This window comes from Homarus americanus, unplaced genomic scaffold (genome assembly GCF_018991925.1).
Source record: "Homarus americanus isolate GMGI-L3 unplaced genomic scaffold, GMGI_Hamer_2.0 scaffold24638, whole genome shotgun sequence".
NCBI lineage: Eukaryota > Metazoa > Arthropoda > Malacostraca > Decapoda > Nephropidae > Homarus > Homarus americanus.
The window spans coordinates 1-133956 of NW_024750281.1; the positions used below are offsets into that span (position 1 = coordinate 1).

The 133956-nt window shown below is 38.6% G+C and overlaps 3 protein-coding genes and 2 long non-coding RNA genes across 12 annotated transcripts; 2 read left to right on the plus strand and 3 right to left on the minus strand.

Annotated features, from left to right (window-relative positions):
* The first annotated feature begins 509 nt into the window (after positions 1-509).
* LOC121854024 (organic cation transporter protein-like) lies at positions 510-25867 on the plus strand. Of its 2 annotated transcripts, XR_006086453.1 has the most exons (12): positions 510-709; positions 1416-1527; positions 2337-2440; positions 5529-5683; positions 6799-6967; positions 8579-8726; positions 9580-9665; positions 10226-10485; positions 11373-11557; positions 11909-12057; positions 22659-22771; positions 25826-25867. XR_006086453.1 is itself a non-coding variant. In XM_042348414.1 (11 exons), exons 3-11 carry the CDS (start codon positions 2385-2387, stop codon positions 13817-13819), a joined length of 1254 nt encoding a protein of 417 aa, XP_042204348.1. In that variant the 5' UTR covers positions 516-709; positions 1416-1527; positions 2337-2384; the 3' UTR covers positions 13820-14545. The 2 variants fall into 2 exon arrangements, 1 of the variants encoding a protein (XP_042204348.1); XM_042348414.1 differs by lacking the exons at positions 22659-22771; positions 25826-25867 and adding an exon at positions 13774-14545 and having other exon boundaries at positions 516-709.
* A 70-nt stretch (positions 25868-25937) lies between these two features.
* On the plus strand, positions 25938-38201 carry LOC121854026. Its single transcript, XR_006086455.1, has 3 exons — positions 25938-25963; positions 29859-29920; positions 38079-38201. It is a non-coding gene; the product is annotated as an uncharacterized LOC121854026 (long non-coding RNA).
* On the minus strand, positions 38020-48157 carry LOC121854025. Its single transcript, XR_006086454.1, has 4 exons — positions 48027-48157; positions 47616-47705; positions 44615-44714; positions 38020-38586 (listed from the first exon to the last, which is right to left on the minus strand). It is a non-coding gene; the product is annotated as an uncharacterized LOC121854025 (long non-coding RNA).
* A 1901-nt stretch (positions 48158-50058) lies between these two features.
* LOC121854023 (mRNA (2'-O-methyladenosine-N(6)-)-methyltransferase-like) lies at positions 50059-82487 on the minus strand. 6 transcript variants are annotated; one of them, XM_042348408.1, is made up of 17 exons: positions 82376-82487; positions 75723-75931; positions 72651-72912; positions 71970-72200; positions 71579-71685; positions 69694-69777; positions 67264-67434; positions 66596-66750; positions 65774-66005; positions 62815-62938; positions 62446-62587; positions 61821-61993; positions 58424-58537; positions 56866-57023; positions 55605-55799; positions 54762-54836; positions 50059-51634 (listed from the first exon to the last, which is right to left on the minus strand). In XM_042348408.1, the coding sequence occupies exons 3-17, from the start codon at positions 72906-72908 to the stop codon at positions 51271-51273; spliced, it is 2583 nt and encodes an 860-aa protein (XP_042204342.1). In that variant the 5' UTR covers positions 72909-72912; positions 75723-75931; positions 82376-82487; the 3' UTR covers positions 50059-51270. The 6 variants fall into 6 exon arrangements, with proteins under 6 accessions (XP_042204342.1, XP_042204340.1, XP_042204345.1 ...); XM_042348406.1 differs by having other exon boundaries at positions 67264-67437; XM_042348411.1 differs by lacking the exon at positions 69694-69777.
* Positions 82488-91230: 8743 nt separating this feature from the next.
* Positions 91231-111782, minus strand: LOC121854022 (integral membrane protein GPR155-like). 2 transcript variants are annotated; one of them, XM_042348404.1, is made up of 18 exons: positions 111653-111782; positions 107088-107251; positions 106161-106280; positions 105702-105871; positions 104098-104204; positions 102935-103126; positions 102519-102640; positions 101686-101851; positions 100629-100784; positions 99592-99691; positions 98950-99142; positions 98541-98680; positions 97720-97878; positions 96578-96677; positions 95645-95858; positions 95164-95324; positions 93489-93629; positions 91231-92711 (listed from the first exon to the last, which is right to left on the minus strand). In XM_042348404.1, the coding sequence occupies exons 1-18, from the start codon at positions 111734-111736 to the stop codon at positions 92498-92500; spliced, it is 2703 nt and encodes a 900-aa protein (XP_042204338.1). In that variant the 5' UTR covers positions 111737-111782; the 3' UTR covers positions 91231-92497. The 2 variants fall into 2 exon arrangements, with proteins under 2 accessions (XP_042204338.1, XP_042204339.1); XM_042348405.1 differs by lacking the exon at positions 111653-111782 and adding an exon at positions 111467-111539.
* Between the last annotated feature and the right edge of the window lie 22174 nt (positions 111783-133956).

The window sequence follows — 133956 nt, forward strand, 5'->3', positions numbered from 1 at the left end:
GTTACTTCGAACCTTTAGATTCATTCGTATCGGTTTCATGTTCTGGTTGGTACTGAGACAGTTTCAAACATCTGAAGCAGGCAGTGCAGCAATAGCTGGCTGGGAGAGTTAATGAACTTTTGGGTGAGACTGTACACTTGATCTGGACGCAGGATGCATTATTATGGAAAAGTGGTGTAAACTTTTATACTGTTCAAGTGTATGGTAAGGCTGAGCGTAGGGCTTAGGTTGTCCATATTTAATTTATTAATTTTTAGCTGTTGTTTGTATATATGTTGTATATATTGGAAGCATAATTTGATGTCTAATGGTAGTCCCTGCTGTCATGTGGCATCACAAAAATTGTGACCAAGTCCTAGGCCTATACATATCTCTAACTACATGGCAAATCATGAATGTCCTTGTTTGTATTATCCATAGTGTCTTTGGTCAGCATAGTTTGTATATAGAGTATGTGTTATATCACCCTATAGATAACATACTGTAGAGTGTACCTTCCTTAATCTATCACAAGTAAAAAGGTATGTTTATAATGTGCAGGGTACTCCCTCTTGACGTACCATACCCTGGGCGGGGCGTTCTTTGCACCGCCTGTCGACCACACCTGCCGTCCACCGACTGATGCCCACACTGCCACCGTCATCCTCCCACCTGTTACCGACCACAACATCACCAGCTACTCTCCTAAGGACACCCATCTAGCCACCGAGTAAGTCATCATATAACATGTATTATATTAAGTGAGTTTATCGTAAAGTACTGGTTTGGTTGGTGTTTATTGCTTTTTGGTTTGTTTTTTACACAAAAAATGATTAGGTTAAGTTACGTAACATTTTTTTCTGTATTAGAAATATGTTTTTTCCTATGGTTTTTTGATGAGTTTTGAATAATTTATGCCTTGTTCTCTATTGAAAATCACCAGTTACTATGATTTACTCAACAAAAAAATCAAATTTTCCAACATCTTCTCTTAAGGTTCTTGGGGTGGGGGGTGGGGGGGTATCTAAAAAAAGAGTGATTTCCGGCGGAAATGAATATCAAATTCGTTTGAAACTCATCAAAACCACAGGAAAAACATACTTTTAATATCCAAAGAAAGAACGGTGCACTTCTATAAATTTGCCTTATACAGTATTCTTAAACCTATATTAGAGGAATATATAAAGATTAAAATATACGGACAATAATGATTTGTGTTGTTCATTTAATTTAAAGATTGTAGAATCTTTTCCTTCTTAATCGAGTTTTAAAATAATGAACAACACAAGGATTGCTATAGTGAATTATGGATTTATAACTAAGCAATTGTGGCTGATGTATTGCAATAAACTATATAATTATTTCTCAACAAATCTGAGTAAAATAATATCATACAAAGTTTTAATATTTAATATGCATCCTTTGTTCTTCTTCAGTGCCAGCTGTAGTTACTTGGTACAGGATCCTGCTACAGGGAACCTGAAGGAGGAGGCATGCACTGACTGGGTCTTCGACAACTCTACTTTCATTTACACGGTTACTTCTGAGGTGAGTACAGGGTGAGTCCTCCGTCTAAAGTTCAGATTTGTTGTTTGTCATGAGCATACAGTAATAACAGGTGTGTGGATTTCTCATGGCCATAACAATATGCAGCTGTTTTTACCGCACTATATGAAATATTACTCAAAGGTTTTCTTTCCTGTCAGTGCATGTCATGTGAAGTGTTGGTGATGAACAACCAAGGGATAAGAGTTATGAGCTGTAATTGTTGATCGAAAATCTAGTTTGGTTAACTGGATGTTAGTAGGATCACTGCCAGCATCACTGTCATCTAACAGGGTGTCACTGGATAATCTATATTCAGTTGAGACTTAGCGTGTAGAACATTATAATCTGCAATATTCAGGCACTGTTTGCATGTCAGTAAGCGCTTTGTTTCCTGTTATTACCTCGTGATGCAGACACCGATAAAAATGTCAGTTTTTTATGTCTAAATTTCAGAATAAAATCATATGTACTGAAATATTTGTATTCATGAGGTCTGCTATTATAATGATAAAAATATATTTCACTACAGGTGAATATTGATGGAAGCAATTGTTTTTCTGGCAACCTGTACATTCTGTAACCTTCATTGAAAATAATTTAAATAGGAATTTGAATTCATGATTTCATAAATCTATTTACTCTGTAAGAAGGGAGATACAGTACTCGCAAATAGAGTAATTTGTTATGACACTGAATTGTACACTGTATTAAAGTCATGCTGAAGGTTGCGAGGATCTAAGGATCCTCACAGTGCTGCTGAGGGGGATTATACTGAAGAGAAATAATGTATTACATAAAATCTCTTACAGTTCCAGTTGGTGTGTGACAGGAAGTACCTCCGGGCAACTTACCAGAGCATGTACATGTTTGGTGTACTAGTAGGAGCTGGCTTCAATGGATTCCTGGCGGACAGGTAAGTTGCTTGTCACTGATATACTGTATTACATCTGAGTGTGTGTGTGTTTGTGTGTGTCAAGCAGTAGACACTCGTCTGCCCTTTTTCATAGTCTTATACACTCTATTGTTGATTTTGTAGATACAGTGATATCTCCGTTAGCCGGAACAATTGGTGCAGAGCACTTTCGGGAATGAGAAATTTCCGGGTAACGAGACGACTCTCTCGAACTCGGAAAAATATCCCCCCATCCCCGGAATTTTCCTGGTATCGGGAAAATTTTCTCATATTTTTCCGGAAAATTTGTCCCTCGGAAAATCGTTCCCAAAGTCGGAATTTTTCTGGACAATTCCGGCTTTGGGAACGATTTTCCGAGAATTTCAATTCCGGCTATTGGAGAGTTCCGGGTTTGAGGGATTCCGACTATCGGAGATATTTCTGTATTCCAATGTTTACTTAATTTTTACGTTGGAGTTTGGGTTTATGCCTTGTAATTTCATGGAACAAAGACTTCTTTTTTATTTGAGTCAGTGTGGAAACTTCCTGAGTTCCTCACCATTTCACAAGGACCTGTTCTAAAGGACATGACATAAGGCTCTGGAATTCGATGGACAGTGTTTTTACTGGGGAGTTTGTAAGGTCGGTGTGATTAGATATATATCCTTCTGGTATGGTTAGCTAGCTGCAGATACACAAGCCGCCTCGTAGTGGGCATTATATCAAGTGGGAGATGCCCTTCATTCAACTGAAAGTCAACTGGAACTAAACTGGGAACTTGAAAATCAAGCCCATTTAGCTGAGGTATTGCACCACTAGTATTGGGTTTTTTTATTTATATTTATTTTTTATCTCCTTATCCCACTATTTTTTAACTCATTTCCCCCTTTCTTTCTACTTTCTTCTCTTCCTTTCTTTCTTAATTGGTTCTCTCTTCAAACCTTTTCTTTCAATTTCTTACTTTATTAATCTCTTATGCTAGTTGTTTCTTATTTACTTTCTTCTCACAGATACCCCCTAACCTCTTATCTATCCGAAATTATCATTTCTAATCCCACAGTCACATTGATTGTTCCAGGGAGGGATGAACTAGTTGTAAAATACCCTGTAGTTCCTAGCCGCTGAAAGCCAAGGACAACTAAGCACATGTAAGTCGTCTACCTATATACTGGTTTGTTAGAAAATGGGATCTCAAAATCCATCCTCTACATATACTGCCAGACTGGGGGTCACTAATTCTAAGGGGGAACACTTAACTCTAATCTTAATTTCTAAGGGTCGCTGCCACCAGATCCCCTCTGGACAGCATGTAGCTTGTTAGGTAGCGTGTAGAGTAGACTAGGCATTGGGTTAGGTTTTCCATTGACCAGATCGATAAGGGGCAAGAAGGGTGAAACCATAACATGTCTTAATTAATTTAATCCTTATAAAGCATACTGGTAAAAAACATACAAATGAATTGGTCTTCCTCGGAAGAACAACGAAAATGTTGGTTACCCAGATGGGCACCAGACGTCTTACATTAATGGCGTGTCATCCACATACTTATTGCATAACAATCTGTGACCACCTTACCTCGGTCATTCCTTCTTACACTATCCCTTAACACATCATACTGCTCCACCTGTATGGAATATAGCACCGTCGGTTATCATACATAGTAGCACCATCTCCACACACATGTTACTCCACCCCTGCAGGTATGGGACTCCTTGTAACTTTTAGGTATACACAACAGGCACCTCGTTCGCACACCGCCCTCGGTGGGTAAAGACGAGGGCTTCACCAAGAGACATACCAGTACTATTTCTACTCCTGGTATTATAGGCCGCTCCAAGTGACGGCCGCAGAGTTTCTCACGGTCTCCTTATTTGTTACTACCCATTTGGAGTGGTGTGCTGGAAATCCACAGGTTCACAGTGGATTGGCATAGCTGGGAGTAGTCACCACCTGTTGGGACGCTCATGGGGATAATGGCTGCCGCGCAGCAAGGCACTCCGACCGCATGGGACGGTAGAACGAAAGGGACTGAGAAATAATGCCTGACGGGCGGTTATCACACCCCCTGACATACTTATACATCAGGCAAAGCTTTAAACTGTAATAACTTCTATATAAGCCTTAATTATAGGGCGGGATATAGCCCGATAGGACACTGACCTGAGGTGACGGTAGAACGAAAGGGACTGAGTGCAGTGCCCCGCCGCTCGTCACCGCGTAGGCCTACAGTTTCCAATCTTTAATATTTACTTTTATTTCTTACGGTTCTCACCTCAACACTTTTCGGCATATTGTCACTCAGGCCTTATAAACACATATCTTAATCCTAAATTACACACTAAGGTAAGGGTCTGGTTTGCTAGTTCCTGGGTAAATTCATTGGGTTATAATATCAACGCGGCACACCCGAGGCGGCCTAGGCGCCAACCCAAACAAAGCCTAGCATCGTATTTTCATGGCGTCGGTATACAAGATATTCTTTTTGAAGCATAGTTTCTAGATCACTTCCAACACTTCACACAGTTCTGATACTTTATCCTTTTTCCAGATCATTGTTCTCATGTATTTTCATATGATATCTGTGGAAGTTATGTTCGCTACACGTTCACAGACGTAAATAGTATGACCTTCAAACCATGATCCACACTTAGTCTTACAGTACACTAGCCCGGCTCAACTGGACTTTCCCAATCATCTTATGGATACCCTGAATTCTCCTTAATGCTATGAATACATACAATTAACATTATATAACTGTACCTGGGTACAATACAACACATGGTCTAGTAACATTGAGTAGGTGAGTTATCTTTTAACAATGTTTCCCATTTTCTGAGATTCTACAAGCGCTGTGGATTTGAATGTTATATAGCGTAATATGAATTAAATGGGGTTTTTAGGAATGACAATGATGTGCGCAGTACATACATACACTGCACAGATTCCTACACATTTAGCTCATGTATCACTTCATATTGTGCTGATGTCACTTTTTTTTTTACTTAATTCAGATAAACATTGTAGCTTTCTATCAAATTCGAATAAGAAATTAAGGACACTGTCAACATGCAACTGATTATTTCAACACAAATTATTCTAATTATCTCAGGTTCGGCCGCTTGACAATGATTACCATAGCGTCCATCGCATATACCATCATCAGTGTGGGTTCTGCCTGGTTGCCTACCTTATCTACACTCATAGCTGCGCGCTTCCTGCTGGGCATAATGCACCCAACATCTCTACAAACTGGCTACATCCTCAGTAAGTGACGGTGTTATTGTGATGATCAAGCTATTCTTTTCAACTTCTTTATCATAGTTTGTGGAATAATGTAATTTAAGTTTCGGGCAAATATTATGAAGATCAACATATTATCTTTCAGATTGAAGAAATAATGTCGTTACATTTATACCTACTTCAATCCATTGTAGAAAAATTCTTAAATTCCATTTTATATTTGGTGTTTATATTTAACAGAGCCCCAGACTGTGCCATTGCCTTAACAAAAATGGATTGTGTTGGCCTCATACTGTATATTCTGGCTGACTTCAAACTATGTCGTTTAAGATGAGTAAAATTTCTTGTAGCATAAAAGATCATAGACAAAGTAATAAATTCTTTTCACTGATACTAATATTTAGAACTGCGTTGTTTCCGCTAAGACCTACTGGTTTAGGTACTGATAAAATGGAGGAAATGCACTTAGCTCTCAACTTGATATGGATGTAAGTAGGGAGCGGACCGTTCAGTCAGGTGAATTGGCTGGAACTGAGGTGTTGTACTGTGCCTCTGGTTCTACTCTCTTTTTTAAGTTCAACGATTACTATAGAGAGCAATGATCTAAACAACAAAACCAACACATTATTTGAGTTGCCAGGCTCATGTCTAGTCCAATCACAAGAATACATATTTTTCCCAATAGATGTCCTTGTCAACAGTGATTTAACCGAACCAGTAAGTACATGGGTAAACCCTCTAAGCTTCCATTTATCTCAGTCATCGTTCACACACATAACAAAAACTAATATAATAATATCATAAAGGGAAGTAAGAGAAAAAAATAAGACATCTTTTGAGTATATTTTTGGACTGACAGAGGAAAGGGGATGATGGGACTTATGAGACCCGCTGTCCAGGAGTGGTGCAAAGCTCAAGGCGGATACTCAATGGATTGTCAGTTTGTTGGTCCTGTTGATTGGGTGGTTGTTTGGGCAATACCTCGGGCACTCTTTGAGTTAGAATGCCGAAATTTGAACACAATAGTAACCAATTACTTTGTCAAAAAAAAAAAAAATCTGTACATTTTGACTTATATTATGTACAGCCTCTATTCCGGGGTTATGTACGTTGAACTCATTGCCACCATTGTATTTCAGTAATGGAGGTAACAGAAATGAAGATGAGGTCACGGATTGGCATTCTGCAGTTCATTTCGTGGACGGCGGGCACGATGCTCTGGGGCGGGTGGGCATACCTGGTGAGGAACTGGCGATGGTTGCAGACGATGGTGTCTCTGCCTTGTCTCTTGTTCCTCCCTGCATTGTGGTGAGTATTACTGATTAGAATTACATCTGTACACCCATTTTTAGTCATTTTTTCTCTCCTGTGCATCAAGATTTTTGTACATTATCAATGAACAAACAGTTATTTATGTCAGATTCAATTGATAGACATTTAACTCTACCATAATGTTGGCTGCCACAGACAAAGTTAATATATCTAATGTAATCTAGACATCTGAACATGCAGTTACTGCCTACTACTAACAACGTATTCATCAACCATGTTTACATACAGTATTTCCTAAATGTTAGAAACGTTTTTCCCTTTTCAACTCTCCAGACTTTTGCTAGAGCACCATATGCTTGTAACTTTTACTGTAACACTATATGCTTTTAATTTTTGCTGTAGTACAATGTGCTTCTATGGTGCTGTAATTGTAACCATATACAAACACCCTAATGAATGTATCGAATATTTTCAAATAATTTTATATAAATTTAATTTCAACTACCAAAAACAATTGGCCAGTGAATTTCAGTTTTGTCATTTAAGATCCGCAGAGTATCCACCATCTCTGCATTTTGTAATGATACAAACAACTTTATCATTACTAAGCTCACCATAACTAAACTAAAACGAGAAGTTGAAAAGTCAGCCGTTATGTCTAGCGTAATAGTGTCCGATAAAACAGAATATCCCATGTTGTCATAGTTACTTAACTGCAGCTAAACTGAAGCTTACTCCTCAAACTTTACAGAATTATCACAAAGCTCGTAAGAATTTCGATTACAATGGAGAAATTAATTGATGAAATTCACCATCAGCACTGGACTCCTATAGTAATATCTCTTTAGAATTGTAATGAACACATTTGTCTAGTCATATAATAATAATGGTTGCCCCTCGTGTATCGAGGATGGCAGGCCCAAGGGCCACCTAGGTGTGAATTTGTTTGAGGTGTAGAAGCTGTCGCTAACACAACAACCACACCCTGAGTTAACGAGTTGCATGACCTAGTGTCAAGGAATAGTCCGAGAAGACTGGACAACTCGCCAACTGCACTGGCCAACCATTACCCCGGAACACGATCCGCAAATCGATTCACATCCAGATTCCCAATTACTGCTGGATAGACAGAGGCAAATGGTGTAAAGAAACTTGCCCATAGTTTCACCCTGCCTGGAGATCTAACCCGGGTCCGCTCGCTTGCGAGGCGAGCATGCTGACCATTACACCACAGGCCGCCAATCTAGTCATATAAAGAATATATCGCATACAATATTGTCTAAGACATATCTAAGAGAATAATATAATCGTACAAGAAACATGTTAAATATGGTTAGAAAAAAGGCTTTGTTCATATTATGATCGTCGATTCAATAAATGTAAAAACTACACGACAGCCATTTGAAAGTTAATTAATAATTTGTAAAGTCACGTCTCTCGAAACATTTAATATTGGTGTTTGTCGGCATATTGGTTACTGATCCCAAAAGATATCTAACAGAATACTGAGCGTGGAGGTGGCCATTATACGGAGGATGGAAGTGGTCAGGATATTAAGAATGGAGGTGGCCAGGATAATGAGGATGGAGGTGGCCATGATGCTGAGGATGGAAGTATGTAGGATAATGATCGTGGTGCTGCCGGCAGGATATTGGAGGAGTCCCCGCGGTGGTTGGTGGTGCGTGGGCATCATGACCGGGCTCTTCGGGTGTTGCAGAAGGCAGCTGCTTGGAATAACGCGAGTCTTCCGCCCTCACAGGAACTACTGAGTATCATGAAGGAAATAGAGTTGAAGGTAATGTCTAAACTCCAGCACATTTACTTGGTGTGTGTGTGTGTGTGTGTGTAGTCTATACGAGCAAACTTTAGAATCTTTCGTAAGCTTTAAGTAACGTCTGTAACTCGTACCTTTTTGTAATAATGTTTATATTGAGTAATCCTTAATTTATTTCTTAATTTGTGTGTCAACGAGAAGCTGTAGCTGTCGAGGAACAAGATAGTATTATTTTTTATTATGTATTAAGGGATGGTCACCCTACAGGCTATGATAATCGAAGTACAGTGGTTATAGAATCTAGAAAGTTACTTACAGAAATTAATGACCCAAAACTTCTACTCCTCAGAGAGCTACTACCAAAAAGTCATAAGGCTAGGCACCAAGAGCCAGAACATTGGACACTACACAAACGTTCTCACTGAATATTTTCACTGGTCTGTATAGTGATCTTATATCACTCTTGAAGATGTTATGATAGAATTAAAATATTTAAAAAGAGAGAGAAATATTGTACATAGAACTTATCCCTAATCGGTAATTATCACTAATCAGTGCGACAAACACACACAAACATGAAATGGGGAGAAAATTAAGTATTAGAAGGGAAATAAAGCGGTGTGGGGCGTAGGCATGTTAGAGAAGTCATGGTCTGTCTTTGTGGGAAAAGGACTACAGTACTTGCAAACTTAGACGTAATGTGAGTGGGAACCAACGGTTGAGTCTAACACCATGTAATACTCAGCTGTGTATGGTTACCACCTATAGTGTTTGTGGTACTGCTTTTTATCCCTCCACGGTATAACTGAAAGACGTGTGAGGAGTTTTTTATTTTAATGACAGTATTGTATTAACCTTGTAATTTCTGTAAAAGTCAGCGTCCAGCAGTAGCAACGACGCTGAGAAGACGGTGATGGATAGGGTACAAGGGCTGCTGGCCCGTCTTGTCATTCTCTTCAGGTAAGTTAGTATTCAGCTCAGTATTATTAGGTTCAAAAGACATCTTATACTTATAACTCGTAAAGTACAGGTTATCTTAGCTCCTAAAAATGACAATACAATTTCTCTTATATTAATACCATGAATTGATTTATATTGGATGAAGTTGTTATTACAGACACAATGGTGAGTTCATGTTATGCTGTCCTTCAACAATCTTCTACATTCTTTACCAGTGAGACAGCAAAAAAACATATATTATAATTTGTTTAGGTTTAAAATTGTTTACGTACATTTAAATAAGCATTTCACCCGGACCTTTGACACCAAGGAAAATTGTTGACTGAACCTTCACAAATAGTAAGAGAGTAACTCTGCTCTAGACATTATATAATGTCTTGCCACTCAGGGAAACCCCGCATTAACTTAGTCTTGAATTAGTGGGACCTCGGTATGACATGGGTACTTGACGCTTGGTGGAATAAAATATCCGCGTTATATGTAAGTCAGTGGAACCAAATATTATTATAACCTGCCTTCTTACACAACCTGGCATTAATTATTATAATTATCTTTCTCAGGACAAGAAAGCTACGAATCATCACTTTGGTCATGTTAATACAATACTTCGTCGTGGCTATGATCTCTTTTGGCCTTACGCTGGGAGCAGGTACTTTCAACGTTAACCCTTTCCTCTACATGACCATCGCGGGTATTATGGAGCTACCAGGAACCACGTTACTGATTCCCTTGATAAGTACCTACGGGCGGAAGAAAGTCACTACTATCAGCTTCGCATTGTGTGCTATTTCCTTAATGACTGAACCACTTCCATCCAAAGGTCAGTATAGTATTTCCTACCTGAGATTTTCTTGTTTTGCAGTATGTTTAAGCTGATATACAACAGCAGTGACATTCCACTAATAGTCATAGATACATATATTATAACAATAAAAGGTCGTATCTGTCTATGACTGTGCCAGTCTGTGTGTGTGTGTGTGTGTGTGCGCGTTGCAGCCATAGCTCCAAACGGAAGCATTCAGAGACCTGAAACTTTACTAACATATTACATGGTGTAGATTAATATAATCTTTTTCTTTTCTATTTTTAATTTCATTTTACTTTTATTTTTTCGGTGACCTATGACCAGGTGGGCTATTCCCCGTAAAAAAAAAATACAATAAAAAATAAACTTGGGTCCCAAGGCTGTGTACCCTGGTATTGACCACAGACCCTCGGGTGTCTGTCTGTCTGGGAGTTTCTGTGTGTGATCTAGCCATAGCTCCAAAACAATAGCAGTTACAGACCTGCAACTTTGCACATATATTACAAGGGTCCTAAGGTCACCTTGGTATTACTGTTGACCACGGACCCCGGGTGGCCCGGAGAAGAACCAAAAGTCTTCCCTGATATATATATTTATCCATCCGGAGTTGACAATCCATCCTTCATATTGAATGGCAGGCCAACCAGTCTTCCATCATCAGTCGGTGACCCAGATGTGGCAAGCTGTCAGTTGTGCTAAGCAAGTGTATCAAAGCTTATCAGAGGCACAACTCTCCCATGTATTCATCTACCTTCTGGGCTCGTTTCTGTATTTTAGAATTGAATTCAAGTTCGATTTTAAGTAGTTAAGATACCATAAGTTGAATAAAAATTTCAGGTCCTTCACATTATGTACTATAAGTGATGTTAAAAGCTGTCTTTTTAACATATGTTGTTTTTCAGATTATAAATGGCTGTCAGTCACATTGGTCATGGTGGGAAAGATGACCAGCAGCTGTGCATTTAGCGCCGTATTCCTCTACGCTTCCGAACTCTTCCCTACCGAGATACGCACTCAGGGAATGAGCTCTGCCATGATGTCCTCGCGTGCTGGTGCCATAATAGCCCCCTTCCTTATGAGTGCCTTGGTGAGACTCTTCTCTCTTAATCATTAGTGCCGTCGTGAATATCTTGCTTTCTCTGAGTCAAAGATTAGATTATATCATAAACAGAAGACTTTCGTTTTATATAAATAGTTGGTTTTCCATCCGCTCTAAGTATTACCAGCAAAATGTAACATACACGGATGTGAGTCGATACATATATTATACCTTGTATATAGATCTGAAGATACAAAACTTTTGAAACTTTTGAAACTTTATAAAACTAGAATCAGCCACAGGGCTTTAATCACTCCCTTGATATATATATATATATATATATATATATATATATATATATATATATATATATATATATATAATATTTTATATTCCCAGAATTCAACGTTTCCCTGGGCAATTACGGTAGTGTTTGGGGCGTTGTCATTAGTGGCCGCCGTGTCATCATTCCCTCTGCCAGAGACTCTCAACACTGACCTGCCAGACACCATCACCGACCTGGAGGGCAAACGCAGCATTACATCAAAGTGAGATTTATTTATAAGTGAAATGTTAGAACCTGTCCCCGGCGTGGAAGGTAGACGACGAACATTAGCGATATTTCCGTATTATGGCCATATTCCACAAACATATATTTTACAGGCATTCCTCCACTACCAGGAGGGTAACTCTCCTGAACAGTTGTCTGTAACTCAACATTCTGTAATTATAAATCTATTTTCCTATTGACTTCCATTATATACAGTAACTGGAGCTGCGGTCCTACGGGAACAACTGTCTCACCTCACATGTATTAAAAGAACTTAAAAATATCTCTAAATGCAAAAGTTACATTCATGGAAAAATAATTTTAGTATACAGTAAATTATGTACCAGTTAGATATTACTTCTGTTTTATTGAAGAAATGAAAGGCCTATTTTTTAAAACATGACCCGTGATCAGGTTGTATTTGGGAGACTAGTTCTGAATGGAGCCTTCTTAGTCGCAGCATAATTTAAGAGCATATTCCATCACTTCATTAAATTAACTATTTAGTACACAACCTGGTGTAGTTGAGACTGGTAACAGTGGCTGTATCTTTACTCATTTTATTACATGTAATATTTTCAGCTATCATTATATTTTCAGTTCATGATATGACAGATGATTTATTGATCTATATGTTGAGATTGTTTTGTGGTCTGGCGTTGAGACCGGAAAAAGACTATTGGGTCCGTGTCCAGGTGTCAGTGGGAGACGCCCAGATAGATATAAATAGTACACCTCTTCAGTGACTTTTTTCCTATTTCCTTCACTGAAGAAACACATCACGTATTTTCAAGACGTGGATGACATTCAGAGTAGCACGACGGCAGCTATAAAAGCTATTACAGAAAGTGAGTTCTACAAATGTTTCCAGGGATGGAAGGAACGCTGGCGTTCGTTTGCTATAGTATCGTAAGGGGAATACTTTGAAGGGGACCTCAGCGCCGATCCTCGGTAAGGTACATACCGGCGCCTGTAGCATGCGTTCGCGAACTTGGGAAGTGGCAGTTCACTCTTACTCATGGAACTTGTTTTGGTCGAGAAAATTAAATAATATTGCGGGCATGGGCAAATTTATTTAAGCCTCATCCCGCATGATCGAGCATGACTAATAGATCCTGCGGTCACGTATAAGAGTACATGATCTAAGTGGCGACCTGTTGCGTAACGATCGGCATCTCGCCTCACAAGAAAGATAAATCCAGGTTCATTTCTCGGGCAGGGGGACACTACAGGCAAGTTTCTTTATGCCATTTACATCTGTATACTCCGCAGCATTTGGGCTGGATGTTAACTAGTTTGCGGATCGTGTTCCGGGGTAATGGTTAGCCAGCCATACAGTTGGTGAATTTTCCGGCTTTCTTGGGTTATTTCTTGATACTGGTCATACAGCTCGTAATCTTAGGGTGTGGTTGTTATGATAGTGACAGTTTCGACATAAAATCTAGACGTCGCATTCTGGACTTTATCTCAAAACTGTTTTTTTTTTTTTTAGAAAAAAAACATTTTTTTTATGTTAACTAAACTTTGATTTATTAAAAGACACAATTTATGTCAAATAATTTAAATTATAGTTATCATAAGTTGGAGATGAATATATTGTACATCTTAATAGATCAACCATTGGTGATAACCTCCTCGGAGCTGTGAGCGGTCTAGAATTATAAATGTTCCTCGTAGAATTTGTTCTTATTCCTAATGTTTTTTTTTCAAACAGGAAGGACACCAACAGTGGCCCTGATACCAGGGTTACTACTTGCTGACTTACTGACCACTAGGAGCATGTTTGTCAGCAGTAACGCAAACAATCTCAGCAGTGTTTAGCTTACACTTACATCTTCAACAAGAGTGACACTGAGCGTTGAAGTCTCTTTGGGAAGTCTTCTGATATTATGATAATGGACGTTACCAAAATTTATTGCTGTTTGAGGATATGACTGAAAAATTAGAAAATAATAAACAAACAAAATTAAATTAAAGAGATGGTTGGTGGGAGAAGTTAATCCCCATATAGAGTATAGCCAGGAGGACCCCTTCTGTTATCCCTGTAAGGCGTTGGTTCCCTGAGGCACAAGGGTGGTGGTACTTACGTCGTCATCAGTGTGAGTTCATTCAAGACCAGACATGATCAACACTGGTACAGGTACTTGATAATAGTGTGCAACAGACGTGACCGACCGCGCAAACGACAAACAGGCTGCTAAGTGGAGAAGAGGTTAAATTATCAGTATAAAAGTAAACAAACTTGGCAACCATGATGCATATAATGTCAAATGAGAACAACAATTCATAAATGTTTTTTTCTGGCGCTGACAGGTCCATTACCAATTCATAAGTGAAAAAAATCAAACTTATGTATCAAGTTATGAATAAGAAACAATGATCTGTAATGGCTTGTGCTAATTTTAACATTTGGCAATATCTTCGTAAATATATTTTTAATTTGCTTGGAAGTTTTTGGATTTTTTAATAAATATATATTTTTATAATTTGATTTTTTGTATCATAGTTTTTAACCAATTTCACTTACAGATTTTTTTAAATTATCAAAAAATATAATTTTTTAGAAAAATATCTGAAATGTTTAGAAAAATGTTCCACAATTAAATAAAAGATCTGATTTTTCCAGAAGCCATCAAAAGGATTTGCAGATGTGTTCATTTTTTTCGAGAATTTGCAGAAATATTTAAGAAATTTTCAGAAAAGGAGGAATTTATGAAAACTTTTAGATTTTTGGGGTAAAAAAAAATATATTTTGATAAAGAAGCATGGATTGTTAAACAGTAATACAGATTTATACAGAAGAAAAACAGGAATAATGGGTAATAAATTATTGAGAAGATTTATGATGGACAATAAAAACGAGTGATTGGAAGAATAACGATGATAAGTTCTGTGTGGCGAAGAGGTGGCAACTAGCAGACCTACTGTTAGGGTAGAGGAGGGACAACGGGAACGTTTCGAGCGCAGGAACAACGTAATAATTTATGGAGTCCCTGAGAGCCAGTCGGAGGAAGCTGAGAGTAGGAAAACACACAATAAGTTGCAATTTGAGAATATTTGTAGAAAGGTTTGAAAATCACCCCCCCCCCCCTTCAGGATGTGAGGAGGCTTGGACAAAAGCAGGAGGATAAGCCTTGCCCCCTCAGGATCCCACTAGTGAGTGAGGAGGAGAAATGGGAAGATATTCGGTAGGCAAAAAACTTAGCAAGGAGAGAGGCATCTCGGAATATATTAATTCACCCAGAGAGCAGCACAAGAAGGTCCTACAGGGCTTGAAGCAGAGGAGTCGAGGAGGAATCGGGACGGGTGTACATGGGCTATATCCAGGGGGAGGGTGGTGGAAGCAAGAGTGCCAGCACAGAGCCAGGGGGCAGCGGTACATCCCCCCACCCGTTCTACTTCCCACCCAGGAGGAGGCGACCGCCATGCAAACACTGACATTTCTGACTACACCCCTCAAAATACAGCGTATTTAGCGAATGCTGCAGCTGCTGAGAATGGAGGGGCCCGGAGTCACTACCAAGAGCAGAGATGTTACCGAGAACAAATTCCTGCTTGAATGTGCAGGTGGGGGTCGATATGCTCCGAAATTTTACGTGTGGTTAGTGACAGCCCTCGTATACCCAAATTTATCGTCCATGGTCTCATATTGTTTCCCACAAAGTAGGCACAGATAGTTGTTTTATCTACTGTAAACTAATACTGACACATTCCTTGATAAGACAGAAGAGCTTGAAACACTACTGAAGGTACACCAACTCGATATAGTAGGAGTTGTAGAACTGTTGTACAAGAACAGGAGAATCGACCCAGATGAATGTGAGTTCAGTATTGACGGATATGGCTTATTTACGAACCTTTCTCAAGAAACTTGCAAGAGAGGTTTGGTTATCCATGCTAGGCAAGACCTTAGAGCTAGCCAGGTCAGGGTACAGGGAGAGGTTGTTTTTGAAGAATCCAAGTGGTGTAAAATTAAATTAAAGGTAGGGGACTTACTTATATTCGGGTGTATTTAAAGATCTCCAAACTGTAGCTTCCTAAACCAAAGGAACTTGAGGTCTTTAATAGACAATGCAGCAATGCTCAACCCTATCCACCTGCTTATCATGGGGGACTTTAACTAAGGCGACATCGACTGGAAAAATGAGTTCACGCCAAATGACTCTTTTTATAGAAACTCTGAGAGATAATTTTCTGTTCCAACATGTTAAGGACCTAACGCATTACAGAGAGGGGCAAACACCCAAGCCACTGGACCTCATCATAACAAACGAGGAAGGTATGCTGGCCAAATTGGAACATCTAGCCCTAGTTGGCACCAACCACCATGTAAAGTTGCCCTTCAGATATAACTGTTACTTAGTTCACGACAAAATCAGGACAAGGTGCAAATATTACAAGGAAAATAACGACGGGATGAGGGAGGAGATGAGGGGTATTCACTGGCCTGACTCACAAGGTATAAGGATGCAGACACTACACTGAATATCATAGCCAGTAAAGTAACCCATTTCATCGAGAAATATATACCCAAGACCAAACCCAGTATCTCTAGGAATACAAGGAGACCCCTACACATGAACCATGCGACGGGCAACAAAGTTAAGAAGAAAACTCAGAAACTCAAGGCGTGGGTAAAGTCAAACGATGAGCAGGACAGGAGACTGTATTCAAGATCCAGGAACAAAGAAAAGTCAGTGTAGAAAGGCTGAAAAGGGGTTCCAGAGGCTGGTTGCAGGTGAGGTCAAGTCAAATCCAAATGCGTTTTACCACTATACAAAGTCGAAATTAAAAACGCGCGTAGAAGTATCGGACCTGAGGCTTGAAGATGGTAGTTGCGCAGATTCTGACCAGGACAAAGCTGAGGCATTGAACAGTTTCTTTTCCTCTGATGTTCACAAGACAGGATGTGAACAATCATCCTGCGTTTGAGGACAGACGGTTCGACACATCACTGACCCACATTGTGTTCACAGAAGAGGTTATAAAAAATAAACTGTCAAAGCTAAAGGTTCATGAGAGTCCAGGCCCTGATATGGTGCATCCTAGAGTGCTAAGAAAGTTGTGCATCGAGCTTGCTGAGTTCCTGAAGATCCTTTTCTGTAAATGCCTTGATGAGCAAAAGGTCCCCAGTGATTGGAAAATGGCTTTTGTGAGTCCTATCTTCAAGAAGGGCGATCGTCACTCCTCGAATAACTATAGACCGGTGAGCCTGAAGAGCATAGTATGTAAAGTACTTGAGAGCATTATAAGAGATGTCGTGATAGAACATCTACTACGAAGCAACCTTGTAAAGGATTCCCGACACGTTTTTTTGCTGGGACGCTCCTGCTTAACACAATTACTTGAGGTACTGGATGTTTGGGCCCAAATTCTGGAGCAAGGTGGTAATATGGACAATATATACCTAGATTTTGCCGAGGCTTTCTACAGCGTACCACATGAAAGGATGAAATTTAAACTGGAAGGGTATGGGATTCGGGGAAATGTCCTCGAGTGGATTGTAGACTTTCTCCATGACCGCAAGCAGTGTGTGGTGAATAGTGTCACAAAATCATAACGTGTACCCGTCACAAGCGGAGTACCACAGGGCAGTGTATTGGCTCCGCTGTTGTTTGTTTGCTTCACATATGACATGCCAGATGCGGTACATTTCTCCATACAAATTTTTGCAGATGACGCCATATTTTTTCGGGAAATTAAAAACTAAGCAGACTGTGAAGAGCTGCAGAAGGATTTCTGTGAGCTTCAAGAATGGTCAAAGAAATGGCTGCTAAGATTCAATGTCGTGAAGTGTAAGAGGCTGCACCTGGGGCGTACCAACGGTAAGGAGGCGTATCATATGTCCAAACAGGATGAAGAAACTGCATTAATTGAGACTGAATGTGAAGAAGGTGAATCAGGCAACTAAATTATTAGGTCTTATAAGGACCGTCCCTCGTAACGATCTTCAAGAGAGAGGTGCTTCCCCACCTGGAGTACTGTCACCCAGCCTGGGGGACACACTCACATTCCCTACAGCCCTGACCTCCTGGGGGACACACACACACATGCCCTAGAGCCCTGACCTCCTGGGGGACACACACACATTCCCTACAGCCCTGACCTCTTGGGGGACACACACACACATGCCCTACAGCCTTGACCTCCTGGGGGGACACACACATGCCCTGCAGCCCTGACCTCCAGGGGGACCCACACACATGCACTACAGCCCTGACCTCCTGGGGGACACACATGACCAACAGCCCTGACCTCCTGGGGGACTCACACACCAGGGCTGCCGTTCGTCGGAAATTGCTTCTGCTAGTGGGATGAAAGAAAACGGATACGGGTGGGGCCTTAATACCATATAATAAAAAGGGAAGAAATTGCCCATTTATATAAAAATTGGCCGGGTTTTGCACAAAATCAAATCTTAATATTAAAGGTCAATATGAGATGCACAGAAATTAAAAAAACCGGTTTAATATCAATGATCCCTTTCTTAAAAATAGTCTCTTTTCTTAATCCCCCAGAAAGCCCCAGATCTAATGATACCAAGAACATCATTGTCAGACTTGGTTAAATTAGTACCAAGGATATTTAATGGAACCCTTCAAGAGTTAAGGGATCATTGGCAAAGGCTATGTTCATTAAACAACAAGTTGTGGGTGGGGGAACACAGTGAGACCACCCAGATGGGATTTTTTTTTTAAATCTGCCCAATATCATGGACATTTTGAGTCCATTTGGAGGGCATGTGCACTTAATATTTGGAAATATTCTGAAGTCAATAATAATTACATTTTACTATGCAAAAACTCCTGAAGACAATATTACAAAACTGCTCCTGCATTGTGTTTTATTGGACGTGTTCATAGTACTCAAAATATTTTAGTTATACCTCATCATTTGAAGGTTTTCTACAAAGAACTGCTATTACTTTGAAGAATATGCGATGGGAAGAAGGTAATGTAAATACTGGATGGTCAAGACCGACCTACTGTGGTAACTCGTCCCTTATTCCTGTACTAATCTCAGAATGGAACGACGAGCCAGAGGTCAATATGGTAAGAAATATAGAAATAAGTGTTTCCATATCAAGATAGATTAAAGAAACTAAAATTGAATTCCCTAGAAAGACGAAGAGTGCGGGGAGATATGATAGAAGTATTTAAGTGGGTGAAAGGAATCAATAAAGGGGATATAGATAAAGTTCTTATAATATCCGAGCTGGGTAGGACTCATAGTAATGGATTTAAGTTGGATAAGTTTAGGTTTAGGAGGGAGATAGGAAGGAACTGGTTCACTAATAGGGTGGTGGACGAGTGGAACAAGCTTAGCAACTTGGTAGTAAGTGCTGGAATGATGGAAAGTTTTACATAAGAACATAAGAATGGAGGAAACTGCAGCGGGCCTATTGACCTATACTGGGCAGTCCCGTTTACACCCAACCCCTATTGCTCATATATCCATCCAACCTTTGTTTGAAGCTATCTAGTGTATTCCAGTTAATGATGATATTTGGTAACTTGTTCCATTCATCAACTACTCTGTTTCCAAACCAGTGTTTACCTATTTCACGCCTAAATCTAAATTTGTCTAATTTAAAATCATTGTTACCGAGTTCGCTCCTGGTTGGATAGTTTGAGTACCTTTATAATGTCCCCTTTGTTTAGCCCTGACTTCCACTTATACACCAATATCGGGTCTGACTAATTACCCAAATGTAGCCGCAATGAAGTCAAATGATGGTCGTACAAGCGTAATTCGGGCTGTGAATCACTTCTTGACTAGTATTTGGTGTCACAAAGTCACAAAAAATTGGTAAACTTAATTTTATCTGAGTTAATAGATCAAGTGCATGTACCTAACCTAACCTAACCTAACCTCACCTTGACTAGTATTTGGTGTCATGAAATCACAAAAAATTGGTAAACTTAATTTAATCTGAGTTATTAGATCAAGTGCATGTACCTAACATAACCTAATCTAACCTAACCTAACCTAACACAACACAACTCAGATTAAATTAAGTTTACCAATTTTTTTTTACTTTATGACACCAAATAATAATCGAGAAGTGATTCACAGCCCGAATTACGCTTGTACGACCATCATTTGACTTCATTGCGGCTACATTTGGGTAATTCCTCGCTCCGTCGGTACATGCACGCGATCTATTAACTCAGATTAAAGTAAGTTTTCCAATTTTTTGTGACTTTCTGACACCAAATACTAGTCAAGAAGTGATTAGCAGTCCGATTTATTCATGTAGGACCATTATTTGACTTCATTGTGGCTATATTTGGCTACATTTGGGTAATTAGTCGGACCGCCAATATCAGGTCGCCCCTCGCTCTACGTCTCTCGAGGGAGTGCAAATTAAGATGCTTTAACCTGTCTCTAAACTCAAGGTTCCTAATGCCCGGGATTAGTCTTGTCATTCTCCTCTGAATTCTTTCCAATGATTCTATATCCATTCTGTAATACGGTGACCAGAACTGAACTGCGTAATCCAGGTGTGGTCTCACAAGAGCAAGATACAGTTTTAGGATGACCTCGCTAGTGAAGGCTAGATAGATTCATGGATGATAGAGGGTGGTAGTAACTCACGACAGGAGCTGCCATGCACAGGCCAACCTGCCTATTGCAGACTCCTTATTTTCTTATGTTCTTATATGGTGAGAGTTAGGTGAGGTCAGGTCAGGATTATAGGCCTGTTTTTCTAGTGTATTTTTTTTTTTTTTTTTGTATTTTATGTATGTCCGACGGAAATCAAGGTCAAAATCAATCAACGTACACGAAGATGCACTAGAAAAACATAGTTTTGACTTTGTAACAGAGTTGTGTTCACTAATGCAAATTTACCAAATCTTTTCTTCCATATTATACAAGTATAAAGACCAATTATCTACAAGATATGAAACCTTGAGATAATGTTTCCTACTTGTCTTCCCCTGATTATTGCAAGACATGAACATTTTTCCCAATGTCAGGAGTAAAAATGTATACAATATGTTAATAACATGGACTAAACCAGCAGTTGGAGAAAAATATCCGCTGTTTAAAAGGTCGGTAAAGGTGTAGAAGAGGGTGACCACCAGAAGGAATTGTCCGAATTGGTTGACATGTTTTCTACACACTAATATCATGATCTTAAACACAAAAATGGAAACGACAATGTATAGAACCTAATAGAACCTGATCTAACATACCCAACCAGAAACAAACTGTCAGCTTATGCTGAATTCTGAACTATTTCAATATCAAAATGCTTTAACTGTAGTGTACAGTATTGGGATTCATAAAATTTACACCTCTGGTGTAATGGTCAGCATGCGCGCCTCACAAGCGAGCAGACCCGAGTTCGATCCTTGGGCAGGACGAAACTGTGAGCAAGTTTCTTTTCGCTATTTACCTCTGTCTACCCAGCAGTAATTGGTGACCTGGATGTTAATCGATTTGTGGATCGTGTTCCGGGGTAATGGTTAGCCAGTGCAGCTGGCAAATTGTCAGGTCTTCTAGGACTGTTCCTTGACACTGGGTCATGCAACTCCTTAGCTCAGGGTTTGTTCGTGGTTGGCGACAGCTTCTACACCTTAAACATTCACATCTAGGTGGCCCTAGGGTCGGCCATCCTAGTTACACGAGGGTCAACCATTATCTTATCTTTATCATTAGTCTTGTTAAGGTGATAATGTAAATTTACAGTTTCAGCCACAACTACTGTTCGACCACAATTTTTGGGGGGTAAAATTACAGTTTGGGCCAATATGCCCTTGTAGTTCAGAAATTAGTGTATCCTATGTATTTTGGTGTGATTTAATCGAATTTGATCTTTATTTCCAGTGGAAAGTACCCGTATTAGATTTACCCCCCGCCAAAGTAAGGAAAAACTTTAAAATTCATTTCAGAAGTTATTGTTCTTTGGCCCCTGGTTGAAATGGGGTTAGAAATACTCCCGTACTCCAAATAAGGAGATCGAAAGGTTGGGGATGGTTAAAACAGTGTACAGTATTGGCCGAGACTGCAATCATATCATTTCTTTTTTATCCCATGGTATTTGGTGTGATTCATTCGAATTTGACCTTCATATCTGTCAGAAATGAGTGGTTTTGGAGTTATCACTCCCACCCCCTCATAGAACCTGACTTTACCAACCAAAGAATCCTAACCTAACCTCACCTAACTTCCTAGCCATCCCTGCCATATTAAACAGAAAGTACCAATTATGATATCTGGTACTAATGAAAGCAACTGTGTTGAAGCACCATGGTGTAATTTTATGTTTTTTGTGGACATGAGAGTACAGTACAGTACAGTATACTCAGACCCTCAGACCGAACGGGTCAGTTGTAAGCAGACGACACGCGCTGACTGCAAACTTGCGTTAAGTTCTTACATAAAGTGGTACAGTATTAGAAAAAGGTTTTCCTATTGACGAGGTATAATTTATGGTAAACACAAAATTGCTCTAACTGAGTCGTGGCTGAAACTGTAATAATAACTTAAGATAATAATTATAGATGGTACAGCAGTTGTCTGGGTCTAACCTATCCTAACCTAACCTGCCCATGTTTTTTTATAGTAAATATAATATTTTGTTTGTTACAGGAGATGTTACAACAAGACTTTGGGAAATTGAACTGCTCCATAACAGATGAAAATGACAACTGGAGCATGGAACGAAAGCTGTCATCAGCACTATCACTATTGCCACCACCAAGGTAAACTATAGGAGCAGCTCTAATAGTCTCATAGCCTATACAGAAAATCTCTGTGTCTGTCAAATTCTTAAGACAAGTTGTTGTAACTGTGCTGCTGTTAGTCATTTGTCTGTCTGTCTTCTTTTTTATATCTTTCTATTTATTTAACAGTCAGTGGTTCCCAGCCTGTTGACCATGGGGGTAATTAAAACCATGTGAGTTCATAATAAAACTAAATAAGGCTTGACCCTCCTAGCAGAGTGCCAGAGTTTAAACCAGGGGTCTGCAACCCTCATATTTGCAGCCGGCAATATAGCATCCAAAATATGTGATGAGCGGCCAGCTAAGTTGATAATGTAAGATGTTGGAACACTTGATTCAGTAAACACCTAATCTGATACTCTTTGTTCAACTGGTAAATTATACCTGACAATGCTAGTACATAAAATACTTGTAACAATTACTGCTGAAAATCTTCTTCAAATCTTTTTCTTTTTAAGCAGACGTGGAGAGTAATTGTCAGCCATATATTGACGAGATTAAAGATAATATTCAGACATTTTGACTAAAGACAGCTGACAAACAAAGCCATGAGATAATTATTTCAGCAGAGTCTTTATGTCAGCAGCATGTGGTCCAGGTGGTCAAGTCACCCATCTAAGTACTAACGTTGTTTAACTTAGCTATCGGACAAGAACCGTGTTTCCATCGTAGTAGTACTGTGCTCTTGGTGATGCACAGCTGCAAGGGCAGATCCAGGTGAATAACAAGCAAATAAGTACAGTATCATTTCTTTTACAACCTTCTTATAATAAGTGCCAGGTATCACAACTCATAATAATCTTTGGTAACACGGTAAATCAGAAAATATTCATTAACTAACCTTCTGTGTACACTCTAAGGCCCGCCATGATTCAAAATAAGCCGGCCAAGGACTGATGAAACAGCCTCCCGACTTACGACGCAGGTAGGACCCAAATCCAGGTCGTGAGTCTAAAATGCTTAAATAATACATAGAAAATCTAAAATGGTGTCTTTTCTCAGTACCACAAAACTCTCACTTTTAAGCTTGTCAGCTATTTTAAAGTAATTAACAAACGAAAATTTTGTCTGTGTACTGACGCTAGACTCAAAATACGTAATTTGACAAAATTTTGGTACGACCGAGGCAGTCTAGGTGCGGTAGTGAAGTCGAGTAGGTCATGAGTCGGGAGCTGTATATAAAAGACCAGGAACCTTTAGTATAAACCTATAAATTTTCTGTAGAATACATAATTATTTGTAGCTAAATAATAACTAAATATTACCACAATATTCTATTCAGTTGAAGTAAATGCACATTGTAGTAAATATTTCCTTTATTATTCAATGTGAAACATAATTTTATGTTGTACAGTATTAGTATTTATTACCACCCATTGGGATACTCAAACAAAATTTCCATATACAGCATATCACTGTAGTACCATTACTGTACTTGTCTGAATACAGTACTGGTACAGTATAATTTAGTTCTATATTTCTTAATGCCCAATTTCAAATTTTATTTTCGTAAATCTAGTATATATTGCATAACTACACTGTGTAATGGCTAGTTGTTGTTTACAATGTGGTTAATTAGTGTATAAAGGTTGCTGACCCCTGGTTTAAACCATCTGAGTTAATGATGCCTGACAGAGTTTTGGGTGGCAATAGGCGGCTATTTTATTATCATCAAACTGGTTATCCCGGTGCTTCTGCCATTCTCGTCTTTATCTCTGTGAAGGGTTATTTTCACACTGTGGAGCATCAAATAGAAACAGCACTATTGGCTCCATGTGGAAGATGGCCTCCACTGTGCCCTGACTGTGACTAAACTACTGATGCCACAACTGGTGACATAAACCAATGTCAACCAACCCACTGAGATTTAATTAACTTTTTGCATGTGCATAGATTATACACATGCACAGGTCCATAGTTTGATTACCCGAGTTGTTGTGGAGTTGAGTTTATTTATGAGATTATAATACACAGCCAGACACAACAGAGGTTCACATACACTATCCATGACTTGGAATCTTTTATTGTGTGGCAGTTCTATTTGATATTGCCCTGTAACTACTGTATATACCACTAATAATAATAAAATATCATATCCAACTGCTCATTCCAGTGACGTTTAGTTTGTTTCATCGAAGAAAGACTTGGGCAACAGTAGTTATCACATCTTGTCTTGTCTGGGAACCACTCATCTGACTGCTTATGTATATTTGTGTGTCTGTCTTTCAGTATATCTATCAATTTATCTCTATTATCTGCCAATATCTGTCTACAGGTATCAATAATACCTATCTCAGTCAGTTTTATCTATATTTGTCAATCTATTTATCAATACAATATTTGTCAGTCTGTCAATCTATGTACAGTACTGTATGTCTTTCCATATGGCTTACCAATATCTTTCAGTATATATTTATTATTTAGAGAATGTATATAAAGGTGATTTAAAACTTGCAGCCACAGCATAATTGACTTTTAAACATTCTAAATATCTTAAGTTATTTCAAAGGTCATTAAATAACACTAATTACTTGAATTATTAAACTGTGAACCCAGATCCTTAATCAGTACTTAAAGTAATACCTTTGTATAGTTTTGTGTAATATGTTCTTTATTTGTAAGCCACATCATTTATATAGAGGGAATAAGAGTTAAAGACGTCTGCTTTCTGAGACATAAAGTTGCTAGGTCAGCCTGCAGCACGTGTGTACTGTAGGATTTATTGGGATCCCAAGAGTTAGTTTCAACTCCAGTAATGGGAAAACCTGTTAATCCGCCTCTCAATCCCTGTAGGTGCCGATAACTGTGATTCTACTGTATTATCTATCTGTATTAATGTACCACTAATTTAGCTGGGAATGTTAAGGCAAAATAACAGAGTTTGTCAAGCATGGAAGGTTTACAGTCCCAAGAAAGTTCATAAACCAAACTTTCATAAAACAACAACTTCTGTACTGAAGGACTATTATTGTATGGACATATTTTTATCATAAATTGCTGTATATATTAAATGTTTTTGTTTGTTTGTTACAGATGAGTTAAAGACCCTGGAAATTAAGAGATGCCATCACAACTGAAAATGATAACTGCAGGCTGATACAACAGCTGCCATTGTAGAACTTAATTCCAATGAAAACACACCCACCACTACTACCAACCACATATGGCAAGGTAAACTAAAGGAATCATTTGTCTGTCTGTCTGTTTGTCTTCCATTTATACTTTATCTACAGTAAGATCTTGTATTTCAAGGATAATATAGACTGGAAAATTGCGCCAAATTCAAATTCACCAAATGCAATACATAAACTAATGGTAAAATAACAATATTGACTGGCCACTCTACATCAACCTCTGATTTTATTTATAACCTCCAAATGATACAAATTCTGCCTTTATTGACCTGAGCTCGGAAACTAGTTTTTGGCCTTCCTCAAGTAACTTAATCACACGCTGCTTATCCTGCATCGAGTACTTGCCAAACTTAACTCCCTTATGATAGTCCCGCTCTCCTTTTCCTTATTTGGCTGCTTAGGTGGGTCTGTCCCACCCCCACCAGCACCAGTAGGACCCCAGTAGAGGTAGAGGCCATTATCTTGACTTGACAGTGGAAACACCACCCAAAAGCACAATAGCAGCCCAGGCGGTCGCTAGGATGGCGCCGCTACAACTCGATAGTTGCATTCTTGTAAACCTCTTTACGCTCACAACGGCAATTTGATCACCAAAACTCTTCTTGAAACATTCTTCTTACCTTCTCTTCCATATTCATCACTAAAAACAAACTTGAGAAAAACAGCAAAATCACGGAGCAATCGACAAAAACCGCACAATTCAACTGATGACGGTGTAAACAGAGCTGGTAAACCGTTATTAGTCCTCACTGCGAAACATTCTTTTACTTATTCTTTCATACAGTATTTATGGGTACAGCAATTTTCAAAACAAAAGTACAACAAAATTCACAGAGTACTAAAAACACTTAACAAACAAAAGACACGAATCAATTGAACATGTGATGTCAACGTGAATGTAAAATTGCATAACCCCGCCACACTTAAAATATTGAGGGTGGAAGCGTGTTATAAAGCCAACAGTCATGCAAAAGTTCGTGTTTTACAAGCAGCGCTCCCCTATTCATCAATCGTTACAACCAATTGGCGATAACAAAACACTCGTTGTAGCAGAAAGACTGCACTGTATGAGGCCATGACGTCATTCAAGACGGTGGCCACCATTCAGCTTGCTGGATCTCACGAAATTCACGATATTTTACGCCAAATATAAGACATGGTTACATTAGGTAGTGCTCACGAAATATGAGATCTAACTGTGTTTAACTGTTTATGTATGTTTGTGTGTGTGTGTCTTTATGTGCCTTTCAGTATACTATATATCAATACCTATCTTAGTCTTGTTTTATCTGCTGTATATCTACCAATTTATTTATCAATACAAATATTGGTAAATTTACATTTTAAACCAATATGGCTCCTGAGTTGAGCAATGTTATCGTAGCTGTTAATCTAATAGTGGAGCGGTAGAAAATAATGTAAGAGGTTTACTTAGGGAGTTATATATATATATGTTACATTTAATTTAGGTTATATTTAATTAAAGAATTATTTAATAGTTACCTGAAATAATAGTTTTGTGCGAGACTACTTTCCTTTGTCTGCGTGCTCATCCTACCAGCTACCGTTGAATGTCAAATTACCTGCCATTGTCAGTTCCAACGATCCTGACCAGAGATATAAAGGCCTGTCACCATTTATAAAGAGGGCGGATTTTATAAGTCTTTTCGTATTAATTTATCCCCGCTGTTAACTTTAAACTCTTTAACCTGTTTTTATCTTAATTTCCTACCCATTTTCTCCATTAGTTCTGTCTAGTTATTTCATTTCATATTACTTCATAACTCCTGGCAGCACGTACAGGGTTGGGCACACGGGTTCTGTAATTCTAACTATTGGACAAGAATAAAGGTAAATACTGAGGTAAAATGACACCCTAACATACTCTAACAATGGTTTATTAATATGAAATTAAATATGGTTAAAGATGTCATTAACATACAACTACAAGGATCAACTTCCTTGGCTTTACTCCTCTGTACTCAACATTTACTAGCTTCTTAATCACTACTGGTTGTACAACACACCACGAGACGCTTTACACATGGCACACTGGAGTACCAGCACACAGTACCTCAACTCTTAGTCAGTCACAGCACTCTAGGAACATACCAACAAATCTACTTAACATTATCAGGGGTGTAGCTTTATGATATTTTTATACAGGTGCCAAGAAATAAATGGCGACCCCATACTCTTGCTGTTTCCACACCCTGAAGAGATACATATAGGAATCTCAGATGAATAACACAGCCACAGCTGGACTCAAAGCACAACACACTGAGAGCTGGCCGCTCTTAACTATGGTGCGTGAGATAGTCTGGATGGACGGTTAACACAGGTTGGCTGGGCTGGGCCGCATGAGACGCTACTCTGTCTCATCCATCTCCACCTAGGTTGATGTCGTCCCAACATAACGACCACTCTTGACCTCCGGGACTCTGTGGGTGGAGGGCCGGATGCTAGACCAGTTTGTCGACGTGAATGTCAATGTTTCAAAAGCCGCTAAGGGCATAAGAACACTTCACTTAACCCTAACGCCCAGGCTACGGTGCGTAAGAAAAGTATACATTGTCCTCTATATTCTTCCGTGGCGCCTCAGTGACGAGACAAATAAGGGAAAGTTTTTTACATGAAGCGCCGCCACCACGCACTTAGAGGTCATATTCCTGCTTGCCTTTGTTGGCTTATAGGCATGCATTTTATTTACTGATCAAATACTTTATAATATTTCATTTAGACTTTATTTATTTGCATTACTCTTCATAAGAAATTCTCAGCGACACACACACACACACACATCACACAGTAAATATAAAGATTAGTAGAATAACACGGACATATATTTTTTACACGTTTTTAACCGAAAAACAAATCGGTAAAATATATTACATAATTGGGACGGTAAAAGTAAACACTGGCAGAAACAGGTTGCAACTCTGTCATGATTATATAACCATTTAGTGGTCTCTACCTGCAGGCGATAATGACGTGGTTACCAATATAACATGCAGTTTTCTATGTACTGTACAAGTTTGATGATATACGGTTAAGGTAAATCATTGTTTATACCAGAACGTTGATAGTTAGATTTATAGCTGAATGTCTGATAAAATAATCCCAAACTTTGCTTTCCACATCGAGATGTCAAAATTCACCCTTGCCTCATTGGCAGCCTGTAATTCTGACATTTAGAGTGCAAGACTCAGTAAGCAACTCATTGAAATTTACTGCCATTTCTGTGCTCATCCATGGAAGTAGAGTGAACTGAGCTGAGAATTAAAAAGGTGTACAGTACAATACAGTATATAGGAGTGTGGAACTTGTGTTGTGTCACAGCACAAGTGGGGGACCACTTAGCGACGCAGCACCTGTCAGCCTTGTCCTTGACACCTTGATTAAAAAGAAAAAAAATCACATGTGACCCTGCAAGACCCTGACATTGACCCCATGACCTCTATGTGATCCCTTATGATGCATCTTACACCCCATATTTGGGAACCGATGATCCAAACCATCGGAAAAACACATTGTTCAACCTGAGCCGTGTTGGTTGAAAATGTAAATTTACCTATATTTGTCTCTGTCAGTCTATATACAGTACAGTATATCTGTCTATCTCTATCTATCTAACTTCTATACATATCTGTCAGTATCTATTTTTATATTTTCATCTGTTTCTATGTCTGTCTATCACCCAATCTATCTACTGTATATCTACCTGTCTACCTGTCTAAACTATTGTATTAATGTACCACTAATTTAGCTGGGAATGTTAAGGCACAAATGACAAAGTTTGTCCAGAATAGATTTACAGTCCCAAGAAAGTTCACATAAACCAAACTTTCATAAAACAAACAACTTCTGTACTGAAGGACTATTAATGTACTGCTGTACTGTGTATATTAAATGTTTTTGTTTGTTTGTTACAGATGAGTAACGACTAAACCCTTGAGAAATTAACAACTGGATCATGGAGACACTGCTGTTACAGGTATGTCTGTATGTCTGTCTAACTGTCTATCTTCATCTATCTGTGTTTCTATATCTTTCTATCAGTCTTTCAATACCTGTATGTCAGTCAGTCTGTCTGTTTGGTATCTATATCGTCTGTCAGACTGTCTTTATACATACAAGTATCTGTCTTATCTATATCTATGTTATCAGTAATAAAGATATTGACAGTGAGTGAGGAAGGTGGATACACAAGAGGTACAGTGAGTGAGGAAGGTGGGTACACAAGAGGTACAGTGGAGTGGATGGCAGACTGCAAGATGTTGCTGACTGTAAGTGTTGTGTATGTGCAGGTAAATATGTGTCCACGACAAGACTGAAGAAACTCAACACTGAAGATTATCCGTGGACTTTGTGGATGAGTTCTGCTGCCTGGGTGACATGATGAGTGCTGGAGGGGGTGCTGAAGGCTGCGGTGTTGTGAGTCATGGATGATTTCTGCTGCCTGGATTACATGATCAGTGCTGGATGGGGTGCTGTTCATTTTCAAGAGTCATACATGGCTGGAGGAAGTTTAGGGAATTCTTGTCTTTATTGTCAGCACGGGGACTTTCCCATCACATGAAAGGAAGAATGTACAGTATACAACTGGTGTGAGAAGTGTGGTGTTATATATCCGTGAAACATGGGCAGTTAAAGAGGATGACATATGCAGTCTTGAGTGAGCTGAAATGAGAATGGTGAGGTGGATGTGTACTGTGACGTTGAAAGATGAGAATCACCGTTCAGAGCTAAGAGGGCGGCTGGGTATTGAGAGTATCGGCCAAGATTTATGTATAAGTAGACCGAGATCGGGAGTGTGGGGAGAATGGATGAGACCAGCTGGGTTAAGTGGTGCATGAGTCTAAATGTGGTGAGGAGGAGAGCCAGTGGTAGGTGGCCAAGAATGACATGGGGAGAGATTGTAAGAAATGATCTTAGAACCTGACAAGACAGACTGCAAGAGATGGTGTGCATGGAGAGTTACTGCAGCTAACCTGCAGAGGCGTGGAAAATGGCTGTTTGATTTTGTTGTGGATGATGATGATTTTGATCTATCTTTCAGTCTATCTATACTACTATACTGTATTTCTCACCATAATAAAGGCAACCACTGATATAGCATGAAAGGTTTATAGTCCAGAATGTTCACCTAAACTAAACTTGCATAAAAGGAACAAAGATTTAAATGAGAAGAATTGCAGTGTGTTTCATAACCTGTACAGTATAGTTGACCCTCGCCAAATGAGGATTTCCCATCCACCGGGTTCTGGATATTCACGGTTTTACTCTGCCAACCATTTCACAAACCGGCATATAACAGTAAAGAATGAATAAAATTACATATAGTATCACCTTAAAATACACGTTGTAAAATAGAAAAACACAGCTTGGAGACATTTGTTTAGTTAAAAATATGTCTTATATGGTGGAAAAATGGTATATCTCTCAGTCTCTCTCTCTCTTTCTCTCTACATCTTTCTCTCCATCTGTCTACAGTATATCTGTCTTATATGTACTGTAGACAGAACTACTGTACTAACCATGATAGACAGTTGACAATGCGTGTGATTAATACCTGGAATACAAATATTTCCAGAGATATTCCAATATATTCAGGAACTAGACCACTTTAGTGATATAGAAGAACCAAGAAAATATTGTTTATTGTTTTGTTTTATACCCAAAACACTGGTGATTGTCTCTCAGATATCAGGACAGTGATGCACCACTATATCTTCAGTGGTGCATCACTGTCAGGGTTCATACCCAGTCTTGGACAGATGTGAGAAGGATGTTACCCTCACTACCAAACATGACAGGTTTTCTCCAGGTACAATACTGCAGTTTTCTCCCATACTGTGCAGTATTAACACTGGACAATGAAGGACATAACAAAGAACAGACCAACTGCCCAAACGGCTCATTACTGGTAGTTACGATGTCGCTATGTTAACTTATACAAAGGTGAATCATAATTTATGTTTACTCGGCGTGATCAAGCTTATTCATGCCAGTACAGTAATGTACTGATGAATGAGTCTTGATCACACACAACTATAAGGCGGCCTTCTCTTGCCACTCCATCATCCCTCTGGCCTTTAACTGGATCTCTGAGGTGACAGTCATGACCAGTGATAAATATTTTGGTGTTAAGTCGGTGGTGGTACGTGCAGGTCTGACCCACCTGTTACAAACTACTGCGAGGGAGGACCTTCCTTAAAGGTTTTAACTTGGCAGTAAGCAGAAGGTCACAGCTCTGTATCAGCTGTCAACACAGACGTCCTCAATGGCATGATGGTCTATAGACCATTTTTTATTTATTACTTACTTGTCCTTGATGTGGTTCACCCATTATCAGATGCAGGTCAAGAACATGACTGTCCCTCTGTAATCATCACTGAGTACATGAGGATGGATTACATTCTTAATCTCAAATGGCAGCCGTCACCTGCAGAAGTTAACTGTAGGGATGGTAGCCATCATCAGTAGAAGTTTCATGTTCCATTTTTACATACGGGAAAGGGATGATCCTTAACCAGTGACTATGATAAAGAAGGTACCTGTAGGTTCCTTATTTGTCCTGGCATCACATGACCCAACTGTACCCAGACTGTGGCCTCACACGTGCTCTACTGTTTGTCTTAAATCCAAGGTTATATATAGAAGTTAACCTGAGGTCTGACACAAATTGTTCTGTTCTGTTTGTAAAGATTTATGTCTTATATAATACAACGTCACTTACTGTGCCACTATTGTTGTACTGTACATCACTTTTTGTATACCTGTACAGTATTGTCCATATACCTGTACCTGCATTGTCTATGTACATGCTGACTGTATACTGTACCTCATTGTCTATATACATGCTGACTGACTGTATACTGTACTTCATTGTCTATGTATGGGTAAGTATTGTTTACACACACATAATTATTAATTAATTTGTTAAAGTAAAATGGAGGCTGACCACCTCCACCCTGTCCCACATCACTTTGCTCCTATCAGTACTTGGCCTATTGGTTCCAGTGCTTGGCTTTGAGCATAAATTCCATAAATCAATCAATCAATTAATCCTAGCAGTACATGTACTCAGATACTGTACTCAGCTTATTGTAGGAAGGATTTGAGTTTTTAATGAAGGTTTATGAAGACTTCAACCAGCTGTTCCATGAGTACTGTACTGTACTGTACACTGTCCTGTCCTGTCCTGTCCCGTGCTATCCTGTCCTGTACTTAATGTAATGTACTGTACTGTACTGAAACATATAAGTAAAACACAATATCTTGAACCTTGTCAGAAGTGTTCTTCCTCTGGGTGTGTTAACAGCTCTGGCTGTGTTCCACGCCACAGGTCTACCTCTCAACACCAGGAACCAATCATGCCTGACATGACTAACTTATTAGTTTAAGTTATACTATATACTGTACTGTACTCTTTATAACTCAGTGTTACTTTTAAAATACAATGGTAATCAATAACTAGTTTATTCATATAAACCAATTTACCAGATTTAAAGTAAATGCCAAGAATAGCCTACTGGTCTCAACCTGATGAACCATCTAGTGACCTCTACGCTCATCAGACTAATTATTTATAATAGTAATAAACCATCGCCACTATTTATATTTTTATACATGTGAGTCGTGGATTATACAAATTACTGTAAGAAACCCAAGATTTGCCCCTGACAACAAGACCATTTCACATAAAATTCACACAAAACCACTACCCAAATATCCATAGGTGCTTCAAGGCTCCACGGGCAAGTTGTTACCAGATTTAATTTACAATTCACAGTTATTACATGGAATTATACATTTTACAGAATACTGTATATACTGAACTGTATACCTACATGTCTATATACATGCTGAACTGTATACTTGCATTGTCTACTGTATATACATGCTGAACTGTATAGTGCATACCTATGACCTGTGGTGTAATGTTTATCCTCGCCTCACTAGCGAGCGGACCCAGTTCGATCTCGGGCAGGGTGAAACTATGGGTAAGTTTCTTTATGCCATTTGCCTCTGTCTACCCAGCAGTAATTGGGAACCTGGATGTTAATCGATTTGTGGATCGTATTTAGTAATGGTTAGCCAGTGCAGTTGGAGAGTTGTCCAGTCTTCGACTACTGTATTCCTTGACACTGGGTCATGCAGCTCATTAACTTGGGGTGGTTGTTGTGTTAGCAACAGCTTCACACCTTAACAAATTCACGCCTAGGAGGCCCCTTGGGCCGCCATCCTCGATTTCTAGGGGCTTCCATTATTTATTTATACCTGTACCTGCATTGTCTATATACAGTACATGCTGAACTGTATACCTGCATTGTCTATATGCTTAACTGTATACTGTACCTGCATTGTCTATGGTGAACTGTATACAGTACCTGCATTGACTATAATGCAGATTGAACCAATTGTAAACTTATATGATAAGTTTACGGAATAAATATATATATCTATCTATCTAAAGTGGTCTAGTGTATGGAAATATTTTGATCTTTTCCTGATAATGTTGTTTCATCACAGGTGTTACTCTGTTGTAGTGTGAGCCAGTGTGAGGTGGAGGTCAATATTAAACTGAGGTGTTTAGCTGTGGCTCTGGAAGATTGACAATTTGTCTTATTTTAATTATAAACCAGAACACTTTTATTTCTCACTTTTATCCATGCATAATTTGGCTAAATTTAGCTTTCATATTTACTTGGACTTAGAATGCGATCACACTGTGGTTTGAAATTAAGAAAAAAATATATTCTTTTGTGTTTTCAGGACTTTAGAATTAATATGATTTAGTGAGGCTGTTGAACTGTTCCGCACTTTACTAAACCGAAAATATATTTTATTGTTCGTTATGAATTCAATCTCAATAGTTCGTGTCATTTAATGTTGCTCTAAAATCTGTTGACTGACATGCAGCAATTATTCTGTTATAGTCATGCCAGTTAATGTTGTTTTAGGAGATACAGTTTATAATGTAGTGATCTCCGTTAAAACAAACCATTTTTATTTTCCAAATTTGTCGCGCTGGGTTATGAAGGTGTGCATGGTGGGAAAGGCTTTGGAATAAGGAATATTGAAGGTGAAGAATACTTGAGTTTGGGGATGGCATGAAACAGGTGTTTAAGAAGAGTGCAAGTAGGCTGACCATGTAGGCCTAAGTCAGGTGGCACAGAAACCCAGATTGGCTTCATTTTTGTCAGGAAATTAGAACAGGTTGCTTGTGAGTGTGTGTGTGTGTGTGACATGTTACTTAAAGATGGAGGAAGAGGAAGAGGGTGGATTTTCCAAGAAGGAGAGTGTAGGAATTGTGAAGGAACTGAGTGGAAAGGAAGCTTTTTTTTCTGAGTTGAGAAGCTGGGAAACAGCCAGTGACAGATTGAAGGGCAGTGTACCACGATGCTGGGCCATAATAAAAGATGTTGTTTTGAGTGTGGTTGATAAGATTTGTGGCAGGAATGATGAATTGGAGAGAGAGAGAGAGATAAAAAGAGGAAAGGAGATTGTGTGAGACGTGGAAGATGGTTGGCAACAGAGAGAAGTACAGTACCTGGAGGCTAAACTGAGATGGTTCAGGAGAGAAAGGAGGAAACTAACTGTGTTAAGAGATACATGAATGAAAGTGGAGGGGAGGGGAGTTAGAAGTAGGCAAAGAATGACATGAGGAGAGGTTGTTAAGAAATGTCGGTGCTACTTTAGTAACTGAGAATGTTCATTGGTTGGAATGATGAGGAACAAACTGAACAGAAATAAATGAATAATTGAACACAAAAAAATTAAGAATTGTCGAATAATATCAAAATATTCGGAACTCAGTTAATTCGTATTTTCAGTAATTCGAGTGACCCAGAGTCTCTTTTTGTCGAGTCACTGAAGGTATAGTGCAGTTTGTGGTCCACAGAATTACTGAAAATACAAATTAACGGAGTTCCGATTATTTTAATATTAATCGACAATTTCTCATTTTTTTTTGTTCAATTATTCATTCATTTTCGGTTCAATTTGTTCACATTGTTCCTCATTATTCCAACCAACAAACATACTCAGTTACCAAGCCTTGACTGCCACATAAAGAACTCTTTATAATTACTGTGGAAGCAAATATTTTTTAAGTGTACAAACAGTAATAATAAAGTAAATAATACAATAATAAATAAATGTAAGACTTACTGTACATTGTGAGGTGAACTAATAATATATAGATGATATTCAGAAAGTGTAATAGTATTGAGGATCAGTTCTGGGGTCCACTGCTGTCATCAAGAAGATTAATCCCCAACCTACCTAACTCAGGAGACTGGTTCCTTTGTTCTTTGTTTTTCTCCCTTGTTTTGTTGTTTTAGTTGGCTGAAGAGGGTCTTAGTACACCAGCTCTAAAGTTTGGTCTTTTATTTCTCCAATGAGGGTTTTTATTTCATTTACCAGTGTGGCCATGACACCTTCGGAGTATCATCTACATTTTACGATCTCACATTATTTATTTATTACGGTATTATTTACTTTATTATTGTAAGACATTATTTATTTATTACGGTATTGTTTATTAATTATTGTAAGTATTTTATAAATATTTATATTTGTACAATAATTATAAATAGAATATTGTATGTGGCAGCCAAGGCAACTTTCGAACCACTCGGTTATTTCAGATTGGATTCTTTCCAAATTCAAATCGTTTAATTAATTTTTTGAAAACATACGAATTAAGCTAAAGTCCGAATTACAACTACAGGTATCTGATTTAACGAGGGTATAGTGTAAATACCCCAGTAGACTGCATATTATGGTAGCACCGAAATCTCAGAATTATTTTGATGTATTAAATCTGATTATGCCAAATATTTTTGTATTTATCTAGATGTGCTTAACAGTAATATTTCTAAGTCCAAAAATTCACTGTTAAAAATATTGTAAGTCCAAATTCATCGTTAAAAATATTGTAAATCCAAAAATTCATCGTTAGAAATATTCCAAGTCCAAAAATTCATTGTTAAAAATGTTGTAAATCCAAAAATTCATCGTTGAAAATATTCTAAGTCCAAAAATTCATTGTTAAAAATATTCTAAGTCCAAATTCATCGTTAAAAATATTCTAAGTCCAAATTCATCGTTAAAAATATTCTAAGTCCAAATTCATCGTTAAAAATATTCTAAGTCCAAAAATTAATCGTTAGAAATATTCTAAGTCCAAAAATTCATCGTTAGAAATATTATAAGTCCAAATTCATCATTAAAAATATTCTTTGTCCAAAATTTCATCGTTAGAATTATTCTAAGTCCAAAAATGACCAAAATTTTACCTGGGCAAAATTTGAGTAATAAGAAATTGTCTGGTTTTAGGGATAAAAAAATTTGTGCCATTCTTAAGAGCTCCAGCTTGGTATCTCCGTGTTTATATTTATTATGAGGCATAACGGACTACCTGGACGTGGGGAGAGTAACTCAGTGGGCGCCTACTGAGTATTCTCCCCACGTCCAGGTAGTCCGTTATGCTTGTATTTTTTTATATTATTGGTGAGCGATGATTTGAAGAGGCTTTCCTCCGGAGACTCTTCCGATTATCCTTTACCAAATTTTTTCAACGTTAGTCCTGGCAATGGCAAACTCAAAAAACACTTAAGGGTAAAAAAAGGGCATTTTTTGGGCTATTTTTCGCTCAAAATTGGCCATTTTTTCATAAAAATTGGTATTTTTTCCATATTTTTAGCTATTTTTTTCATATTTTTAGCTATTTTTTCATATTTTTAGCTATTTTTTCATATTTTTAGCTATTTTTTCATATTTTTAGCTATTTTTTCATATTTTTAACCATTTTTTGCTATTTTTTTTTATAATTTCAGCTATTTGTTTTAATATTTATAGCCATTTTTTTATATTTATAGTTTTTTATTATATATACCGTATTTTTTTATATTTATATATATATATATATATTTTTTTTACATTTGTATATTGTATTTGTATATTATATTCATATTTCATTTGTATATATAATTTTTCAGATGCTTTACAAAAGTACTTTGCTCCAAAATGTGAAGCTGAACTTTTCTGTAAAAGTTGTAAAGAAAAGGTTAATGAATACTGGTATTGACATTTAGACATTTATTAATGGAAACTTAATGGCATTATAAATTTTTCTTTGACAGCAGTAAAGGGCAGCAGTGGCCAGCACATGGCAGTCCAGGGTGGCAACAACAGTGGACAGGACAGTGTCCAGGGTGGCAGCAGTGGCCGGCCTAGGACAGGACAGTGTCCAGGGTGGCAGCAGCAGGCAGTCCAGGACAGGACAGCAGCAGCCAGCTTAGGGACAGGACAGTGTCCAGGGTGGTGGCAGCAGCAGCAGTGGACAGGACAGTGTCCAGGGTGGCAGCAGCAGGCAGTCCAGGACGGCCACAGCAGCAGTGGCCAGCCTAGGACAGGACAGTGTCCAGGGTGGCAGCAGCAGGCAGTCCAGGACAGCAGCAGCCAGCTTAGGGACAGGACATTGTCCAGGGTGGTGGCAGCAGCAGGCAGTCCAGGGCAGTGGTGGCAGCAGCAGGCAGTCCAGGGCAGCAGTGGCCAGCCCAAGATAGGACAGTGACCAGGGCGGCGGTGGCTGCAGCAGCCAGTCCAGCTTAGTGGTAACCACCCACCACAAAGTCCAGAATAATATTTCTGTACAAAATAAAAAGTAAAATTAATATTTATTTAACCAGATTATTATTTTAAATATAATAATGACTAAATGTGCTGTAGTGTTCTAGACAATTTAACAAGGACCAAATGTACAAATTACTTAATATTAAAGTTGGTAATTGAAATCTTTCACCTAATGATACTTGATAACATACTGCCAAGTGTTCAGGGAATATTATCAATAACTGTACAGCAACTTAACCTAACCATGTATATTGTACCTGCATAGTTTAACCATAAGAGTTATTGAGTCATATATATATATATATGCAAGTAAATCACTGTAGGTGCGCGGGATCTAGGTATATGCTGATAACCACAAGGAAAGAAGAAAACACGAAGTTCCCAAGCGCTTTCGTGTAATTCACATCTTCAGGGGTGAGTACAGACTAGAGAGTAATACAAATCAAGGTGTATATATACAGAGGAGGGTGAGACCAGGTCCACAATGGTCAGGTATTAGGTAATGACCCTACTAATCTTTAAATAGCACACAACGGTTGGTGGTCAGGTCAGATGGTCAAGTGACCCGGCCTTTTCACCTGATCACAAATCTTCTTAATTACAAAATTGTCCAGCTTGTACATGCCGTTACTCAAATTCATGTTGGATGCTTCGGTATGTTTAATAAGACTAGATTCTATGATGTTCCTACTATCAATTGAATTACATGGTAATATTGAGGAGGCATTATCCCAGTCAATGCAATGCTTGTTATCCCTCAAATGAACAAACAGAGCATTGGATTCCTGGCCTGTCCTAACACTGTATTTGTGTTGTTTAATTCTAGTTGCAAGATCTTTACCTGTCTGGCCTAAGTAAAACATATTACATTCCTTGCAAGGAACTTTATAAATGCAACCAATTGTGTTGTTGGGGGAGTTCTTGATTAACATTTGTTTAACAGTGCATGAGTTTTTAAATGCCACATTGACGTTCCAGGTTTTTAGCTGTGCAGGAATGTGAGAAATTTTTGTGAAATGGTAATATTAAGATATTCTTATGGTCATGGGTGGGCTTGGGGTCAGTTCTATAAAAAGTTTTCTTAGTAATGTTTAAGCATTTGTCTATGAAAGATCTAGGGTATTTAAGGTTTGAGCCAATATTATATATATATTTGTATTCCTCATCGATGAATTCCGGACTGCAAATTCTCAAGGCACGTAAAAACATTGTTGAAAATACTGACTGTTTGACTTTATTATGGTGGGCAGAATAATAATGAATGTATGAACACACATCAGTTGGTTTTCTATAAATACTGAACTTAAAAGTGTTACCTATTCTGTGGATCAGACAGTCTAGGAATGGCAATTTACAGTCTTGCTCTAATTCCAGTGAATTTGATCGAGGGGGCTAAGTTGTTAAGTTGTGGCAGGAAAGCTTTTAGGTCCTCATTACATGGCCAGAGACATAATACATCATCAACATATCTAAACCAGACTGCTGAGGGTGGTAAAATATTACTTAATAGTTTCTTTTCAAAGAATTCCATATATAGGTTGCTTAATACAGGTGAGAGTGGGTTACCCATTGCCATACCAAATTTTTGAGCATAATATTCCCCATTGAATTCGAATTTGCAATCCTTAATACATAGTTTGATGAGTTCGATGAAGTCGTCTTTCGAGACGGGCAGTGAAATGTTATCCAGGGAATCTATGAGGAACTCTAGTAAATCATCAACTGGGACCTTTGTAAAGAGTGACGTTACATCAAAGCTGACCAGTTTAAAATCATGATTAATGTGTAAGTTATGGAGTTAGAAATGTTGCCAACTAGGGGATTTAGTAAAGAAACTAACTATTTAGATAGTTTATAAGAGATTGACCCAACTGAGCTAATGATGGGTCTTGCTGGGTTATTGGGCTTGTGGGTCTTGATTACACCGTACATGTATGGCAGTGGAGGGGACGTTGAAGTAAGATGTTTAATGAGCGTAGCTTTGCCTCTCAATAGGGACTTCAGTTTTTTGTTGAACTGGGTGTTGACAGTGTTGAGATGATTATTTATGAGTTTAGAATATGTTGTAGTATCACATAAGAGGTCATTCATTTTAGAGATATAGTCATCTTACACATTAATCATGATTTTAAACTGGTCAGCTTTGATGTAACGTCACTCTTTACAAAGGTCCCAGTTGATGATTTACTAGAGTTCCTCATAGATTCCCTGGATAACATTTCACTGCCCGTCTCGAAAGACGACTTCATCGAACTCATCAAACTATGTATTAAGGATTGCAAATTCGAATTCAATGGGGAATATTATGCTCAAAAATTTGGTATGGCAATGGGTAACCCACTCTCACCTGTATTAAGCAACCTATATATGGAATTCTTTGAAAAGAAACTATTAAGTAATATTTTACCACCCTCAGCAGTCTGGTTTAGATATGTTGATGATGTATTATGTCTCTGGCCATGTAATGAGGACCTAAAAGCTTTCCTGCCACAACTTAACAACTTAGCCCCCTCGATCAAATTCACTGGAATTAGAGCAAGACTGTAAATTGCCATTCCTAGACTGTCTGATCCACAGAATAGGTAACACTTTTAAGTTCAGTATTTATAGAAAACCAACTAATGTGTGTTCATACATTCATTATTATTCTGCCCACCATAATAAAGTCAAACAGTCAGTATTTCCAACAATGTTTTTACGTGCCTTGAGAATTTGCAGTCCGGAATTCATCAATGAGGAATACAAATATATATATAATATTGGCTCAAACCTTAAATACCCTAGATCTTTCATAGACAAATGCTTAAACATTACTAAGAAAACTTTTTATAGAACTGACCCCAAGCCCACCCATGACCATAAGAATATCTTAATATTACCATTTCACAAAAATTTCTCACACATTCCTGCACAGCTAAAAACCTGGAACGTCAATGTGGCATTTAAAAACTCATGCACTGTTAAACAAATGTTAATCAAGAACTCCCCCAACAACACAATTGGTTGCATTTATAAAGTTCCTTGCAAGGAATGTAATATGTTTTACTTAGGCCAGACAGGTAAAGATCTTGCAACTAGAATTAAACAACACAAATACAGTGTTAGGACAGGCCAGGAATCCAATGCTCTGTTTGTTCATTTGAGGGATAACAAGCATTGCATTGACTGGGATGATGCCTCCTCAATATTACCATGTAATTCAATTGATAGTAGGAACATCATAGAATCTAGTCTTATTAAACATACCGAAGCATCCAACATGAATTTGAGTAACGGCATGTACAAGCTGGACAATTTTGTAATTAAGAAGATTTGTGATCAGGTGAAAAGGTCGGGTCACTTGACCATCTGACCTGACCACCAACCGTTGTGTGCTATTTAAAGATTAGTAGGGTCATTACCTAATACCTGACCATTGTGGACCTGGTCTCACCCTCCTCTGTATATATACACCTTGATTTGTATTACTCTCTCTAGTCTGTACTCACCCCTGAAGATGTGAATTACACGAAAGCGCTTGGGAACTTCGTGTTTTCTTCTTTCCTTGTGGTTATCAGCATATATATATATATATATATATATATATATATATATATATATATATATATATATATATATATATATATATATATATATATATATATATATATATATATATATATATATATATATATATATATATATATATATATATATATATATATATATATATATATATATATATATATATATATATATATATATATATATATATATATATATATATATATATATATATATATATATATATATAATGTTGTCTTTCAATGACTTTGCTTTAGGAATTATTGATTTGTGAACAATTAATTTTAACTAAATTTACATCAATGAATATCTTGGGCCCAGTACAGAACAGTATTGTTTATTAAAGGTGAAAGCTGCCGAGAGTAATTTATTATTTCTAAAGTATACAAAATGTAGGTAACTTTACATCTACATTTATGAATTATTTCACCAAGTTCAGCATTGAGCAAAAGTTAATTTACTTAGTTTACATTTTATGTATTAAATTGTTTTTTAAATTTGTAAGAAGTTAAGAGTAAAGTCAAGTTATTACCTATAAAAGGTTTAAAGCAAGATATTTTGAAACTTATTTATCCTAATACAGTATTATAACATGACCCTAAACTGAAGGTTTTATCCTATATAGAAGTACCACATTAATCCACTTAATCTAGTACAGTAATTGAAGAACATTAGTGATGCACCATTAATAACATACCTAGTCAAAATTTTCTCAATAATCTGCCGCCAGATTCAAAACCCATTTAGAGTTAATGCTATAATTTAGGTCAATTTTATCATGCAGGTATAACAATTAGTCACTATATAGTCTTACCACCAAAGCCAGACTATGAACAAAGCAAAATATCAGCCAAATAACAGGATTCAAATAAAACAATTTACTCTGGTGGTAGAGAACCAGTCCACAAATGCATCAACTTTAGAAATAGTCTGACGGAATTCTTGAAGCTGCAATGTTAAGAGCAGCTGGGTTTTAAATTTTATCATTGCGGCGTTTAAGTCTACCCGGCACAACACGCAGTAATTATTAACATAACTCACTAATCAAGTGGTCAACTATTTATAGACAAATAGTTTAAAGGCTGTTGGAAGCTGCAACCATCCAGGAGGAATACCGTCCACATTAATTATTAACTGTACGGTATAATAAAAAGTAAGGACTAATGTTATGACTCAAATAGAGACTTGATAATGTTTAAGACTTATTTTGGGAACATTTAAACTTTATTTACTCATTCTCTAATAAAATATAATCTTTAAAGGGAGTTGTTTATCATGACTAATTTTGTTATCAAGAACTCCTCTCCAGCCTCAACGACCTACTGAAAGTCGTTCATTATAGGTTAATACTGTACCAAGTCGTTCTTCATTCTAATTTGAATAATATTGGTAAATAAAATATCTAATGTACTTTAACAGTGCTACAATATATAAAATAATCTTTCTCGTCAGTGACAGTCTTTACCAGATTATTTTTTTCTCAATAAATAAAAGCTACTTAGTCTGGCCTGATAATATATTCATTACCATATAATGAACTGCTGTAGACCTGCACAGAGGACACTGCCATCACAACTACAAGGCAATGATCGGCAGCCGAGTGACGACCATAATAAGTGAACAGACTATAACTCGTTTCCGTAATTACTGTATTTTGCCGGTAATACAAATTTTACCGAGTATTGTAATTTCTTCACCCAAACCAGACGGCAAAATGACATCAGCTAATACTTTGTTTATTGATACTGATTATTCCACAAAATATTGATATTATCTTTAACTTATATTAATTGGTGCATCCCTAATATTGTACTGTACTAATACTTTATTGATATATATACTGAAGAGTTGACTAGACACGGCAGTTCACGAGTTACTATTACTGTACAGGTAGTTCTGCTATAACGCGATAATTGTGTTCTTGTAAAATATCCTGTTATAGAAAATCGCGTAATAGAAATAACAGAGCTTATGGAGAAAATAGGGTAAGGTGCAGATTACTCGAAGTCGAAAAAATTTAGTAGTTAGCCTAACACAAAGGATAGCACAGTCTAAATAGATGTTACATTCATATCTAATAATGAAATCATACAGTAAATGTAACACTTTACTTGATGGGGGAGAAGGGTGATTTTGAGGTTGATAAAATCGAGCTTCTCTTCAAGTGTTATATCCTTTCTTTTACGATCATCACTGGGAATTCTATCACCAGAACGCTTCTTGTTGATATTCTTCTTTACTATATTCACAGTTAATACTGTACCACAATATTGGAGAAAGAGTAAGCAAAAATCGCGTTATAGCAAACAAGCGTTCGCGTTATACAAATATCGTTCCTAATTCATAAATCGCGTTAGAGCAAATTCGCGTTATCAAAGCACGCGTTATAGCAAATTCGCGTTATCAAAACACGCGTTATAGCAGAACTCACTGTACTGTACTGTACTTTTAGTTTAGTGAAGAAACCACAATGAGTTACCCTGGACTGGTGCAGTGTGGTGCAGGGCCGTGCAGCAAAAGGCGGTTCACCAGAAATCTCTCGGGTCATTTGTTGGATCCTCCATCTTTAAGTCATCATCCTGGAATGAATAACTAACAACTCTGCACAAATTAAATAGTTTACCTACAGTACATTACAGGCATCCCCCAATACAGAGCACATGTGTCTGATAGTTTCAACAATATGTCTACACTACACAGAAGCAAACAATGAATAAATCCCACTTTGATGCCACTTATCTGTATATGAAAGTAATGATTCTCCCTCACAGGAACATAACCCCCAATATATAAATTACTTCCACCTAATGAACACATTACCAGGAATAAAACTGCTGTATATTAAGGGACACCTGTCAACTAGTTTACTGAATAAATGAAGCATTACAGCACAACTTAAGTGGAGAACAATGCACAGTTACACAACCTTATTTTTACCACAGCTCTTCAACTATTGGCGATATCACTGATAAACTTGAATACAGTATTACAAGTATTATGTAAGCTTGGATACAGTGTACAGTATTACAAGTATTATGTAAGTATTACAATTATTATGTAAGCTTGGATACAGTATTACAAGTATTCTCTAGTTATCCCCTGATTATACTGGTTAACTGCCCCCACAATGTTTTATAGTACTGTACTTGATTATTGATGAACATTGTACAAGGTATCTGTTAGATAAAGAAAATGTTTATTACATTCAAGAGCTGTTGGTAAGAGGAAGGCAAGTACGTAAACATTTTCTCCTCAATTTCTTGTAAGAATGCGGCAACATTAATAAACAAAATGGCATCAAATTAATCAAATTTAAGTTAAAATTGAAAGGAACTAACATTTACAATTATGAGTTACTCACCCAATGACTCTACAAACATCAACAGGCCGTCAACCCAGAACATTAATTTACAATTCTTTACAACTAAATGAAGGGTCCTTGTAAAGTTTAATAAATATTAAAAAAAAATCCACCATTTATAACAGAAGTAAACCACAATCTTCACCAAGTACAAGGTTTATATAGAATACAAGTGTAGTTACCTGTACTGGGAACAACGTATTAGACAAATTGAGAACTGTAGATGCAGGCAAGTTAATAATGCCAGTTATTTGGCTAACTTAAGAAGGATCCTGTTACTGTACAGGACCTTAGAGCCAGCCAGGTGAAGGTACTTGTTGGGGGAATAAGGACTTTGAATATAAATGGTGGAAAATTAAACTAAAGGCAAGAGACTTACTCCTTGTTGGATGCATTTATAGATCACAGAACTGAAGTTTATTAAGCCAAGCCAGTTTAAAAGCATTAATACTGTACACAGCATTATGGGCTACTGGTGACTGACTGGAGGAATGAAATTACACTTGAGAAACAGGAATGCAGACACTGCTGAATATCACAGCCAGTAAACCGTTTGATAAAATATACTGTACTGTATACTCCAGACCAAACACACTGTCTCAAGGAATACAAGTCCATTCAGACTGTAGAAACACTGAGCAAGACAGCCAATCCGATTCCAAATGAAGTCAAGTCAAAGCCCCAAAAGCTTTCAACGTGTGGGCACATCAGACCCCAGACTAAGATAATGTTACACACTCGGATCAGGGCAAGACGAGAGGAGTTAAATAGTGTTCACAAGAGGATGTAAACCTCCCATGTGTGAGTGACAACACTGACATGCTCTCAGTCAAGTATTAAAACATTATCAAAACTAAAGTTGGTAAAATGGCAGTTTCGGCCAATATGCCCCGGTAGTTGATCCTGTGTATTTTAGTGTGACAATCTAATTTCACCTTTAATTCCAGGGAAAAGTAACCGTCTTATCCCCCAAAAGTATGGAAAAACTTCAAATTCATTTCTGCCATTATTCTTGGTTGAGATGGTGTTAAAAATACTCCCAATAAGGAGATGTAACGGTTGGGATGGTTAAAACAGCCCGCCGTGTATTGGTCCAAACTGCATTTATACCATAAAGGTACATAGAGCCCTGATGGGGAGCTTCACGAGTTGTATAATGACCTTCCTGACCTCGTTAAATCTTGTAGTACAGAAGCATAAACAAGCAAAACGTTCCCCAATGACTGGAAAATGACATACCCAAGTCCTATATTGAAACAGATGACTTATGAATAATAACAGTATTGCGAGTGATTGGCATATTGTGTAAATTAAAGCCAATTAGTTCATGCCATTGTCCAGCTTATAGACAAGCGAGGTGTGACTTAATACAGGATTATAAACATGTAATAGCTCATTACTTAGCCTGGTGTTCACAACTAGCAGACGCCCACCCCACTACGAGGCTACAGCTTAAGTCCGAGTTGTGAACTGTTGGAACAATCTGTTGTGACGGCCCTGAGTGTGAGCTGTTTTGTGACTACAGTACTGTACTTGCCAACAGTGTAATATAGCTAGTACATGCCCAGTACTTGCCACAGTAACAGGAGAGCCAGTACATGCCCAGTACTTGCCACAGTAGCAGGAGAGCCAGTACTTGCCCAGTACTTGCCACAGTAGCAGGAGAGCCAGTACTTGCCCAGTACTTGCCACAGTACAGTGAGTAGCCAGTACATACATGCCCAGTACTTGCCACCAGTACATGCAGGAGAGCAGTACAGTAGCCAGTACTTGCCACAGTAACAGGAGAGCCAGTACATGCCCAGTACTTGCCACAGTAGCAGGAGAGCCAGTACTTGCCACAGTAACAGGAGAGCCAGTACATGCCCAGTACTTGCCACAGTAACTGGAGAGCCAGTACATGCCCAGTACTTGCCAACTGTAACAGCCGGTTCATGCCCAGTACTTGCCAAAAGTGCAACAGCCAGTACATGCCCAGTACTTGCCAAAAGTGTAACAGAGTCAGTACTTGCCCATTACACTTGCCAACGTCTAGATGCGTTCGACCGCCTCTAGACCCCAGTGGCAAAGTTTAAAGTGAAGTAGACTTAACATAACACGTGAGAACAAACTTTCTAACCTCAGCCAATAAGGTGACCCACGCTGACGACCACTGAGGCAGCGAACTGGTCTTCAGCAGGGCAGCTACACAACCAATTGGATCCATCATCTGTAAAGAAATAAAGAAGCTTAGGAGTAACAAATAAATATTAAAATCTTTACGGTGACCAAAACTAAAATTAAACCATATTTTGTTAATTTAAATAAAAGCACAAGCCAAAAATAGTAAAGTATTCTCTAGAGTAACTAGTCAATGTGATAGTTAACGACCATTAACCAATGCTTGTTCAATGTTCATTAACTCGTCATTGTGTATCTACAATATTATTTAAGTCTGTTTAAATTATTTCCTTTTAAAATAAATCACTTGGTACAAAATCGAATAATAAATTTAACCACTGAAATAAATTTAAAATAAAACATACCATACCTTTAAAGAACAGCGTCTGTCAAGTGAGAGAGACGACCGGCAGCACTTCCCCCCTCTGTGTCTCCATGAGCACTGCTCCCCACCGGCCAATCACTGCTCTGTGTAACCTCTTCCCGCCTAAGCCTTGTCCGAATGAGGAATCCTAACAAAATATTTACAACCTCAATCGTATATACAAATTTTAATACAAGTTTTAAGGTAAATTTTGGTGTAAATTAATTTATATCGTAATATAGAAAAAATAACAATCAGGAAGACCTTACGGAAAAATAAATACAAAGATAAATCCAATAATATAATCCAAATTCTTAAGTTTCGGAGACAGTCATGTGTTGACCATTCAGGGCTGCCAACATTACCGAGTTAGACAGGCCGGTCAGTGGCGAAGAAGATAAACAAAAGTAATTTCAATATTATACAATAAAAAAAGTATTAAATACCTTTTCTCTTATTACCTCATCAAACCACGGCCCTAAATAAACAGTTATTAGAATGAGATTAAATACAAGACTAATTAAATGACTTTGAGAGATAGCCTATTAAAAGCGGGATTAAATGACTTTGAGATTAAAAGCCGTATTAAACAACTTTGAATGAGATTCAAACTGTTACAATAGTATTAATTAAAATAATAACAATAACAATAATCAAACTATGGCATTATAGAAATGCCATAAAAGTGTGTCCCAGGGAGTGCTAGTGTGTCCCAGGGAGTGCCAGTGTGTCCCAGGGAGTGCCAGTGTGTGTCCCAGGAGTGCCAGTGTGTCCCAGGGAGTCCAGTGTGTCCCAGGGAGTGTCCAAGTGTCCCAATAAGTACCAGTGTCCCAGGGAGTGCTAGAGTGTCCCAGGGAGTGCTAGAGTGTCCCAGGGAGTGTCCCTGGGAGTGCTAGTGTGTCCCAGGGAGTGCCAGAGCCCCTGGTGGAGCCACCTCCCCTGAGAGGGCTCTTGGGGCCGTTACCTCCCCTGAGAAGGCCCTCTAGAGGTGCCGCAGGTCCTGGGGGCACCGCTGTCCCTAGGAGGGCTTCTAGGGGCGAAAATGCCCCCGGCAGTGCCCCTGTTGGCACCACCGCCCCTGGGAGGGCACTTGGGGGAGCTGCTGGCCCTAGTAGGGCCTCTGGGGACGTCACTGTCCCTGGGTGGTCTTGCCAGGGCTCGTAGGGGCGCCGCTGGGGTCACCACTGCCCCTGCGAGGAATGTACTGGCTCTGTTATGCACTATTGGCAACTTGAGGACAATGGTTTAATCCTTTGATGATGATACTTTAACCCTTTGAGGAATATGGTTGCACCCTTTGACAATAATAGTTTAATCCATTGAGGATGATGGAATAAACCCTCAGATAATTAGATTTAAACCCTTTGAGGACTGGTATCAAACCCTTTAAGGAAGATGGTTCAACCTTTTTGGGATGATTATTTAGCCCTTAGAGAATGGCAGTTTAATCCTTTGACGATGATGGTTCAGCCCTTTAAAGACAATGATTCAAACACATGAGGACGACTATTAATGACTCGTAATATTTTAATTACTTTTGCCATGATAATTACTCGCCACCTATGATTTTTCGATGGCACTTTTTGGTGTTATTCTGGATGTCCTTTAGTTAAATGCATACAATTTCAATTCTGAGAAAAAGATTACAGTATATTGATAAGAAATCCACTAAGAGGTGAAGCTTACTGTTTCGGCCTGAAATCTCGATCTTTGGGTTTTTCAAAATCTCGATACTTGTATAGGTACTCCTGAGCACTGATCACGAATATTTGATTAGAAATTTGATAGGGTAATTAGTGGTCCTAATGACACTTGGAATGTCTTAATGACATTTTTCGGTGCTAATTACTCGTCATTTATTACCGAGTGTTGTTTAGTTTATTTGATCTCATACAGAATGTAGCAAATATATCCAACAATGATTGTTAAGTGTTCAGCAGTTGAAGTTATTGGATAATAGCCACAATGTTTGCAGAATGGTGAGAAAGAACTACAAAATGGGATTGGAGTTGGAGGAAAATGGGAAAGTTAAGCCAGAGAATTTCACAAACTATTTACAGTATAGTGCATAATTTTAAGGAGACAGAAGGTGACCGTGTTTTATGTACACAACACAACTTGTGCTCAAAACTAAACATATACTGATGTATATTTATTAACGAGTACAGTTACGTACCTTAATGCCAGGTTTAAAATAAAAAGTATGTAAAGAAAAATACATATCAAACATATATAAACAATATATCAATTTACATTTCCAGATTATAAAATTACCAGAAGCTTTACACAGGAGTGTGCACACAGGTGAAAATAACGACACAAAGGCTACATATTATAAAACTCTGGAAACTTTTATACAATACCAAGCAGATTGGAAAAAAATAAAAACATATAAATAAAAATATAAAAAATTGCATATGGCAAACAGCCCAGCAACTTGCCTTTGCTCTCCCCTTGGCCTAACCCACTGTGTCCTGCTTTCTTTTTCCTTCTTAATATTTTAAATTCATTTTGCCAGCCACACTTCCTCTGTTACCTGGTAATAAGGAATTTTGGCAGGTTTTTGACAATGGCCTACCAATGAGATACAACATCTCACCTACAGTTTGAGAATGATATGTTAAAACACTATAAATATATCTGGGTCCATGCTATTAAAAACTCATTTCAGTATCATATACAGTAAAGAGGTGTTATAACAATTTTATATAAAAACACATGTTAGACCAAGACTTGTAAAATATCCTAAATTTACCAATAAAAATTCAAGTATCAATTTAACAGAGTAGTATAAATATTTATAACAAAACAGTCTTATCTACAACAAACTGATAGGATAAAAATATTAAGACAGAAATACAAATTCAGAGATATACAAAGAAAGATAGTTGATGAATGCATACATACACACATTTACATAAAGAGAGATATCTATAAGCATAGATATATAGTCACAGATAAAATTAAAACAGTGTTATTGTACCTACTAAATTCAAATTACCAGGACACAAGGACTGCCCCCCCCCCATCACAGGATTTTCGTCTGAGATTATTCCAATCCGTGAACACTTTCAAGTACACTTTATAATGCTAACACATGTAGAACACCGAGTGGAATTCTTAAAAATAAACAAAATTTGCATTTCTAAGCAAAACTGTACATTGCTTTATAATCCTTGCATAATAGCAATATTACACAGGTACAGTTTTCCAAAGATAAAAATAAGCTTATAACCCAAACTTGTGAGTTCTATATGGCGGTAGTGGTGGCCGGGCTGGTCGGAGCAGTGGGTGGCACGGCAGAAGACGGGGAGGTGCTCAGGATAGCCGATGGGACGACGGCAGAGGGGGCAGTGGGTGGTGCCAACGGTGATCCTCCGGCCAGGAGAGGAGCAGCCTTCACGTCAACATAAGGAGGTGGAGCTTCTGCACTCGAATCTCTACGCGGAGGAGAAAGCATCTCTTGCCGGTCACGGTCGCGCTCACGGCCGGGCCTGAATGCCTCCAACAAGGCATCAACTTTGTCTGGAGTGGGACCCCAGCGTGAAAAGCCAGCATCGTTCTGAAGCCAAACAGCAACTGTTCCATGCCCACTCTTCAGAACAACTTCTGACCTGAAAGAATACCAAATAGAAATGTTTAATGAGGCTTACTCAAGTCTTAGCAATATTCTTCATATACTTCACCTGAAGCTGTGTGTTTAACAGCCCAGGATAATTGCTGAACAATGGATAGTGATTATTGCAATTATCATGATTAATAAGGTGTAATAATAAAATGCATTGCACATTAATTATAATAACAGTGGTCCCTCAGTTAACGAGCACAATTCGTTCCAGAGGGTTGCTCGTTAACCGAAAAATTCGTTAACAAAAACCTTTGTTTCAATGGTTTTTGGGTAATTGGTTCCAGCTCACCGAAAATTACATACAAACTAAAATTAAATGCAGTAAAGTACACTTGCTTTGAGGTGTGCATGTGGAAGGCTCCTGGTTGATGATGATGGTGATGGGAATTAGAATGGGGGTGGAGGAGAAGAGAAAAGAGAAGGCATTGGGGTGGAAGAGAAGTCACCCCATGCTGCCATTTCATCCATAAAATTTTAGTTCACTTGGTGTAATTCAAGATTATTTTCTTTAAGTCAACACTGCACTGTGCTATATATTATCAATATGTAAAATATATTTCAAAATGACCAATAATTTGACTGGAAACACAGAAAAAAAGCGTTTGCGTTGAAGAGTCTCAAACAAGATGTTCCTTCCTCTGAGCTGGTAAACAAACTGACGCCAAGCTTGATGTGTTGAGTGGCTGTTTGGCGTGCAAAAAACTAGTTTCCTGTACTTCAACTGTGTTCAATAATTGTAAAATGACTAAAAAATTTAATATAAAACTTTTAAAATTATTGAATAGTACAACCTTCTTGATATTTACTAAAATGGTAGGAATTTAAGCCCTAAAACCGATTACTGTATTGGCGGACTAATACTACAGCTGGTGGGCAGCCAAATGCAGGCGAAAACATGTTGGGAAAAATTCGTAAGGAATTCGTTAACCGAGGGTTGGCTAGTTAACCGAAGTGAAGAATCTTATGGAAGGTAATTTGTTAAACGAGGCGCTCGTTAACCGAGGGATCGCTGTAGTGTACATTTTGGATCAACAATTTAAATGGAAATAATTAGTTTTGTTCCAGAGGCCAAGACAAACTGTTCCAAAACTGTTTTAATAAACACTAAACATCATACATAATCCATAAAAAAATTCATTAATACATAGATATTGTATAAAAAGTAGTTCTGTATTACATAAACAGCTCGTTCCCTTCTCATAATTTCGTGAGGGTTGTGCCAATACACCATCAAGGCAGGTGCCAGGTTGGCTGTGACCACATTATGTTAACAAAGAACCAGGAATTTAATACCACACAATAATTCATCTAGAGACAGGTGTGTGATTTTGGGAGGGATGAAAAGTGATTATTTTAATGTAATGTTTTCTTAACCCGGTACCATAGGCACCTAAATAATACGAGAATTATGGTAAAATTGCATAATATTGTATTTATAAGTCACAGTAGAGCATTGAAGTGATATTTATACTGGTGTATTATATATTTTTTATTCTAAGTCAAATTCAAGCACAGATATAAACAAACTGTGGCAGATGATGCTCAGCCACAAATGCTGAATATTTGACCACTAAATTAAAAGAAGGGGAAGTAACAGAGGTACTCTACAGTAGGGTAAGGATATATCGCGACTTTTTATCATGATTTTTTTTATCGCGAATACGTACCAAAATTATCGAAATTTTCCAATATATAGAGATAAATTATTTATTTCGGGAGGGAAATCAGGCAGGAAATATTTAAAATGTACCGCCATAGCAAACAAATGTGTTATTTGCTCACCAGAGGCGTCACCGTGGCTACTCACCCACGCATTCACACTCACCCGCTCTGTCTTTCTGAGTGCGTGACGAGTAAGCAGCCGACTCTGCTGCAGATTACGACCTCTAAGGTGAGTGTAAATGGGTTGCTAGTGACGTGAAGATAATGGAAATTATTTAATACTGTAACTAATAATTTTGGTTTGTTCATTTATGTAGGTGTGGGATAGTCAAGTGAGGGTGGCAGTGTGGCGTCAGCTGTCGAGTCTGGTGTTCATTGATATTAATATTGAAATAGCCTGTTGTTCCTGAGTCTAGTGTTCATTGGTGCTTTAATTAGTAAGAAAATAAACTCGTTAAGTCAAGTTTAGTCACTTTTATTGGCCTCCAGAACCTAACCCTATTTTCCCCATTGATTACATGTAATCATATATCGCGATTTAGTATATAGCGAACATCGTTGGACCCTATCTCGCAACACATCCTGACCCTACTGTACCTGTGAATTTAAGAACACAAATTTGTATTTTTGCCAATTATTGCAACTCCATTGTATAATGTGAAGGCAACTGGCTAAAAGTGACTAAAGTGAGTGCATGGAAACTACAATAAACAACAGCCAACATTTTCACAATATAAAATAGGTGTATAAAGAAACAGAAATATGAAACACAGTTAACTGGTGAATGGTTGACAAGATTTCAAATTCTAAAAATTTGGAAAGTAACTTTGGCAAGATAAGGAATTAATAGAGACAAAGAGGACATGAGTGTAGAGCATTATAATAACACTGTGAGGAGAGCTGAGAAGAGAAGAGGTATAAGCTTACTCTTTAAGTGAGTGAAACATAGGAACCCAAATGCAAATGTGATAATTATGTACAGTATTTATGATTGGGATATGAGGAAAATAGTGAAAGGAAAAAAGTAGAGATATTGGAGTAAAATAGAAATGAACCTAATTAAAGATCAAAGGATAAGAAGGTATGGACGGATGAACAAGAGTTATAGAGCATATAGCAAGTGACAGAATTAAGAGACTGAGAGATCCAGACAACAGGAGAAAGGGAAGAGTGAGAGAGAAGATAGGACTGTACAGAGTAGTGAATGAACATGTGAAAGAGCAAATCTGGAAGACATGAGTGATGAAGCCAAAGTTATACATGAAATACTGAGTGTACAACAGTACTGTACTGTATATAGCTACTGTGTAAAGTAATAGTTGACCAGCTAAGTCCTATCATCTAGTGTCTGGTACAAGTTACTATTGTAATTCAGAAGTGAGTTTTGTATAAAGTTTCACCAATTAAAAATCTGCAATTTTAAATAACAAAAGAAGAAGTACAGTACTCACTTTGACATAAAATGTTGGAAGCCATGTCGATATTCGTGCTCAAAGGGCAGGAGAACGATTTGTTTTCTGTTGAATCTGCAGAGAAAGCAACTTCAATTTCTTGGACCAGTTGACTGCACAATGATCATATTAAAAACTAAATTTATATAACTAAATGATGATAAAAAGCTTCTTTGAGCCAAGATAAAGCTAAACTTAATCACATGAGATCATTTTGTGGATAAGTTGGTAGTCATTCTAAAAAATTGAGCAGTTATGTTTGGTGTCAAAAGCCTCATAGACATGATGCACCTTAACCCTTTAGCTTTCATATTCCACTGTGCTGTAGTTGCATGAATTTGCTTTTGGCTTCACTGCAACATTCAACCATTTTAAACCTGGTCAGAAAATGTATACTCTTTCTTCGAAGTTCGACCAATGTTGCAGGCTTTTAAAACAAGTGTTGCCACCTGTCGACTAAAACTGGAAGGAAACCCTGTGTGAAAACCTATCAGCTAGGGTGCTCCTCTTTATGCCTTTTCTCACCATTAATCCAGTAAGATATGAGGACCATTAGCCAATATGTCCACATTAGTGATATATATAACCCAAAATATGTATACAACACAGGGAGAGAAATAAGTGTTTCATTTTTAGCCTCTTAATTTTTAGTCTCTTACCACTTCTGCCCAAAACTAGTGCCTAGTGTGATTAAATACAATAATACCCTGCATGACTTTTACCATGGAATGAAGCACTCCAAAGTTATAGAACTAAAGGTGTATGATAATGTCACATTTAAAAGGTAGAAATATACTTTACTTTATGTCTTCAAGAAGCACTTATAAATACTGTAGCACACACCTGGATGCTTCTAAATGAAGAAGTGCTGAAGGGGCAGGTTCTCTCCACTCGGGGACAAATACAATGAAAGACAGTGGCTCGTGAGACTCGGACAACAGCTTCTCAAAATGCCTCACTGTTGCCTCCATAAGTTCCTCACAAAATGGGGGATTTGCTTCAAAAGATCCACACACAGGCTTGAAATCTAAAATTGGTCTGTAATACAGAGAATATTTGTCTTACTATGGTTACTCAAGAAAATTATATTTGTGCAAGATAACAAAATTCTCAACTAGCTAGCCACACATTTAAGTCTGGTACTATACTGTACTGTACTGTACTGTACTGCATAGCTATGAACCATGTTCCTTACTCAAATACATGTCGTGCAACAACTGCACCAAGCTTCATAACAAATTACAATATATTAATTAAATCAATTCAAGTTTTGTGAAACAACATTTCCATTACACTTCGTGTTTTATAACTACTGTACTGGTGGTTATACCTTCATTTATCATAACAATTTATTTATGATTGAGCAATTTTATAACAGTAAATAACTTATACTTTTATTTCAATCTGCAGTACAGTAGTATTTTTCCTTTTTCTTAAATATTTTATTTACTTTTTTATGGAAAACATGTACTATACTGTACTGTAATTACCAACTACAGTATGCGTATCTAAAGAAAATTATCCATACTTATATTCAAAGCAGTTTGGCCAGTTACAGCATAATGTAATGATATTGTTTACAAACCAAAGGAATCTTTGGAATCTAACTGCAGGCTCTGACAAAACTCTCCAGGTATTCCTTCCATTTGCCAAACAATTTCCCCTTTAAGAGATACTATAAGGAAAGGAACCATGTTACTGTGTGCTCTCTGCCAAGCCACACACCTTGTAACCCTTTAATATTGTCCACTAATCACTACACAATCTTCTTGTAATAAACACTCTCTTCTTCTCTTTTACCAACAGGTTTAAGTTACCTAATATAAAGAAAAGAATAAAACTAACAAAAAACTAAATAAACGTGCATATCAGAGTGTTTTTCATATTAGGTAACTTGTTTGGTTAGTGTGTTCAACTACTACAGTAATTATCCATTTAGCATGGTTCTGTACACATACAAGTCTAGGATGATAACTTAACACACCAAGTTCAACTGCATTTTACATTTAAATGAACTAAAAAGACTGAAATAGAAATGCAATAGTCATTAAATCTTTATTAACAGCAAAACTTTTATTTATAATTATAAGAAAAAACTTCTCACCCTCTGGAGCCAAAGTAGGAGTCTGTGTCAGGGAACGCTGAGCAGTATTGTCTAAAGTAACAATTGAGGGGAGACCCAAAGCACTCAAACGTTACACTGAAATGTTTATGTAGGCACTCTAGCACTGTCACTGGCAGCCCACCTTGCGTCCCATGGCCCTGTAACATCAAATATGATATAAAACATTTCTGTAAATAACAAAGCAAGTTTATAAAATATAAAAAGTTGTAAATAACTGTATTAGTAAACAGCCACCAGTAGTACTGTACAGTACAAAATTCTTCAAACACTGGAGCATCCGTTGCCAGTATTGGTGAGACAAGTGATAGGTTTTAGGACTGGATAGAGTAAAACAATGAAGAGTATGTTGCAATGGTTATTTATCTGATACAATATTGTTTGTAAGGTGAGATAAGACTATGGCCAGTACAGGACTGTACTGTAAAGTATAAAATTTTGAAAAAGATACAAATCATCATATTTTCGGGTAGATATGCGTAACTTTCTTCATTTATTTTTACTCAGTTAAACGCACACACCATCCAACATACAGTGAGTTCTGCTATAACGCGTGTTTTGATAACGCGAATTTGCACTAACGCGATTTATGAATTAAGAACGATATTTGTATAACGCGAACGCTTGTTTGCTATAACGCGATTTTTGCTGACTATTTCTCCAATTTTGTGGTATTAACTGTGAATATAGTAAAGAAGAATATCAATAAGAAGCGTTCTGGTGATAGAATTCCCAGTGACGATCGTAAAAGAAAGGATATAACACTTGAAGAGAAGCTCGATTTTATCAACCTCAAAATCACCCTTCTCCCCCATCAAGTAAAGTGTTACATTTACTGTATGATTTCATTATTAGATATGAATGTAGCATTTATTTAGACTGTGCTATCCTTTGTGTTAGGCTAACTACTAAATTTTTTCGATTTGGAGTACTCTGCACCTAACCCTATTTTCTCCATAAGCCCTGTTATTTCTATTGCGCGATTTTCTATAACACGATATTTTACAAGAACACAATTATCGAGTTATAGCAGAACTACCTGTACATAAAATAAAAAAAATAATTGTCCTTAGGGCAAATACATAAAGGGAATACTGTATACTTTTCTTTGCACAAGAGTTAGCTGGCTTAGTGGGGGGAGTGGGAGGACGGCTGGTGGTGGGGGGGAGCGTTGCTTGGGAATCATGAGGGTAGCTTCGCCGCTGCTATGGTGAACAGGGAGTACAGATGTACTGTGTATGCAAATGGCGACTGTGTTAAACTTTCATTTGGCTTTTATTTATTGGTTTGGCAACAGTATTTTTTGTTGTAACTTATTTAATGGTATTATTTTAATTTATTCCTCACATTTACTGGTACTATATATTGTCTCAAGAAAACTATGACTACAGGAGGAAAATACACACAAAAGGTTTTCCTAAATACTCCCTGCTAAAATGGGGGAGGGGGAGGGGGTGCATCTTATATGGCTGAGCGTCTTATATGCCGTAAAATACTGAAATTATCATATAATAGGGTAAAGGATTAAGTTGTCACTGACCTCATTAAGGTTGGTCCCTAGGAGTGTTTGATAGCGCTTCAGTAAACACCATACTCTTGGCAGGAACAACTCAAACTTTCGGTCATCAAAACAATTGTAACGGTAAAGTTGCTCCTGGGAAAGAATGAAGGCATTAATTAGTGGATTTCCATCACAATCATTAACTATACCATATTAAGTAAATACCATTATGTTAACTTAATGAACATCAGCAAAATTATTTTATCATTAAGAAAAGAAAGAATGGTAACTGTGTACAGTACTAACTAACACTGATCAACAAGTGCAGTGCTGTACAGTAAGTGAGTAATTATTATCAACCATCAGCATTATGGCAAACATTATCACTTACACTCTCACTCATTTACCTTTCATCACATCAAATATATTTTCTACAATAAATATATAAATAACTTTTGTAAAATCTGACTCAATAAGATGAATAATTAATTATAACAAAGATATTAAACTTATAAGACAATTACATAAGACTAAAAATATAATAAGTTAGAAAAATGGAGACTAATAAAAAAGGTGCTTATTATTACCCTGACGTTAACTCTCTACCAACCATCTTATGGCGAGTGTCAGATACTTTTTTTTTTACATAGGATGTGAGTTAGAACCATCATATATTCTGATAGATCCTTTTGACAATCTAGATACATAATCTGTCATCTGGGCTGTCACCCATAATTATCAAGCCATCACATGAATGGGTTAAGTGCCTTGGATTCTTTCCTTCTCCCAGCATGCGATAGGAAGTTAACTTGAGCTGAGGCTTGATGCAGGGAATCCAATACTGTACTACCTAAAATAAGAATAGATCCAAGGGCAGACCTTTGAAACTTCCCAGTGCCAAGCAGGCTGTTAAAGGCACTTCATCAGTTATTAGCTAAAAAACTAGCACATGCCTCGGTGCCGCCAAGGAGGATTGACGACAGATACAGACAGGTCTCAGAAAAATGGATATACAGTGATCCCTCGGTTAACGAACGCCTCGGATAATGAAATTTCGGTTAACGAATTGCCTTCCATAAGATTCTTCACTTCGGTTAACCAAAAAATTTTGGTTAACGAATTCCTTACGAATTTTTCCCAACATGTTTTCGCCTGCTTTTGCCTGCTCACCAGCTGTAGTATTAGTCCGCCAATACAGTAATCGGTTTTAGGGCTTAAATTCGTTACCATTTGAGTAAATATCAAGAAGGTTGTACTATTCAATAATTTTCCAAGTCTTATATTAAAGTTTTTAGTCATTTTAACAATTATTTAACATAACTGAAGTACAGGGAACTAGTTTTTAGCGCACCAAACAGCCACTTGACTCACCCAAAATGGCGTCATTGTGTGTCCCTGCTCAGTGAGGAAGCATCTTGCTTGTGGCTCTCTTGAACATAAACTATTTTTATGTTTTTACAGTACAATTATTGATCATTCTGAAGTTTATATTACATATTGACAATATATAATGCAGTGCAGTGTTGATTTAAAGAAAATAATCTTGAATTACACCTAGTGAACTAAAATTTTGTGGGTGAAATGGCGGCATGAAGCATGGGGTGACTTCTCCTCCACCCCCATTCTCATTCCCATCATCATCAACCAGGAGCCTTCTACATGCACACCTCAAAGTAAGTGTACTTTACTGCATTTATTTTTAGTTTGTATGTAATTTTCGGTGAGCTGGAACCAATTACCCAAAATCCCATTGAAACAATGGTTTCGGTTAACGAACGACCTTCTGGAACGAATTGTGTTCGTTAACCGAGGGACCACTGTACTGTAGAAGAACCAATGCCAAGAGGTAAAGCACCCTAAAAGTGCAGTCCAGATGTGTGATCCAAATGATTGAGAAAATATCCTATAGATGTACACTAGGAAAGCTGTTTTGGAGTAATAACTCAAAATTAATGCTTATTACTTAAAATAGGATTTTAACTACTGTACAGCAAATGACTATTTTCACTTGTGAGAGAGAATGGAGCCAACAGCATCTTGTCTTAAATGCCCACAAGTGCCAACTCACTGTCGACTCATATCCTAGTTAATATCATCGATCATTTCACCTTAATTAGTTGTACATGCTGCAGATAAACTTTATAGTAAACTAAAACTGAGGCTTTTTGCTTTGTGTTAATTCCAAAGTAAACAAGCTGTTCCCTAATGGAGAATATGCCCACAGCTGACAAATTCCCAAAGAGGCTACTAGGAGGAAAAATCCCTCATCATTCCTCACTATATGTGCTCCTGGGATACCAAGCCTTGAGTGAACCCACAGTTAAAGCTGCCATATGAGGTGACAACTCAGACTTAACAGGACATAACTTTTCTCAGTGAGTGACTCAGAACTGAATCTTCTTGCTGGACCTCCACAATAGTTTCCTGGTAACCAAGAGAGAGAAAACATCAAGTGTAGACCCATCTCACATCCCACTTGACCATATATCATGTGTTATCCCCCATCCCCCCCAACACCAGCCTACATCGAGTCAGTTATCATCAAGTCTTAAATTGAACTCAATCTGAATATACTTGTATACACTGGGCCAGACCCAAACTTGGAATAAAATTTCTGAGCTAGTCAAAGAAAACCTATATATGATGGCACACTATCAAGACTAGTGTTAGCCTGCACGAACAACAACTACAGTACCATAACAACGCATACTTCAACCCTCAAGTAAACTGATGGCTGTAGGTGTCTCTGTTTTGGCTAACATGGCTGTTGTTGGGAGAGAATAACTGACCATAATCATCAAAGTTTTATGGTCATTTTCCACACTTGCATGGGTCAGCAGCTCTCCTTACTGCACAGTCTCACTTGTCAGGTTCTTCACTCTAATGGCTACTGTCATTTTTTACCTCTACCTATGTCATTCTTGGCCTGTCCCCAGCTCTCCCCTATACACTTACTAATGCACCTATTAACCCAATTGGTCTAAACCATTCTCTCCACATGCCCAAACCATTTCAGTTTAATTTTGCTCAAAACTCTCAATACCCAGTCACCCTCTTGGCTCTGAACAAGGTTTCCTGTCTTTCAGTGTCACATCTACTGTACATCACCATTCTCATATCAGCTTACTCACAAGTCTACATGTCATCCTTTTTAACTGTCTACCTTCTAATGCCATACAATAAATCTCTCTGCTGACCAATCATACCCTATGGCACCTGGCTGTTGCTGACCAATCATACCCTATGGCACCTGGCTGGCCCTATTACAGGAGCTTCACCTCAAAAACCACTCAATGGAAGACCACGCACACACCATAAATGCATTTGGATTTTTTTATTATCAAGAATTTTCTAACCTGAGCTCTGATGCAGTACAAACTTGATGAGGTAATCCAGAACAATCACACGAAATTTCCTAAGTAAAAAATTAACTTACTAATTTGTGGAAGTACGGTGTATTAATTCTGAGCGCCTCTCCATTATATCGTAAACTAGTGGTATCCTTGTCTTGCATAAAGTCAATGGGCGGCGGCCGCGGACTCGGGGTTGTAAATTGCACCGGATAACACCAAACTTTCCGTAGTCCACTCACTGCAGGCACTCCAACTTCTGAGTGAAAATTGTAAACTTTAGCATTTTATCATTTCCTGTGGCTAAAACAGGAGAAAAAAGGTTAAATAACATTCTCCACCTAAACACTACAGGTAAGAGGTCATTCAGGTAAAAGTAATTGTGATCCCTTTACAGCGGTCTTGAAATATTTTTATTAAGACCAGACAGTTTAACTAAATTGATAGAGAGAACATTTTGTTTGGTTTCTAAGAGAATATTTGCAGACAAGTCTTCTCATTAGAAACTCTGAACAAGGTTATAATATTAACTAATTCAAATTATATCAAAATTATTAATACAAAATAATTTTTTACCATACTGCACCCATGGAATAAGACTTATTTTAGCTTTTAATGGGTTAATTCTTACAAAAAGTTTATCCTTTGTTTGACACTTGACTCACACTGTTGACCACTTTACAGTACAGTACAGTACAGTATTATACTTACCCCTAATATTATTTTCCTCCAGAATTTGAAGATGTTTTTCTCTAATTTTTTTAGCGTGTTCGACGGAAAGGTTATATATCTTGGTACAGATGCCCTCCACACTTTGCTTTGCAGCCTCCGTGAGATGAGGTTGGCATTGCCGCTGCAATTAAATAGAATAGAGGTTAAAAAATATTCACGAGTCTTCCATTTCGCCATTTTTCCCGACTTTGACTTCCGACAATAAAGACACAAAGATGGTGGAGCTAAGGAGTAAGTACATTGTGCTGCAATAAACATACTGTACAGTACGGTAATGTAACAACCAAAGCTGTCACAACATAATTATATGAGATGACTAACATCAGTTAAGATGCAGTACATCCTTACCTTAAGGTGAGCTAATCTGTCCATATAATCATCAAAAGTGGCACCAACAGTTCTCCGTAGCCACTGGAAGGTGTCCTCAACATTCCATTTAACTATTTTGCGACTCTCTTGGCTGGCATTTCGACTATGGGGGAACAAACAATCATTATAAATATTGGCAGATAATACAAAAAAGTAGGGCCTTCACTACTAACATACAGTGCCCTCATAGTCAGCACTGTACTGTACCATACTGTACTGTACTGTACAGAGCCAGATTCAGGAGTGGGCAAAGTGGGATGGGCAGCTGCCCAGGGGCCTCCACAATCTGGGGGCCTCCACATATTACAATATTTTACTTATTTGTTTATTCATTTGGATTATTTTTGTTTTCATTCTTTAAAATTCATGTTTATCTATTCCATCACGTAAAACTATGTTCAGCAAGAAGCGTGATAGAAATTAGGCTAGCTACTTGGACAGAACCATTATTTAAGTAGAGGTTTATCTGATTAATAATGCAAAGAATCATCTCTGTAATAACTAATAATATATTCTTTTCTGTGAAGTCTCTTGAAAATTTTTGACATGTGCGGTAGTAGTTATATCAGGGCTGGTCGACTTGAAACCACATGAATGACTCCAGTCATGTCTCACTTTCGTGTGTGTGTGTTGGGAATTTGTACACTATCAATAAATATACAGTTAATTACAAATTCCTCAATGTTCTAATTTCCTCAATATAACTGCATATGGCTTCAAAATTCTCCCAAGAAGTGTTCAAATTTCAAAATTTTCCTGGGGGGCTTACAGCGCCCCCCCGGAACTCCCAGATGTTTAGGCTCGCTTCACTCGCCACCCCACCCTCTTGAGTAGTTGTAATGAGGGGGGCCTCCACAGGTCTAAATCCGGCACTGGTACTGTACCATACTCTACTGCACGGTAATAGTAAACCATATGAACCATTAAGTCAAAATAAATAAATCATGGTAAAGTTCCTTCAATTTTAATCCCTAATATCAAGATATTTCTGAAATCATAATTTTTTTTTAACAAATGGTTTTAGCCAACCCTAGTTTTTCAAAGTCCCTTTTTGGTGTTTATGTATTATTCTGGATGTACTTAAGTAGTTAAACGCAATGAATTTCAATTCTGAAAGAAAAGGTGTTTTCAGCCTAAAATTCTATAAGGTTTACCATTTTGGCCATAATCTTGATCTCACCGATTTTGTTCAAAATCTCAATACAGATACAGTTTATGTACTCCTGAACATGCTGATTAAGGATCTGTTATCTGCAATTTAATATCTGTATGTTTACATATCCAAATGACATCTAAACAAATCAGTTACTTTTCTAACGCTAAATACTCACCGCAGATGGTTTTTCCAAAGCATAACAGCATGTTACCAGTAATCCATTCATAACAGCATGTTACCAGTAATCCATTCATAACAGCATGTTACCTGTAATCCATTCACTAAAATGTTGAAATTGAGGGGAGGTGGGGAGAGGGTGTACAGGCAGGTAACTACACCCACATGATGGTGTTGTATGCTACTGAGCTTATATACAATAGCGGGGGGACCACCTAGAACGGAACCTTGAATAGAAAGCTGTTTATTAGGATAAAATGCTGATGCAGTATATGAGAATTTTTTTAGATTTTCCTGATTCCTTAAAATAAATGTACGTTGAAATTAAAGAAAATGTACCGAGGGTCAACCCCAAGTTACTCATGACGAGAAAATATTTCTCTCCAATTCTCAGCACGTGAATGTTCGGTCAATTACAGTACACACTTGTAAACACATTAGTGTTCACATTATTAACACCATATTACAACAGTCACACTCATACACCCTCACCATAATCACCCTGACACCCTCACCATAATCACCCTGACACCCTCACCATAATCACCCCGACACCCTCACCATAATCACCCTGCCACCCTCACCATAATCACCCTGACACCCTCACCATAATCACCCTGATACCCTCACCATAATCACCCTGACACCCTCACCATAATCACCCTGGCACCCTCACCATAATCACCCTGACACCCTCACCATAAGGTAATAGAGGAATGTGATGATAAAGTTCAGCTCAAGGACATAACAACCTGACAGTTGAAGGAGATGCTCTACTACTGCCCCACGCCGTTGTACCACCGAGAACCTGATACTGCTAACACCAGGATTTATTGTTCTTTAGCTTTCAACACAACTTGTTTATTCAATTTATAAACCCAATTTATATTCTTAATTATTTATTTATTTAGTTTAAGAACCTTAGGCTGAGGTGCTGCAGAAACAGACCAAACTTAAGACTGAAAGGATTACTTTACTTAGTCTTTTACATATACAGTTATGAGCTACTGTGTGAGAAAGATATTGAAACGCATAAAATTACAGTAATGAACAGACTCGGCCATTCCTTGACAAGCAACATCACTTACCCATTATATAATGTATTCATAACTGCTCATTTTTTAATCCCCTTTAAGATGCACCTCATGTAAATAGTACAAGAGCTTACCTCACAAATTAGGTGAAAATGCTATGAGGACATTTGAATGTGATGTACAGTACAGTAGGTACAAGTGCTATCACGTGACTTGGCTACAAAACAAATCCTGCCTCACTGTGATGTTAAGTCTCGAAGCTCTGACCAAGAAAAATGTTTTTGGTCAGTCTATCATTCTTACTCCTTAACACTGTGAGCTGAGGTGGAAATTTGTTACCTGAAAATCTCCCACTTTTTCACTTTTTGCAGATTCATTATCCATGGCACTCTCCAGAAGCGAACATCTCGTGTTCATCAAAAGTTTCCTGTTTACACAGGCATAAAACATTAAATAGAAAAATATACAATAAAGTGGATGGATGAGTATAAACAAAAGAATACTGATGACGAGCTCATAAGTGCAGAGTTACGGTCACAACAATGACTGCTATCATAAATGTTACAATTACCTGGTTTCTATCATTCTCTTAGCTGCTTCAGCATACTTGGATAGCTGCTTTCTAGCTTCACCTGTAAACTTGGGTCGCTGCAGCTTGATAGGGATGTCATTCATGATTTCACGATACATGGACTGGCTCACCTCTGGGAAACACTGGCTGGGCAGAAGTGGGTCCCAACCATGATCCACAACCTTTCGCTCCATTAACCATCTGCTGAATGAATCCCGTGGTGCATCAATGCCTGTAATAATGTCAGCAAACATCAGTGAAAATTGTCATCCACATCCTATAAACTATATTTCCCTACTAGAGAGAAGCTTATCATATATATAGCCTACACACTCCCTCACCTCAACATGTTCATTATTATTGTATGCATACTTCACACTCAAAAATACACTTAAACAGTCTTATTACAAGTTCAGAGTTCCAGAAAAATAAGTTAAGAGTTTGTTTATGTTCCATTCGATTGATTATCTTTATATATACTGTACAGTACAGTATACTGTGCAGTCATACTAACATACAGTAATTATTGTGTTCACATATCTTCTGAAACTAATATTAGAGAAATAAAGCTGTACACCAGTGAGACTTTGTGGCCTTCAAGTCTGAGTACTGTAGTATGTGATAAGCGGCTCCTAAAATTATGGCACAATGTACATGAAACAGCATGCACAGTGTAGAAAATCAAGACTGAAATTCCACCAGGTTACAAATAGCTTTTTTAAACTATCTCAAAGTAGATAATTCTTTACACAAAACTGAGAACATATCACACACACACAAAAAAATAAATAATTCAAGTAAGAAACTCTTCCCTGTAAATACCTTCTCGGGCCTGACACATTTCTTGGTAACCGAGGCGCAATTTTGCAACAAGTTGTCCCCGCAAGACCTCTACACTAGGATGTGGCTGTGGCAGTGTGATGGGTGGACGCTCAAACATGATCACATTGGTGGGTATCTCCAAGTCCCAAGGACCTCTGTAACCAATACATGCTTGATGTACTTATGAGGCTTACTGTCCCACTCTATTTGCTTCAGAATGGAGTTAAAAGTTAATAAATGGTGAAAGATAAAGATATTTTGACTAGTGGAATTACTCACTGCTGTACACTCATATTTGTCACTAATATCTGTGACTTGAAATAGATGGCGCAAGACTAAATATGCCACATCCAAATATTAAAAAGTTTATTTCATTTTATATACTATACTGATATGCCCTCTAATAGTATCAATATATTCTCCTGTACCTTTTATATAACTAAGCTTAATAAGATTCAAAACTAAATTTCTTTTCACAAAGAAAATTATGCTACAATGAGAAGATTTTTCTTCTTCAAAATTTCACCAAATTACAATGAAACAAAAAGCTAGATCATACTAACAACAACAACTGAGACAGTTTGTTGAGTGAGATTGTGTGACTTTTCCCGGGAAGCCCAACACTGCCATCCCCAGCTCCTCCCCTTAAAAACAACACAACTACTTACGCTAGCACAAACTTTTTGGCAACAGGCGCTCCAGATGCCTCCTCTGACGCTCTCCTTTTGACTCCTGAAATGACTGGTGGAGCTGGTGGGGAGAGTGGAGTGCTGCTGCTACCAGGGAGGCTGCTGCTGCCAGGGAGGCTGCTGGTGCTATTGTTAGTTGTGCTGCTGGTACTGCTGTAAGCAAATAAAAATTACATAAAATTACATCAGTGACAAACTATTTAAATACTTAAATATGAATTGGTGTTAATAAAGCCTACTGATGACCTAGTACTGTACAAGGTAACTCTAGCATAGTATCCCCCATGTCTGTGAGTTGAATAACCAGGTAAACTCCAGACACTAACAGTCACAACTGATCACATCACTAGTTACCCTCTTTGCTGCAGCCTCATCCCTTAAAATGGTTCATTTGATAGCCAATAATTTGTTGAAACTTATTCATTTTATCTCAGTACGTAACTAACACATTTAACTTCTTCCTTATTTCTCAATGCAGAGTTTCTTTACTGAGTAATAATGTTATTTAACCCCTTCACTATGGGGATGCCACTTTTATATTTTATTTGGCTAATGTCAGATGATTTTATTCAGCCAAGAGTGATGGATTACAGCAGTGTCCAACTTCAAGTCAGGGTACATAGACCCACCTCAACACCTTATTTTGCTTCTCACAAAATGAGATCAAGGCCCAATATCTGTAGATTAAGGATGGATGGGAAAAGAGTGAGCAAGGCAAGGAAAGATGTCAAAGATAAAGAGTATGGTGAACACTAGCGCTCAAGGTCAACTGCCACAACTTTGGATGACATTTTCTATAGAGTAAGGTTCATCAACCTCAATTTGATACTACAGTACAGTAAACTTATCTTAATCCTATACAGGTGATTAGAGAGTCAATGCAGGAACCCACAAGAGTGACCTCACTGCAGTGGTACTAGTGGATGGCTGGTTGATTCCTGTAATGCCCTTTTCTATGATCGATTGACGAAAGAGAAAGGCCGAGTCGGGGAGACTGTTTGAAAACACTCACATCCCTTTGGCCATAAATGACAATATTTAAATATTCCATGAACCTCTCTCTCTCTCTCTGTGGACTGATGTTGTAAGGTACGGTTGGAAAGGCAGCTAAGTAGTTTTATCACCATTGTTGTACTCCGGGAGGCGAGCATGTTAAGGTGGCTCTGTCATGTTGATCAGCATAAATATCAAGTGATACCTGCAAGGCCTGCACAGGTATGTACATCATAAACACTATTAATTGAGGAACTTAAGTGACACAAATCAATAACCTTGCTAGGAATCACCTTTGCAGAATTCTTAAACACAATCTAAAGGAATGGCGTAAAACAATATGCAAGCAAGACAAGGTTGATCATAAACTGGTTACTCATTGTGACTCTCATTAAGATCCTTTGTCATTAGTAACTTCATATTTCCCCCTCTCTAAACTCACTGCATCACAGTATGAGTCACATGAAAGCTGTCCATATACATGCAGCAGCCAGGAAACATCTCCCCCAAGAGCCTCACATCTATCATGTACAGTACCTCCTCATCTTTACATTTAGTCTTACCAACAACACTTTCTAATAATTACGTATGTTCGCGCAGATACTCCTTCAACAACTCTTTCCATCACTTTACTACTGTAAAAGGTGCCGTAAACCTGACACATCTGAGGTGTGACCGTATAGTGAGTGTTGTCTGCATGCAAATTATGATGTTACTAAATATGACTTAAACCCATTCAATAGATGAACAAGAGTCCAGGAACACAGGCTACCAAAAACATCTTAAGGATCTGGGTTCAGAATTTTAAAATTCAAGTAATTACTGTTAATTAACAAGTTTCAAAACAATTTAATACATACAGAACATTTAAAACGTCAATTACGTTGTGCCCGTAAGTTCTAAATTGTCCTTATATATTTTGTCGGTAATGTAGACTATCATTATGCTTTAAACATGCTAGTTTTCAGTTTCCAGAGAAAATGAGTTTTACTATTGTGAAAATGACGACTGATTTATTACCCATCGTTTAGGCATATGACAAAACATGGATTTTGTTCAAAATTCATACAAAGGTTCTCTTTTACATGCTGGTTAAATAATATAAATTCTTTAATGCAAAAACACAAGACAAAATATGGAACTGTGGAACCTTCATAAAACATAAAAGAAAATTAATACAAATAAAAAACAATAAAAATTACAGTACAGTACAAGGTTCATTAAATATGGAGTCACAGTATAATGTACAGCACTGTACTGCAAAACATGAATATACAGTACAGTACTATACTTTATATTTTACCACAAACAATACTTGTGAGTTCCTATATCTTCCAAGCAGTCTTCTCAGAGAACAAAGCACCATGAAGCAGAACCAAATAAGAAATACCAGTTTTAGTAGCAGAAGCAGCCTACCTCTTAGTGCCTCGTGTGTGTGGTGGAAAACTCTCAGCAGAAGAAATAGCTGGAGCCTTTGTATTCAGAGTTATACATTCAGATCTGGTAAAGGGGTGTGGCATTAGAAGGACTCATGCTCATGTCAACAAGTAGGCTCACAATGTGCATGGTGAAGTGGACATAGAAAAATGTGGGCTAGAAACAGTTAAGAACAGCTTGGAGGGAAATACGGCATATTTCCCTCCAATCACTACAAAACTACGTACTGTCACTTCAAGACGTTCTCTCTTTGGATTAGTTAGATAACACAAAGATAACCAAGATTTAGTCATAGCAGTGATTAGTTTGGAGCTGATAAAGTAATATGCCCAGAAGTGCCTTGTGTGATGAATGGGTCATGTGAGCTCAGAGAGGGAATCAATGAGCTTGCTAAACACAGCCAAAATATGCTTCAGAATCCACTCTTAAGTCAGTACATTTATTATCTAGAATTTCTACTTCATTACAATTTGTATGCAGACCTGATATGTAAAGAGGTTTAAGCAATCTATATACAGTACTGTACTGTACAGGTTGTTCTTGCTTATGCTAGTTTCACAAGAACTGGATTCACATTTACTTTGTTTACATTTTACTTCACAAAATTTGTTTATGCCAAGATAAAATTCACAAGATACACACACACACACATCTTTCTCAGAGTAATGCATCATGGAAAGACATCTTGTGTGCCAGAATGCACCTGAAGCATATTGTGTGTAAATACATGTTCTATTCACTAGTTTGATATCATCCTTTTTTAAGTGATAATGGCATCCCCAAAGCACCCTTCGTGTAAGTAAAGAACCTGATGATACCCAAGATGTTAATACTGGACACTAAATTGGAGATGTTGACAAATCTTGAAAATGATGACACCATGAGAGAAGAGGCAACAGACACCACCACCACCAGCAGATGAAGGAGAACTGACACTTGTTGATCAAGTGGTCCAGGAAGGGACTGACATGGATCCCAACCTGGAATGAGGCTAACACATTGGAAGGATGATAGAAAAACAGTGCACTAATAAGCACTCAACCTTAATACAGTTTTTTCAAGCCCACCACCAGTGATGCTAAGACCCTCAGTAACCCCGGCAGCAGACAGACACACTTAACCTGAGACTCCAGTTTGCAGCATCAGTTAACCCACCTGAGCAGCCATCAACAGGACCATTCTGATGACCCAACACAACAACTCTCTCCTCACACCAGCATCTCCTCATGCAGTAAGCAACAGAAAGTATTTGTGAGCATACTGTACTGTACTGTACTGTACTCGTTTATAATGCTTGTTAACTAAGATTTGCATGTACAGTAGCTAAAAGTGATGGAATCCAAAAGTTCAAATTTATGCATTAAGCAAGTGACATGGCAACTCACGACACTTTTTCCCATCTGTTTTTATGAACAACAATTCCGACTAGAGAAGACCCTTTCGGGCCCTGGTTACAATTTGAAATAACAACTTTGTGACAGTTCTTAGCACCTCTACCAGTGTTAAATGGGCTCTGTCACCATAGATAATAAATCTTTTTAAATCACGAGTTATCTAGGCAGTTTATAATCAGAAATATTCCTCCTGAAAATGAATAACCACTAGTTCTCAAAACTTCAATGATAGATGACATCTTCCCAAAATAATCCAACACAAAGCATGACATAAGTGTCTGTAAAATATAATGGCAGACTCAGGTGGCTCATGTCTTGGGTAGACCACAGTATATCACATAAGTTGTATCCTGTGACACTCTTGCTTGTAATCACAGGTTTTACAAATCCACAGGTGCCAGGAAAACATAAGTGTTAAGACAATGTGGAACTTTAAAGAACAGACTGTACTGTATAAAGTAATTACACACCTTTGGTTATTGTTGGCACTCGCGCTGCTGCCATTGGTGGGATTCTGAATCCCAAGAGGATCACTTATTGGATCATACTGCTGCTGTTGTGGGGGCGGCACATGTGGCTGTTGAAGAGGGAGAAGAACAGCGTAACTTTCTAAAGTTTAATTTCATCAGACTGGAGAGTAGTAACCTTGTTCATGGCCCTGATGAGAGATATCAAGTACCATCTTGGGTCATGTTCCCATAATCAAAGAAGCTCTGAACAATATTTTTACTTCAGAATATTATGAAACGTTTTCATCAGTAAGAGAAGGTCCAACCATTAGAAACAAGTATTGATAAAGGATTATTAACAAGTTAACAACAATCTCAACATAATAAACTTAAATATGAATATAACACTTACCCCAGGAGGCTGTGAGCCGTGAGTAGACTGTCCTACAGGCATGTCCCACAGAGACTCCCCAGTGGCACGGTTCCAAAAATATATTCTTTGTTCACGTTTGCTCCAAAACTTACGCCAGCCAGCCACCAGCATCTCATGGGGCAGGTCTGTTTCATGCACAGGAGCACCACCCGGTGGAGGGCCACTTACTGGTGTCTGGAGTGTTGGAGTTGTGGGACCACTAATGCCTCCCTGTTGAACATTTAAACAAGGATCAAACTCAAAATTATATTAGTCCTTACAGTCATACTGATCCTTCATTGAGATAATTTCCATAACCATCCTGTTACTGTAAGCCAAGTCAAGCTGTAATAATATAGATAGCAAAACCTTTTAACATTTTTCTTCCCTTATGAAGTAACTGGCGGTGTCATAAATGTGTCCATGTACTGGACCTCCAATAAGCCATCTTCCACTACCCTGAAAACTGGCACATACAAATATTGCCCCTATGTCTTCACAACTCTCAGCCACAGATCCCCTTATTGTACTCAGCTTCAGTTTAAGTCTCCCTTCTTTAACTTCTTCATAATCACCAACCAGAGAAGTATAAACAATTTCCTGGGTAATATTGCATCATACATAAGCAATAAGAGATACACACAATCATGATTAGTCCAAGTGAGACAATACTGTACTGACCTGAGAAGGTATGGTGACCCTGATTCCCTGGTAAGGAGGCTGACTAGGGTGGGGTTGTTGTTGATATTGGTAGTGTGGAAGAGAGGGCTGGGGTGACTGATGCTGTTGATTATCTGTTGGAGAGTAACTCTGTTGGGGCGAGGGAGCTGCTGGTATTGTTGCAGGTCCTCCTCCTGGTGACGCTGCAGCACTGGGTGTGGTGTGAGCCGGAGCACTTGAAGTGGAGGCAGCGATAAAGCTCTCCCATGATGATGCCATGACTCTGCACAAAATAAATGCATCTGAGAAATCTGAAATTTACAAGAAATGTGGCTCTCTTGTCAATTAAATTATATACAGTATAAGTACAGTACACTGCCGCCCATGTCACGCCATGACCAATATACAGCATGTACAATACACATGGATCAGAGGGTTTTTTATTCTTTTTATTTTTTAAACCAAAGCAGTTGGTCAACATAGTTTACAAATTTAAGATCCACTGTGCCTGAGATATCACCCAGAGTAACAGTACAGTACAGTACAGTACAGTACAGTATCCCTCCATTTGAAACTCACACCCTCGAGAGACACACTTTGCCAGAGACTAAATGGGGGGAGGTGAGTCAGTGTACAATACAAATTAATAGTTACAAACTGCTTCTATGAACATTTATTTGCATCTGAGAGAATATCAGTTATAATAATAATTATAATAATAACTGGGTTTTTTTTACTCAAAAGCACCAGTTCTTCTAAAGAATTCACTAGTGCTCGAAACACTACATTATTCTGGTGGGTGTGTCTCATAAGTAAGATAAATGCTGTAAATGTAGGAAAATCAATGTATTCACAGACTGCTTCACTCATCTTCTATTAAATGCCAAGAAACATTAATATTTTACGTAAAAAATTATGATGATGAAACTGTTTCATAAATGGGAAAAAGACCGATTGTAAACTGAAAATATCATAAGGTGGACATGACGATAAACTGCTTCACTGTCCGTGCTAATGCAATATTAACGTTACTTTTGGGTTAGGTAGGATATAAAATTTGGTGGGTTGGCCCACAGAAAACCACCTAAATCATAATGCAGCCCATGACTGAGGAAAGGTTGCCCATCCCTGAATTAGAGAAACAAATACTGTACTGTACTTTGGGTAGCCACAGAATGCCGAGTGGCTGCCACAACACACTGACACACACCAATCCATGTGAAGTACAAGTTGTGATGAAAAACCAAATAAAGTGATGACTGCTGCAGAAACCTGAACTGTTATACAAATTTAAGAACAGTGCTGGTGCTACTGAGGCGGTGAAGCACAATTTGATGTAATTCATAATTCAGAGCAAAAGTTTTACACCAGCTTGAGTGATTCTGGTCCTTTAAGTTTAAGTGGCATCTGCCAGCATGAAACATCCTGCTCTTGAAACTACAGCAAGGAAATCTGAGCTTGACAAGATGCCATACATGATAAATTCTTAGATTTAAATGATTTTGTTGTTACTAATGAAAGCATATTAAAAAGTTAAGTTGTGTTAAGTGTTTGATGGTTAACTGCCAACTTAAGCACAGGCTACAGCCTAGCCAAGGTTACTGGTATGTGAAGTGATCCATGAGCTTCTGAGAGCATGGCACAGCATCATGTTAATATTTACTCAGCATGCAGGCATTTTTACCATTGAAAAATATTACCGGGTACTCGTGTAATTGAAAATGACTTGTTCACGGGCGAACTTCAACATCATGTAAATAAGGTGCATGTTTAAGACAGTCTCCCTATCTTTACACAAAAGATTTGGCCATAAAAACACAACCCAGACACAAGCACAGGTGTTTTCACTAATCATTAACAGTACTGTACTAGTGATTTAAGAAACATAAAACTTGTACAGTATTCTTTTTCTGGGTCATCAGGTGACGGAATGTTTCACTCCCTATACAGTGGTCCCTCAGTTAACCAACGCCTCGGTTAACGAAATTTCGGTTAACGAATTACCTTCCATAAGAATCTTCAATTCGGTTAACGAAATTTTTACGAAATCATGTCAACATGTTTTCGCTTGCTCACCAGCTGGAATATTAGTCCGCCAATACAGTAATCGGTTCTAGGGCTTAAATTCGTTCCCATTTGAGTAAATATCAAGAAGGTTGTACTATTCAATAATTGTCCAAGTTTTATATTAAATTTTTTAGTCATTTTAACACTTATTTAACATAATCGCAGTACAGGAAACTAGTTTTTGGTGCGCCAATCAGCCACTTGACTCTCCCAGCAAGGCGTCAGTTTGTATGTCTGGTCAGTGGAAGTGACATCTTGCTTGTGGCTCTCTTGAACATAAACTATTTTTACGTTTTTACAGTACAATTATTGGTCATTCTGAAATTTATTTTACATATTGACAATATATAGTGCAGTGCAGTGTTGATTTAAAGAAAATAATCTTGAATTACACCAAGTGAACTTAAAATTTTATGGGTGAAATGACGGCATGAAGCATGGGGTGATTTCTCTTCCACTTCCTTCTCTTCTCTCTTCTCCCTTCTCCTCCACCCCCACTTCTCATTCCCATCATCATCAACCAGGAGCCTTCTACATACACACCTCAAAGTAAGTGTACTTTACTGCATTTATTTTTAGTTTGTATGTAATTTTCAGTGAGCTGGAACCAATTACCCAAAATCCCATTGAAACAATGGTTTCGGTTAACGAACGACCTTCTGGAACGAATTGTGTTCGTTAACCGAGGGACCACTGTACCTGTATTCCCTGAATTCACATAACGAAACGTAACCCTCAGGTTGGGTGAGGTCTCACTGTATGAATAACAACAAAAAATATTTTAGTGAAATTACAGAAACAATCACCCATAAATAAGCAAATATGAGTAATTCATGGAACTGAAATTTCTAGCTTCAGCAGAGCAACAGGTAGGCAGGTGTCTTCTCCTCACCTTGGCACCACGTCTAAACACAACAGTAAGTAGCCCACGGTGTCCTCACCTATCTATATCCAGATGAAAAAACATCACTGAACCTTGTCTGAATACAGTACATGAGAAACCAATCACTGAGCAATGCCATTTACCTTGTTGTGGAGTATACAGTACAGTACAGGCTGGCAACAAGGCTCTTTTTGTAGTTTCACTGGTTATAGCTGGCAACAAGGCTCTTTTTGTAGTTTTTGTGGCATACACTTGGTAAATGCATTCTTTTGTAGTGTTCACTGCCCACAGTTGGTAAAGAAGTGCTTGTTCATATTCTGTGCTGCTTACGGATGGCTCTCAGGTCCCCACACTGAAATAAATTGGTTCTTGTGTTGAAAAACACCTTCCTCTCACAACTGCTTGTGACTGACAGTAAAGTCTACAAACCTTTCCATGCCACCAAAGACAACACTGTACAGTAAACAAACCTTATTAAAGAGAGAAAACAAAAGGGACTTAAGGTCCATTATTCACTACCACCAATAAAACAAGACAATATCATGCACATTACAGTGGCTACTCATCTACAGTAGGTATTCTCAAATTACAAAGGCCAATTACAATTCCCCTTCAAACTCTACAACTTTTCCATCCCATTCTCTGTAAGGCAAATGTTACCACATTTATGAACCTGTTCAAACTCATCACATCAACGGTTGATAATAAATGCAAAACACTGAATTACATCACATTTTCCCATAAACTCCCATTATAAAAACTGAGATATGTTCCCATGAAAAAATAACTAAAAACATTCCCCAAAACATCTTAAAACCCCTAAAACATGTTTTTAATGACAATTCTTGAAGTACTAATTACCACTCGACCCCTGATGAGATACTGCACATGTGTTGCTTCATCTTAAATTCCAGAGGCTTTATTCACACGGAATGAACGCTGCAGTCCGTCAGCTGACGCTACACTCTCAAGTGTTACCGGCAATATCCACACCGCCAAACTTTTGTTCACTTACACACTTTCTTTTAACTATACATAATTAGCATAGGAAATTTAAAATTCTGAATAATTTTCTTTCATTAAATTTGCCACACACAGTACAGTAATAATGTATCCCTGTTAGTCAGAACAATTGCTGCAGTGTTTCTGGTTTTGAGATATTTCCAGATACTGTACAGTATTGAGACAAATTCTTTTATCCCGGGAGAAAATTGCACATCTATGGAATTTTTCCGGACATTGGCGAATGTTTCCGTGTCTAAACTACACATCTGTGCAAAATGAATGGAAAAGAAGAGCAAAACATCCTGGTGTACAGTAAGTGTGCCTGTAAGAGGCTACTAATTCATTACAGTAAACATTCCTTTCAATAAAATTCCTTCCAGTGAAAGTTGCGGCCCACACGAGCTCACATTACATTATTTTGATTTGGCCCGGCCCGGCCATGCCTCACCACACACTGTTTTGAACTCCTGGGTCTTTTATTCTCCCAACCTGTGCACATACAGTATATCATTGTCACCAAACAAGTGCTAAATCCAAAGGTTCCATTTACAGCCATTTTCCACGCTTGTTGCTGCACAGTAATAGGTACATTTGCACAGAGAGCTAACACCACTACTGTACTCAAACAAAAACACACTAGATATTAACACACTATTAAAATGAACAGATTTGCTGTATAATACAGTAGAAGGCTTATGTTCAACCATTACCACAGTACAGTGCCTTATACAAGCCTGGCTTGGAGTCCACACCTACTTTGTCAAATATACAGACGACAGAGGTGAGCCAACAAGCTGGTAACCAGCATTAAGATCCTGCCATATAAATCCCAGTAAAGTAGGTGAATGGCTCCACAGACAATGTATGCACTTAAGTAATGCCATCAGATAGAAAATCTGGTCTCTTCACAGGAAGGAGGAGGTTAACTTGAAACATTTTATCAGGCCAGTATACAGTACGTATTGTAATAAGATAAGGTAAAGACTGCAAAGCATACACACAGTTTTTAGTTAATATACAGTGAATTATTAGAAAGAACTTCCACACTATGTTGTGAATCAAATAACAAATATGCTAGAAAAAAATTGATAGTCAATGGCAGTGCAGCTATGGAACATAAGAGGCCCAGATTGTAATATTCCTTTACACTTTAAATACAGTAATGCCATGCAAAGTAGAATGAATTGTAAACCTATGTGCACTCTTTAACTTTGGCAAGTTAAGATGTAAATTATGAAGCACCACTATGTCTACCACTATACAGATCTGACAAATAAAAACAGACATTCCTTGAATTATGCTGATTTTACTGTTTTTGTGAAGAAAGAAAGGGGCCCCAATGGTCAATGGTTCATTCCTAAACCTAAGGAGGGGGCCCCAATGGTCAGATCTCAAGGTCCCCATCAATGGTTCATTCCTAAACCTAAGGAGGGCCTCCAATGGTTCAATGGAGGGGGCATTCCTAAACCTAATGGTCAATGGTTCATTCCTAAACCTAAGTTCAATGGTTCATTCCCTAAACCTGGAGGGGGTCCCAATGGTCAATGGTTCATTCCTAAACCTAAGGAGGGGTCAATGGTTCATTCCTAAACCCAAGGAGGGGGGCCCCAATGGTCAATGTTCATTCAAAACCTAAGGAGAGGCTAATGGTCAATGGTTCATTCCTAAACCTAAGGAGGGGGCCCCAATGGTCAATGGTTCATTCCTAAACCTAAGGAGGGGGTCCAATGGTTCATTCCTAAACCTAAGGAGGGGGCCCCAATGGTCAATGGTTCATTCCTAAACCCAAGGGGCCCCAACGGTCAATGGTTCAGGGAGGGGGCCCCAATGGTCAATGGTTCCTAAACCTGGAGGCTCAATGGTTCATTCCAAACCCAAGGAGGGGCCCCAATGGTCAATAGGTTCATTCCTAACCCAAGGCCCCAATGGTCAATGGTTCATTCCTAAACCTAAGGAGGGGGCCCCAATGGTCAATGGTTCATTCCTAAAACCTAAGGAGGGGGCCCTACGGTCAATGGTTCATTCCTAAACCTAAGGAGGGGGTCCCAATGGTCAATGGTTCATTCCAAACCTAAGGAGGGGCCCCAATGGTTCATTCTCTAAACCTATGAGGGGCCCCAATGGTCATGTTCATTCCTAAACCCATAAGGAGGAGGGGCCCCAATGGTCAATGGTTCATTCCTAAACCCCCCAATGGTCAATGGTTCATTCCAAACCTGGAGGGTCCAATGGTCAATGGTTCATTCCTAAACCCAAGGAGGGGTCCCAATGGGCCCCAAGGTTCATTCCTAAACCCAAGGAGGGGGCCCCAATGGTCAATGGTTCATTCCTAAACCCAAGGAGGGGGCCCCAATGGTCAATGGTTCATTCCTAAACCTAAGGAGGGGCTCAATAATGGTTCATTCCTAAACCTAAGGAGGGGTCCCAATGGTCAATGGTTCATTCCTAAACCCAAGGAGGGGTCCCAATGGTCAATGGTTCATTCCTAAACCTAAGGAGGGGGTCCCAATGGTCAATGGTTCATTCCTAAACCTAAGGAGGGGGTCCCAATGGTCAATGGTTCATTCCAAACCTAAGGGGGGTCAATGGTTCAAATGGTCAATGGTCAATGGTTCATTCCTAACCTAAGGAGGGGTCCCAATGGTCAATGGTTCATTCCTAAACCTAAGGAGGTTCAACGGTCAATGGTTCATTCCTAAACCTAAGGAGGGGCCCCAATGGTCAATAGGTTCATTCCTAAACCTAAGGAGGGGGGCCCCAATGGTAAATGGTTCATTCCTAAACCTAAGGAGGGGGCCCCAATGGTCAATGGTTCATTCCTAAACCTAAGGAGGGGGCCCCAATGGTCAATGGTTCATTCCTAAACCTAAGGAGGGGGCCCCAATGGTCAATGGTTCATTCCTAAACCTAAGGAGGGGGCCCCAATGGTCAATGGTTCATTCCTAAACCTAAGGAGGGGGCCCCAATGGTCAATGGTTCATTCCTAAACCTAAGGAGGGGGCCCCAATGGTCAATGGTTCATTCCTAAACCTAAGGAGGGGGCCCCAATGGTCAATGGTTCATTCCTAAACCTAAACTGTAATTCACTGATAGTTTAACTCATCAAAACAGCATAACACCAGAAGCAGTGATGAAGTACAGTACTTGTTGATCCACCATAGTTCCACACTCACCCTAATGAAAAAACAAATGGTCAACAGTCAAATATTCATCACATTTCTCACATGTAAACAATATATTATGCATATGTAACTAAACTTGAACTTATACTGCACCCAAGCCAAGGTATTGCAGTGGGACCCATACTTTCCAGTTGACAGGTTATAGAACAACGCTCTTCACAAATTATTGGCTCACACCTTCTAATTATAAGCTTCATCCCCTGAATTTCCAGATAAAGGCCATGTCCACCACCACTGGTAACTGGACCAAATAGTCTCAGTCAGCAGATTCCAAGCATACTGTACTGTACTGTACACTGCAGCTGATAATCTAGCAAATTTCATGACAAAATTAAAATTATTCAGGGTTGGTTATCTTTCCCTCACACAAATAATGATGATGATGATAACTATTCTAATTGGTTTAAATATTACAATATACCAGAGTTTGTCATGAAGAGGAGGATCAAGGGAACACACCTCAGTTAAGGTTGACTTTAGTTACCCAGTTTTTCACTTTATCTTGCAGGAAAAAATGGTTCTAATCACTGAGACTTATCATTATCAATCACCACTGTTTCTCTATCTCAATATCCACTTTAAATGTAAAAATTAAATTTACAGCTCATGATGCACAGCCATGTCTTGGTCATCCATTACCACTCTTTTTATATGAGTATTTATACAGTACAGTAGTCGGCACCAACCTGTTTCCTATGCTCAAGCTTCACAATTACTAAGCTTCATTAGGGATGGTAGGTCAGGTTAGGTTATGTTTTCCTTTTCTCTTTATTTCGCTCTTCTTCTTCTTCTATTTGATGTTAAGATATGTTTGAAAAGTCATGTATCCTGATATGTTAGATTCATTAAGTTTGGTATTTTTTTTTCTTATTTGGTTTGGTTAGGCTTGGTACAAATTGGTTCCACCAACAATTTTGGGATGTTCTTCCATTGAAAATTTTCCCAATGTTGCTCTTCTAAAGCATTAATTTATTAGAGTTTTCTGTAATAGTTAGGTTAAGTTAGCTTGATAACTGTCAACAGTGAACACGGGCCAACACCAACTATACTCACACAAAATAGTGGTGATAGCAAACATCCTCATCAAGGGAAAATTATACAAACCATTATTAGAACAAGTGAGATGAACTAGCCTAACAACCTTGGTGTGTAGTTTAGTTTCAAGTTAAGTAAGATCTGGTTCATTGTGTTTGTTTTGAAAGACGTAGACAGATTCAAATATTGGTGGTTCACATTCAGTATTTTTTCTCTATCTTTTATTTAATTTCTTAAAAAATGTTTTGTACACTTCTTTTATACTAAATATCCCCCAAAAAACTAATATCCCTTTTTAAATACATATGGTAAGAAAAAAATTCCTTTTGTTTTTAATAAATATGCGAAAAAATTCTCCATTAATGTATCACTTTTGTTAAAACATATTAAAATATAAGTTATAAAAAACAAAGTTACAGAAATGCTGAATAAAGTGTGAGGTGTTGGCTGTGATTTATGAACTATGTGAAGAGGTTGTAATAAATAAACACCGAGCCATCAAAACACTGGTAACTAACTTAGACAAACCTTAGTGATCAGAAAAACTTTTCTTCAATAAACTAAGAACAAAATATAAGTAACAGGACCAAACAATGATAGTAAACTATTTCCAAGACTTCACATTAAAGGGTGTAGTCATGTTAGTAGTGTTCACTCAGACTAAGGGACAACCTCTTCCTCACTCAGACTAAGGGACAACCTTCTTCCTCACTCAGACTAAGGGACAACCTCTTCCTCACTCAGACTAAGGGACAACCTTCTTCCTCACTCAGACTAAGGGACAACCTTCTTCCTCACTCAGACTAAGGGACAACCTTCTTCCTCACTCAGACTAAGGGACAACCTCTTCCTCACTCAGACTAAGGGACAACCTTCTTCCTCACTCAGACTAAGGGCCAACCTTCTTCCTCACTCAGACTAAGGGCCAACCTTCTTCCTCACTCAGACTAAGGGCCAACCTTCTTCCTCACTCAGACTAAGGGCCAACCTTCTTCCTCACTCAGACTAAGGGCCAACCCTCTTCCTCACGCGGCTTGTGTGTAACTTTTAAAATGACAACAGACAAGACTATCAAGGGCTGGTGATGCCACAAGGTTCCTGTCACAAGTAAGACCACTACTATAAGTGGTGGCTGCCAGGCATACAACAATACATCTCCAAGACACACAACAGACCATATATCTGGGCGGTCATCCTCAATATCACCTTGTGCCATTAGTTTCTTTAATACACTTAGCTTAGCCCCCAAGGTTGGAAGCTTCTATTACAGACCAGTTTAAAATTAACTCTCATGACAAATTTAGACCATAAATATCTTTGAAGACTTTGGCAGTACTTCGACTGAACATACAGGGACGCATAAATGACTTCTAGATCCACCAAAGAAGTCTGTCATTAATAAAATAATAAAAAATAGGCGTAACCGTTTCTGCCACTGTCCAAAGGTAAACAATGTAACTCCAGATGCCGATTTTATTTATGTTGTTATTCAATTGTATTTGTGATAAATTTATTTTTTGGTGTCCTACACTAGGTCTAAATATACTATAGACTTAACGGGCATATACACTTACTTGTGTTGAAAGAGAATAACGCCCTTAAGTCATGAATTTCGTTAGAAATTTTGACACACACCCAATCGGAAAGACGCCATCAGTTCCCTGGACTTATTCAGAGGCATTATTCTGGCTCTGACTTGGGCTTCTTTATGTCTATTTTCCGCCAAATGCAAAGAATGTCACGCAACAAAATATCCATTAAAATCTGCCAAAAGTACTTTAAATATCAAGTGATTGCCTGTATCACACAACTATCGAATACAACTTAAGAATATCAATTCAACATTGCTCAGAACTTATCGCTTGTTTTTAACTCATGGAATTCGGACATTGGTGATGATGTCATGGTCACGTGATCACCAAGTTCGATCCAACAACTCACAAGACCTAAACTCTTCCTTCTGCGCAATGCTTTATTTAGCGCTATATTCAAAAGTCTCATAACTTTATAATGTTTTTTATTTTTCAAAGACAAAAAAAATGACTACACGGACACAATACAGAGAGATATACGTTTGTGAAATATTGAAAGTGCAATCCACATGTCAGGTGCACACGATTATATTTGATGATATAATCTACTCTTTTTAATTAGCATTTTCTTGATGTTATAATGTTATTACTGTACTTCAAGAGCTAAAGTCTTTAAGCGAGTACACAGAGAGTTTTATATCTCAAAATCTGTTATCGCTGTTGGACTGGTGTATTGCTAACCATGGTACGCTCTTAAAGACCTTCCTTGTTGAAGCGCAGTAATCACATTATAACGACAACAAGCGCGCAATAAAAATATTATTTACTCTAGTTGACTAACCCATTAGAAATTAGAAATTATAATAGAAAGAACAGGAAGAAATTAGAGAAACCCGAAAAACTTGCGGTGTCCCGGAAGGCATCACTGAACCCTTACCACCAATTGAAGAAGAACAAACCGTGATGAGGGGCCGTCATGTTAACACTTCCGAATCAATTGCAATAAAAAAGCTTAGACAACAGCATTACATTAATAATAAGTGTTGTAAACAGACTGCCAGTTGATTGAAGATGTCAAAAGGAGTACCACCAGACTGACGGGGGGGCACTCCCCCAAGACCTGGCTTGCTCCCCTCCAGACCGGCATGACCCCCACCCCCCAGTGACCTGGCTTGCCCTCCCAAGGGCTGTCTTGCTCTCCAAGGAAATTTTTAATTATATTCCTTTTTCATATAGACGAATTTGGATTTGGTGAGAACATCTCAATGGTATTATTATTATGCAACATTCAACAAAATGATAAGTATTCATCAATTTTCATCGTTCCAATTGTCTATCATTTATAAACTGAATAGCAGCAAGGAAGTAAGTCATAGTGCTAGCAGCCACACGGTCCACACCGGGCAGATGCAAATTGAAAATATAAAACGTGTTGGAAGGTGTTCCGTCTGTTACACCCGGCGGCACCACAGTGGGGCAGGATTTTGACCCCTACTCTTTGCATTTCGGGGATCAGACGGGCTGCAGTAATGTACTCATTTTTTTCTTTTTTACGGGAATTAGCCCACCCGGGCACAGGTCACTGACCCACATCGGGGCCTGGGGGGCGAAAATGTAATAATAATAATAATAATAATAATAATAACATTAATGTTATAATAATAATAATAATAATAATAATAATAATAATAATAATAATAACATTAATGTTATAATAATAATAATAATAATAATAATAATAATAATAATAATAATAATTCAGTTAAGAAAAATTTATACTAAAAAATAAATAAATAAAAATAAAATAATAATGATAATAATAATAAATACAAAAACGAAAAAAAAATCGAAAGTGAGAAACAATATATGTATGTTGAGTTGTCAGTAGTAAGAGAAACAACTGAGACCCTGCAATTGTGTGTAAATGAGACAAAAAATCATATCAGTAACCAGGGACTTGGTCACAATTTTCGTGGTGCCATATAGCAGCAGGGTCAACCATTAGACAACACATTATACTTCCAATATCTTCCTAGGCGGTAGTACCTCCCTGTTTGATAGCTGCCTACTAAGTGTGTATGTTGAAGTGTGTATGGTAAGTTTAAGTATGGTAAGTATAAGTGTGTATGCTAAGTATAAGTGTGTATGGTACTATTAGTGTATGGTAAGTACTGTACAAGTGTGTATGGTAAGTGTAAGTGTGTATGGTAAGTATAAGTATCTTGCATCAAGTGTTTCATAGATTATTCCTTGGCTGAATTAAGTCTGTATTGGAGGGTTTTAGTGTAAAAGCTGTAGTGTAGTAATAGTGATCACTGTAGTATATTGTGTAATACAGTACTGTACTAGTTCATGTGCGCCAATGTCACAAGTTTTGGTCGCTGCATATGATGCTTTATTCTGATAAGCTTTCAGTGCTTATTTATTATGTAACATTCTATATTTCATACAATATATAATATATAATGTAACTTAATACCTTTACTGTATTGAGTCATAGATTGTATAATTTCCACTGTCTACTGTACAGTATTATGGTAGGTAGGGGAAGGTTCCATTGGACTACACACACACTTTGTCTAGTTAATGCCAGACAATATTATTCTTCAGAGAGAGATGCCTCATAACTAACGGGTTAAATATATTGTACTGTACAGTTCTGTGCTTATGAATTTCCTTTTTTAAGTTGAAATTCAATGAAAACAGAAGAGATTTATTACTGTAGTGCTGTACATGTACTTTAAAGAAATAACTTTGTATTAAATGAGAGGTTGGTTACATGAAAGGAAATTCTTTATACTGTAATATGGTTTAAGTTTATTGACTCTCATATACCTAACAAGCCACTCAGTAAGGTATCTTATACATTAACTTTTCAAAATGTTATGTTTACAGCATATTTTGTCATTAATTACAAGTACAGTAATACTTTTCATAAGTAAATGCTGTAGTGGACAGTGTTACCTTTACTTCACATAGCACACTAGTGACTAGGCTTATAACATGTACCATATGTTAATCTTTACACTGAATACATGCATTATACATATTGCTTTATAAATAAAATAAAAATACATAATAAAAACATATGCATAACAATAAACCGCACGTTTGACTAAATATATGTTATACATACATGCCCAAGCACAATCAAAGTGTTTTCCATTTACCAGGTGAATCTTCATACATCACTCAAATACTTAATGGTGCAGTCTTCACTTTCCTGTCGCTCCCTCTTCCTCTTCCCTAAAATTTATGGCGATTTTTGTGCGAGTGAAAAATTTGACAGCAGGACCAAGCCTGACAGCCTATTTGGTAAAGTGTGGATATAGAACACTGTACAGTATACAGTACTGTACTACAGTAAGTCTTTGGTATATTACAAGGAGACAATATGGCCAGCACTGCACTCGACCACTTGTTATTGTCCCAATTATAAAGTTAAGCACCCATTCTGTCTAAAGAATATTAATGGATAAAAGTTAACTGAGCTAAAGTTAGCCATTTTTAATAAATTTCAGAACTACAGTATTCAATGTGGAATATTATTGGATATTCCTATAAGTTTGTGCTAAGTTTGATAAATTTTTTTTAGTAGTTTCTGAGTAATGAGAAGCAACAGAAAATGAAGAACTGATCTTTGAAATAACATATTATATCAGAATTAGGATAAGTAATCTACAGATACAAATAAAGGAGCATATAAAATTTAATTCATCTACTTTGGAAATATTTTGCATAATACTGCTAACAAACTATGGTGAGATGGAAGTGTGTGTGCAGATGTTGCCTAAATTCCCTCAACACATGGAAATATCTGGCATCTGCTAGTGGATCATATATGTAATTAGTTTATAGATGGTAAATGGTGGTTTTCATAATAAATTATGTCAAAAACTTCCAAATGATTAGAAGAATGAGTGAAGTGGGCACTGGTCACTGTGATCATGGGCTCTGGAACAAGTAAGTCAGCAGCCCCACAAGGGTGCCACAATACAACAGACACCTGTACAATGAACAGGTGACAAACTTGTCTACTTGACATCCCCTCATCTAATTCTTTACAATCTTACACAACTGTGATTTATACTGTGTGAAAACCAAAGATCATTAATAGATGCATTATTATCACCTTTCCTACTACAAAAATAAAAAAATGCTGAATCTAGTGAAGCTGACCAAAAAGACTGTGTTGACAGTCTGTAATCCTATTATGACTGAAAAGTGAGAGCAAGTGAATCAGAGTCAATCCTAGTCGGTGATCCTGAATCCTCACTGATTTAATCAAGCTAACTGCTGGTTCATGGAGTCTGAAGCTCATGAACAAAATGTTGCAACTTTCTCATTATTGGCCACTAAACTACAGTACAGTGACATCTGTATATTGCACAGGGAGGGAATCCAGAGGAACCATCATCACAGATCACTTACAACAAACTTTGGGCCGTGAAAATTTGAGTTCAAGACACACACAGTTAATGACAATAAAATATATATAATTTGTGAATAAAAACAAAAAATATATTCTGAATAAATATATTGAGAGCATTTTCATTGTCAACTTGAGACAACTGACTAATGATAAGCACTAAGCACTACATAAGAATATACTGTATTACTTTCAGTATGACTCCACAATTACACACAACATGAATTAATTTTTAAACAGAGACCTTTAATATATTGTGAAATTATTAAAAATCTGTTACCCTTATTGCACAACAAAATATACTCCATGTACATGTTTTATGCCTACAACTCTCAAGCAACCAATAAACTTTGGTCTTCTATTATCAGTTCTTAATGATATGACAGCAACTTTTTACCCATAACTGATGAGCCTTCTTACAGTACATCACAGTAACTTATGTGAACCTTTCAGACAACCTAATCTTAGCACCTCTGTATATTAATATATTTTCAGTTTTTTCAATGTCTTCTCTACACATCACAAGCTTTCTCCTGCTATAGAACAAAGTATCTTGTGTAAAATCTTTTCTACAACCAAAGTTTACATCACTTTACTCCCTCATCTTACATCTCACACAACCAAAGTTTACATCACTTTACTCCCTCAACTTACATCTCACACAACCAAAGTTTACATCACTTTACTCCCTCATCTTACATCTCACACAACCAAAGTTTACATCACTTTACTCCCTCAACTTACATCTCACACAACCAAAGTTTACATCACTTTACTCCCTCATCTTACATCTCACACAACCAAAGTTTACATCACTTTACTCCCTCATCTTACATCTCACACAACCAAAGTTTACATCACTTTACTCCCTCATCTTACATCTCACACAACCAAAGTTTACATCACTTTACTCCCTCATCTTACATCTCACACAACCAAAGTTTACATCACTTTACTCCCTCAACTTACATCTCACACAACCAAAGTTTACATCACTTTACTCCCTCATCTTACATCTCACACAACCAAAGTTTACATCACTTTACTCCCTCATCTTACATCTCACACAACCAAAGTTTACATCACTTTACTCCCTCATCTTACATCTCACACACTAATCCTTCTACCAAACACCTCCAATTTACCTTTACTTACATTCATATTCATCCACTCTTTCTGCACAGTGTAAAGTCCTGCAATAACATTTATAACTCAGTTATGAATGTTACTATTATCAGTTTCATTCACATTTATCATTTATATAAAAAATCATAATCCATGTCATAAAGCTGACTAACTATAAAATATGTCATAAAGCTGACTAACTATAAAATATGGAAAACTATCACTTATGTTAACTCTTCTGTTTTGCTTTTTATTCCCATTTCCTGGCACTCACACGCTCGTTTTTTGCTTAAATTATTGACTAAGAAACTTTTTGATACACTGCAGGCGAATCCAAGGAATAAAGTGACTACATTCTGTTACAACATAAGTAGTAGCAAGCTGCCTTTGATAAGTATGTGTGTACAGTTCAATATACAAAGCACTGAATCCTTGGGATGCAAGCTGGCCAATAATGCTGATGTGAATACCTACTACAGTACAATACTAACTCCTCACATCATCTCCAAAACTGTGATAATGGACACAAATTTCAAAAGATTAATAATAACTGTAGGTGGAGGCATGCCACTCAGATACACATATTACAGAAGCACTTCCAAACTTCCCCCTAATTGGGTGATCAGAGTAAATGAACAATTGAAAATGTCAAACAACCCCAACTCACTACTGTGGCCAAATTATGCACTGCCCTCCCAACCCTAGCCAAGTTACAAGCTATCTGCCCCAAACCAGACAGCCAAAAGTACATTAAAAGCTAAGTAGTTATATAAAAAAGACAACTGATCAAGTACAGTACACACAGTATACTGTATTAAAAACAAAATAATTCAAAAGGAATATTGTAAATAATACAATACCTGTATAATAAATACTGTATACAGTAAAAGTGTAATGAAAAGAAATCTCCGAAGACACCAGAGTGCTGGCAACACACACTTCCCTCCTTCTCTTATGCACTGTATATAAATGTATTCACATGATCATTTACTTCACTAGCAGCTTTACTCTGGAAAGCACCAGCACACATCAGGCACGAAACTCCTTCTAAAGTCTATGAGCTAGATATACAGTAGTTTTATCATGCAGCTGGCAAGCTTATTCACATATGTAAGTGAACACCCTGGTGTCTTACTTAGGTTATCCATGACAGCTAAACTTTCTCAAGCTCATCATCCTAGATTGTCCTTACAAAAAAATATTTCTCTGGCTTGATAAATGGATAATCTTGAGGATGAACTTTCTCTTTAATATGCCACCAGTCTTTAACAGCACAACAACCAGTGCCACAACCTTCCTTAAAGTAGAGTTCATAAAGTATGTCTATGTTTTTCAAATTGGCAGTATTTACTTTTCTGCTTTTGGTAGGAACTGAAGCACCCGGTAAAAGCATGAGGAAGAACTGGTCATAAAATAATAAATTATGACATGTATGCTGCACTATACAGTGAGGCACACCCACACTCTTTCTGCAGCATAATTTTTTAATAAATGGAAAAGCACATCTGGGATGAACTACAATTAAAAAAAAAATGACAGAGAATTGTGATGGTGAACTTATGAGGTGAAATAATGAAATGGTGGTGTATGTTATTACTGTACCACTACTAAGTTACTATCCTGTCATCACTACACAACAAGAGCAGGTTATGGAGATTGGTGATGACAGGTCTATTGTATATTTACAATAACTTACAGTTGACAAGTATATTTATAGTTACATAAAAGTACAGTATGTGAAAAAACTACCTATCAAAGGCAGGAAGAACTTAAATAAAAGTGTAGACATTTTTACTGACACTTCAGACTTTTGGCCATTTTTTAAACATTGGGCATACTCATTAGTGTCCCAAAAGCAACCCTCCAAGCCATAAACCATTTTTTAAAACCAAGTGTTTGGGTCACTTTAAAGTTACACTGCTATACCACCTGACACTCCTCACACCTGCTGCATACATTCTTTTTACTCGGAGGGAAGGTCAGCTTGCTGTCAATAAAGGGAGCAGCTCTCGGTTAAGCACCCATATTATGAAATCACTTTCTAAATATGGAAATATATTAAATCAATAATGTCTGTCTGTCCTTAATGATACAGAAACACTCATGAATAAACTTATCAAATCAGTTAATCAACATCTGTTATGAGACACCTTTGCTATACCTCCTGATGGCTAAAGCAGCGCAGTCATGGTACACATGTCATGGACTATCTGCACTACTCTACTTCCTTGACAGCATTAACCATGTACCCAGGCTGCTGAGTTATGACCTAAAACTCCAGCTCCAACCCTAAGATAGCAGCTAAAAGATTCCTTCTTACCTACAGTACCTTATTATATCTTGCCAAGTAATTGTGGTGGGGTAATGTATTATCACACTGGCCATCTGTGTCCATCCGGCATCTGTCAGTTTTGGTTTCCAGTCATTATCTTTTGACTGCCAAGACTAATTCATGTTATGTAAAAATATTTTCATTAATCTAAATCAAGTTCAATTTGGTGCAATTAACTATCAGAGTTATGCTTGTTTCCATTACCTCATTTGTGGTTTCTGTGTACAGTACAGCTGAGTCTCGATAATTAGTGAAATACAAATTCACATTCTTAAACTTGCGGGTGCCTCTATTACCAACTCTTATTATATTTCACGGTCAAATATTAATAATTTGCGGCGAGCTCTGACTGCCGCAGTCTTTGCTTGAATTTGCCTTGGAAATAAAGATAATATAATATGAATATCACTTTAATGCTCTAATGTGACTTAAAATAAACAAAATACAATATAAAACTATAGAATAAGAAAAATGAAAAGAAGTATTTGAGATGTATGTGGGAAGCAGAGCAGTTCCCGAGCTAAGCGCACACACACCCGACCTCATTAATACAACATTAAGGATTACTTGTAACAACAATATGCCCTCCAGGTAGGGGATAGGTATGGCATAAACACAGATACAATATATGCTCACCTCAGAGCCTTACGTTTTGTTCTTATATTGAGGAAAGAGATTTTGTTTTTATATAATCACAAAAGGTGATGAGTGTATAACTCTGGTAAACTACAACACGGAACATAACTCTGGTAAACTACAACACGGAACATAACTCTGGTAAACTACAACACGGAACATAACTCTGGTAAACTACAACACGGAACATAACTCTGGTAAACTACAACACGGAACATAACTCTGGTAAACTTCAACACGGAACATAACTCTGGTAAACTACAACACGGAACATAACTCTGGTAAACTACAACACGGAACATAACTCTGGTAAACTACAACACGGAACATAACTCTGGTAAACACGGAACATAACTCTGGTAAACTACAAACATAACTCTGGTAAACTACAACACGGAACATAACTCTGGTAAACTACAACAAGGAACATAACTCTGGTAAACTACAGCACGGAACATAACTCTGGTAAACTACAGCACGGAACATAACTCTGGTAAACTACAACACGGAACATAACTCTGGTAAACTACAACACGGAACATAACTCTGGTAAACTACAACACGGAACATAACTCTGGTAAACTACAACACGGAACATAACTCAGGTAAACTACAACACGGAACATAACTCTGGTAAAGAAAATGGAAACTGCCAATCGCTGAACTTGATTTAGATATTCATAACATGAAGTTGTAGAGTAAATGTCATTTTGATATGGTAAGGCTTTACCAAGTTACTGAAGATAAATAACAATTTGTGTTGACAGATGAACCGGGTCACCTTTTATGTCTCCTCATATTCTATGGTGAGGCATAAAAACATTAGTAATTACAATAAAAAAATATATATGTGCAAGAAAAATAATAGTAAATTAGAATTAAAAAATATTGATGCATGCTAAATCTTTGAAGCCATTTGTACACAGACTCAAAATACACATAGATGTAAGAACGACTTTGAGATTCCTATGTAAACACATACATAAAATCATCAAATCCATTTGGATTAAACCTATGTTAGGGTGAGCCAATGTTACCTAAGATATATTTTCATCAGGTTACAAAACTTGAGTCAAAGATTTAAATAAACTTTGACATTTAAGACTTTCTTTATCATTAGTACATTCAATAACCATCTGTGTGTGTATGCCTTTAACACAGCCAGTGTAGGGAGAGAATGTACAAATCTTACCAATTACATTGATTATATATCACTACATACAAATCAGATCACAATATCAATATAAAATATGAAACTAATACCTCTATTACTAGTGATAAAGGCATTTAAAATGGATCTCTGCACAAAAAATATTTCTGTACATTTTTGCTATAACACACACTTATGGTATATTTCACACTTAAGGTATATTTGGTTAATTTTCCTCAATGCCCACCCCTCACCTCAAATAATATTAACCCCTTAAAAAAATATAAATTTGATACTTGTGCTTCTTCACAACCAACAAGTCATATTATACAGTTTGGCACACCGCCACACTAAAGTTCCCCGGAAGCTACAACTTGAAATGTCACGTCTTTGTTTTAACTAACCTACCGATGAATTACTTGTTCATAATGTATTTTGAAAAATTAATTTGAATGGATTTTGTTTTATAAGCTGCCTGGAGAGTTGTGTTGATCAATGTGTGTTACCTTCACTAAATTTAAATGTATAAAAGAAGGGCTGATCATGAAAGTGGTGAAGGTTCTTAATGTGGCGGATGATGCCACCCTGAAGAAGCTGCCTCCCATACTTGACTGCGTCAGTTCGGTCCCGTGCAAGACCCACCAACAACAGCCAGTCAACAAGCTCCTTCCCTCCAAACACAGCAGACAAGTTCTTAAGTCTCCATCTAAAACACAAACAAGAAAACAAAAATATACATTTACCTATACAGTATACAACTTCCATAAAATACTTTGGATACTGTTCTTTGGTCAATACTTTTGATATGTGTTGTGGAGGTGTGTCACTCAGTGTCCACTTGAGAGGGGAAAATTAAATAAAAATAACATACAGGCAGACCCCAATGTATGAAAGGATTCCATTCCTGAAAATATACCTTTTGTAAGTAAAGTCTTATTTTCCCATAGATTCCCATTATAAAAACTGAGATAAGTTCCTTAAAAACAAAAACAAAAAACTACTGTACTGAGTTACTGGGACATGTAACAGTAAGCTTAAATGATAAATTGGAGTACTTGACATGTAAGGTGATGGTGCAGGTGGACTGTGGTGTAGCTGGCTGGAATTTTTAGTTAAGTTGTAAGTGTTACAGCTTTCTTGTTTTTTTAGATTCAGTACTGCCACCACAACCACCTGAACTATGAACTATGTTATTAGTCATTTTGATATGAAGACTCAGTAAAGTACCTACATACTACACAAGGTAAACTGTGAGGAGTAAGCTTGATGTCATCTTCCCAGACTCAAACAACCAAAGAAGCTGATGCTGAGCCAGAGGTAAACCAAGAATGACACAAGGAGAGGTTGTAATAAGTAACCTCAAAGATATGAACCAGACGAGAGAGGCATCAAGAGACTGTACAGAATGAAGAGCTGCAATTAAGTAATCTGAAAAAATTTGGTGTAAATAGTGATGGTGATTTACACAACACTTATTGCTCACCTTCTATCTCTGACAATGTCCTTCATACATTTGTCCATGTGATAGTTTGAGAACTGCTCGCACGTCTGTCGGGTCTTGGGGTCAAGTTCATCCCACGAGGGAAGTTTAACTGCAGCTGCACCATTACACATTTGTCTCCACCTGGATGAAACATAAGATACATTTAATAGATGCCAATTTTTTCAAATTAATCAATATATTAGTGAACTGCTGTACAAAGTTTCATGATGTGTTTGATATGTCCCAACTGATGCCTCCCTGCTCAACATGCAGACATACACAAATTATAGTACTGTACTGTACTGTACTGTACTGTACTGTACTGTACTGCACTGGTACTGTACTGTACTGGTAATGTACTGTACTGTACTGGTAATGTAATGTACTGTACTGTACTGTACTGCACTGGTACTGTACTGTACTGGTAATGTACTGTACTGTACTGTACTGCACTGGTACTGTACTGTACTGGTAATGTACTGTACTGCTGTACTGGTACTGTACTGTACTGTACTGTACTGTGGTACTGTACTGTACTGTACTGTACTGTACTGGTACTGTACTGTACTGTACTGTACAGTACTGGTACTGTACTGTACTGCACTGGTACTGTACTGTACTGGTACTGTACTGCATTGGTACTGTACTGTACTGTACTGCATTGGTACTGTACTGTACTGTACTGTACTGCACTGGTACTGTACTGTACTGTACTGCACTGGTACTGTACTGTACTGGTACTGTACTGTACTGCATTGTACTGTACTGCATTGGTACTGTACTGTACTGTACTGGTACTGTACTGCACTGGTACTGAACTGTACTGTATTGGTGCTGTACTGTACTGCATTGGTACTGTACTGCATTGGTACTGTACTGTACTGTACTATACTGCACTGGTACTGTACTGTACTGTACTGTACTGGTACTGTACTGTATTGTACTGTACAAAAAACCCGCATCAATACACAAATTGTCATGGCACACTTTACATTAATGAATGGACATATACAGTATGATTTTTAATTACAAAGTTCTTTCTATGTCAAAATGTTTATTTAACTTATTAATTGGCCAAAATACCCAGGCATTAGCGCATTGTATCCCTAGTACAGCACAGTACAGTACAGCACAGTACAGTACAGTATAATACAGTACAGTACAGTACAGCACAGTACAGTACAATACAGTACAGTACAGTACAGCACAGTACAGTACAGTACAGTACAGTACAGTACAGTACAGCACAGTACAGTACAGTACAGTACAGTACAGCACAGTACAGTACAGCAGTGCACAATACAGTACGTATACAGCACAGTACCAGTACAGTACAGTGTACAGTACCAGTACAGTACAGTGCAGTACAGTACAGTACAGCACAGTACAGTACAGTACAGTACAGCACAGTACAGCACAGTACAGCACAGTACAGTACAGCACCATACAGTACAGTACAGTACAGTACAGCACAGTACATCACAGTACAGCACAGCACAGTACAGTACAGTACAGTACAGTACAGTACAGTACAGTACAGTGCAGCACAGTACAGTACAGTACAGTACAGTACAGTACAGTACAGTACAGTACAGTACAGTGCAGCACAGTACAGTATGTAGAATTTATTCATGATACTCTTTAAGTTCAGTAGTCCATCACTTGCTCTACTCACCATCTCAACAGAGGTATGACAATGAGCTTTGAGTCGAGCCCAAAGATGGCTGCAGTGAAGAATCCTTGGCCAAAGTTGAGGACAATGTCCAGGAATACCAGCTCTACATACACACCATTCACCTCCTCTGTTACCAGAGTCCACATGCATAAGGCAAATCCCTGTAAGATAACATGAAATATACTTTCATTTACTAATGTTTTGGATGGTTGTGAAAAAAAATATGGTATAATAACAAATTATAAAACCATTAAATATTTTTGGCTTTAATAAATAGGATGAAACACAAACACAAACAGTGCTGTACACACACAATGGGGAGGGAGTCACGAGAGCATTAAGAAATGAGATGAGTCCGTGTGTTTGGTGACTGCATCAAGTGCTTGTTTCCATTAACCTGTTGCAGTTTACTTAAAGAACATTGGTGATGAGTGGAACTGTCATCAAAGAGATCTCCACTTTAACAGTTGTGATGACTTACCACAATCATGGACCCACACAGGAAGAGTAGTAGCACAACGTGTCTCATCATCTGAAACTCATCGTCCCGATCTCGCAGGATGGCAGTCTCCTCTGGTTCGGTCAGTTGTGAAGTTATTATATAACGCGGTTCATTGTCAGAATAATCATCTCTCTGGAGTGACTCGGGGCGACAGCGACTCCCCCTACTGAGTTCATCGTGTGGGCTGAATAAGCTGTAATACAAGACAAATATGAGTTACACCTTGTGCTAACCTCAACTACACAGTTCTACTGATTAAACTAATAGTCAGAGAAGATAAAGAATCTGTAAAAATAAATCTATGGAATTAAATATTAAGAAAATATCAGGCAGTAGCATGCCTGAGCTTAAGTAAATGTTACTCTGTCTGTTAGTGAGGATTCCATATTATTACAGTACATACACCTCTTGAATTTACTTACCCTAAATAGTTAGCACGCACGCACGCACGCACGCACGCACACACACACACACACACACACACACACACACACACCTGAGAGAGAGAAAGTGAATTAGAATATTAGAGGAGACATATTTCAATCACTTCCCTTTCACGTTTTAGAAAATTGTAATTCCAAACTTCAGAACAAGATAAGAAAATTGGATCAATGCAGTAAAAAAAAAAAGAAAAGAAAAAAGAAGACTAAAAAACGAAGATAAATCAATCCAGGATCTGCAGGTAATACTCAAGGAGTTGCCAGCTCAGAGGGCACTTGAAAGCCACACATAATACATATACTAATGCCCAGTTCCCACTCGGTTAAATTGGCTTGACAAAAGAAAAGGGCATCCAGCTGTAAAACTTGCTTTAGATTTGCCTGATATCAACCAAGACACCTTGCCATCACACGATCATGCAGAAAAGGGCCGTAAAACAGTAGTGATGATGATATATCAGTACAAACTCACCTTTCACTGTCAGAAGAAACATTGTCATCAATGCCAGTCTCTGGATCTCTTGTCCTGTCCTCAGCATCAATAGAGGAGCTGCTTAACGACCCATTGCAATCTATAACACAAGTGGAAACAACTTAATTATACTCACTTAACCTATCACAACTCCACTGACTAATAACATTCTAGTAAAAACTAATTACTTTAATCAGGTTTGGCACTCCTAAATACTGTACAGTAAGTACAAAAAATAATAATTATAAAATAATATATATATATATATATATATATAATATATATATATATATATATATATATATATATATATATATATATATATATATATATATATATATATATATATATATATATATATATATATATATATATATATATATATATATATATATATAATCCCAGTGGTAGCACCAGCCAGTTGTGAAGCAGGGAGCAAGATCCAAGAAAATAATACAACCACTACCACTGTAGCTCTTTGCTCAGTTAATAGGAAGCCCTTTAAGGTACAGGGGCCCCCCCAAATTCACGGATTTTTATTTCGATGTCCTCTATTATTCACGGATGACACTCTGGATGTACCCAAGAATGTCTCTTGGATAGTTTTAAAGTTGCCGGCATTTTTGCAGCTGGGATAGGGAGTCATTTGTTCTAGACAGTAATTTCCTTTACCTGTATTGCAAATATGTGTGTGTGTTGTGTGTGTATCTACACACACAACACACACACATATACAGTAAAGGGAATATACCCCCCCGTCAGCAAATGTTATTTGCAGATTTGGCGATTCACGGCCATTTTGAAAACCCATCCCCTGCGAATCTGGGGGCCCCCTGTACCCAACTATGTTGTAAATATATATACCTTGTATATATCAGTCCCCCAATATCAAGCTGGATTTCATATGTATAGTGAAAAGAATATACAGTATACTGTACAGTACAGTGGCCTGATCAACACTCAAGCAATTACCACTTGCTTTTACTACAAGATGATAATTAATGAGAAGTATCTGTATTGCCTTGGCATGTATTAATAACAAAGAGATACAAGACAAGAAACAACAGCCTCTATAGATGTAATGCAACACAAGATGAAGGAAAATTGTGTGAGATCTGGGAGTGTATGACAAATTAACTCACTTATTCTTGGAGCATCTACAGTAGATGAGCGCGGAGACCCTCTAGGAGACCCTCTAGGAGACCCTCTTGGATCATCGGGATCATCGAGGTTGAGTAAGGACTCATATTGTGCATAGCGCCGCTCATGTCGTTGGTGGAAGATGAGACACACCACAGTTGCTGTTAACAAAAAAATATATATAGTATACTGTATATACAGGTATAATATATACTGTATATATATATACTGCACATACAGTATATAAAGTCATACAGTACATGGTGTTAATTTATTAGAAAGGTTTATGTCTGTAGGACAAGGTTTAAATATGTTTCAACAACTTATGACTGTAGAACCTTGATCTATATTTAAGGCAATGAACTAATTGACAGAGAAAACTAAATTAATTAAAACAATCCCCTATTCTTGAAAATTTTTGCAGCCATCAGGTCACTCACACAGGCATGGAAAATGGTCGTTAAGTGCCGATAATGATGGTGGTTATGTGTCAATCAAACATAATCATCATCAACATTTTACAAATCATTTTCCACGCTTGTGTGGGTTAGCCACAATTAATTGATGGCAGTTCTCCATGTTGCAAGGTCTCTTGCAGTCTCTCTTATCAGGTTCTTAACTTTATCTTCTTGTCTTCCTTACAGAAATTAATTAATATTTCTCCTCTTTCATTTCTATTACCCAATCCATGTGATCCTACTTCTGGTGCTTCTTTCCCAACATTACCCAGAAGTCATGGCAAAACACTACTGCTACAGCCACTGTCTAAGAGTCATCTTTGTCTCACTTCTCTCCTCAAGTTAGAATGATAAAAGTGACTTACTGATAAGACTGAACCAGAGTAACAGCAAGGCAACAATGGCTTGTGCTGAACCATACTGAAAATTTGGATCATGTTTGTCTGCTACTTCTGTTTCTTGCTGCACCATTAAGATAAGAACTGTGACCATGACAGCTGGCAACCTGTGATAAGAAGGAAAATGTTATGGTTAACACATGACCAGCAACAACTACAACACGACCAATGATCTCACTTCAGACTAAACTAAAGCGGCAATTGAGGAAAAGAAGGAATTTTTTGCCTATTCCAGCATTACTTATATTGCACGTATTAATGTTCATCCACAAAAAAAAATTAAAAAGGTGTGATTAAGGTCCTCAGATACAGGCATAGGTGAGACACCTTTGTAAGCATTAATTCCCATCCCTACTACAGTACAGTACAGTCTCACCCCCAACCAACTACAGCAAGGAAGGGTCGGAGTCGCAAAACAAAGCAGAGGGAGCGCCAGCGCAGGAGGAACAGGGTGATGGCCAGGATGGCTGTCCAGAGCCGGGAAGAAAATACTCCCCAGGAGAAGAGTATAAACTGCAGGTACAACTTCCAGGTGTGGTTACACTCCAACACAGACCATAAAAGTGCCCCTGAAAAGAAAATGCAAAACATGTAATGTACTTGTATAGATTGTGAATTTTAACATGCCTGGCAAATAAACCTGTCAATTTTAAATTAATAAAACATGTGTTTGTTTTTTAACTCTGACAGTTTGGTGAATCCTGGCCTTCATATAACTAGCTTAGGTGTCTGCTGTGGCTCTCACTTGAAGGACTGGTTAATCCCTGAATCCTGACACTGGTTATTGAGATAAATATTCTACCAATGGATACCCCCAGACTAGAGGTATGACTGAGACAGTAACCTCAGTCTACCAACATCCCTTACAACTAACAAGACTGTACTATGAGAGCTATGTACAGCACTGTATTGTAGAAAACACGAGTAACTTGCCTACAGCGCTCGACCAAGTAAAGGGATTTCAGAATTCAGTTTCCTCATATATATTGTCTGCTTAAAACAGAGACTCTTAACTCACCAATACAAGCTACACCTTGAGATAGAGCCAAACACATGGTAATGAAGTGAGGAACTTTTCTCCATTTACGACTCAATATGAACACTGTTAACACCCATATCTGAAAAAGAAAAAAAAATCAATATTGTGCAGATGCTGAGTCATTCACATTTCAAAGGTGAGATTAAGCTAACAACCATGAAGTTTTAAAAATATTTTATGTATGTCATCCTGCTGAAAGTGCAACACCTACACAGACTCATGCACATAAGCGCTCATTCAAACACATGTGAGTACACACGTCTCTTCTTCTCTTTGCTGTCACTCCAAATTGAATATCATGATAATCCAAAGGTGACAAAATTATAGCACTTTTAAAAGGCCAACATATGATCAGCAGGGTCATTCATAGAGGATACAGGTGTGGAGGGCTACATCTAGTGTGGGAGGAGCTGTGGTAGCATCCATCCTTCCAGTACTGGAACTTGTCCGTTTCAGCATGAACTGGTAGTCAATCAACCCTGAGGGTTTTACAACCTCTTGTGCAGTATATATGTACTTCTCTAATAGTCACAGTTGAGGTGATGGTCTCTCAGATAAGAGTGTTGATGTGGCACTCTTTTGGACTTGTCTTAAGAGTATTCTTGTACTTCTTCCACTACTGTACTGTATCTGTGTTGGCCAGTCTTTGAATGGTGGCAGTGAAGCTCACATGTAAGGCTGTGACAAGTGACAATTAAATGTCCAATTACCCCCTAAATGAGACGGCATCTTTATCTCGTACACCTGCATGGCCTTGAGCATATAACACAAGAATACACTGTCACCACATCATGTCCTCCTTAAAAGTTCTACAATGGATGTTTCATAAAGCAAGTACAGTACAGTACTGTACTGTACTGTACAGTACTGTACTGCACAGTGCAGTACAGTACAGTATAGTACAGTACAGTACAGTACAGTACTGTACACAGTACATACACATACAGTATAACTATACATACACATACAGTATAACTATGTCTACTGACGCTGTTAAAATAACACTCTTTACATACCGTACATATGAGACCAATGATGCTGACATTAAAAAGAATTGATTCCAGTTCCTTCACATAGTCCAAGGGATTGATCTTCACCAAGGTGACCATCTTGGCTGATACAAACATTAATGGGGCTGACAAGAAGGTACATGCAACCATTGCACTTGCTATCTGCAAAAGTAAAAATTACATCATTATACATTACTTCCAACTGCATGTAAGTAATACCTGCCATCATTGTTTCTTTTACTACCTCTCCATTTATTACAGCCTTCACACAGTCATTTAGTACATTCCTTCTTTTCCACACTTCACGACACACACTGTACTGTATGTCCATTAATTTTGTATTTTAGTACTGTACAGTGCAATATAAATGTGATATACTTGGGACCAAGTAATGAACAGACTTTAGATTTTTATTGATTTTAGAAATATGGGAAACAGTGTGTGGTCTGAACATGTCAAATTCTTAATAAAGAGTTTCTCACTGCAATAATGATTTGAGGTGGTGATGTAACTTATACAACCCTCCAGGTGTATACTAACAAGGGTCACTGTTCTTACATTACCTGGGCACATTTTGTGCACCAACAGAAAAGCAGAATTAATGAACACAGAATTAATAAAACAAAAATCTGAGAAAAGCACAGACCTTTACTGCCAACACAACTTTTTATTATAGTTTTTATGAAAAATTAAATTACAGGTATAAAAGATAATATAAATCCTCATCAGCTGTACACGGGACACAGGCAGCAAGATAAATGAGACTAGCTCTGGTCTAACCTAACCTACCAGAGGGGAGAGGGTTGCCGTCAAACAACACCATGACATTCTCACCTCCCTCACAGTGGAAGTTTTAGGACCAAAATTCATCCCATTTTTTCCATAAGCTATAAACGTTATTTCCATGAATTTCATACGTAAAGCAAGAAGTAACCGGAATATCTTGTTGGATGGTACACTAATTGCTGCAACTCTAAAGGTGAACAAGAACACAATTATATAAGAAATTAGGTAAAAGTTGAAGATATTCCCCCATAAAACAATATTTGGTTGATCAACTTACCAGATCAACAGCAATATTATACTGGGAAGCAAACACAAAGACACCTGGAGCTGTGGGGAAAGTGCCATAGAGGAAACCATAGTTGCTGAAATCTGCCGTTTCATTAGCGTCATTCCCCGGGTGAAGGAGCCCCACAATCAGACGAGTGGTCAGCGGAAGAAACAGCCTACAAGAGATATACTCATGTTAGCAAGTTAATGAGAAAACATAATGTATTCTATTGTGTATCTTAAAATAATCTATGGAGCTAAAAGTCAGTACAGTGTATTATTGTTTATCTTTTTATATAAATCTTAGAAGAAACAAAGTATTAAATAGTCATCTGAAACTTCATAAAAATATCTGTCTGGCTTTTGACATCTGGTCATGGTCTAGTTCTCCTCTAAATAAGGGTTGGTCCTTCACATGCCACAACATTCCTTGGTGTTAATTTCAGACTTATTATTTTTACTCTAATATAATTTTCAAGCAATATTTATATAATTACTCTCTTGAAGTGCCAATTAACTATTTTCTCTCAAAATTCTTTACTATCTAATCATGGAAGACAGAAAATATCTTCACTAAATAAGAAGATGGCAATTTTAATGCATTATTTCACCACTTGTCAATTTGTTTCCTTCTTTGTAATTCTACAAACTGTACTGTACTACTTCTGTACTTTTAATATTCATTTACTGCATTAATATATACAGTAGTTACAGTACAGGATATTTAAAGGAAATTAAGCATTTAATTAGTTTTTATTTTTTACTGTAAAACTGGAGAGTGAGTTTTGAGTGTGAGATGAGACAATGTTTGATCAGTGACTACCGCGCCACAGAATGACTCACGTTTTTGTAGCAATGAGGATCCCTGGAATAACAAGCCCTGAACCTCTCAGTGTTTGCACTTTTCCGACCATCCGCAGACCCAGAAGGAAGAGAGCGGCTGCAGAGAAGGCTTGACCGAACACCTACAAATGTGAGATGTATACTGTACAGTTTATTACAAAAATGTCATAATAAACACAATTCTTTGTACTTCTATCTTCAAAACAAGTGGCTTTAGAAAAAGAAAATGTGGTAAATAAATTTTTACCAGTGGGGGTAACTCTGGCTACAGCTGAGTGACCCTTAATGGGTTATCCCCACAAGGTAAACACTTGCACATTTACTGTAAGTACTTAAGCTTTTCTAACACTATGTAAATTTCTAGGTAGGCTGGAGTAATTGTCTCATACTACTCGAGAAATTAATCATAATCTAACCTTTAGAATCCCCTCTAGGATATTGGGAAGTTTGTGATCGAAGATAAAATTGCCCACAATGCCTAGAGTTGTCATAAGTACTATGGGGTTGAGGAGAACATCACGCAGGATATGTACAACCAGACGACATCCACTCTCTTTGGACACGGAGCCTTCATCACCATCTTGGTTATTGTTCTGGCGTTTCCCAATCTGGAAATGTTAGCATTGATGTATCTTTCTAGAAAACTTACCCAAGAGTATAAAATCCTTTATCTAACCTAACCTAACCTGTGAGTGAAGATGCAACACATAATACACAGATTGTGGAATAAAGTTAAATCAATGGAAGATAAAGACAATAAACCTCTGCTATGGATGATTGTACACACAGGACTTGTCACACTCTGCCTCCTAAATCAGTATGACCCCAATAAGTGAACTATTCAGGGAAAACACTTGCTTGAAAATGTGAACAATTTACCTCCCAACAAATTATATATTTCTAATCCAAAATAACAGTAATGCAGCTTAGGGTTGGTTGTTTTAATGGTTAATAGTAAAACTGTACATTAACTAGTGGATTGGGTATCTAACAAACCCAAATTAAAGGAATAAAACCCCTAACAATGGGTGACTTAAGTGTAAAAATGGTTTGGAGCCAAAAGTGGAAATATAAACAGTTAGGTTGAGGAATAACTGAAATTAAACAAAAATGAACCAAGACCATACACTGAACCACCTAGATGGAGCTAACTGGCTGTCAGATCCTCTACCATTGGACATAAAGGAGCAGGAAATAACACTCAGTAGAAAATATTATGTGCAGACCTGATGTACACCAAGAAGAGAACACAACTTTCTTAATACTGTAAATAACTTCAGATAACACACACACACACCACGCGCGCGCACACACACACACACACACTACTTCATTTATTGTCACGAGTCAATTCAAGTTATAGGTTAATTCATCATTATTAATGTCTAATGACTCTTGGAAGTATTTCTTTTCTTATCACTTTATTTAATTACAAATGTTGAGTTTAGGTTTTTAATGTGACACTGGGTGATGCTTAGCCACATACAGTAGTGACCTGAAGACAAGGTGCTCATGAAACAAACATGCGAGGAAACTGAATAAAGTCCAAGTAATGGGTGAATGATCAGGGTTCTCTCACCTCCATAAGGATGAAGCCAATGGGGTTCAATAGCACGAGGGAGATAGGGGCAACCAAGTAGAGATATAAGGCAAACTCTGGGTGAGTTTTGCCATATAGTGCGGCAACTGTAACAAAAATACAAACATCATATATCAGTAATAAGGCAAGGCTGTGAAAGAGGAGCCAACAGGGAAGGCAAGGCTGTGAAAGAGGAGCCAACAGGGAAGGCAAGGCTGTGAAAGAGGAGCCAACAGGGAAGGCAAGGCTGTGAAAGAGGAGCCAACAGGGAAGGCAAGGCTGTGAAAGAGGAGCCAACAGGGAAGGCAAGGCTGTGAAAGAGGAGCCAACAGGGAAGGCAAGGCTGTGAAAGAGGAGCCAAGGCTGTGAAAGGAGCCAACAGGCAAGGCTGTGAAAGAGGAGCCAACAGGGAAGGCAAGGCTGTGAAAGAGGAGCCAACAGGGAAGGCAAGGCTGTGAAAGAGGAGCCAACAGGGAAGGCAAGGCTGTGAAAGAGGAGCCAACAGGGAAGGCAAGGCTGTGAAAGAGGAGCCAACAGGGAAGGCAAGGCTGTGAAAGAGGAGCCAACAGGGGTTATAGGAGGTAAGATAATGCTTTATGGAAGATCACACACAGACAGTATTATACCAAAGGGATAAATGTTTGTAGTTTGGTATTATACCCTGAAGAGGTTAACTATCATTGTCATGTGAATTTAAAGGTCAGGTGAATGGATTTTCACTCTGCCATATCATAATAGGTTTGCTGAAGCTGATATTTCATTGTTTTTCCCACAATGAAAGAGCTTCAACCAAAATGAATTGTGATAAATTCTGGAAAAAATCTGGAGAAGACTATAAGCAAAAGACTCTGAAGACTCACTGTACAGTACACTCAGTAGTTATCCAACACAGAACAAAATTAAGATCATTTAGCTTATGGATCTATTATGGGAAGCATCAAGTTTACACCATCTGTTTATGCCTACGAGGACAACTGGTTACTGTCTCATGTGTCCAAGTGAATCTATGGGTGTATAATGGCATTGGCAATTATACCAATTCTCCTCAATTTCACTTTAAACTTTGTGCTGTTATACAGTTGAGACTTTATCCCATGATTAAGCTGGTTGCTTTGTGGAGGTAGCACCTGAGACCCAAAATATTTACCAATACAGTACAGTATCTGACACACCTACTTTACAAGGCATAGATCCTTTAGCTCTAGATAGTACTGTACCCTAATTTAACATATACTTCCTTGTCTTTTTTAAGGTTCCCCACACTACTTTTTAAAAAATACAACCAGTTTCCAGAGGTGACTAAAACCAGACTACAGGTATAAATAAAATGTAAAAGAACAAAAAAAAAAACCAAAAACATTCTCCCCCTGGACAATAAACATCAATGTGTCATAACAAACCAACTCTACTTTACCTAAACACATCTAACATAAAACCTTTTTAGGGTTGCAAGAACAATTTTATTTATCTAATTTCAGATGGAAGATAATTTTTTAAAACTGCAAAAGTTAAATAATGTTTCTATAGCTACACCTACAGTGTCATTTAAAAACACGAAGATACAACACCCCGTACAGTACTGCACTGTACCGTACTATACTCACTGATAGGATACCCCAGAGCAAAATCATTACTCTGGGTACAGAAGATGGCAAACAGCCCAGCTTTCCCAAAATCTACAGGTCTGTACACCAGCAGTGTCACCAGAATCACCAAGAAGAACACAGTAGTCTTAGAGATGCAGATTGACAGCAAAAATATCCAGTTAACAGAGCTGAAACATAACACAATACTGTGTATAAAGATACAGTACTGTACTCTACAGTGAGTTGAGCAAATTTATATAATTATTCAAGCTTGTACAGATATAAAGTCAAAAGTTAAACTGTTACAGGTACCAATATTATTGTCAATAAAATATCGTGTCAGTAAATTTCTCTTCAAATGTTAAACAATTTTCACAAATGAAACTAAACTTTCAAATATATCAGATTGATAATTGCAGAGCTAAATAAAGCAAAACCAGTGTGGTGGTGATTATAACTCACTGACAATTCACTCACCTGAAATCTAATTGTGCCATTGACATGAATATCAATGATGGGAGAGAAAACGTGCCAACAAATGTGTTGAGACCCTTAGACTCTGTCTGTGATACGAGATTGCATCGCCCCGCCAGATACCTTGGGATAAATACAGTACACTGTATGTAGGATAAGATTGTTTCCTCAAAATACACTTACTCACTATCATTTACTGGTACTGTATTGTACTGTAATTTAATTTTAAAACTTAGTGAAAGAAGTTCTGATCTATTGTCAACCGATTCTACAACACTGAATTTCGAACAAACTACTGTAGATAACCAGCCAGAGAAGGAACTGTTTATGCAATATAGAACTACAGTACCTAAGTGTTACTGTACAGTATACTATATGTATGATGCTTAGTGTTTATTAAAGCAGTTTTGTAACAGTTTATGGGTATTTCTTGGTTTCTGGAACCTAACTAATTATTTCAGTTTAAACCAATTAAACAATTATTTGCTATTTGATAATTCATGAATTATCGAGACTCCACAGTACTGTAAATTGTCAAATTTTCTCTTTATGCCATAAACTGTGTTTCCTACTACAGTACTGTACTGTATACAGTACTGGTCACAAAGCTTTATTATTGAGTTTTGGGACAATTTCCACTCAATGCTTCCTTCTTGCACTATAGATCTCAGTACAGAAACATAATCTTTTTATTTGTATTGAGGCAGGCTACAGCCACACATCTTGCAGATAGCTGCAACAACTGGAGGGAGAGAGAGTTGCAATGGACTGCCAATAACCCAGTTTATTGGGCTTCACCTTAGTAGCCCATCCAACCTGCACTGCCTTCATCCACCAGTGTACAGTAGTTGTTGGGTTCCCGTGCAGTGACACATACTGAAAGTTACACCTCCTATCCCAATGCTGGGAAATAAAAGACAATATTCTTACCCACAAAGGATGATGACAAAACACTCAATGACAGCAGGGTAGAGGTTAGAGAAGGCTACATCAGAAATCTGTCCATCATCACCTTCAAGGAAGGGCAAGGCAGAGGAGGCCAACTCATCGTCCTCGGTCAAGTTCATTTTCAGGAATTCTAGTTGCCCATACACCTGCAGAAGAGAAATGGAAGAATTATAGTAAAGGAATATTAGCAGTTTCGTGCTGGAAGATGTATTACTAAACACAAAATGCGTGTTAAGGACACACGACTGAAATTATGAAAAATATTGTTATAGAGCCATCTGCCTGAGAAGGAGTAATGAGATTTATCATGGAAGATATTTAACCCTTAAAGGCAGTGTACATTGGCAGAAGTCCATACCTGTACACATTAGTAGAGCCAAAAATGAAAATCATGTCATGAACTTTATAGTACAGAACAGTATTATGAAATGTAAGAGATATATGTTAGTGAATAGGAAAATACATATATACTACCCTATACTAAATTTCCATTTCCAAGGTTCTACCGCCTGGGAAGATATTGGAAGCATAATGTGTTGTCTAATGATAGACCCTGCTGCCATATGGCATCACGAAAATTGTGACCAAGTCCCAGGTTGCTGATCTGACTTTTTGCCTCGTTTACACATAATTGCAGGGTCTCAATTGTTTCTCTTACTATTGACAACACAACATACATATATTGTTTCTCACTCTTGATCATTTTTTTGTTTTTGTTTTATGGTTCTTTAATATTATTATTATTATCATTATTATTATCATTATTATTTTATTTTCAATTTTGTATTTTTTATTATAAATTTTATTTACTATGAATTATTATTATTATTACATTTTCACCCCCCAAGCCCCGATGTGGGCTAATCCCCGTGTAAAAAAACACACACACACAAAAAAAAAAATAGTGAGTGTTGCTGGGTTGAGAAGTCAAGGAGTTTATGTGCCCAGTTACTGCACAAAGATATGATGAGATGTTTCTGCCATGTGAGATGGTGTAGTGTAGGATAGTGTAGCATATTGTAGTGTAGTGTAGCATAGTGTAGTGTAGTGTAGCGTACACAACCTTCTGATCACTAACTGTGTATGGAGGCTGTAAATGTTATTTATTCATACTTACACAAAATAATGAGATCCACAAAATCAGTTTCCCAAATTCAGTACAACTTAAAACTTTGACACCTTTCTCCTTCCTCCTGTTCTCTGACTTTAAATACTTAAGGAAGGTCATCTTTGTGTTTAAACTTTAGGAAAATAGTTGTTAAAAAACATACACTGTCTCAATCACTCAACCAGAGCAATATGGATACCATTTGTCTTCTCCATGATTAACACTACACAGACACTGTTCCTCATATGTACTACAGGAGTCTGTCATACAAGTATGGGTAATGATGATAGTATTCCTTTACCCAAGAAGTAATGCAACTCAACACTGTCTCATGTTTATGTGATGAAGAAGAACATCAACTCATGTTTTCAAATAAACTCTTTGTATGCATGCAAAGTGTGTCCACATGGCCAAGCAGCACAAGTTAACTCAACACCAATGTGCCCTGACTCAATCTTACAGTTGCCAACTCTACTTTCTGGGTCAGTGACGCCATTTTCTGATTCAAGAACTATTGAACCAATACCAATCAATTTGATGGTTGGTAAACTTATCAGTTATATAGGTGCAGTAGTTTATCAATAACAAAATTAGATAAACAAAAATCAATATTAAGCAACATCACAAGAGGTTAGTCACTAGGATGGCAACACCATGCCAGTACAGTAGTGAGGAAACTGAGCAGCATGAACTTTCACTCCCAGACACAACAAAGAAAAACCCTTTAAACCCAACATTCTATTATATTTAATCTGCCTTACTTACACTATAACACAGAGGGAGAGAGAAAAGAGAAAGTGAGAGACAAGAGAGGGTGAGAGATAAGGGAGAAGAGAGCAAAGAGAAAGTTAGAGATATGAGAGACTGGGAGAAGAGAGTGAGAGAAAGGAGAGGGTGAGAGAAAAGAGAGGGTGGGAGAAAAGGGAGAAGAGAACAAAGAAAAAGTGAAAAAAGAGAGAGAGAGAGAGAGAGAGAGAACACAACCAGGACACTGTGTATGAACCTAACAATTACAGTACTTCATCTAAATCCAGTTTAGATGTTCTAAACTGGATTAGGGCTTTTGGTTACAGGATAGGAAACAGAATCAACATTAATGGCACTCAGTGACATCACCAGCGGACTACCCCAAGGCCCAGTACTTGGACCATTACTATTTATTATATACCTAAACGACATATATGTGTAGACAGCAACATAAGTAAATGTGTTGACGACACTAAAATAGGGCGTGTAATTAAACCTGACGAGGACTCGGCAAAGCTACAGGGATATCTAAACAAATCTTTGGTATGGTCTGAAAAATGGCAGATGAAATTTACCGGGTAATGTGGACAAATGCAAAGTACTGTACTTAGTCTAGGAGATGTAAACAGAGAAACCAGATATCAGATGAACAATGTTGTGAGAGAGAGATCCAACTGTGAGAAAGATTTAGGAGTAATGATAAGTAGGGATCTTAAACCAAGACAACAATGTGCACTTGGGTTCATACAAAGGAGTGTTAGTTACAAGACTAGCGAGGTTATCCCAAAACTATATCTTGCACTTGTGAGACCTCACTTGGATTTTGCAGTTCAGTTTTGGTCACCGTACTACATAATGGATATAGAATCCCTAGAAAGCATACACAGGAGAATAACAAGAATAATCCCAGGCATTAGGAACCTTGAATATAAGGAAAGATTAAAGCATCTGAATTTGCATTCCCTCAAGACGTAGAGTGAGAGGCGATATGATTGAGGTGTATAGATCAAAGTCAGGGTTAAACAAAGGTGATATAACAAAAGTACAGCACTTAAATTATCCAACTTGGGCTACCAGCTACTACTACATTACATGATTTATTGGAGATAAAATGAACAAACCAAACTTACCTAGTCCACCAAAGATAAGTTAGGAAGTTAGATACAGTACATAGGTTAGTTAACTTTATCACAGATAAATCATATACTGTAGCAGTACATGTATTTGCTAAGTTTATGGCAGCATTCATGTGGAGGAAATGAAATATCCCAGATGTAAACAGCACCATAGCGCACGACTGGAGCAGCAGTGAAGATGGAAAAAAAACACAAACATAAAAATATTAGTCTGAAATTTTTTTCTTCTTCCCCAAATTTTTTTGTCGTTTCATAAGGCAAGAATACACACACAATATACAATATCTACAACACAAGTGCTGGTTCATGTGCACGACTGTCTTCCAGTACATTATTGCTTAATACAATACTACAGTACAGTACACTTCCATCCTAAGGTAGGTAGGTTTGCTTGGTTCATCTTATCTATAACATTATACAAGGTAATTGTTAAGAACAAGCATCCAGGTTATACAGCTACCCAATGAAAAATCTCTATTTCTTACCACAAAAGTGAAGCAAATTGGGTAGATGGATATCACTTTTGTACTCTGATATTTTCCTGTAAATAAAGATGCTGCCATTGACCACAGCAACACTATGTTAGTGCGTCACTGGTGACATAAGCTTCACAGCAACTGACCAACTCCCAAATGCTTGAAAGCCAGCAATCGACTGACCTTCCTCCTTTCCATACAAACCCACCTGACCTAAAGTCTTAATAATAGAGTGCTGGACAACTCGTGCCAATTATGAGATAACTCGTACCCAATTATGGATGATTTAATACAGGTGTAATACTGAAGAAGTTTTAAAATGATGAATCAAAAGAAGTATGTTACCGTTTATGTGTTATATTTCAAATTATTATTGTTTCATGATTTACTTCAATTTTAACTTGAAATAATATGATGCTTATTTGAGCACAGATCCCCGCCAAACCGTTGTCAATTTCTCGCAACGGCAGAAATCCTGCTGCTTGCTGGGCCATCAGGCCAGCGGCCAACAAAGCGGGCAACATGTTTGAAGGAAAATGCCCATTGTGCAGCCGCCTATAAGGTGATGCCAACACTGCACTAGTGCCAATCAGCCTCGATCATGAGGGGCACCCATCATTATCTACTCTGAACTGCAATAACTTGTCTGACTTATAACATTGTATAGTTAGAGTATTACCATTAAGAAGGTACATTACCTGTAGACATTAACATAACTGGCCCCACACACTAGTCTTATCCCAGTGGAAAAATAAACAACTGTACCTACTACCACTTAAAACACTTCTCAGAAGTAATTTACAGTACTAGCCTTCTATTTTACTGTGCAGTCAGACGAAATGGTGGTTAGTAATAGACACACACCCACAAAAAATGTGTTAATAAGAGACTCACCGGCGTAGGTCAGCAATATAAGGAAATAATCATCCAATAGACTCTACAGCCAGCAGTGGTGACTACTTTCAGGGGAGGATAGTAACATTACAAAGCGTCTCATAATTATACAGTGGGATACTGGCAATCAACCTACTCAAAATAAGATTAATAAAATGAATAACCTAATAATAGACGAGAAATTACCTTATAAAATACAAATTTACTCCAAATATGGAGGAAAGTGTAGCTAGCCGCGCAAGGATCTAAGGTTGATCTCCCGGGGTACATAAGTCACTGGAGCATCACCAACAACAACACAGGTTGAGAGAGAAATATTTATTCAGTAAAATTGTCATACAAGTTTACATTGATTAAGTATGTATATAGGCAATGTAGGTCTACAATATACATAGACAACACGGGTATAAAACCGTTGTACACAGCGTAGACGTTCACCCCCCCCCACCCCCATGCATTACCTAACACAGGGACAAACCCAAGATACCCGACCCGAGGCCCAGGAGCCAGGGCCCATAGCAACACTCACTAGTGACCTAATACTATAAATCATTCGCATTAATGTTCGCTATCATTTATTATTATTTATAATTATATTAATTGATTTAGAAAAATCCGGAATAAATTACCTGGCAAAATTTGTCAAAGCTAAAAGGAAAAGTAATCGGTGACGTGGCCGATCGCCCAAGCGGCTAGCGAGCCGATCAGTGGTGAAGAGGATAAAAGAAAGAAAGAAAAAAAAGATTCGCAGAGTCCCGGCCCAGATATGGTACACCCTAGACTCAGCCTACCCTAGAGTGTTTAGAGAACTGCTTAACGAGCTTGCGGAGTCCCTTAAGATCCTGCTCTGCAAATACCTGGAGGAGCAAAAGGTCCCCGATGACTGGAAAATGGCTTATATGAGTTCTCTATATTCAAAAAGGGCGATCGTCACTACACGAATAATTACAGACCAATGAGCCTGACCCAGCTTGGTGTGCAAAGTACTAGAGAGCATCGTAAGAGATGCCAAGATGGAACATCTGCTACGAGACAACCTTGTAAAGGAAGGCCAACACGGTTTTATGCTGGGAAGATCCTGCTTAGCACAATTACTCAAGGTACTAGATGTATTGACTCAAATCTTAGAACAAGGCGGAAATTTCGACAATATATACCTAAATTTTCCAAGGCTTTCGACAGCGTACCCCATGAAAGGCTGAGAATCAAACTGTAAGGGTACGAGATTCCAGGAAGTGTCCTAGCGTGGATCGGAGACTTACTGCATGACCGCAAACACTGTGTGGTAATAAATGGTGCGAAATCGTCATGCGTACCTGTGACGAGCGAAGTACCACAGGGCAGTGTATTGGGCCCGTTGTTGTTTGTCTGCTTCATTAATGACATGCCTGAAGTTACACACTCCTCCATACAAATGTTTGCGGACGATGCCAAGTTATTTAGGGAAATTAAGAACCAAACACTGCGAGGAGCTGCAGAAAGATCTCTATAAGCTTCAAGAATGGTCGAGGAAATGGCTGCTAAGATTTATTGTCACGAAGTGCAAAAGGATGCACCTGGCCAGCAGTAAGGAGGCATATTACTAGTCCCAACAGGATGAAGAGACTGCATTAATTGAGACCGAATGTTTATGTCGACAACGAACTTAAGTTCTCGGGCCATTGTGAGAAGAAGGTGAATCAGGCAACGAATGTAGTAGGTCTTATAAGAAGGTCGTTTAGATATCTAGACCCTCCTAACGATATGCAAGAGTGAGGCGCTATTGGAGACTGTCAGTTGATATTTGGTTGATTGAAAATGTCCAAAGGAAGGCATCTCCCCTACCCAAAGAGATTAAAGTGCCTGCAACTGCCTAGCTTATACTACAAACGAGCAAGGGGGGGGGAGGCTAATTGAGATACATAAGCATCGCAGAGGGCACTACTCGGTCGAGTGGCCATACATGGAACTGGTGAACGCTCGCCCCACAAGGGGTCACAGCTCAAGGTTGAAGAAGCCGCAAGTCCAGAAAAATGCGATGGCAAACTTTTTCGAGGTGAAAGTTGTGAACCCTTGGAACAATCTACCAGAGAGTGTTGTGACGGAACCGAGTGTGAGCTCTTTCAAGACCAGACTTGACCAACACTGGAGCAGGTTCAGATACATTCAGGAGTCAGTGCCTGCCCAGTACTTGCCAACAGTGCGTAACAGAGACGTGACCGATCGCCCAAGAGGCTAACGAACCGATCAGTGATAAAGAGGATAAAACAAAAATAATATAAATAAAATGTAAAAGTATACTATTAACAACTCTACAAGGTCATGTGACTCACCTGGACACGAGGGAGGTTGACGTTGGTCTCTAGGTTGGCGATAGGTGACATTTTGATTCGACAGGGGAGAGGCAGATCGAACACCCCGTAATGGAACACCTGGGGGAGAAGTGAGGGCCTTTAGCACTGTTGACAGTTTACACCAATAATACATTAAGTAATGGTGTATTACATCATTAATACCTTAATTAATGGTGTTTTATCTCAATAATACCTTAATTAATGGTGTATTACACCAATAATACATTAAGTAATAGTGTGTTACATCATTAATACCTTAATTAATGGTGTTTTATCTCAATGCTACCTTAATTAATGGTGTTTTATCTCAATAATACATTAAGTAATGGTGTTTAACACCAATAATGCCTTAATTAATGGTGTTTTACAACAACAATACCTTAATTAATGGTGTTTTATACCAATAATGCTTTAATTAATGGTGTATTACACCAATAATACCTTAATTAATGGTGTTTTATACCAATAATGCTTTAATTAATGGTGTTTTATTTCAATAATACCTTAATTAATGTTTTTACACCAATAATACCTTAATTAATGGTGTTTTATACCAATAATGCCTTAATTAATGGTGTTTTATTTCAATAATAGCTTAATTAACAATATTTTATTACAATGACGCCCCCGTCATGTCAGTGGACCACATAAGTGACCCCCCCATCATGTCAGTGGACCACATAAGTGACCCTCCAACATGTCAGTGGACCACATAAGTGACCCCCCATCATGTCAGTGGACCACATAAGTGACCCTCCGTCATGTCAGTGGACCACATAAGTGACCCCCCCATCATGTCTGTGGACCACATAAGTGACCCTCCGTCATGTCAGTGGACCACATAAGTGACCCTCCGTCATGTCAGTGGACCACATAAGTGACCCTCCATCATGTCAGTGGACCACATAAGTGACCCTCCATCATGTCAGTGGACCACATAAGTGACCCTCCATCATGTCAGTGGACCACATAAGTGACCCTCCATCATGTCAGTGGACCACATAAGTGACTGTGTTTCCTTGCTGTGCCGTCCTAGGAGCTTTAGGATGTCCCGCCTCCCAGATAACTATGGTTGGTACACCAACTGTAGGGTCACTCTGTACAACTTGGAGGATTAGGATATTACTGACGATAATCCCACCCATCGACACACTCCCTCCACTCTGTCTTTTGTACTGTACAAATGTCAAGACTATCTAACAGTTATCTAACCTCTTATGTCAAGTAATGTAACACTTGGTTGGATAAATTGTTTCGTGAATTTATTAAAGAAAACAATGACATCCCTTCCCAGCATGAGACAAAATACATTTATAAGGTGGATATGAAATGTTTCTTAGTACAATTTTAACCAACCGTAAATAATGAATGATGAACTGAAGCACAACAACCGAAGCGATAGTTAAGACGAAGTGTGTGTGTGTGTGTGTGTGTGTGTGTTTAATTTTTAATCTTGCCACTCAATGGTTAGTTTATTGTGCACCCCATACTAGTTCTGTGAGCGGTAGCACAAAAGGATTACAGAGTAGAGGTCACAAAGGGTGTGTATAACTAACTCCAGTGGTCAGGATATTATGGCATTGAATGTTACAGAGTATTTCAGATGCCTTGTTTGTTTAGTTTTGTACTGTACAAGGGTAGCTTATTAGCAACTGCGTGAGTACAGGAGAGTGTGGCCATATGTTTGACCACACACTTTATATTTAGTTTTGTTAACATCTGGATGAGGGATATACTCCTAATCTTAGTCTAGCAGTTACAACATCTTGCAATCTAGTAATCTTGTTACTTTCTCTATATACAGTACATGTTTCACTTGATACATCTCATCGTGGAAAACAATGAATTGACTATTTCCTGTTTGCACTTGTCATCTTAGGTTAAATTCTTCAATAAGTTCTTTTCTGATTACAGTTTTAAGGTTCTTTTTGACAGACCCAGATTGTATTCAACATGGCTTTGTTAGATGCGAGTTTGGCGAGGACGTCAACTCTGTGCCTATGTGAGAGGGAATCCACAACAGTTTGACCTTGACACCCCCGTCAACAAGGTCCACATATTTGTGTCTGGCTTCAGAGACAAGCGCGTGACAACTTAAGTTGAGGGTGTTGTGGGCGAGCAGGATAGAGAATCGTGGATGACGAGACTGTCAGTGACAGTGTTGTCAACAAATTTTATGGCTGTGAGTATAGCAACTAATTCAGGTTGTAGAGTGGATGCCCAGTTATTAATTCTAACTCCTTTCTCAATTGTATTACCGTTAGGTTGAGTCACAACGATAGCACTTCCAGCCCTCCCACAGGCGGTGTTAAGAGATCCATCAGTGTAGATGGTCTGTGTGATGTTATCATCAGTCTGTAGAGTGTGTATGTGTTCAAGAGCTCTCACTTTGGCAGTGTGTTGGAGATAAATACTTTGCATAATTAATCGTTCAGGCGGATACGCCGGTATTGTGACATCAAAGAGAACTACACGATAACGCACAGGTTTATGGGGGTTAATGACCCTTGCAATAAAAACACTCCTTCAGAATATTTAAAACGACAATTACGCTGTGCTCGCAAGGTGTAAATCCACCTCATATATATTTTCTTAACAATATACACTAACTTTGCCATTTAAGCGCCTAAGTTTTCACTTCGACAAAAAAGTCGTAAGTCGCTCCGATAAAACGTGACCTAATACCTTGAGGTTCGGCAGATGAGGTCATGACGTAGATTTCGTTCAAAGTTCATACAAAGGTTCTCTTTAACATGCTGATGGACGATCTGGGTTCATACAAAGGTTCTCTTTAACATGCTGATGGACGATCTGGGTTCATACAAAGGTTCTCTTTAACATGCTGATGGACGATCTGGGTTCATAATTTAAAATATTGAGTAATTAGTGTTAATTAATGACCCTTGCAGCAACATAAAACGCTACCTTTAGAATATTTAAGTCACGCCCTCTACTTGGCCAATCAATCAACTCTATTTCAGGGTGATGGGAGAGCCAGTCCGTAACTATATTACTCATATGAAAAAAACTCCCGTTATGCACCAATCTAAGTGGTCGCCCTGGGGCCCTCCGCTTCACATTAGGGGCACGCCGGGGCAAAGGGGCATCTCGAGAGGGCACAGGTAGCCCGGGAGAGGTCATCACGGGGTCAGGAGGCTTGCAGGCGTCATTACTACCCTCCAGGGAGCTCAGTGACCAGATAGCGTCAACTTCGCCTCACAGAGACGCGTCATGAGAGAGCGAGGAGGAAGATCCTGCCCGAGTGAACAGCCACACACGTCCTCAAGTGGCCGCCGGGACGGGACGCCTTGGAAGATTTCTTGAGAAAACAGAGAATCCGGGCAGCGGCGGAGGAGAAACAAGAAGGGATAATTGTGGGGTGCCGGGACGCCCGCAGCCACGGACCTTCCCAGAAGGGAAGAAAGAACACTGCATAAATCTCAACATGGAGCTGAGGGCCGCCCCCCTACAACACTGTGTTGCCCAGGTGCACTTTGCACCACTACTTCTTTGTGTACGAACCTCTGTCCTGCCTGGCAGTGAACAGTGACATTACCCACATGAATCTGACCTATATACTGTACATTTATAGCTGTTAATGAATATGATGTATTTCTTTGTGTATGAACCTATGTCCTGCGTGGCAGTGAGAAGTGATACCACCCTCAGTGTCAAGACCTGACTGAATTACTCAGAATAGGCAAACTGTACTACAAGCTTTGTCAATAAATTTGTTAAATTAAAAAAAAATCTAAGGAGGTTTAGTTAAATGAGTGCCAAAGCTCGCACTGTTGGTAGTCGCACATCCTCCAATCAGGCAAATAAATTATTGGGTCATATAAGAAGGTCGTTCAGATATCTAGACTGTCCGTCCCTCGTAACGATCTTCAAGAGTGAAGTGCTTCCCCATCTGGAGTACTGTCACCCCATCTGGTCCCCGAGATATGCTGGGGACTATCAGTTGGTTGAAAATGTTCAAAGGAGGGCCACCAGACTGGTGCCTGCACTTCGGCACCTCAACTACCCTGAGAGATTGGAGCGCCTGAACTTGCCTAGTTTATACTACAGACGAGCAAGGGGGGACCTAGTTGAGGTGTATAAGCATCTCAAGGGGCACTACTCAGTTGAGTGTCCTTACCTGGAGCTGGCGGACGCTCGCCCCACAAGGGGCCACAGCTCAAGATTGAAGAAGCCGCAAGTCCGGAAAACCGTGAGGGCAAACTTTTTCGGAGTGAGGGTTGTAAACTCTTGGAACAATCTACCAGAGAGTGTTGTGCCGGCACCGAGTGTGAGCTCTTTCAAGACAAGACTTGACCAACACTGGAGCGGGTTCAGGTACATTCAGGAGCCGGTGCATGCCCAGTATTTGCCAACAGTGCGTGGCAGAGACGTGACCGATCGCCCGGGCGGCTAAAGAGCCGATCAGTGGCGAAGAGGATAAAAGTAAAACGTAAAAATATTTTATCATATTCTGTTACTGTAAATCTTTCGTCCAATTGCACGATCTTCCCCAGCCCATACACGCACATCCACCCCCAAAATGAGGTGCTGGTTCCTGCTGGTGGCTCTCTGTTGCATGTCATCCTTCCTTAATTGTGTACTCTCCATGCAGCCTTGTCGTGCCCCAGCCTCCACTCATGTAAAACATTTCTCATCCGTGAATCTTACGCTTGTCTAATAGCTGGGGTCCACGCAGAGATGCGAGAGCACAAACCCCAGGCGAGTTTCCCTGTGTGCCTATGTGGGCCGATCTGTTATTGTCAAGACGTATCAGTCTTTGTTGTAGTGGTGAAAGCGTCTTCTGCTCGCTCAAGGCAGCTGCAGGTCTCGTGTCACCTGTATAGCAGATGTTGTATTGCCTCCGTAATATTATTATCGTTGTTACACGTTGGTGAGTAGCCCCAGCAACACACACACACACATCAAAAGCTCAGATTCATAGTCCATAAACCCCTGTGGGGTATGGTAGTTTGGTGTTCACACTCAGGATGGGATGGAGAAAGGAAACTCACAGTGTGCTCTGTATACATGTTGTATTGGATGTATAATGCAGCTTGGTGCTGGGAAGGCAGCATGGTTACAAGCGTGATGTAGAGAGAGCTGATTGGTGAGGATGCTCAGAGGAGGACAGCTTGTGGGTCGCCATGCTCGCCGGCGGAGCGAGGGCCGCCAGGCAGGCGGAGGAGGAGGAGGTGTTGCTGGCTGGTTGGTGTAGGTAGAAAGAGAGAGATCACCACGAGGTCAGGTCTTAAATAGCGGGGGTTGGCGTGACTTAGTAGTTGACCCCCGCTCAGTGGGCGGCGCTGGTTGACCTAGACCACGAGGCATACACTGGGGAATTCGTGGGGTCGGCTCCGCAGCGACAAACAGCGTTTGTAGGGGAGAAATCCACTACACCCCCAGGTCGGTGTGTGCTAACTTTGGTCAGCACCTGTACACTACATGGTGTGCAGCTGAACACTATACTACAGTGGAGATGAATGACCCGCATCAGATATACAGTTATTTTAATATATATTAAAATCACACATGCAGTACAATATACATCAGGAATACTCAAGTTTGCCTCACCTTATCACACCGAAAGTTCATTTTCTGTGATGTTCGCCACTGTTACAGTGACATACTATTGTTCTCCAATGTTACAATAATATACTATTGTTCTTCATGTAGTCCAATACAAAATTCACTTCTTCAAAAGCTATTTATCATTTCATTAAGATTTGCTATATATTTACACACTCGGCAAGTTGTTATTGTCCTAGAATTGTTCCTTAAAGTGAACATTAAAATATGATGATTTTAATTGCTGTACTGTATGTGTGTATGTGTGCGGAGTCAAATTACAGCCTTTGGGGAACGGAATGACTCATGGGTACAGTACAATACAGTACTTCCCATTGTTACATAGCAATAGCTATATTATGGCAAACCTTGTAATTTAAACAAAGCGTGTTTGGGCAGCTTTATGCACAAACAAGTAGTGATACGTTCAAGGAACAGTTCACCTCCCCCATCTTTATGTTCTTCGCCACTGATCGTCTTGTTAGCCGCTTGGGCAGTCGGTCACGTCTCTGTTACACACTGTCGGCAAGTACTGGGCATATACAGAGGCGTGACCGATCGCCCAGGCTGCTAACGAGCCGATCAGTGGCGAAGAGGATAAAAGTATAAAAAAGTAATATACCGGCTCCAGAATGTATCTGAACCTGCTCCAGTGTTGGTCAAGTCTGGTCTTGAAAGAGCTCACACTCGGTGCCGTCACAACACTCTCTGGTAGATTTTTCCAAGAGTTCACAATTCTCACTCCACAAAAGTTTGAATATAGGACTCACATGAGCCATTCCTAGTCACCGAGGACCTTTTGCTCATCCAGGCATCTGCAGAATAGGATGTTAAGAGACTCAACAAGGTCGTTGCACAACTCACTTAACACTCTGGGATGCACCATGTCAGGGCCGAGACTCTTGTAAACCTTCAGCTTTGGCAATTTGTTCCTAATGCACTCTTCTGAGAACACAATGTGAGTCAGTGGTGTGCCGAACCGTCTGTCCTCAAACGCTGGACCCGTGAACACCGAGGAAAAACAATATTATTATTTAGCGCTTCTCCCTAGTCCTGATCTGAGTGTGCCCAACTACGTCCCAGATCTGACTCACCCACAGGCCCCACACGTGTCTTTAGCTGTGATTTTGCGTAATAGTAGAAAGCCTTAAGACTTGGCCACAGTCGCAGTCAGCTTCTAGAGTTCATTATCACCCCTTCTACACTGTGACTTGGCTAGGTTCCTGGACTTAACATATGTATTGTGCTGCTCACCATTTGTCGCCTTCAATCTCTTGAAATTCTGAAATTGTTTGTTAGGTTAAGCTCGGTTGGGTAGTGTTAGGTTAAGCTCGGTTGGGTAGTGTTAGGTTAAGCTCGGTTGGGTAGTGTTAGGTTAAGCTCGGTTGGGTAGTGTTAGGTTAAGCTAGGTTGGGTAGTGTTAGGTTAGTTTGGTTAAATTTAAATTCAGCTGTGTTGTGTTGTGTTGTGTTCAAAATATTATTAATGTATATTCACATAATTGTTCTACCGTCTATACATCAACCTTCACTGTGTGCAGCAGGACATTACACATTGGGGCAGCGTTAATCTATCGTACATATACGCTGTGTATGGTAGCCGAAATAATCCCAGTTTTAAATAAGTAACGAAATAAAGTATTTTTTTACATTCGCAAAATAACGTTTGTGTGTGTGTGTGTAATAACATAAAACTTTTCATATGAAATATTACATAGACTGCGTTTTAATAGTCACAATATCTTCTGGAACTCTTGTTGTTCCACACGGTACACAGAACAGCCTCGCTATACTTTAACTCCTCACTCGCTCTCAACAAGGCTTATATGCAACAGGGACGTTCGTTCGTTTGTGTGTTTCGCTTATGTAAAGGTTTGCATAACCTAAGACCGGGTCGTGATTGGTCGGCGGGACAGTGGATGCTCGCGTTTTATTGGTCGAGCCATTGATGACGTCATGTTACTTACCTGAATAAAGTGGCAGGTACAGTAAAGTAAAAGTCACGATTTACATAAATTGCTTTTCAGACTTATAGCTTCAAGAGAACAGATGATAAAAAATAAAGTGAACGAAACAAAGATGTGTGTGACCTTCGTGGTGAAGAAGCTTCCAGCAGTACAAAAAACTGAACTGACAGCTGTATACTGGATATCATTGTACACCTGAGTCTTCCTTCCTAGCTGTAGTATTAACGTTTCTGGCATTGTCTCTGTTCCTAAACCATCACGACCATCATCATACACACAACCTAAACTATCCTGCTTTAGGTGTGACGTGGTTATCTTGCGATGGTTAGTTAACAACGTCTTAAATGAAAAAAAATAATAATTTTGTTATGTATGAATTATTTTCATTAAGTTGTAGAAATAAAAACAAAGTGTAATACTTATTCAGCAAAAAGTCAGGTGCTTTTTAAGGCTTGTCTGTTTAGCCTGACACACACACAGGCAAACAATGGTGCAGGGTTAGGGCTCTTGTCTCTGCCTCCCGGGATCAGTGTGTGGGTCGGGTGTAACATTTTCTCCTGTATTAACACTGGGTAATGAAGGCCCTCACTCATACGTGATCTTGATGCCAAGAGTTTCTGTCATGAACTGTCACATCTGTCATGAGAACCTGGCCCCTGTCATGAACTGTCACACCTGTCATGAGAACCTGGCCCCTGTCATGATCTGTCACACCTGTCATGAGAAGCTGGCCACTGTCATGAACTGTCACACATGTCATGAGAACCTGGCGCCTGTCATGAGAACCTGGCCCCTGTCATGAACTGTCACACCTGTCATGAGAACCTGGCCACTGTCATGATCTGTCACACATGTCATGAGAACCTGGCCTCTGTCATGATCTGTCACAACTGTCATGAAACTACTCTGTATTAACTATAACATGCAACTACTAATTATTGTCATTTAATTCATTAATTCTACCATTATCATCATCACTGCACCGATAGTGAGATACGTTTGATATAAACTATAGGTTACCCCATATTTATGTGAATATGTTCTATTATGTTTTGTGTTAGTTGTGGAATAAAGCGCCACTTTGCTGAGCATGTTATGTTCATTTTGTTTTTACGGATGGTCCCAAAAATATACTGGAAAGAGCAACATCGTTTGTGTCATTGTCTGAGCCTCTCGCATCATATTTCGTTGATATCCACCATAAATGAACACTGTAACTTCAACAAGATAGTGGCGCTTCTTTACTAACTACCTCAGTCACGTTATCTATAGAGGATGAGGAAATAGATAAACAAACAGTAAATATTCCTGTTAAGAATAACTTCAAGGTGACCGAAGGCTGCCTGAGGCCCCGTTGTATAAGCCACCTGACACGCATAACCACTCACGCATAAGCACTCACGGTAATTTCTCATCTATATTCATTGTTCGTTGACGGTTGTGTGTAAACAGTACAGAAACACCGAAACACCTGTAGATATTTAAGCTTTTAGTGGTTTTATGATTTAGTTTTTCATTTTAATCTAATAAATAGTGTTAATTTTCGTCTTTACGGCACCACGTTGGAAACACCGCTTATTGTCCGGCCAGCGACGTTGGGTCTGTCTGGTTAGTACAGGTACTAGGATGTGTGGCCGTCTGGCCCTCAGATCATCAGTGATCACCTTAATCCAGTGATCACCTTACTCGAGTGATCACCTTACTCCAGTGATCTCCATACTCCAGTGATCACACAGTATTTTCCGATCTAACATTTACAGTGATCAAGGTTTCTACAGTCACACATCAATGATAACCAAACTAGTGTCCAAAATATTATTGTGATACTATTTTTTTTTTTACAGAGCCAAAGTCACTGGAAGTTACTGCCATCTGGTGCCGACACTATTGGTCCGAACTTTAACAAAAATAATCACAATTTTGAGCAGGTCGATAGTACTCACTGCAAAGTTGAAATATTTTGTAAACTTGAAATCGTAAACAAATTAAAAACTTAGTATACAATCGAATTCTTACTTGTTCTTGGGATTTTGTTATGAACCTGGGAATTTACGTCGTTGGGATCCACAATGGTAATGGTATCCTAAACCATTCTGAGATATTGTGGTGTCTGAGTTCTGTAAGATCCCAGAAAACATCAGTGTATATACCCTGGTGTTGTTTGGTTATGTTACTTCGCCAGGTATTGGACGATTCGGTTTGCTCGGTGCAGTTTTTGTACGCTAGGTTATACTTGGTTCTTTACCAAACCTTGACAGCCAAGGATGTATCCAGATTTCAGAGGTGTTCTCGCGACACTCGCCATACTGAGCCTCGACCAAGTACAGGTACAGGTGTGTGAGGCTTCACTTTTCTCTTGTTTAGTTCACCAATCCTCCACGATCTGTACCAGTTTAAAAGCTTGTTGACCAAAGCTTTGAACAATCACCGAACATATTGGTCATGATCGGACGAAGATCAAAGTTATAGGTCAAGGATGAAAGTTTTAATAATGGCGGAGCAACATCCTCCCTACCTTTTTAACAGGAAACACGGGGCACCCTCCAGCAACCACACTAAGATGGCGTCACTACCTGTGACTGAAGTTCCAGGATTTCCTGTATACTTTTTTTCCTGGAAATATCACCTCTTGATTTTTAAAATGATAAATTTTTCTTTTTCATAAATATTTGAAAGCTTGTCGACCTTCAGGCCTTGATCTGAGGTAGAAATATTACATTGTCCCCTACAAGTGACGACTGAGCCCCGCGCGCCTACCAGCCAATCAGCGTACAGCCAAGTTCCAAGTTTAGAAGCTCCAAAAGTTGTTGGTAGCGAAAGTCAGAGCGGGGAAGATGACGGAGGAAGGAGCAGGAGGTTAGGAAGGGAGAGATAGTGCCGTGGCTTTACACGGCTACGTTTATTTGGTTAGGTCATAGCGCACGTATTTGGTTTTGTCTGTGTTGGGTGAGTGATCCTCTGGTCACCAACTTCCGCCTGCCCGGGAATCGAACCCGTGACATCTTGCTTGCGAGTCAAGAGCGGTACCGCTTCTACCACACGCGCCCCCTACCACAAGCTCAAGTTTAGAAGCTCCAACAACTTTCCCTGAATACGAATTCGCAACCTTTCGATTTACAACAGGTACCTACTTTACTGCTAGGTGAACAGGGACCAAGGGGGCGAGGAAGAGTGTCCAAACAACTTTCGCCTGCCCGGGAATCGAACCCGTGACATCTTGCTTGCGAGGCAAGAGCGGTACCGCTTCTACCACCGGCGCCCCATTACTGACAATTATCCCCGGGAGCTAAGCCGCTGTGACCTTTCCTCTAGTGAGGTCAGAACACAACTGGTGATAGTGGTGGTGGTATTGATGGTGGTAGTGTTGGTGATAGTGGTGGTGGTAATGATGGTGGCAGTGTTGGTGATAGTGGTGGTGGTAATGATGGTGGCAGTGTTGGTGATAGTGGTGGTGGTAATGATGGTGGCAGTGTTGGTGATAGTGGTGGTGGTGATGGTGGTAGTGATGGTGATAGTGGTGGTGGTAATGATGGTGGCAGTGTTGGTGATAGTGGTGGTGGTAATGATGGTGGCAGTGTTGGTGATAGAGGTGGTGGTAATGATGGTGGCATATGTGGTGGTAATGATGTGGCAGTGTTGGTGATAGTGGTGGTGGTAATGATGGTGGCAGTGTTGGTGATAGTGGTGGTGGTAATGATGGTGGCAGTGTTGGTGATAGTGGTGGTGGTAATGATGGTGGCAGTGTTGGTATAATGGTGGTGGTAATGATGGTGGCAGTGATGGTGATAGTGGTGGTGGTAATGATGGTGGCAGTGTTGGTGATAATGGTGGTGGTAATGATGGTGGCAGTGTTGGTGATAGTGGTGGTGGTAATGATGGTGGCAGGATGGTGATGGAGAAAAATTCAGGACAATTAGGATGCCAGCACGTTTCCTTTCCTCCCCCTCCACCCGCCCACGAGAAATGTCTGCCAAGAATTTTGTCATGTGTCTGGAATGTCTTTATTGAAAATACCGAGGATGACTGTGGTGGTGGTGGTGGTGGTGATGATGATTTTGATGATGATGATAATAATGATGATGATGATGATGATAATAATAATGATGATGATGATGATAATGATAAATCGTACATAACTTGTGTGTTTATTTGGTTATCGTGTAGTGATGCCGAGTACATACACCCTTCCCTCACTCGACTCTACACCTGTCACTGTTATACCACTACACCTGTCACTGTTATACCACTCTACACCAGTCACTGTTATACCACTACACCAGTCACTGTTATACCACTCTACACCAGTCACTGTTATACCACTCTACACCAGTCACTGTTATACCACACTACACCTGTCACTGTTATACCACTCTACACCAGTCACTGTTATACCACTACACCAGTCACTGTTATACCACTACACCAGTCACTGTTATACCACTCTACACCAGTCACTGTTATACCACTCTACACCAGTCACTGTTATACCACTCTACACTCACCTACACATACACCAGTTCCACCGTCGTATAAATTTTTCCATTAAATAAAGACCTAACATAATGGTCTTGTGTTTTTATATCTGTTACGATTTATCCCGCCGTCAGTACTTCATAATACAGTTGTATGTAAGTTTCTAGAGAATTAAGTCTTTGTCACCGCCAGTAAGTTAATGATAGACGGAGACAGTAAGCCTCATCCTTCCCTTACAGTGTACAGTAGCGGAGAACAATAGTACAGTACTCACCTCCCGACAGAGGGCGTAGTTGATGGAGGTGTGATTCTTGTGTAAACTGGTGAGTTCCTTCAATATAATGAGGCCCACCAGCCCCACCACCACCGTCACCAGCGCCACCACCTGGATCTTGACCATCTTCACACGTCGACAGGTGTATCACTAGACGATGATGGCTGCACTCATTGACCCAAAGGAAATGGGTTTATGGGTTTTCTGTGACTAACAGATGGGGAAGTAATGGGTGTTTTGGTCGTCTTTAAGTGGCAGGGTGGGAACTGAGACTCCTTCACCAACCTTAAGGGATTTTGTGGCTCTATGCACAATCTGGGGGAAGTTGTGCTCCTCTGCACCACTTCAGAGAAGGCTTTGGGTGCCACTACCAGCTGGGGAGAAGGTTTTAGTTGCCTACTCCACCTGAAGGAAGGTTTTTGGCGCCTACACCAGCTGAAGAGGAGAAAAAGATAACATTGTAGTAGTGATTTATTGTCACCTTGTTTATATCTCAAAAGCAGTAGAGAGAGAGAGAGAGAGAGAGAGAGAGAGAGAGAGAGAGAGAGAGAGAGATTTGGTTAGTTGTTTTCCTCAATTTTGAACTAACTCTTATGACACTTCCTTCAAAAACATCTTGTGACGACCCTAGACACCTCGTGACGACCCAACAGACACCTCGTTACACTTCAACAGATCTTCACACTGATACTGTCAGTATATGAAAAGATCATGTCTTGTGTTAGGCAGACTTGAAGTACAGGGCGTTATTCTGGTTACCTGACTGGGAGGATGTAATGTGTTTGCTTGTCACTGTGAGCCGTGGGAATGACCACCATCTTCTACTACCGTATGAAGCGAGTAACTTACTCTTGGTGTGTCTTTGTTAAGTTTAACACCACAAGGGTTCACAGTACTAAAAGTTATCTGATTTACTGACCGGAATGTTGGACTCAGCGTCTCAACAAACCCGAGGTTATCACTGCTCTCGTGCGATATCTCGGGTCACGTCAGAGAGAGAGATTCGAAGAGCTTTTCTTTTCCAGCCATTTGTCTTTACACAAGTTTATTTACTTAATGGCCACCCACTAGGGGTGGCCATGGTGAGGGAAGGCCAGCAGTGGCCTGTGTACATCCCACCGCTGTTCTTGATAGTCCTGTCGGGCTATTTTGAAGCTCTGTATTCTTCATGATTCCACAGTTTGGGCTGGTAGACTGTTCCATAGGTCTACCAGCCTCTGTGTAAAGAATTATTTCCTTATATTCGTTCTGCATAATAACTTGGCGAGCCTGAACGTACAGTAACTATGTGCCCTCGTGTTGGTGGTGCGTGACATCACAAAACATGTACCGGGTTCATTGTTTCTGTCCCTTTCAAGTTAGTGGTCACACGAGTAGCTTAAATACTGTATGACATTCAATTTACAAATTAACTTTTATGGATCATTACTTCTATAAACTCTTATTGAACAAAATTAGTAAAACTAATCAACATGGAAATATTAACAATATGAGTGACACTGTTTCCTCGTGTCATCATCTATATAAATACAGACCTGTTTATATATCCTTTAAAACTATCCTTAGGAGAAAGACAAGATGACAATACTTGGTGGTAACGGCGGGACTCTGCTGTGAAGGAGAGGGGGCGCTGGGATAGTTTTCGGAGACAGGTGGAAGAACAAGTTGTGGGTGTAAGCAAGGACAGTGATGAGAGATAAGGTTAGGTGGATAGTGATAGTGTGAAGGAGAAGGGGGAGTGACTGATAAATGTGTGTGTGTGTGTGTGTGTTTTGAAGGCGTCGACCGGAAATAGTACAGTAATAAAGAAAACTTATCCTGAGGAATATTGTACACCCTCTAACACGCAAATTGTTGACCGTAAAAATAATTGGCCAGCGACGAAATTCTCGGTGTAAACCACAGATTGACGTGAGGAAGGTTGAGGGTTAACGTCATCCAAGGGGAAAGTTGTGGACAGCGAGAGAAACAATGAAGGTGAAGGCCAGTAAAATATTGAGACCTTGATTTTTATTTCTTTCTTTAATCCGTTTACAATATATCACAGCGTAATTTATTCAGCATGATATTTTACTGTAAACGCCTGCTATCATATTTAATGGCTCGAGACATGATAAATTCTTCTCACGAAAAAATGTGAGGGAGTAGTGTACAGTGGTGTGAGGCAGCAGTGTACAGCGGTGTGAGGCAGTAGTGTACAGCGGTGTGAGGCAGTAGTGTACAGCGGTGTGAGGCAGTAGTGTACAGCGGTGTGAGGCAGTAGTGTACAGCGGTGTGAGGCAGTAAGAGAGACGTATCTTATAATGTTATTTGTTGATGACTCGTGAATTTTTAGCCTAGATCGCGCGCCTAAGTTAACGAGGCGCAGTAATATAATCACCACCTTCACTGGGCCTCCGTGAAGGGCAGGTTGACGCCAGGGACTGTTGTCTCCAGCATCTGATACTTACAGTAATTCAGAGATAGGAAAGGCAACCTGTTTTAAAGTATTGTACTGCCAGCGGTGGCCGGGAATAACTAGGTACTGACATACACTGCTTTTACTAGACCAAACCTAACATAACCTTCACGTGTCTTTAGTTATTCACTGTGACTTTATTTCCCGTGACATTTGTCAATGTAATTTATTTCATGTTCACTTCGAAAGTCTGATGACTGACACTTTTATGAAACTGTGACAAGGATAACGATGATGACAGCCGCTCGTATACAGTATAAACTCAGGGTACTCGCCATACCACATATTTATCTGCCCAGAATTTTCCTAGTTGTCTTTAGAAGGTTAATTAGCACGTCCAGCGACTGAAGACTAAACTGTCTATTCAGAAAACCTGACTCATACATCTACAAAGTTTTCACTTTTTACCAGTAGCTACTGTATAGTGTTGTTACATTTTCTATAAAGGTATATAAATTGTACATAGAAAACAAGTATGTTTTAGGGATAACGGCAATATTTACATATTATGGTATTGGCTCATTTCGTAATTTCAATAGATAACGAAATAGTTTTAAAAACCACGTAACTCCCAAAACCCAAGGAAAGCTAAATTCAACCAAATGTTTACCTTTTCTTTTCAATTCTCACGTAAAACCAGTCAAAACGAGAGAAAGAATAAAAATAAAAAATAAAAGAAAAAGGGGAGAATACTATTACTACCTACACCTGGGTTTTCCAAACATCATTAATGAGATGAGAGTCCCCAAATTTTATTCTGAAGGCCTCGACAATTGAGCTCTTGTGAACAACCTTGTAATATTTGGCTATTAGCACATACAGTATATTGTACACTGCCAATCACACACACACACACACAAATAATGAATATGTCTGTTTCGTGAATAATCAACACAGAAAAAGGTACACATATGATCGTTCACCACCAATACCTGTCACGCGTGTTTCAAAACTTATCAAGCATAGATAATGTTTTAGCCTCGCACCCACCATGACCATTCCCGGGTCTTGCCTTGTAACTGTACTGTGTGTGTATATATATATATATATATATATATATATATATATATATATATATATATATATATATATATATATATATATATATATATATATATACCCTTTTTGCATTATACACAGCAAATGTTTCAAAGTATATACTGTAGACAGTGTTGTGTTGTTCTACACCTTATCAGTATACACGGACGTACCACCAGACGGGCGGAATATACTGTATGTACAGCTGTAATGTACACCCTTGGTGTGTTCCGGGCGGGCGTCTTAAAGCTCTTGATTTATCTTTTAGCTATACCACATTTTATTTTCGATTCTTGTCTCGCAAACTTGTTATTCTTCTCGTATGTTGAGTAGTTTTGGGTTTATATAATCGTTTTATCCACACACACACACATGTTACATAGTCTTTCAAGTTCCTATAGGTTTTTATTTCAAAATGTATTATTAGTAGAATTACTGTGACGCACTCTGTTCATATCGTACTGTAGTGTTTGTTAGTGTGACCAAACTGTATTCTACACTAAACTATTTGTTCAATATAGGTGGAGGCGGGACGGGTGCTGTAGAGTAGAACGCGCCGCGAAGTAACTTGGGCACCGCAGTAAGTTAATATTCACTAACTTTGGTTGCCGCGGTAAGGTCAATCAATATACATGTATCTCTTACTAGTGCAGTATATAACTGAACATGTGTTAACATTATGATCATACTATCTCACTCAGGTTCTGATGATGTAACAATACATTATGAAACGTCATCCAGTGTTAATGACGAGTTATATAATTATGTTCCTTACATAACTGTGAAGGTGTGTGTGTGTTGCACTAAATAGGGATAATTATCTAATTGTGAAACTAAATACAGTTAGTGACGAAACCCAAAAATATAAAGTTATTGGTGTATAACCCAGACTAACAGTTCTATAAGCCATCACTTGAGTCCTCTATAGCGCTGTACCCATGGTCACTCCTGTTAGGTTTATTATACACTGTTTTATCAGGAATCCTTACCTGTGTGGGCCACATTTAAGAACATAAGAATTTTATTCGCAACTGACATTAAGTTCTACTTTGAATCTCACTTCTTTGTGATCGCTGTTAGCTAATTCGTTTCCTACCTTGACATTACTAATGAGGTTTTCTCTGTTTAACATAACTAAATAGAGTATATTATTACCCCGGGTGGGTTCTGCAGCATGTTGACTTCGGAAACAGTCCTAATACTGGCGTCAGACTTGATGAGATTTTGTTTTTGTTATTTTGTATCTTCAATATACTCACGGAACTAAGAGTTATCATGTAAGTCAGTCTAGCGGTCTGTCTAAACCCATTAGTTGGCGATTTTTCTATAAAAAAATAATAATAGATCATCGGTCAAGTCATTGGGTTTTACCATAACTCGGTTTCAAACTTTCGACTTTCCTAAACTATTACATTGTAAAATTCGTGTGATTATTACCACCGCAAGAACTCTGAAGTGTTGACCATCTTGGCAGCAACTTAAATACAATATTGTACGTCTCACTCATAAAGAAACGCTTCTTTCGAGTTTTTTATGATATTCACTTATAAATCATTATTTATCACATTCTTTTATATTTTAAAGATTTTACTTATTTTCAGCGCACCTTCGTACTGTACTGTACAGTATATGTGAAGGCGCCAGCTCGTGTGTATTGTGGCATCGCTTAGCGGTCCCTTCCTGGCATCACTCAGACACGGTGTAGTTTAGTGTGTTTTTGTTATCATCAATGTTGCTGGAAGTTAGTCAACTGCCTGGACAACACCGTGCTCCTGGAGGGTTAATAATATATAAATAATGGTTGCCCTTCGTGTAACGAGGATGGCCGGCCCAAGGGCCACCTAGGCGTTAATCTATTAAAGGTGTAGAAGCTGTCGCCAACACAACAACCACACCCAAGTTAACGAGTTGAGTGATCCAGTGTCAAGGAATAGTCCGAGAAGACTGGACAACTTGCCAACTGCACTGGCAAACTATTACCCCGGAACACGATCCGCAAATCGATTAACATCCATTAACAACCTCACCGCGACACTGACCTTCACAATTGACAACTATGTTAGACACAAGTTATTTGCGTCACCTGGTTGGACGACCTGAGTGTTGTGGGTTGGGCGGCCACCAGTCGTGACACAGTATCATGACGACACGTGACATTGTGTGGCGTTAATAACAACTCATGTCATTGATTGAGTGAACCACTGAGACAAACTTGTATTTCTGCCTCCATACACCGTGGGGTCTGAGTGTTCACTTAACATTGTCTCTCGAACACCTTCCCAATTTTATAATCCAGGGGAAAAGCAAAACAAAAAGTATATGAACATATTCAATCTCTGTTTTTAGTTTATATAATTATTTGTTGTCATGGGTTGCGTTAGGCTTACCCACGCAGCCAACTCCAAGGTTTGTTTTACTAGAGATAAGGCACCCGGGAAAGCCATGACTGTGACATATATTTTCCATTAGTGGTATGTTAGCCAGCCTATAGGGGGAGGCCAGTGAGACAGTGTTGTACTGTTCATCGCTTCACATCCCAAAACCTCATTTTAAGTAGTATCCCCTGGACCTTGGGTTAGTTAAGACGTCGTCCCCATCCTCTCCCTCCTGAAGGGTAAGGGAGACCACACAGAGTCCTCCACCGCTACCTTGTCCTGTGGACCGTCGTTGACACGAGACTAAGTGTGCTAACCTAGATTGTTATCCCCGTGGAAATATCACGTGTGGATGCCTAGTTGAGACAACAGCAATCCAGGCTGGCCTACCAAACCTACAGTAAATAGTTAATCATTTCACGCTTACAGAGTTCTCCTGCACGACACCCGTCTACAGTGACCGTGATCGACACGAGATTAAGTGTGTTAACCTAGGTTGTTATCCCCGTGGAAATATCACGTGTGCAAGCCTGGTTGCGACAAAAGCAATCTAGGCTGGCCTAGTGCACCTAAGTGGTTAATCCAAGTCAGGCTTACCAGTTATCCTTGCTGCGACAACCGTCTACACTGTAGACTCTACAGTGACGCGAGACTATGTGTGGTAACCCAAGAGTACCTTTTTGTTATTATTCCCCGTGGAAAGAAGTTCTTGTGCGGAAGCCTGGTTGCAACAAGAGCAATCCAGGCTGGCAGTAAATGTCTCACTTGAAGAATTAAGGCTCTGTTAAGTCATACCCATGGTAGAGTAATCACATGTGTCCCCAAGTTGAAAGTTCCCTCTTTTAGAAGAATAATTATATTTCAGCGTGGACGAGAGTGAATCATATATCCATGCAAATTGTAAATCATTGTATGGAAGCTTGGCAAATAAATGTAAGTGCAATTATCTGCCCGTATCTGTGATCCTATCTTATTATTACTAAAGGTAATGACTGATTGGTTATGACAGACTATAACCAATAACTTAGATAGATGTTGGAAATTAATGGAACTCATTAAATCATCATTTATCAAGTATAAATCATGGAATATCGGGTGGTGGAGTGAATTTCTACGTAGAAACAGCATAATCTCCTGTAGTAAGTGCGGGAACTCAGGAAAGTTTCAAAAGGAGGCTAGATAGATTCATGGATGATAGAGAGTGGTAGTAACTCTCGACAGGAGCTGCCATGCACAGGCCAACCGGCCTATTGCAGACTCCTTATTTTCTTATGTTCTTAAGTAACCGGTGTTAAGGTATCGAACTCTACGGTAAGAAATATAAGAAACGCAATATATTTTAATCTTTATATAATATAATCCACTCTTACACCACTACGAAAGAAAAACCATGAAATTTGTTTACTTTTTTTATTGAAAACACTGAAATTTTACCTTTTTTCACGGGATAAAATAACATGACCTTAAATATGAGACGAGAATATAATGGTAGATGCGTATTATAACTTATTTATGGGTCATTATGGTATCATGCCCCTTGTGTTATATCCTGGTAGGTTGGGTTAGGTCAGATAGATAGCAAGGGAGGATCCAGGGGGGCCGATAAGTGGTGGTGGGTGGGGGGAACATGGAGAGCACAGCGAGCCCACCCAGCTGTAATCCATCCCCCCCCCCTCCCCCCGAAAATGTTTTGAAATATGACCAATATCACGGGCATTTTGAAGCCGTGTGCACTTGATATTAGGAGATATTCTGAAGTTAATGGTAATTACTTTTTACTATACATAAACGCCTGAGTACAATACTGGATCAAAGAAAAGTTATTGGAATTTTCTGGTGAAAAGGGGGTCCGAAACCCCAGGACCCCCCTGGATCCGCCCCTCAATATAGATAATGAAGGTTTACTGTATACAGAGTTCTCTCAACATATAAGTCACAAATAAATATTTATCCACTTATATATATTTTCTTTACACATTTTTCAACCAGTAAAAGTAACCAGCCAACA

Bases quoted from the DNA above. Each gene is read 5' to 3' on its own strand.
- LOC121854024 (XM_042348414.1), top strand. From the start codon at position 2,385: ATGTACATGTTTGGTGTACTAGTAGGAGCTGGCTTCAATGGATTCCTG. The intron at 5,684-6,798 runs GTAAGTGACGGT...ATTGTATTTCAG, and splicing joins ACAAACTGGCTACATCCTCA to TAATGGAGGTAACAGAAATG. The intron at 9,666-10,225 runs GTAAGTTAGTAT...TATCTTTCTCAG, and splicing joins CGTCTTGTCATTCTCTTCAG to GACAAGAAAGCTACGAATCA.
- LOC121854023 (XM_042348406.1), bottom strand. From the start codon at position 72,908: ATGGCATCATCATGGGAGAGCTTTATCGCTGCCTCCACTTCAAGTGCT. The intron at 67,438-69,693 runs GTAGGCTGCTTC...ATTTGCTTACAG, and splicing joins CACACACGAGGCACTAAGAG to CAGTACCAGCAGCACAACTA. The intron at 66,006-66,595 runs GTATTTACAGGG...ACATTATTACAG, and splicing joins AATGTGTCAGGCCCGAGAAG to GCATTGATGCACCACGGGAT.
- LOC121854022 (XM_042348404.1), bottom strand. From the start codon at position 111,736: ATGTACCCCGGGAGATCAACCTTAGATCCTTGCGCGGCTAGCTACACT. The intron at 104,205-105,701 runs GTGAGTATAGTA...TTTTTGTTACAG, and splicing joins TGCTCTGGGGTATCCTATCA to TTGCCGCACTATATGGCAAA. The intron at 93,630-95,163 runs GTGAGTAGAGCA...TGTTTCATCCAG, and splicing joins GTCATACCTCTGTTGAGATG to GTGGAGACAAATGTGTAATG.